This window comes from Pinus tabuliformis, chromosome 4_1 (assembly GCF_031772625.1).
Source record: "Pinus tabuliformis cultivar Carrire ecotype Pingquan chromosome 4_1, CPIR1, whole genome shotgun sequence".
Classification (NCBI taxonomy): Eukaryota; Viridiplantae; Streptophyta; class Pinopsida; order Pinales; family Pinaceae; genus Pinus; species Pinus tabuliformis.
In genome coordinates, this window is record NC_142303.1 from 588,064,667 (window position 1) to 588,208,845 (window position 144,179).

Sequence of the window (144,179 nt, forward strand, 5' to 3'; positions counted from 1 at the left end):
GAAGTCTAGCCTCAAAAGGAAATTTGAAATGACAGACTTAGGACACTTACACTATTTTCTCGATCTTCAAGTCTTGCAATCCAAGGAGGGTATTTCCCTTTCCCAGTCCAAGTATGCTTGTGATATTCTTCGTCATTTTCACATGGAAGACTGTAAGCCAGCCCCTTCTCCCTTTCAGTCTGGAGTCAAACTTTCAGTCTCTTGTACTTCTCCTGAAGTTGATGCTACCTTATACCGTCAACTTGTAGGAAAACTCTTGTATTTAACCCATACTCATCCTGATCTTTCCTTTGTTGTTGGCCTTGTTGCTCGTTTTATGCAAAACCCCCATGAAAGTCATTGGAAAGCAGCCAAAAGAATACTTCGTTATGTTCGAGGTACAGTACAGTTTGGGATTCATTACAATGCCAAAGCAACTCCTCTATTAGTTGGTTTCACTGATTCTGATTGGGCTGGTGACCCTGATGATCGGAAGTCTACTGTCGGTTATGTCTTCACTCTTGGTTCAAGACCTATTACATGGGCTTGTAAGAAACAGGCTGCCATTTCTCTTTCGTCAGCAGAAGCAGAGTATCGTGGTGTCGTGGAAGCTAGTAAGGAAACCTTGTGGCTTCGTCAGATCCTATCAGAGTTTGGCTTTGAGCAGCAGCATCCAACCACACTTTGGTGTGATAATCAAAGTGCCATTCAGCTATGCAAAGATCCAGTCCAGCATCAACGCAGCAAACACATTGAACTACACATGCACTTCATCAGAAAGCTCATTCATGACCATGTTCTTGAAGTGCAATATTGTTCAACAGATGATCAGGTTGCAGACATCTTCACAAAGGCTCTCACAGAGGCGAAGTTCACTAAACTTCGATATATGCTTGGAGTTCAGGAAGTTGTCACTAAGGGGGGATAGGCTCTAGGGCCTCCTTCCTTCTCCTATTGTGTCATATTTGTAAATTCTTCAATCCTATCCCAATTTGTTCTTAAGGGGGGATGTTAGGATATTCCGACACATAGGAAATAGTTAAGTACAACTTGGTCTAGTTTAGAGTTAGGTAAAGTGTGTTTCTTTACCATTGTACATTTTGTAACTTACAATCCGACGGTCACGATATGTAGTGATCCGACGGTTCACTCTCACCTCGGTATTACCGACACTTGATCCGTGGCTTGACACCCGATTGGTCCATGAGTTCTATTTAAAGCGCATGGAGGGTCATTGTTCGGGTAATCCGTGCATGAGAGAAACTTATGTAAATTTTCATTCTTTGATTAATAAATTGTCTGTATTACCCACGTTGGGACAGGCCGTGGACTGTTTCCCTCTTTGAGGGTTTTAACCACGTCAAAAATACTGGTGTATTGATCTGTGATCTGGTTGTGAGCGGTGTCCTTTTGGTATTCTTTCTGAGGAACTTACCCTGTAAATTCCTACACTTGGTAGAGGAGGCTTAATTGACCTATTTTGCAATTAACTAAATTTATTTGACAAATAAATCCCAAGAACAGTTCTTTACATTATGACATGCACAGTGACACTTGACATAAACCCTATAAGCCTTCGATGGACGCTTTGACCTAAAAACAATTGACCCACGCATGAAACCCATGCTTTAATAAGTCAATTTATTTAATAACAAAATTTATTTAATAATAAATTTTATTTTTCCTTCTTTTGATAAATGTAATACATCATGACTCAAATACAATTATGAAGACCGACACTAGTTACATTTTTCAACAACAATATGGTTGGTTTGTTTGACCTTGTAACTTGATGTCTTCTCTAAGGAAAAGGATGTTGGGTTTTCCCCATGTGGACTTTCCCGGGATAAATGTTTGTGTTCTTGATTTTGTTGTCTTTTCATGATCCTATTGTCTATTGTTGAAGATCTTTTGTGTAATTGCTTTATAATGAAATTAAATGAATGAAAGATTAAATTAAGAAATCATATGAAGTAATTATCAAATTAGATGATCCCTAAAAAATCAACACCATCAATCAAGATGGAGATGATGTAGATAATTATGATTCAATTGATATAGATTATATGGATGTTTTGTATGATCATGAATTGAATTTATCTACTAACTTTGAACAAACTTCCTTTAAAGAGGTTGCTTCTTATGATGAGTGGAAAGAAGCAATACAAAAGTATGACACTGTCATAAAGAATGGGACATGAAAGTTTATGGACCCTCTATTTGAAACCAAACCAACTAAGAACAAGTACAAATCAAATGGCTTACTTAACAAGCGTAAAACAAGGCTTGTGCTAAAAGGATTTGCATAGAAAGTGGCTATTGATTATGAGGAGACATCCACCCCCACGACAAAATGGGTCACCATTTGAACTCTCTTTGCCTTGGCAACTCGGAATGAATAAAAACTTCATCAAAGAATGTAAGACTACTTTCTTGAATGGAGACTTGGAAGATAATGTTTTCATGTCTCAGTCAAAAGGTTTTGTTGTGAAGGGGCAAGAGCCGAAAGTACCTAAACTCGTTAAATCATTATATGGCCTAAAACAAGCATCACAAACCTAGTATAAGTTTACGAAGCTTTTTATGATATTGAATTTCAAACATTTTAATTTTGACCATGCAACTTTGTTTGTCAAAAAAGTTGGGAACACTGTTGTTTATCTTAGTGTACGTAGATGATATGTTGATAATTGGGAATAATGAAAACAATATTGCATCAAAAAAAAAGAGTTGAAAAAGGGCTTTGAGATGATAGATTTGGACATCTTCAATATTATTTGGGCATTGGAGTGGCTCAACATCCAAAGGACATATTCATCTCCCAAAAGAACTACATTGGAGTATTGTTGAATAGGTTTAGCATGGTTAAATGCAACCCTTTTTCTATTCAAATGGAACAAAATTTGAATCTCACATTAAAAAAAAGTGAAGGAATTTGAAGATGCAACCAAGTACAAAAAAACTTGTAGGAAGTCTAATCTACCTTGCTACCACCAAACTAGGCATTTCATTTGATTTTGGGATTCTTTCTAAGGGCATTAATTTGTAACAAAAATAGTTCTAGAATACTTAAAGGGAACTCAAGACTTTGGAATCAAATATTCACAAATAGATGACTTTAGCTTGTGACATTGTGATTCAAACTTTAATGGGCATAAAAAATGGAGAATTAATTTTACACTAGTCTTGGATCAAAAAATTTCCCCTGGAGGTCACACAAACAATGAGTTCCAACAAATTCTGCAATAAATATGGAATATGTGGCAGCAACAAAAGCAACAAAGGAGATTATTTGGCTGAAAGAATACTTAAAGATTTGTAAGAGAAACAAGTGATTCTACTTCTCTTTTGGTTGACAATGCTTTTGCAATCAAGTTGGCCAAGAATCCCAAATTGCATGATATAACCAAACACATTAGCACAAAGTGTCATCTCATTTGAACCATGTACAAGCAAAGACTAGTCATTTAAAACCATTGAAATGAACAAATTGCAGACATCATAATAAAGCACGTGGAAGAGAAAAGTTTAAAAAAATCAGAGTTATGTTTGGGCTCACAAACACCCCTTTAGCTAATGGGGAGAATGTTGAACATGATACTTCAAGATTTTTGTCATTGTAAATAAAAATGTAAATAAGTCGGAGAATTTGAGGATGAATGTACTGTTAAATAAAAACAAATAAGTGGTATAAATCCGATTGCACATTAATAAAAATTATACAATGGAGTTATGCATCCTGATCTAAGACGAGAGAAAATGTGAGCAAAAAGATATTTTAAACCAAAGAACACTGCGCTATAGGATTCAATGAATATCATCACATTTGTTTGAGTTAATATTTTGGCATTTCTTCATAACGCTTTTGAAACGGTTCTCAATTATAATCAATGGGATATATATGTTAGCCTATAGTCTAGTTTTTGAAGCCTTTTGAAGTACTATAAAGATTCTCCATGGGCTTTGAGAAAATTACGAATGGTGTGTATAGTCTAGTTGAAGCCTTTTGAAGTACTATAAAGATTCTCCATGGGCTTTGAGAAAATTACGAATGGAAAGCACACCAGATTGAATCGGGAAGCTAATCCAACTTTCTCCGCAATTTTGGATATCGCGGTTCATGGTTTATGCACAGTATTGTTTTCTAAGATACTTAAGTTCATAGTGATGAAACTTATAGGTTTATTAAATGTGATTCAATTAGATATAACCATATGGGTAAAATTTCGGCAAACAAAACCAAGGCTTATAAAATTTTAATTAAGATCTTCCTGATTGCCATTACAATAGTGAGAAATTATTGTGTAAAAGATACATAATTCCAGTTGAGAAATTATTGTGTAAAAGATACATAATGCCAGTTGTAGTTAGTCCCAACCTTTTAACATTTTTCAACAGAGTAAAATTGAAATCAACTCTTCGGTCAAAAATATCATATCTAATAAACCAGGTCCCAGTATCCACCCATTTTTCCAGAAACTGCTGAAAGACAGCATATACTACATGCGACAAGCGCTAAGCGCTAAGCTGAATTGCTCATTCATTATTATTAATTTACTAACATCGCCTAGTAAATCTCCTGCAGAACGGTTTTCAGTGAAGTTTACTTCTTTGCAGGATACTCTCTTGCTCCAAATATAGTAGAACCAATCCTTACATTTGTGCTTCCCATTTCAATCTGCAAGGTTGTCAAAGATTTTTATTAACATGCTGCACAGAAAAAAGGACTTCTGCATACTAAATCAAATTAGAGTATTTACCGCCTGTTCGAAGTCTCCTGACATGCCCATTGACAGTTCACATTGATCCTCTGATATTCCAAGAGCTTTACAAACTTCGATTCTGCAACCTGACAGTGCCTGGATCAACAGAGACACAACAATACTTCAATTCGTTAGAAAATCAACTACATGGAAAAAGTAAAATTAAATCTGTTCATAAGGTCTAACCTCAAAATTCTCGGGTTTAGATGAGTAGTCCAACATTCCTATCGTCATCAGGCCTGAGAATTCCAAATTAGGGCACTGAAACTTGACATGTTTTGCAAGTTCCACACATTCTGAAGGCTCAACGCCATATTTTGCTGCAGTCCAGAAAAGAATCATGGATTAGAATTTCTAGAAACAAAAATATTCCAAGGTTTGATGCATAGAAATCTAGAATTGCAGAAAAAGAAAAAAGGTAAGGTTGAATCAATGACTTGACTATTCAAAAACACACGTAACTCTCTCATTTTATTACGTATTAGATCAGCGCACCAAAATTCTCTACCCACAGGAAAAATGATAACGAAAAACATTCTTATGTAGATATATAAGTTCTCTGTCAATGAGATGGACATCTAGACTGCAATTTCTGACGGTTCTTCATTCTTCATCCTGGCTGGTATATAAGCACATTGCCAAAATGGAAAAACCCTATTTTCCTTGCCCACGATTTTGCTCAAACCCTTCTACCTTCCTCTTCTCACATTTCCTGCTCCCCATGTTCTTCCCACAGCCCGTTCTTGTTATATCCCTTTTCTCCCAACATTTGCTGTTTCTATTGTTGCCTTTAATAAACCGTTTGATCTGCCTCTTTAACATCTTCCCTCAGTTTAACTTTCAATCTCCATAATTATTGCCGTACCTGCCATTTTCTTTCTTCTATCGTGACAACTGGAATTATCCCTTACTAAACAAATCCTCCCCTTATATTCTGCACATATGGCCACCCATTTGGCATTCCTCCTTTCCACGTTCCTTTTTGAAGTTGCTTTGTTATCATTAACTCCTATGATACAATCTTCCTAGAACAACCTCCCCCTAGAACACCCTCTTCTTGCCTCCTGAATTGCTTAACTTATCTTTTGACAGCTTTGCTCACCTATACACTGCGAGAGAATGCACCCCCACAGCTCCCGAAGCTTCCTGAATGCTCAGTAAGAGTCAAAAGACATGCACATATTCAGTATGCCGCATTGACATAGGTCATAGCACTCATGCTTAATCTCCATTCTATGCTTGGCCTCGTAATGTAGTCAAAGCTACTTTTTTTTGAAACAGAACCAGTGTTGGCCACTTGTAGAGCCAACTAGGTTCCTCCGGCCTGGTCCAAGATTAGTTAATTGAATATGACACACATCATCTACACTTCATATACTTTCTATAAGCATGCATGCAAATATAAATGATATGTATTTAGCCCAAAATAGCTTCATAAAAAAATATAGATAGGGAACAATTTCGAATTTTATCAATGTCTTTACCAGTTACAGGCTTATAGCAGCGCATTGTATTTTATATTACTCCTCTCACCGCTTTTCTCTTGTACACCACTCAAATATCATAATTACCTTAAAACCATAACCGTTTCACAATTACAACCTCGTAAGCATGATGGCTTATTGATTAAGTTGTTGAAGAATGTAACTAGGTTAGGTCTTCATAATTGTATTTGAGTCATAATGAAATGTATTTAATATTAATCGAAAGAAAGAAAAAGAAAATTTTATTATTATTATTATGACTTATTAAAGGATGGGTTTCATGCTTGGGTCATCATGTTATAAGTCAAAGTCCCCATTGAGGACTTCTAGGTTTTATATTGAGTCGTTAGAGCCATTGTCCTTTTTATGAGACCTTTCTTGGGCTTTTGAATCATGTAAAAAGAATTTTTATCGAGTCAAACAAGTCATTTGCCACCTCCACACCAAGTCAGCCCTCACTTGATCAAGTCCGCCTATATCAAGGTAATTTGACCCACAAAAGAGGCTATGAATAAGTACAGTTCAATTCATTTGAAGGATCACGTTCATACAAGTTCGATATACAAGCCAAGGAAGCAGAAAAGTGTGAAGTTGCAAGAAGAAGAAGAAGAATCGCAGAGAAGGACAAAATCAAAGCTTTGGGCTATTGGGCTATCTATCTCTCACATGTGTGAAGTCACTAGGCTATTGTAGTGGGTCAAAGTTTATGCTACTACTACTAGGTCAAAGTTTCTGCTGCATCCACTGGATCGAAGATCTGCTGCTGTATCTAGGTCGAAGTTGTTGTTGGAAGGTTATCATCTGCAGAAGGAGGGAAGCTCTGACTTGGTGATTGAAGGAAGCTTGTGTCTAGGTTAAGGAGTCTTGGATCATCTCATGAAACTATTGAAAGAAGAGTTGTTGACTGGGTTTTTCCCTAGATAGGGGTTTTGCCCTGACTGTCTGCCTACATCTAGTGTCTTTGATCTTCGTGCTATGGTTTTGGTAATTGCTTGATGAACTAAGTTAGAAGAAGAAAACAAGAAAGTTAATGAGAACGTAAGAATATCACAAGAATATAAAAGAAAATTTTTCTACATTTCTGAATCTCCAACATGGCTTCAGAGCTAAGGTGAAGAAAAAGGAAAAAGGCAACCTGATGATCTATTGAAAGGAGAATAAAGAGTTTTACGAAGTTTGAATAAGGGTCATCAAGGAAAAAGATCATATAAGAAGTCAAGCCTACTATCTTCAAGAACAATGTCTAACTCATTGAAGGGATAAAACAAATTAGAAGGAGCATCCAATTACAGGGCATGGAAAAAGAGGATAGATCACATCCTTGAGAAGAGTAAAGTCTTAGATCTAGTCAAAGGAAAAGTAAAGAAGCCCACAAATGAATCAACTAATGCAAAAAATGAAAAGTTCAGAGAAACAAAGATACTGGCCTTAACCCTAATGGTGGATGGAATAAAGGACAAGCTCATCCCATATATATCCAACATAGATTCAGCGCAAGAGGTGTATGAGGCCTTATCCAAATTGTTCACAATCAAGAACCTTGGTCAAATTGCAAGTCTTAAGAACGAACTAAGGACAATGAAGATGACAAAAGATGACATTGTGGCATCCTTCTTTATAAGAATAGTTAAAATTAAAAATGAACTCCAGGCAATAGATGAGATAGTCCCTGAAAAAGGGCTTGTAATCACTGCACTTCTAGGATTACCAACATCTTGGAGTGCCTTTTTATTAGGTATCAATAGTCGGAAGGAAACTCCTACATTCGAACAATTATGGAATGAAGTCATAATTTCATTAGTAAGCAACAAAGAGAATGAAGAAGAGAAAACTTCAAGCACATTACAAGAATAAAGGAACCTTCAAGAAGTCCAAAGGGCCAAGAAAGAAGATAGACCTATCCAAGATTGAATGCTACAATTGTCACAAGATGGGTCACTATAGAAGCGATTGTCTTGATAATCCTAGAAATAAAAAGAGAAACAGGGATCAAGCAAATGTTGTCGAAGAAGGATCTCCAAAGAAGAACAAGATTGAAGAATCGAAAATAAGGGACTTACACTACTAAGTCCTCTACTCTAAAGTTTTGAATTATTTTCCTTTATGCTTTGATTTCTAGTACTTGTAGGTTTAACATGCTTTGGAAAAATATTTTTGAATTGTTTTGATAAAGTTATAGGTATCCCTCAAGATTGGATTGAGAGGGAGCCCTCACCATTTTTCAAAGATAAGTATCTTATTCCTTGTATTATCCTTTTATATTTGGTTTCCTTCTCTTATCTAGATGAGTTTGTACTAGATGCTAATAACATTTCTTTTCATATTTTTCTTGTTTAGGAAAGGCTTGCTAAATGCTCAAGGGCTATGGAGAAGACCTCACAAGACAAAGCATGATAAAAGTTCTATTGGAATTGATGTCCTATAAGGTTTGTTTAGAAAACAACTCACAGAGATGCCTTAGACCATAAGCTTTGTTCTCTTCGTGATAAAGGTATATTCATTCATTCTAATAAATCTACTTTACATTACTAACAAGTGTTATGTCTAGGACCTTTGAATCATAAAGATTCTTATTTTGGTGATTAATCATTAGATTAAATCTACCTTCAAAAACATCATGTTTGTGGAACCCCAAAAGGTTCTCTGTAAAACCCTAACCTAAGGGTATATCAATGTGAAAAACCCTAGTCTACTTGGGGTTATTGATGAAACCTAGAAAAATTTATTCTTTTAATGTTTGGGGTTTTGATGGTAATGTCATGTTTGGAGTTTTAGTATTGTTATGGAAACCCTAGTCCTTTAGGGTTGGATGGTAATATATTCCTAGACCTTGAGGTTTTGGTAAATTAGGGTTTATAAACAAAACCCTTATAATATCTAGAGTAAGCTCCTAGGAATGAAACCCTAGGTGTATGTTTGTTTGTCTGATCAAAACCCTAGCCTAATCAAGATTGTTATATGTCTAACTTTAAATGTATTGATATTTGTGTCTTGGGATTACCTAATGGATATTGATATGCTTGTGCATGATTATGAAATCCTAGATATGTATATGTGCTAACCTAATTGTTGATGCTCATAGTGTGTAAATTCTAGGGTTTGTAACTAAGCCCTAGTAGAAGTTTGATATTCTAGGATATGGTGATATTGTTTCCATTATGATGATAAAATCTAGGGTTTACAACAAACCCTAGTAGAAGTTGATCATATTGTGCTTGGTTTTATTTGTTGACATCTAAGGCTTAATGTCTAGGGTTTGCATTAAATCCTAGTAGAAGTCTAACATATGAATTCTAAAGTTGTTGGATGCATTGTAGAACTATACTTGTTTGAATTACTTCTAGGGTTTGCAATATATCATAGTAGAGTCTGTCATATTTCTGAAAGTAATATTGAGGCCCTAGATATAATGAGATTGATATCTTGATTGAGTCACTGATGTGATCTAGGGGTTATAACCAAACCCGAGCAAGAAGTTGAAGTTTAAAAGTATGTGTCTCTTGCTGATTATGAACCTAACTAAGTTTAGGTATTTGATATCTAAAGTCTAATGCTTCCATGATTCTGATATAGTTAAATTCATGCTTCTATATATGTATTTGGTTGTACTTGTTATTTGAGTTGTGCAGGTACATAATCTTCAAGATGTTGAAGATATTCGTAAGTAAAGTTGATTTGATTGATAAGCATGATGAAGGAAGTTATATGAATGATGATGATCAAGATGACTTTGATAAAAAGGGATGAAGCCATGAAAGATTCTTCGATGCTATGGAAAAGAAGTTGATCTCCCTAAGTTAAGAGGGAGCCTAGATAGAAGAAATCTCCCAAGTTGAGAGGGAGGGCATATTATAGTCATAATGGATACCTTGAAGAATAAATTCGAGAATGCATATTGAAGTGTTGCTGAAAGAATCAAAGGAGGATTAGGTTGAAGAATATGTTGTTGCATGCGAAGTAGGAAAGGAAGCTATATGGTTAAAGAATCTTCTGTCAAGATTCGTTTGGGAAGTATCTAAGTCCTACTGTGATAAATTGAGACAATCAAGGCAACATCAAGATGTCTAAAGACCCCGAAGGTTTGTGTTTACTTATGTATTTGAAAGTTTGTTACTGATTGGGGTTGTGATTGTTCAGGTAAATCTCTCGAAGTTTTGGAAGCATGCTTGATGTTACCGATTTGTTTGATCGGGAGAGATTTGATGTGTTGAGGCATTGTGTGTAATACAAAATGCCTGGGAGGACATCTAATTGGCTTGTGTGTTGATGTCTAGTTCCCGAAGTAGGGAGGGTGGTGTTGGTCATAGAGCTTTGAGCTTGCATTACACGCCTAGTTCCCTGGGTTGATGGTTAGCAAGTCTGTCTAGTGATACCTAAAGTGGATGAAAGCTTTAGTACATCTTAGTCCCACCTGGATAGATTACCTTGGTCAAGAATCTAGTCCGTAGCACCAAGTGTGCCTAAACTCTTCATGGTTCATGTGTTCTGAGATATTCCATGTACTTTTATATATATGTCTAATTATGAATACCTCCCAAGTTAAGAGGGAGTGTTGAAAAATGTAACTAGGTTCAGTGGTCATAATTGTATTTGAGTCATAATGAAATGAATTTATCAAAAGAAAGAAAAAGAAAATTTTATTATTAATATTACGACTTATTAAAGCATGGGTTTCAAACTTTCATGCTTGCGTCATCATGTTATAGGTCAAAGTCCCCATTGAGGACTTCTAGTTTTTATATTGAGTCATTAGAGTCATTGTCTTTTTTATGAGACCCTTCTTGGGCTTTTGAATCATGTAAAAAGAATTTTTATTGAGTCACAAGTCATTTGTCACCTCCACACCAAGTGGGCCCTCACCTGATCAAGTCAACCTACATCAAAATAATTCGACCCACAGAAGAGGATATAAATAAGTGTAGTTCAATTCATGGTAAGGATCACACTCACACAAGTTCAATAAACAAGCCAAGGAGGCAGAAAAGTGCAAAGTTGCAAGAAGAAGAAGAAGAATTTTAGAGAAGGACAAAATCGAGGTTTTGGGCTATCTATCTCTCACACGAATGAAGTCACTAGGCTATTGCAGTAGGTTGAAGTTTCTTCTGTTGCTTCTAGGTCAAAGTTTCTGCTGTTTCCACTGGGTCGAAGATCTATTGTTGCATCTAGGTTGAAGTTGTTGTTGGAAGGTTATCATCCGCAGAAAAAGGGAAGGGCTGACTTGGTGATTGGAGGAAGTCTGTGTCTAGGTCAAGGACTCTTGGATCATCTCGTGAAACTATTGAAGAAAGAGTTGTCGACTAGGTTTTGCCCTGGCTATCTGCCTACATCTAGTGTCTTTGATCTTCGTGCTATGGTTTTGGTAATTGCTTGATGAACTAAGTAGAACACAAGATAGTTAATAAGAACATAAAAATATCACAAGTAATTATCAACATAAAAGAAAATCTTTCTGCCTTTCTGATTTTCCAACATAAGCAACCCATAAAATGTTTGTCAACGATCAGTTTATCAATCTATTCCCATTGGTAGAGTTCCAGTTCTTTAATCAGCCTCTACTGATCACCTGTTTGACAGTTGCAGATCTTTATTTCAGTAGACAACCAAGATTGCCTCCCAATTCACCATTATTACCAGCCAATTGCTATGTTATTTGTTGTGAATTAGACTTTACCTCCGGTTGAACTATATTTTTGTTTTTTGGTTGGCATGATAAATACATGCTTGTGAAAATCTTCTCAAGATTGTGTCCAAATAAGCCAGCCTATAGGCTAATAGGAGATAACCAGGAAATCCCACAAAGCAACGCTAACTTAACTGACAATAATAAATACACTTGGAAAGAAGTAATTGTGCATGGGCAGTGAGTTGGACAGCCAAAACTTCAGCAGCTAGTATTTTGGCTGTAAATATTGAAAGACAAAGATAGGGAAAGTATTAAGTAAATTAATGGGCATATAAACCGCTGCAAAATCTTAAAAGGGAACCATAAATTTTCTAAAAGGGTTGTAAGCTTTGGCCACATATTTCCCTGAGCTAGCTTAAGAAAAAAATTATCCACACAGAAACGTGGCTGCCTTCGGCTTGTAAACTAAGTGGTTTTTCATATATTCTATGCTTTTCTGTGCTTGCACTACTTATATTTTCGGGATTATCTATTAAAATTAATAATAATAATTGGAAATTAAATTGTTTCAGCACAAGTATAAAATATATAATAATATCAAGCAAACAATCCGGAAAGGCTATCAATTAAAGAATTCGTTTGTGTCAATGCTTCAATAAGAAAGACTACTCCATGTTTAGCTTATTATGTTGTTGATCACAAGATGTAGATGAAGTTCAAGAAATAGAATATAGATGTCAAGAAACAAGTTGAGGATAAACTAACTCACATTCCTCGCCACTTGTGTTGACTTGTACCAAAACTTTTAGTGGCTTCCTCCCAATACTTGATACAGCACGATCAAGGTAGTTTGCAACCTGGAATCCATACAATGGAGCAAAAAGGTGTTTCTGTTAGAGTGGTGAGTTAATAACACTCAATTAGAGTGGTAATACTCTATAACATTAATATTCGGAGTCAATTAACATTTGACATATATGATGAATGTAATGATAAATGTTAACGCTAGAGTTTCGGTGGTTTAACCTCCTAGAGGTGCTGTCTTTGAGAGATGAAACCTTACAATAATATTAAGAATTTCTTTGTATATATTCTCTCTCGTCCTACTATGCACGCTATTTTCCTACATGGTGGTATCATAACACCACTTGATCCTAGGCAACAAAGAACGTGAGTAGCATACAGAGAGACAGACTTTGGCATCAAGAAAGACATTCCAAAAATTCATATTACCTTGAAACATTCTCCACTCATGAGAGGCAAGTGTGTGACAACCAATATGGCTTACCAATTAAATATCCAAAATAAAGAAATTCATAAGTATAATAAATATATATATAATTTATTAGAAAGGATACATTATGTTGAATTACAAATGAGGGCCCATATAGAAATCTAAGCGGGAGTGCCCTATTATTGTACAATAATAGTCTTAAATATCCAAAATACTTGGAAATCAATAATAGTCTTAAATATTCAAAATACTTGGAAAATAAAGAAATTCATAAGGACAATAAATATATATATAATTTATTAGAAATCTAAGCGGGAGTGCCCTTTCAACAATAGTCATGTCATTTGGTTGAGACATGTCTTTTCTTAGAATATGTCTCTTCACTAATTATTAATTAATGATTAGGAGCATTATTTATTATTATTTATATTGCTATATAGTTATATTTATTACATTGTTTTTCCCTTTAGAAATGTTTTGTCCTCGAAGCATATTTATGGACAGGCATGGCATCTTTTTCGATGGCCTCTAAGTCTTCACATCATTCACTGTTTTTGGAGCTGTCGTAATTGATGATACAAGATGATATGAACCTCTCAGTACTGAGCAAAATTGTTGAATCGTAAAAGGATCAAACCATTCTAGTCCAATATTTTTGCGAGACATTGTGCTTAAAAGGATTTCCAGGATGAATTGGAGTTATGCAACTTAATGATATTGATATCATTATTCTTCGGAAGAAAGGTTAATTGTTTCCGTCTTGAATGATGTTGATACACTGATTGGTTAAGATACCTATTGTTAAAATTGGGATGTTGATATGGTGTCTTTGTAACATGAACTTTCCTTGTCATACTTGTAGCATTTTCTTGGTTCACTTATGTATCAACTCTTCTTCATGCACTGATATTGCTTTGTCAATTGTTGGATCTTCACCTAGGGTTTCCATTATTTGTACTTCAACATCTTAATATGTTTTTGCTTCAACTTGGTTGGCATCTTCTTCGGCCATGATACTAACAGATTTGTATTTGTTCCCTTCTCCTCCACTTGATTTCTTTATGTGGGGACCTTGATGCTTCCTTCTAGTTGAGTGGTTCTAGCTTGTTTCCCAGTGACTTTTTATCATGCTTAAGCTTCTTAATCTACGCGATCAAGTTCTGTTAAAATTGGCAACTAGGGCAAAACTTCATGTGGGTCATCTTATTCATGGCTGATAATATTTTTATTATATTCCTCTCGTCGAGAGGTGTAGGATTGATATAAAGATCATCCGATTCCGATAAGTATTCATGGAGATATGAATTTATTTTGATTATGGAATTATTATCAAACCGAACTACAACTCATGTAGGCTCAGAAGCCCAACAGTCGCATCTATTCAAACACCAACATTATGTATAAATACGGGAGGACTTTTCCTCATTTTCACTCACTCATCTCATCACATCTCTCTCTCTCTATTGCGCAGAAAAGAGTCTCTTCTCTATTGCGCAGAAAAGGGTCTCTCCCTCACACATGTGAAGCTGGAAGCTGCCAAAACTGAAGCTGCAACTGCAGAAGTAAATTTTGACCTACGTGGACTAGAAGATCTCCTCATCTGAATTGCGTTATAAGTTCATCTGAACATCCTCTGAAAGCCACAACTTTTGGTGGTGGAATCAAGTCAATCCGACGAACGGTTTGCAAGATATCGACTACCCTAGTTTGAAGCCGGACGCTGCCGACACTAAAGCTACAACTGCAGAAGTAAAGTTTCACCTGCGTGGACTAGAAGATCTCATCATCTGAACTACGTTGTAAGTTCATCTAAACCTCCTCTGAAAGCCGCAATTTTTGGTGGTAGAATCAAGTCAATCCAACGGAGGGTTTGCAAGATATCGACTGCCCTAGTTTGAAGCCGAAAGTTGCCGAAACTAAAGCTGCAACTGCAGAAGTAAAGTTTGACCTGCGTGGACTAGAAGATCTCCTCATCTGAATTGCGGTGTAGGTTCATCTGAACCTCCTCTAAAAGCCGCAACTTTTGGTGGTGGAATCAAGCCGATCCGACGGTCGATTTGTAAGATATTGTCTGCCCTAGTTTGATGGTGAAGCCGTTAACGCTAATGTTGTTGATCTAGGGTTTGCTACCGCTGATATAAATCAGATTTATTGTACTATTTCTCTCTGCTGAATTATTGAAGATAAAAGAAGATTTGATCAAAGGGTTTCCCCACACATTGTGGGGTTTGTCCCTGGCTAGCTGCCACATCTTGTGTCTCTTGTCATGGCTTGTTTTCTGTCGATCATTTAATGTTCTATCTGCACTTTACTTTATGTACATGTGATTGCTAATCTGTGGAATATAATAAGGAAAAGAAGTAAACTGTTATAAGCATAGAACATACCATAACTTAACAAGTTCTCACTTTGATTCTTGGGGCAAGAAATTTCTTTGTTTTAGTCTGCAATAACTTTGCCAAATTCTTTTACATCTTTGGTATTAACCTTTAATTTTCTTGGAGGATCAACTTTGAGATATGTTTTAAGTCTTTTAATGAACATACTATGGAATCCAACTTCATTGTAATATCTTGAAATGTCAGCTTCTTCTTCTTATAGGGAAATGTCAAAAACACTCTATGTTTATGACGAAGGTACCTAGCTTTCCAAACCACAGTAAACTGAGAACTGTGTCAACATCTTCTTCATACATACATAGATGTTGAGACATATAATCATAATCATCAATTGTCACTTGCGAGTCCTTAATTTCATACTCTTACCTGCAAAAAAATATATTTCCTTTCGATTATGTTTGACTCTAAAATTAATAATTGATTTGCCAAATTTATGTCACTGTAATTTTCTTTATAGTTCATGCTAGTAACAATTTTAATTTATTTTCCTTGAACACTCCCCCTTTGGTGTAAATAATCTGTAACATGAAATTGAACAACCCTTATAAGAAAAACCTACATCTTATAAAAAATGATAATCGATCCTCCAACAATTAAAGACTTGGAAATCTTTAAATACATTTTTATCTAAGTACTAAGGAGCATACCTATTTTTTTAATTCCTTGTACTTTGATGAAAAGTAATGCCTCATAAATTAAAAAAACCCTTTATTAAATACTTCTTCACTTGATAAATAACTCCACAACTTTCCAAACAATTATTATTAAATACCCCTCTTTCTTAGGACTTGTATTTGGCATTGCATAGTATGGTTTCTTTACTTGAGGTATCTTGAGAAATTAAGTAATAGAAGCATTCCCTTTTCACTTATCCAACTAACTTTGCTATGATCTCTTAATTTAAACATTTTTCTCACAAATTTAAGAAATTTTTGATGAGAGGATGTGACCATATAGACAATCATGTGGAGATGGCATAGATCATAACAACCAATGGTACGATACATATTGAAATTGATTATGGAGGATCTAAAAACAATTGTACGACTAAGGCAAATCTATTGATGTTTGTAGCTCGATCAAGATCCGCAAAGATCTAAGTCTCTAGATGAGTGAAAGTCACCAAATTGACCTTTAACTTTAGCAATTACTTTAATTATTAAAGTAATTAACTTTTATAAGATAACATGAGTTAATATAATGAAATGAAAAAGTTATTTGCATTAGTAAATTAGATGGATCTCAACATATGTTGAACTCAAGTAATGTTGAGATCTAATTTCAACAGTCAATCATGTTGATTTTATCGTAGCTTCGGTCGGTATTCAAATCAGCTCAAAAGAAGAAATTTAAATTTTGAATTTTCACCTTCCAAAAATACAAGCTGACTACATATTGTTCAAGTCGGCCAACCCCAAATGACACACCTATTCAAGCTCATTAGATCACAATATAAAGACAATTCGTCCTCCTCCTCTTGGCACCAATTCGGATCACTATCTGAGGCAGAGTAAGAATGAATTTGATGCAGACGAGAAGGACGAATATGAGGTAGAATAAGAATGAATCTAAGGTAGACCAGAGGGATGAATCTGAGGTAGGATAAGAATGAATCTAAGGCAAACCAGAAGGACAAATCTGAGGCATGAAGAAGGATGATTTTTGAGGTAGCAAGCCGACATTTCAGGTGGCCGAATTTTTCCAGGTTTGACATGGGTTTGTTACTGGTTAGTTTAACTTTGTTTTTTCCTGGGAAATCAAATTGTATCTCTTTTTGAATTGAATAATTTCTCTAAAAAAAAGGTTGTTTTTTTTCCCTAGTTAGGGTTTTCCTAGCATAAATTGTGTCTCGTGTGTTGAAAAATGTAGCTAAGTTCAGTCTTCATAATTGTCATCGTACTTATGTAATTATATATTTTATGTAAAAAGCAAAAAGAAAGAAAAATAAACTTATTTTTCAAACATGGGTTTCATGCTCAAATCAAATTATTATTTTAGATAAGCATGTTCTTCATGCTTCTAGGATTTGTTGAATCAAAGAGTCAAAGTCCTATTTGGACCTATGGTAAAGAAAAAGGAAAAATAAATTTTCAAATTGTATTTTGGTCAAAATCCCCTCTAGAAGCCAAGTCAGCCCTGCCTGCCAAGTCGGCCCTGCCCCAAAAGACATGTATGTTCGAACCCCTCTAGACACGTATAAATAAAAATAAGTAGGACCTCATTTGGACATATAATTTCGCACAAGAAGTTCTAAAATATCGCAGGAAGAAGAAGGGCTGAAGTCTAAAGTTGACAAGTGAAGAAGGGTTTCTCTCAAGCTCAAATTTGTGGAAGTTTTGCCTTGATACATCTCTTGTTGAAGGTTCATTTTTGATGTTGTACATATTGTTGGTCTCTTGCTGTTGATGGATTTGTTGTGCAAAGGAGGGTTTGACTTGGCATCTAGAGGGTTGGAGTCTTTCTACGGTCATCAGTTTGGACATCTCACTTTGATCTGATTCTATAAGAAAAGAATTTTCTTGGTTTTCCCCTTGGACGGGTTTTTCCCTGGCTTGGAGCCTATATCTTGTGTTCATTGTTCTCTTGTGATCTTCATGTTTATATTTTGATAATTGTTTGATGAAGAAACATAATAAAGATTAATCAGAAGCCAACAAAATTCACAAGCAATTATCAACGAACGAGAAATCTGCCCTAATTCATAAGCCTCTCAATTTCTCAACATTGTGTTTGGCAGTCTCTTAATGATCCTACTATCATTATTGTCGATTTCTCAACATTGTGTTTCGCAGTGTCTTAATGATCCTACTGTCATTATTGTTTTACTACTGAATATTTTATATGTATAATTGCTTAATGATGAATGTGTTATAAGTTAAACTAATGACGAAACTATTGGAAGTAATTATCAGTTAAGAAAATCCTGAAAAATCAACATGGTATCAAAGCAAGGGTAACGAACAACCATGGAAAAAGAAGCCATAGACAGAAAGAGGTTGAGATTTGTTGGACGTAAGCAAGGTTTTGTTTTGGCCTAATTTATGTCTGTGGAAAAGGGCCGAAGCCCTACGTTCAGGGTCGAAAGGCCTTGGGAATAGGTCGCAGCCCTTTACAAGGCCGAAAATCGAAGAAAGAAGCCCCAGGCTATGGAGACCGAGAAACCTCAGTTGCAATAGGCAGAAAGGCCGAAAGGCCTTAGTGTGACAATAGGAGAAGCTGAAAATTCTCAGGTTTGTGGTCAGATCATATAAGAGTTAGCTCAGGCCTAGAAAGAGGCTAGTAGGAAAAACTGATTGAGGATCAAAATTTATATAAGACCCTTTACAAGTCTAATCTATGTATTGGAACGATGGCTATATGGCTTTTGAAGGGTTTCTGGAAGACAAACTTTCATCTCATGAGCCAATGACATTTCAGATTTTTAAAAAGGGTAATCAGTTTACTATAGACTGTATTGCAGCTCCATACACAAAAGATATTGGTCATGATATCAAACATGCATCCCAAAAAGACAAGGGTTTGGTAAAGAGAGAACCAAGGTTAACTTTCTGGCTACAAATTTGACAAACTGATTAAGGTTGTCGAATTAAAGGAAGCTGCTAGAAGAGGCTAGGGCAAGGGAGAAGACATATCTGATGATTTTTGTGGAGCATCGAGAGGTATTCCCACATGTCTATAAGTCGACCTAGGAAAAAGACAAGTCAGCCCAGAAAGAAGACAAGTCAACTAGCCAATGAAGGGAGGTGTCCCTTGGGTTGTTACCCCCTTTACATATATAAATAGGTTTATGTGACGTCTCATTTGACCATCAAGAAAGAGCAAGTCATCTATCTTCATCATCATTTTTATCTCCCTTGGCCAGTCGCACTAATGTTGACCAAGTTGCTTGATTGAGATTTAACCAGACTGTTTGACCGAGAGTTAACCGCAGTTGCACGGATTCGCACATGTGGATTTGACCGCAGTTTGACCAACCCTGGAGCTGATCGTAGCCCATTGACGACAAGGCCGAAGTTGACTAGGCCGAGTTGACCGCAGGAATTGGACCAGTGATGACTTCTGGTTATTTTGGCTGATTTAGCCAAGGTTGACTCGCTGCTATTTTGACTAGGTTTGACTGGTATTTTGACTTGGATATTGGCACAAACTTCTAGAAAATTGTTGATTTATAAACCTTGCTTAAGAATAATTTCTCCTAAGAAAAGTTGTTGGGTTTTCTCCCAAAATTGGGTTTCTCAAGATAAAATTATTGTCTCTATTGTGCATGGTTGTCTTTCAATGACCTTCACTGTTTTTGATGCATTTACTGTTGAGATTTTATGAGTGTAATTATTCAATGATAGAAGCGACATAAAATATTGTGTGAAAAATCATTAGGAAGTAATTATATGGCAAAAAAAATTATTCTAATTAATTTGCATAGAATTTCAACATGGTATGGGAGCTTTGTTGAATGAAGAACCATTGAAGTTAGCCTAAGAGACGGTGTTCAACAACTTGATTGGTTTTTTGATCTCGTCACAATGGTGCCAAGTGTTGAAGAATGTAACTAGGTTCGGTCTTCATAATTGTACTTGAAGTCAAAATGTAATATATTTGTCAAAAGAAAGCAAAAAGAATTTTATTATTATTTTAATTGACTTATTAAAGCATGGGTTTCATGCTTGGGTCAATTTTCATAGGTCAAGCCTCCATTGTAGGCTTTAGGATTGGTTACTTGAGTCAAAATTCAAAGTTTGTTTGGTCAAAGACTCCTCCATCAAAGTCTCCTTGATCATCATCAAGTCAACCTCCTCAAAGTCTCCTTTAAGTCGACCTCAAAGGAATTATCATCAAAAGAACACATGTCGGCTCAATACAAAGACACTGCTCTTCAAAGTCTCATGTCGGCTCATTTATGATGGACGAACCACTATATATACAAGCCTAAGATCTTCGCATTACACCATAACACAAGTTTAGATTTCAGAGAGAAAGTTTTGGTGCTATAACAGAGATAACAGTTCAGATAAGGCAGATGTTTTGGTGTCATTATAGAGAACTTAGATAGGATATTTTATGCTTCCACGGTTCGGTGTTATGCAAACACAGTTCGGTACTATGCCTCCCACAGTTCGATGCTACTATAGGTTCGGTGTTATCACAGTTCGATGCTACTATAGGTTCGCTGTTATCACAGTTCGATGCTTCCACTGTAACCACAATTTCAATGATATATCACAATGATTCGATGCTACTATAGTTCAGTGCCACTACAGTAACCTCAATTCGGAGCTATCACAATGACTTCAGTTCGATGATTCTTCAGTAAGAAGGTCTCGGTGGTATTACAATGATGATGGCTCGGGTGCAAACATAGTTTGTTGCTAACACAGTGATAAGTGAAAGGAAGATCAAACAAGGATGACTTGATGGAGGAAGTCTCTAGTCTAGTAAGGGTCTTGGTCGTCTCATCTTGAATCTACTGAAGGAAGAATTTTGACTGAGTTTTCCCCTAGAGTGGGGTTTTGCCCTGGCAGTGTGCCTACATCTTGTGTTCTCTTCTATTTGTTGCTTGGCATTAGTCTTGATGATAAGAAAAGATAATTAAAATATCTAATAATAATAATGAAAACATCACAAGTTAATGTCATAATAAGAGAAATCATTTAACTGCCACCTTTTGGATTTCTCAACACCAAGTGTTAGAGTCAGATGGTGCTACTAACTTCAGATCTTGGAAGACCAAGATACTCCTTGTCTTGGAAGAAAATGATCTTCGTGATCATGTGTAGGAAGTCATTTCAGAGCTAGAGGGAGCTGAGGAGAAAGCCAATTATAAGAAAAATGAAGCCAAGGCTAAGAGAATCATGATAGATTCCATAAAGGACCACTTGATTCCACAAGTTGTTGAGTTAAGACCACTAAAGTATATGATGCTTTGGTCGGATCGTAAGAAATTTTGATGAGAGGATGTGACTGTATACACAATCACATGGAGATGGCATAGATCATACAACCAATGGTACAATACATATTGAAATTGAATATTGAGGATTAAAAAACAATTGTAAGACTAAGGCAAATCTATTGATGTGTGTAGCTTTGGGCAGGTATTGCAAAGGTCTAAGTGTCTAGATTTGCAAAAGTCACCTAATTGACCCTTATCCTGAGCAATTACTTTAATTATTAAAGTAATTGAATTTTATAAGATAAAGTGAGTTAATCTAATGAAATGAAAAAGTTATTTGCATTAGAGAATTAGATGAATCTCAACATTGATCTCAAGTAACGTTGAGATCTAATTTCAATCGTCAATCACTTTGGAGATTAGGGTTGTGGATTCACTCGATAACTCAAACTTGTAAAAGGCTAGGCCAAGGGAGAAGACACAGTTTGAGCACAAGACACCAAGATACCGAGATCCCAATGACTGGATGATGGACTTTCATCCAAGTGCGCAAGGTTCGACGAAGAGTGCAAGGGGCACCAAGGGAAGCATCCAGATTAGCCAGTAGATCGAAGGACATATCAAGGATTTGATTAGTTGGATCAATTTCGTCAAAGGGCCATTTTCCCAAGAACAAAGCTCTTGTATGTTGTAGATTATTATTTAATGAAACAATAGATTAAAGGTAGAAAATCTTATTTAATGAAACAATAGAATAAAGGTAGAAAATCCTTGTGTGCATGTGATTGAGATTTGTGTTATTTAATTTGTATGGTGCCATAGAGCAGCCCAAAAATGTGTAGGGATTGTATGAGGGTCATACTAGTGTGCAAAGTCGTAGCAACAACAAAGAGTGACAAGGATGCACAGGTTACATGTAGCAATCATAGAATTGTACTAACGTGGTGACATCAAGTACAACGAACAATACCAACAGTGTTACCAAGCAATAGTGATTGGTGGAAGTCGTTCTTTAGAAGGAGAGAGGGGAACAACACCAGTGAAGGATTTGACATAAAAGTAATTTTCATGGGTGCTTTAAAGGACCAAAACACAAATCCACGAGGAGATCTTTGCAGATCTATAAACCAACAACATTTATTTCTTGTGGGTGTTGGAAGAACTTAGCACAAGGAAAAAAAAATATCAGATCTAGAGATGGTAGCAACCAATTGGATATTTGAGGATGGATAGAGCATCTAACTTCCTACCCTGAAAGACAAGGGTTAACTTGTTGCTTAAAGAGAATGGCCTTTGGAAAACTGTTAAAAAGGAGATTCAATCATCAACAAATCCAACATAGTTGGTAGCCCATGAAAAGAAAGACATTAAAGCTCAGTGAGTCGTCAGGGATGTTATGAAGGAACACTTGAGGCCTCACTTGGGAGAGAAGAAGACAACTAGGGAGATGTTCAAAGCTCTAGTGGACCTATTCTAGAGTGACAATGTGAAAAAGAAGATGATCTTGAGTAACAAGGTCAAATTCATCCAAGTATCAAGGTTTGATAACATTACCAATTAGTATTACTTCATGAGGATCACCTAGACACATCATCAACTTACATCCACTAGGGAGAAAGTGAAGAATGTAAAGCTTGAAAATTCACTGAATGGACTTTTTATATCATGGGAACTATTTGCCAAGGGAATCTACACTCGGGAGAAACTTCCCAGTTGGGAGAGGCTTTGGGTAACTACATCCAAGAAGAGACTTGGGAGGAGTCTAAGGCTACTAAGAATGGAGATCGATAGGATAACATGGTTGTGGTCAGTATGGGCAAGAACGACAAAGGGAAGGGTTTCAAAGGTAATAGTGTGGGGGTAACCTCTCAACCAGGGAAGAAGGAAGACTTGAGCAAGCTCAAGTGCTTCATTCACACAAGAATGGGAAATATCCATCACAGTGTCTAAAGAAGGAGAGGGGGAGTTCGCAACAAACAACAACATTAGGAAAGCTTTAGCTTGATGAGTTTGTAGCAAAATTCAAGGATCTATGATTTATCTCCTATCTATCTACTAGCACCATTACAGGAGTGCTTGGTACTTGGATAGTGGTGCATCATGTCATATGACAAAGGCATGGGAGCTATTTAGTAATGTGATGAAGAGAGACTCAAATTTACATGTGGAGGTTGCTAAGGGTATTGGAACCAAAATTCTAGCTGAGTTAGGAGGGACGTTGTAAGCCAAGGATGCACTATTTGAACCGAGGCTGGAGAACTTGCTCAATCTCAGTGTTCAAGGACAAAGGATATGTAGTCATGTTCAGGAATGGATAGGTGCTCATTCATCCAGAGGAGTCTAGCCCAAACATCGTGGTTGACTTAGACAGAGTAACTTATATAGGTTGACAGGTGTTAACCCCTAAATTTGTCCCTCGCAAAGTTGAAGGGTTAGATAACAACATGTTTCATTAGGATGAAGGTTCATAGATAGATAGGGATATAGTCTCAAGACTGATTCCTAGGATGACACATCACAGGATTGATTCAATAATGATTCAAACACGTTTTTACATAGATTAGAGAGAACTATTTTTAGCAGGTTCCCTACTTTGTATAAAGCAAAATCCTGACGATGCTACAATAGTATCGATCACATATTCGGAGTCCTTATAAACTCAGGAGTGCAGAGGCTTCTTCGAGTGACATGCATGGCACTTATTACTTTTAGCAGGTTTCATCTAGGGACTCACATGTCATAGATAATGGTATATTTAGAATCCTTGCGAGATTTTGAATTTGATGAGCTACTTACATGTGAGATGCAAGCACTTTATATTCTTCACAATGATTGCATGTTGATTTTGATCGTGGATTTGAATTTGTTACCGAAAGATGAATCCAATCAGTGTACTTTCATGAAATCGTGAGAACTTTCTACTTTTAGCAATAGTTGCATGTCAAGTCAAATTGCACATTCAAGTTCCCCATTGTGTTATGAATCCAATGGTGTTGTTTCTTAAATCTAAGAAATTTATACTTTTGGCAATTGATGCATGGCATGAGTGCTTACATATTAAGACTCACCTTTGAATTATGAGTCTAATGGTGGTGGTTTCATCTAATTCAAAAAAAAAATCTATTTTTAGCAGTCTTGGAATGATCATGCTGATAGCATATTCGGGTTAAATCAGATTTTGAGACTAATGAGTATAGTTTTGTGGACATGCAAACATATTTCTACTTTTAGCAATGCTCACCTTTAGGTGTGTTATATATGGCAAGGTCCCCCCTTCAATTCCAGGCATTTGATAACTTTTCCTATTTTTAGAGGGATTATATTTTTGGCATGTCTATTTTTAGCAGCATGAGGGGGCAATCTAAGAAGATGACACATGGCGACAATTGAGGATGCACAATTGGAAAAAATTTGGATAAATCATTAGCAAGATGGAAATTGAGCAAGTTGCTTTTTCTCTCCTATTTTTATCTCTCCTTGTGCATTTCCCTTCCCTAAATTCTCTCTTATTTTCCTTCTTCCTTATCCCCTATTTTCTCTCCTAGTTTTCCTCTCCTTTTTTCTCTCATATTTTCCATACTTCCCTCCAAAAATTCCTCCCTATTTTTCCTCCACAAGGAACTAATTCAACCCTTTAAGTTCAAGAAAGGAGAGTTGAAAAATGCAAAAGTGAGGAGAAAATTAAAGCAACTTGAATTCCTTGAGTAAAATTATGGCTAAGTCAAATACTAGAAAGGGAAAATGAAGAGAAACTTAAGGCAAGTCAAATTTTTTCAGAGAAATAAGGGAGAAACCGAATTAGTAAAAAAGAAAAGTAAAAAACACTCACGTTGAATTTGCTAAATTTATCCTAGAGTTATTTTTAGCACATCCTAACTCCAAGATACCTCAGTTCCACTCAAGAAAGAGTCACTTAACACAGTTCTTTCTCCACATGAAACCTAATTAATCCAACCATACGAACCAAGGTTACTTGGGAGTGGGAGCAAAAACGGGGAACGGGAGCGAAAACAGGAGCAAGAGCGACATTTTCAAAAGCTCCCGGTTTGGGAGTGAATCCCGAAGCATTTTTTATATAACTCAATATGTTGTATGAGACTCAATATGTTGTATGTTACTATGTTACTAACTTGTGGACGTGGTTGATGAAGATTATAACTTCTAGATGATTGTTGTTATATGGTTCAATCTATGTTTTTTTTATGTTTTTTATATCTAATTCATCATTCTACATGTTTTTGTTGACATCATAGGCCAATCTTCCAACTCAAATTGTCTAGAGCAAGAACAAGCAACCATATTTTCTTCTCTCCATTATTCCTCTCCCTTTTCTAGCTCTTGCTACTTTATGTCTCTGTATCATTGTCTCAAGTTCTATAAAAGTCATCATGGTGCTGCAAACCCTTTGGCCCTCACAAAATAATGTTAGCTTTGATCCACTCACTATAGTTTGTTTGGTTTAATGTTATATTGTGCAAATTATTAAGAGTTTTCGACTATTTATTTGGGCAATTAACCACTTAGATGCACATTCTTCTTGCATTATTTTTCCACATAATAGGCTTATTTGTGAAAGACTATTCCACACATTTAATTTACAGTTTGGCCACTATCTTGTTGGTCAAACAACCTTTATCTTGTTGTTTTTGAGTATTGTATTGCAGATTTACTGGTTAGAATAACAAGTACAATCATTAGGAACACTCCCCTGAGGTTGGCAAGCATCGGCCCACACGGAGAGGAGGATTTGTCAGTGACAAAGGGCATATTTTCTTGTATGTTCCTTGATTTTTGCAACTGATTTCAAAAGTTTATATCAACTCTAAGGGCATAAATATTAGTGCTAACAATGAGCAAACTTATTTAGTCATTGTAGGATGCCCAAGAGCTTGTGGAGGCTCCTAGGAGTACATTCGAAGAAGCATACCTCCAAGGAAGTTTCCAAAGTATGTGGTACATGTGAGTAACATTATTGATTCCGAGCCTTCCAATTTTCAAGCGACAACAAACTAGCAAGTTTGAAGAGATCCCATGATGGAGGAGTATAACTCCATTACGAGGAATGATGTGTGGAATATAGTGCCAACACTGAAGGGCAACTCAGTTGTGAGTTCCATGTGGGTCTTCAAGATTAAGCATGCTACAAATGGTAGCATAGAAAAATACAAGGTGAGGCTTGTGGCGAGAGGGTTCTCCCAGAAAGAGTGAGTGGACTACGAGGAGACATTTGCTCCAGTCGCCAAATATACTTCCATTAGAGTTGTCTTATCTATTGCTTTAGTCATGAGGTCGAGGATGCATCAAATGGATGTCAAGACAATGTTCTTGAGTGGCGTGATTGAGGAGGTGTATATAGAGAAACCCTAGGGGTCTAAGATACATGGGAGGGAGTATCATATATGCAAATTGAAAAAGTCCTTATATGGACTCAAGCAAGCACCCGCAGCATGGTACCCTAGGATTGATGGGTATTTACTAAGCATGAACTTCAACAAGAGTGAGGCGGATCCCAACTTGTACTCCATACTTTATGGAGATGACCCACTCATCTCAATGTTATTTCTCACAAGTGCAAAAGGCTCATAGCAAGGTGAAAAAGCAAACTTGCTACAGAGTTCAAGATGAAGGACATCGATTTGATGTATTATTTCATGGGGTTAGAGGTATCACAGAGGTCAACTGAGATCTTCCTTAGTCAAGGGAAGTACGCGGTGGAGATCCTGAGGAGATTTGGGATGGAGGACTATAGACGTATGGCTACACCTATGATCACCAATCAAAATAAGGTCATGACCTCAAATTCAAAGTTAGTGGATACTGCGTTGTATAGACAACTAATAGGGTCGTTCATGTATTTGGTCAACACCACGCTAGATATTTACTAAGTCACCGCATTCATGTTCGTGTTTGATGACCTTAAAATTCGAATAAAGTTCGGCACTTAAAATTTTGCCGAACATATAGGAATTTGAATATATATATATATAAAATAAATTCAATTATTTTTTTTAATTTACATTAATTAGTTTTGAACTTTTACGGTATGAAAGTGTAAAATGATGGTCTAAAATGACTATAGTGTTTGTTCATGTTAGTAAAATGAAAGTGAAATGACTGTGTAAAATGATTGTGCAGCGTATTATTTATTAAATATTAACTAATAAAAAAATGCACATGGAGTTAAAACTTTTAAACTGTTGTCTAGGCTTGGAAGTTGTAGTTGTGCGGCATTCCTATAGCTCTAACTTGTAGGTTGTAGGGTGTAGTCATTAGATGCATTCATGTTTTTCGATTTTGGAAGTTGAGGGCTTGTAAGTTGTAGTTGTGTGGTATTCCTGTAGCGCTAACTTGTAGCTTGTAGGGTGTAGTCATTAGATGCATTCATGCCTAAGACCTTTGGGCTAACTTATAAGGTGTGCACTACAGAGTCCAGGTGTAAATAATAAAGGAAAATGCAGGGTCATCGTCGGTCGGGTCGAGACTCGAGTGTGAGTCGTGATTGTGCAACGTGGAATGTGGAGTCTGGATGCGTCACATTGAGATGAGTAAAGGATCGAGTGTGCAAACTGCAATAGGAGGGTCGAATGGCACAATGCAGCAGGAGTTGAGACTCGATGGTGGAGTGACAGTGTGAGAGTGACACTCGATGGTGGAGTGACAATGTGAGAGTGACACTCGATGGTGGAGTGACAGTGTGAGAGTGACATTTTCGTGCAGGGCAAGTTTTAGCCTCGTTAGGGTTACGATTTTAATTATAAACATTGAAAAAATGTCGAACCACAAAACCCTAACACGAATTCCATCGATTTTTTTGACGAATTTTCGATTTTTTTCAAGTTAGTGTACGCAGTGTTGCGGGGGAGCGCTCCCCCCCCCCTCGCTCCCACTCCCAATCCGCGCTCCAGGCGGGAGCGGCTCGGGAGCGCGCTCCCGATAAAAAAATTTGTGCTCCCTGCCAATTTAGGGAACGACATCGGGAGCGTTCGCTCCCGTCGCTCCCGAAGCGAATTTTAACGCTTGGGAGCGATCAAGGAGCGAGCGCTCCCGATCGCTCCCGAATGTTAAAAATTCGCTCCAGGAGCGATTCGGGCGGAAAAAAAAAAAAAGCCGCGGACGCGAAATTTTTTTCCAATTTAAAAAAAAAAAAAAATCGTTTTAAAAGCCCAATGGGGCAAACAAAGACTTCATTATCACTTGTATGAGAGCCAGAGCAGGAGCAAAGGAGCGAGGAGCAAGTGCAGAGTGCCAAGGAACAAGCCTGCAAAGAGGTAAGTAACTTAGTAATTTAGTTAGTTTAGTTAGTTTAATTTAGTTAGGTAGTAATTTAGGTAGTTTAATTTAGTTTATTAACTATATTTAGTAAAAAAATTATGAATCTAGATTAAATTAATAGATTAAAATTATTAAATTAATTAATCTAAATAAATTAAATTAATTTGCAGATTCAAAACCCTACAAATATCAAACATCATGGACCTGGCTATATTTCTTAGGATTTTCCTCTTCTTGGTCCCTTTTATGGTTATTATGGTGCTGGAGAGTAGGAAACGAAGGGGCCAAAATTAGGAGGGGGATGAAGAAGCTGGAGAAAGTAGATTTGATGAAAACCCCAGTGAGGAGGAGCTGGAGGAGGGTGAACATGACTCTCAAAAAACTAAGCAAGACCAAACCCCATTTTGGAAATATGTTAACAGGCCTGAAGCAGGGAAAGGCTGTGGAACCACTAAATTTCATTGCCCCCATTGCAACAATGATTACACAGGTTCATACACCCGTGCCAGAAAACACCTCTGCGGGAAAAGGCCATGGGATGGAGACAAACAAATAGGAATCAAAACTTGTCCAGCGGTGTCAGCAGCGGATAGAGCCAAATACATAAGGGAAGAGGAGGAAGCCCAATACAAATCAAAAAACTCAAGGTGTTTCTTTGAACCAAGCTCACAATCACAAGCACAAAGAACTCCTTCAGCATCCTCCCAAGGCAGTGGATATGGAGGCACAGGGTCATCAGGTTTAAGGCGTAGAACCATATCAGATTTCCTTGATGAGGGGTGTAGGAATGATGTGGATTCTAAGGTTTATAGGTTTCTCTATGCATGTGGGATACCATTCAATGTTCTTCGCTCACCTTATTGGCACGAAATGGTTTCTGCCATAAATGATGCCCCTAAAGGATACAAGAGCCCTGGGTATGACAAGGCAAGAACCGTTGGACTTGATCATGAAAAAGCAAAAATATCACATTCTTTGAATGGAATGACAAATTCTTGGACTGACCATGGGTCCATTGTATCTGATGGATGGACAAATGTAAAAGGCAAGCCATTGATAAGTGTTCTTGTTGTGTCTGTTAGTGGTGCCATCTTTCTAACTGCACATGATTACTCAGACAAGTTCAGGACCGGCATCAACATTGCAGAAGCATTACTTGAAACAATTGACTGTATTGGGCCATACAATGTCATCCAAGTCATCACTGATAATGCTCCTAATTGTAAGGCAGCGGGAGCAATTATTGAGGATAAATACCCCAACATATTTTGGGTTGGATGTTTGGTTCACACATTGAACCTTCTGATGCATGATGTTATCAAGAACAAAAATGCACAATACCAATGGATTGGTGATTTGTACAAGAAAGGCAAACAAATGATAAAATTTATTACAAATCATAGCAATACACATGGCCTTTTCCGCAGTCACTCGAGATTGGAGTTGTTGAAGATTGGAAAGACCAGATTTGGTAACTATTACCTCACCTTCAGGTGCCTTTTGAAGGTAAGAGAGTCATTGACTAGCATGGTATCAAGTCCACATTGGCAGGTATTAAAGGAAAGGGCTACAAATGCAGCTGACAGGGAAGGTTTTGAACTGGTGGAGGAGGCCGCTCTTGATGGTCAGTTTTAGACAAGTGTGAGGCAAGTGTTGGATTTCACCAAGCCCATTTATCACATGATTTGGTTTGCAGATACAGAAAAACCAGTGATTGGCGAGGTGTATGAACAGATGGATACCATGTTGGGGCAAATAAAAGATATTGTTCATAACAAAGATCCCGACTTGTACAAAATGATTCGCGATTTTGTGTGTGTACGGTGGAATAAACTTAATATTCCACTACATTGCTTGGCGTATATCCTTGTGCCAAAATACTACTCTACATCTTGGTTGGGCTAACCTGCACCAGGGGGTGGGATTAGGACCAAACCCCATTTAGATGCAGAGGTAACTAGTGGATATTTGCAAGCATTGGAAAAGTTGATACCTGACAGGGAGGAATGTGTAGCTGTGCGCTTTGAAATAGGCAGATACTTCAGTGGCACTGGTTTGTTTGGTACCTTCCATGCAATGGAAGACAGAGACAGATTTGATGCTCTCACATGGTGGGAAACATATGGCAGCCATGGACTTTTGCCAAAATTGGCAAAAAAAGTTCTATCACAAGTTGTGAATACTTCTTCTGCAGAGAGGTGTTGGAGCACCGACAACTTCAAACAGACTCAATGAAAACCGAGCAGAAAGCTTGGTTTGTGTGCACTACAACTTGAGGTTGTTGAGTCATTACTGTGATCGGGCTTATGAGGATCCCACATATAGAATTTGGGACAATCACCCAGAGGATGACAATTTGGAGGATGGTATAGTGCATCTTGAAGAACTGGAAGAGGAACTTATAAGGGATGAAGATGAAGCAGCTACAGCTGCTGCAGCAGCCATGCCACCTCCACCTCCACCATCCAGTAGCAGTGCTCGAGGTCCGAGTCTTGTTCCTTTGCTATCGCCACCTCCATCTACACCCTCACGTGGAGGTTCTAGTTCTGGTCGTCGGTCTGTGCGGGAGACTCCTAGAAGACCACCACGACCTGCTTCTACTCCTGGAGATTCTCGTGGCAAGGGCCACATGTAGATTTACAGTTTACTTGTCTTTTCTAGTTTCTATTAGACTTTAGTTTTCATAACTGTTGAGTTTTGAGTCCTTGACTCTTGACTCTTGACTCTTTCATATCATAATGATATTTTTTGTAAACAATATATGACTGTGACAATGAAAATTTGAAGTTTGAAGTTGGCAATTATAACTCATTGGTAATGATTGTGAATTATGAATATGATGCTTCGTGAAAGACTAAAGTTGTTTCATTTCATTTCATTATTCATGTTTCATTTTATAACATTTCATTTCATGTTAACAGTTAGAAGTTAGGACTTAGAAATATCTAAGATATTACTTCTTGTAATGGTTAACCGTTAAACTTAGCTTACAAGTACAACTTTGGTGATCAATGATGATAAATGTTATATATTGAATTTTCAATTTTGAAAGCTTGAAGTTGAAACTTTAAGATTGAATTTGATGAATCATGATTCACGAGACTCATTATGTTGCAGTTGTAATATGTATTTTACTAACTTGTGGACATGGTTGATGAAAATTATAATTTCTAGAATCTAGATGATTGATGTGATATGGTCCAATGATCAATCTATGTTTTTTTATGTTTTTTATATCTAATTCATCATTCTACATGTTTTTGTTGACATATATGTATCAAAAATTAAAAAATATAAAAAATATATATATTTTTAAAAAATCGCTCCCGGATTCGCTCCCAAACCGGGAGCTTTTGAAAATGGTCGCTCCCGCTCCCATTTTCGCTCCCGCTCCCATTTTCGCTCCCGCTCCCGCTCCCAAGTAACACTGGTGTACAGGTTCGGGTACGTATTCGTCATAGGTTCGAGTTTGACTTGAAATTCGGCAAACACAAACGAATTTGTTTAGATTGCATTGGGGTTCAGCGAATTTCGAATCTGAAGGATTTTATTTGCCGAACTCGGTGACTTAGAATATCTATTGTGTTGTGACCACCTTGAGCTAATTCATGGTGGAGCCGAGGCAAGTGCATTAGGTATTAGTGAAGCATGTGTTGAGGTACTTGAGAGGTACAGGGGAGTATGGTCTGAGGTATCTTGGAGGTGATGGGGTGAAGCTAAAAGGATATACAAACTAAAATTGAGCAAGGAGTGCAATAGATAGGAAGAGCAACTCACAATGTTGCTTCAGTCTTGGCAAATTATAAAGGAGCCCAAGGAGAGGATGAAGACACATTCTTGTGTTTAATGATTGGGAAAGAGAGTTTCTCAAGAGTAGTTCAACTTTATTGAAGAAAGGGAGGAATTTTGCTAAGTGGAGGTCAAAAGGAGGCAAGTGGAGGAGAGAGAGAGGGTGAGCATAGCCAGAAAAATGTTGGAAATATGGTAGCCATGGTCAGTATTTTCATCACGTGAAGAAATAAAAAAATTGAATTGAAATTTTACCTCCAAAATACCTTAGGTCGGCCTCCTATTGTTTAAGTCAGTTAGGCCCCTTGGAGGCACCCATTCGACTCCCTTTGGAAGACTATAAATATGTGAGCCCTCCTCATTTGACACATCGATGATACATGGTTATGTCTCTATTCTAGTGGGGGAAGGAGGAGGCCAAAAATCTCAGGGAGACTTGGCACATGTTTTTGGTCAGCTATTATGTTTTGTTTTTCTAATGTATTGATGAAAAGGAAAAACTTCTAGGTTTTCCCCTTGTGGGTTTTTCCCTGGGCTCAGGCCTAATTTCTGTGTCTCTTGTCTAATGGTCTCATGGTTATCTTCTATTGCTCTTTCATGCTTTTTGGTTGAAACTTTTTATTTATAACTGATTAATGATATTGGATGAATGTTATGTTGAATTAAAGTTAACTAATCATTGGAAGTAGTTATCTATTGAAGAAAATTATTCTAGCTTGTTTTCCCTAGAAATATCAACATGGTATCAGAGTTAGGATTGAAGAGCAGTATTGGATTATTGGACTTGTTCTGCCCTCGCTCAAGGATATCTGGAAGGTCGAATAGTAGACACAGTCACAAATTTCATTGTGAGCTTCTCTATGGTGTTATGCGAGCTTATTTGTGGTATTTACCCTCTGTGAAAAATTGCGGACTCGTGGCATTTACCCTTTGTGAAAAATTGTGGACACATGGCATTTACCCTCTGTGAAAAATTTCGAACCTATGGTCTTTACCTTCTGTGAAAAATTATGAACCTGTGGTCTGTGAAAAATTACAAACCCGAGGCACTTCTCTGTGGAAACCATGTGAACATGTGACTCCTTGTTTCTGTGAATATGTGTGAGGTTCTATAGATTGTTGTCTCTGAGAATATGCGAGTCTGTGGATATGTGAAGTCCAAACACAATTATGAGGCACAAATTCTTGTGAAATGATGTGAGGTAATGCGGCAATCTCTGTGGAATGATGTGATCCTAAGGCTCCTTATCTCTGTGGAAGGAGTGCGAAGTGTGAGTGGTTTGCGGACCCGAAGCATTTGGCACCTATATGCGACCTCAGTGGCATCTAATCCCTACTATGGCATCCTAACACCTAATTTGTGGCATCCGATCTATGGAATCTAAATTATCTCTCTGTGATGAAACGAAGAAAGTGATCACCTATTTCATTACAGATCTGTGAAATGCAAAATCCTATGGCTCTGTGATGCAAAAGTCTGAGGCATCCTACCTACGTGTGTGCTTGCTTACTTGCAATAATTGGAAATAAGATTGAATGAAATCACATTGCTTCTGTAAATTGAAGAATGTCATGTCCCCAATTAATAATTTTGCTAAGGAAATACTCAATTTTAAAATTTTGGCAATTACTATAATATTAGATAAATAAAACATAGAAGAACTAAGGTGTGGTGGCTCAAATTAAATTTTGATAAGAAATAAAGATTAAACTTAGGAGAAAGGGGGAAAATTAAGTGATGATAAGTTGTGGGGGTCACTTAAGAAGGGAAATCAAACTCCCTACGAGAAATCGAACCACATGAAAGAGGGTTAAGCAAGGGGATTGAATTGGTGGAGCCCACAAGGAAGGTTGAGCAGCGACTATAAAAGGAAGTGAAAAGCCCCATTTTTGCATCTTCTTGGCATTTCATTTTCAGAATTGGAGAGTTTGCTTGAGTTGCTTAGCCAAGTCAACTAGTGTTGTTTAGCACAAGGGATTTCCAGGTGGAAATTCTAGCTCTTCTTTAGGGAACTTCGAGTGCCACTCAACGAGAGAAATTGTGGGTAGATTTCAGTATCTTTGTGTGGGATTTTCCAGTATTTTCTTCAGCCTGTGCGAGTTTTTGAGGATACAGTGGAGGATTTCGCTGGGGTTTGAGGAGCTAGCATTTGTTGTCTTCTGGGTTGGCTATTTTGTGGATATTTTCCTTTGAGGAGGACGAGTTGTTTTTGGGAAATTTTCGGGTTGAATGTGTTGGAGATTTGTGGGCCGAATTTTCTCTTCTTTGGACCTACGTTGGGGTTTATTGGTTGTTCTTTGTGCAGGGATTGAGCAGCATTGATGCTCAAGATATTGGAATTGATTTTTGCCGAGAGTTTGAGGAAGGAATTTTGTTGGGTTTTGGAGGAGTTTCCCTTTGGGAAAATTGTGCATTTTACTGCAAATCGATTCTTGTAGCTCACTAGTAGACACAATTTTTTGGGGCTTCAGTGACTGGTGGATTTAGCTTGAGATTTTTCAAGGTTTTGTTGGATTGGGAGTGAGGTGCCTTCAACTAATTTTTCAAAATTTTTGGAGCATTATTGAGGGATCATCTTAGAGTTTGCCTCCAACATCAGTAGCAGCAATAATTTTCTGGGGTAGTGCATTTGGACAGATTGGACCTATTTCAGTTGGAATTTGCTTAGATATTCACTTGTGTATTACATGCTTGTAGTAGCAAGCCCAAGTTCTATCATTCTACTCTATTGTACTCAGTTCCAAGAAATATTCAATAAAATGACTCAGATTTGTTGTCCCTATGATTTACTGATCTATTTTTGTTTGTGTAACATTGTGCTTGCATGGTTGGATTTTCTTACTGCAGCTTAGTGCATGTTTTCTATATTCATTGTATTTCCTAGTTTGGGTTATTACAGTGGTATCAAAGCATGTTCTTGGCAAGTTGTGGGCACAAGAGCAGTTGATATCCAGACGCTTTATTGGAATGATCTATCGTACCAGAGGTAAAGGTAGAGGCAAAGGTAGAGGAAGAGGATGGAAATGAGAAGAACCGAGGCAAGGAGGATAGAACCAAGTTATGGAGGAGTTGTTGAGGGTTAATCAACATATGCTAAGGCAAGGTCAGTTAATAATGGACATGGTGCAACAAATGATGGGTCTTCAAGTTCAGAACCAACTTGGGCATTAGCACAATTGTGAGGGAGGTTCCCGAGCGGGAGGAGGAAGCCATCATACAAATGAGTGTCCATTCCAACAGTCGCAAACTCCTACACATGGTCGGGCCGCCCCACTATGTCGCATTTCATGGATGAGCCAAAGAGAGAAAGGGAGTCATATCTTGTTGCAGATTTGGTGCATTCTGTGGAGACAGGGATTGATGAGTATGAGGGATTAGACCCTAGGATTCAGCATGCCATCCTTTTAGGGAATTTATTCACCTTAAGGAGAGACGCAAAACCGGAGTTGGGGCATCCTTTAGAGGATGACAGCGGTATCATAAGATGCAGAAGGTTGCAGGGAAGGTCACACTTTCGTATTTTGATGGGTCAACCAAGAGCTCAGCTAAAGCATGGGTCCAGACGCTGGAGACTATCTCCTTTTGAACCCCATGCGAGAGACCGATGCTATTTGATTTTCCACCTTGCATTTAGAGGGATATGCACAAGAGTGCTAGTACCTACTACCATGGCTTGATCACTCTTGGACACATACACATCACTTCCTACACTGAGTTTACAAGGAGGTTGATTGAGAGATTTGATAGGAAGGATCTAGAGTTGCACTTCAAGGAGTTGGCTCATTTGAGATAGACTGGTAGTCCTAAAGCATATATAGCGAAGTTTCAGTGTTTGGCCGTGATGGTTACAGATATTTCAGAGACCCAGTTGATCATGTTGTTCATTGAGGGGGCTAGTTGATCCCTTATGTGGTTGGGCGACGGCTTAAAGCCCTACAACATTGTAGGATGCCATTTCAAGGTCCAGAGATATGATTGATGCCTTGCCTAAAACCAAGGCAACTATACTTGCCAGGGACACTGCACCCTAAGGGGGGCGAGACGCTAGACAGGTGCATAGAGGTGTTGGGCGAGGGCAATTGGATGATGAGACTAGGAGGGACCTCCGAAGGAGGGAGTTGTGAATCACATGTCAAGAGTCGTGGGCACCGAGGCACAAGTTTGCCAAGGGTAAGGTGCATTACATTGAGGTATATTCAGATAGCGAGCTCGATGATGAGATGGGGTAGGAGATTGCCATAGGAGATGGAGGATCCTAGTCCATGGGAGGTGGGCTACCACCATCATCGTGGGGAGGAGGGTTGCTTTTGCCTACTGGAGTAGTTATTGCTTCACTTCGGGGTGTCCAGAAGTATGACCCTATGGATCAAGGGCACAGTGCAGGAACAACGTGCTTCAGTGCTAGTGGATAGTGGGGCGCTTCGATGCTAGTGGACAGTGGGGCTACCCACAATTTTATTGATGCTCAGATGGTGGAGCAGAGAGGCATACGTATAGGGACTTTTAAGGGATTTTCAATGCTTGTTCCAAGGATCGAACCATGCAATGCGCTAGTTATGTTCCCAGCTTGACCCTGACCATGGGGAATTATTTGATTACAGATCATTTCTTTGTGGTTGACGTGTTGAACACCAATGTGGTGTTGGGTGTTCAGTGGTTATATTCTTTAGGACGCGTCACCATTGATTGGAAGAAGTTAGAGATGGAGTTCATGGGACCATATGGGAGACTAGTATTATTGAAGGGCATGTACTCATATCCACCACAGAAAGTATCAGCACACAAGGTGGAGGCCGACTTGAGGCGTGGGGACATAGCATGGGCACTACTAGCAACAATAGCCACATCCAGACATTTTGGCACTACTAGAGAAGCATCAAGCAGTGTTCGATGACATTCCTCCAAGATGTCCACTAGATAAAGTGGGTGAGCATACTATAGAGTTGGAGGGGGTGTGCATGTAGTCATCACTAAACCCTAGAGACATCCCAAGGCCTATCATGATGAGATAGAGAGAGCCATACAGGAGTTGTTGTTGTTGGCACACATCAAACCCAGTTGTAGTCCCTTTGCTTCTTTAGTTGTGTTGGTGAAGAAGGATGGGATGCTTCGCATGTGCATCGATTATAGGGCCCTGAATAAGAAGACACTGAAGAACCAACACTCGATTTCGCACATTGATGAGTTGATGGATGAGCTGAGAAGAGCTAAATACTTCTCTAATATAGATTTGCGCTCGGGATATCATTAGATTCGCATGAGGGAGCAAGACATCCCAAAGACTACATTTTGATGTCATTAAAGGCATTTTGAGTTTTTGCTGATGCCCTTTGGGTTAACCAACACACCAGCTACTTTCTAGTCTTGTATGAACCATGTGTTCCGCAAGCAGTTGCGTAGATTTGTGTTGGTATTTTTCAATGATATTTGATTTATAGCAAGACGTGGGAGGAGCATTTGTAGCACTTGGAGGAGGTCTTGCGCATCTTGGAGGAGCAGTAGTTCTATGCCAAGATGTCCAAGTGTGAATTTGTTTCGACGGAGATGGTATATCTAGGACATGTAATTGGAGAGGATGGAATCAAGGTCCATCAAGAGAAGATCCGAGCTATTTTGGATTGGCCTACACCTAGGAATGTGACAGAGTTGCGGGGTTTCCTGGGCATATGCACTTACTATAGGTGGTTTGTGAAGGGATTTTCACAGTTGGCAGCACCCCTCATAGACTTGACAAAGAAGGGAGCATTTGAGTGGACAGATATGGCACAGGAGGCCTTTGAGCGCCTCAAGAGAGTGATGAGCAACTACCCGGTTTTGGCTTTACCAGATTTTTCACGGTCCTTTGTACTGGAGTGTGATGCATCTATAGAGTGTATTGGAGCAGTGTTGATGCAAGAAGGCCACCGAATTGCATTTGAGATCCAGAAGCTACAACCACATGAGAGACTGCATCCTATCTATGATAAGGAGATGTTGGCCATAATACATGCGTTGTCCAAGTTCCAATAGTATTTGGTGGGCAACAACTTCAAGGTGAAGACTGATCATAATAGTCTTTGATTCTTTTTGGAGCAAAAGGAGCCGCAAGAGAGGCAACAGAAGTAGGTGAGTAAGATACATGCCTTTGATTTTGAGATTGAGTATGTCAAGGGAAATCATAATGTGGTAGCAGATGCACTATCTAGGAGGCCAACAACACTCTCACTTATGGACGTCACTCAAGATTGGAAGGCATTGTTGCTAGTAGAGTACTACAAGGATTGACAAGCATGCAAGATCTTGGATGTTACTTTTGGGGATGACAGGTATCGAGTGATGGATGAGGTCATATATTATAAGGACAGGATATATTTGGTGCCCCGCTCACAGTGTGTGGAGAAGATTTTGCATGCGGCACACAACTCAGCTATAGCAGGCCATCAAGGGTTTTCCAAGACCTACCGAACCATCATGGAGCATTTTTCTTGGAGAGACCTCAAGAAGGATGTTCTGAGGCATGTACAAGAGTGTGATGTTTGTCCGAGGAATAAGGGGCAACAAACATATCCCGCTGGTCTACTTCAGCCACTTCTAATTCCAGAGAGGAAGTGGGAGAGAGTATCCATGGATTTCATCACTGGACTTCCAACTGTGAAGGGGCGTGATTACATATATGTGGTTGTGGACAGACTGACCAAGTTTGCTCATTTCTTCGCCATTCCTTTCAGATCCTCAACATCGCAAATAGTCAAGCTCTTCTTCGGAGAGGTGTTCAAGTTGCATGGTCTTCCCAAGGCCATAGCCAGTGATCAAGAAAGTATATTTATGGGGGGTTTTGGCAGGAGTTATTCAGATTAGTGTGGACAACACTCACTAGTAGTAGTAGCTACCACCCCCAAATAGATGGGAAAACTGAGTTAATGAATATATGGTTGGAGGGATATCTGCGGAATTATGTGACAGGGCAGAAATGTGCATGGTTGAAGTGGCTTCGCATGGGAGAGTACTGCTACAACACCACTTAGCATATGTTTATCAGTATGTCACCTTTTCGTGCTCTTTATGGTTATGATGCATTATCATTTGCTGGCATGAATTTTGGAGACAGTTGAGGCCCAAAGGGAAAGGATTGGATACACAAGAGCTAGGATGTCTTGAGGGCTCTCAAAGACAACTTATGGACAACATAGAACCAGTACACGATGTATGCATGCAGGCACCGTGCGGAGAGACATTTCGAGGCTGGAAAATTAGTGTCCTTGCGTCTCCAACCATATAGACAGTCCACATTGAAGCAGAAGGGCGCTGGGAAGCTCAAATCCCATTTTTATGGACTATATAAGGTGATTAGACGAGTTGGAGAGGTGGCTTATGAGCTAGAGCTTTTTCCAAGAAGCAAGGTGCATAACGTGTTCCATGTGTCTTTCTTGAAAAAGGCCTTGGGGCAACAAATTACAGCTGCAGCAGAGTTGCCACGCTTCGATGATGAGGGTCATTTGATTTTGATCCCTGAGGCCATATTATAGGAGAAGGTGAGAAGGCTCAAGAACAAGACTATCAAGGAATATCTTGTCAAGTGGAAAGACTTACCAAAGGAGGATGCTACTTAGAAGAGAGAACAAATTTTACAACATATAGCATTGCAATTGCTTGAGAACAAGAACCATTTGGGAGGAGAGGATTGTCATGTCCCCAATTAATAATTTTGCTACGGAAATCCTCAATTTTGCAATTTTGGCAATTAATACAATATTAGATAAATAAAACTTAGGAGAAATAAGATGTTGAGGCTCAAATTTAATTTTGACAAGAAATAAAGGTTAAACTTAGGAGAAAAGGGGAAAATTAATTGATGATAAGTTGTGGGGGTCACTTAAGAAGGGAAATTGAACTCCCTAGGAGAAATAGAACCACATGAAAGAGGGTTAAGGAAGGGAATCGAATTGGTGGAGCCCACGAGGAAGGTTGAGCAGCAATTATAAACGGAAGGGAAGAGCCTCATTTTTGCATCTTCTTGGAATTTCATTTTCAGAAATGGAGAGTTTGCTGAGTTGCTTAGCCAAGTCAACCAATGTTAGATTATGACTCTACACATTTTCAGATAGATGCAGATATTGAATATCTCTCCTCTAGACAGATGTCTCTCTTCTCAATGGAAGAGTTTGGTAGTTCTACAGTTGAAATCCTTCCAGGAAAAACATTAAACATTAACAAAAACTTGGGAAGACCACAACAAGAAGAATTAACTAAACTGTTGCAAAAACATTCCACTGCCTTTACATGGGAATACACTGACATGAAAGGAATCGATCCTAAGACTTGTATTCATCACATCTACATTGAAGAGAATAGCAGACCTATTAGGCAACCACAAAGAAGGATGAATCCAAACCTTAGGGAAATCGTGAAAGAAGAACTCCAGAAATTGCTCAAGGTAAACTTCATTTACCCCATCTCAGACAGCCAATGGGTTTCTCCCTTGGTTATAGTGCCCAAAAAGAATGGTAAATGGAGAGTTTGCATTGATTATCGAGAATTGAACAAGGCAACCTTAAAGGATCATTTTCCTTTACCTTTTATTGATCAGGTACTAGACACTTTAGCAGGTAAAAAGTATTTCTCATTCTTGGATGGTTTTAGTGGGTACAATCAAATTCAGGTGGCACCTGAAGATCAAGACAAAACCACATTTACTTGTCCTTGGGGAACTTTTGCCTACCGAGTACTCCCTTTTGGATTGTGCAATGCACCCGCTACATTTCAAAGGGCTGTATTAGGAATCTTTTCAGATCTGATTCATGATTGTGTAGAGGTATACATGGACGATTTCACAGTTTATGGTAATACATTTGAAGAAGCTTTGGAAAATTTGGAAAAAGTACTGGTAAGATGTAAGGAAACAAATCTTTCTTTAAGTCATGAAAAGTGTTTTATGATGTTTACTGAAGGGATTGTTTTAGGACATCATATTTGAGGAGATGGAATTAAGGTTGATAAATCCAAAGTTGAAGTCATCTCTAAGTTACCTGTTCCAAATTGCCAGAAGGATGTTAGAAGTTTTCTTGGGTTTACTGGGTATTACAGAAGATTTATTGAAAACTTCACTAGGATAGCATCTCCTCTTTTCAAATTGCTTACCAAAGACTGTGAGTTTAAATGGGATCCTGAGTGTCAATCTGCCTTTGAAGCTTTAAAGTCTAGAATATCTGAAGCACCCATCTTAAGGGGACCAAATTGGAAACTCCCTTTCCACATCTCTACTGATGCTTCAGATACAGCTCTAGGCGCTGTTTTGGGACAAAAGGATTTGATCCCTTATGCCATTTATTACACAAGTAAGAATTTGACTCCTACTGAGTTAAATTATACTGTTACAGAAAAAGACTTCTTAGTTGTGGTACATGCAATCAACAAGTTTAGACATTACATAACCGGCTATGAAACCTTTGTCCATACTGATCACTCTGCCATAAGATATTTAATGAACAAACCTGTCACTAATGGTAGAGTTACAAGATGGCTTTTACTTTTGCAAGAATTTAACATTACTGTGTTAGATAGACCTGGAAAGCAAAACACAGTAGCTGATTTCTTGTCTAGAATCCAAAACACTAATGAAGATTCTCCAGTAGAAGATAAGTTTCCAGATGAATACTTGTTTGCAATGACTACCAAGACGCCTTGGTATGCAGATATGGCTAATTATCTAGTTACAGGGAAGCTACCTCTACACTTATTTCCTAATAAGAAAAGGAAAATCATTCGGGAGAGTTCACATTATTCTTGGATTTCTAATGAATTGTTCAAAACAGGGCCAGATTGTATAATCAGAAGGTGTGTTCGGGAAGATGAAATGCCTGACATCCTTAAGGCATGTCATGATGAACCATGCGGCGGGCACTTTGCGGACAAGAGGACAGCCTATAAAATCCTTTCTCTAGGATATTATTGGCCTTCTCTCTTTAAAGATGCAAAGCAGTATGTTAAAAGGTGTGACAGCTGCCAAAGAGTTGGGAAACCAACTCCTTCAAATGAAATGCCTCTACAGCCTCAGGTATGCATCGAACCCTTTGAAAAATGGGCTCTAGATTTCGTTGGACCAATTAATCCACCATCAAAGCAAAAGAAGTATATACTGGTTTGTACTGATTATGTTACTAAGTGGGTAGAAGCAAAAGCATTACCTTCTGCCACTGAAAATTCAGTTGTTCAATTTCTTTTTGAGGATATTTTCACTCGTTTTGGTGTCCCAAGGGAAATTGTGACAGATCAAGGCAGCCAGTTTACATCTAAATTGATGGAGAAGCTGATGGAGGAATATAAGATCAAGCACAGAACATCTACTCCCTACCATCCGCAATCCAATGGTCAAGTGGAGTCTACCAATAAAGTTCTTGAAGGCATTATCACCAAGACTGTTCATCTTCATAGAAGAGATTGCGCGAAAAGGCTCCCTGAAGCCTTATGGGCCTATAGGACTACATGGAAGAACACAACAGGACATTCTCCCTATGAACTTGTTTATGGGAAGGAAGTCCTGCTCCCCATTGAGTTCCAAATCAAGACCTTCAAGATGGCAGTCCAATTGGGAATGAGCCTCTCAGAAGCCCAAAAGCACAGAATGGACCAGCTAAATGAGCTAGATGAAATAAGACAAGATGCAATTCTAAGGACCGATCTAGTTCAGCATCAAAGATCTAAATGGCATGATCGTCATATCAAAGAAAGAAAGTTTCAGAGAGGAGATTGGGCTCTATTATTTGATTCAAAATTCAAAGACTTCAAAGGAAAGTTTCAAACTCATTGGCTTGGGCCATATGAGATTGATGAAGTCTTTAGCAATGGAGCAATTCGAGTAAAAACTATTGATGAATTTCATACTCCTCTTATTGTGAATGGCCACCGCTTGAAAATCTACCAGAAGCCATTCTCAAAAGAAGAGTTTGTCAAATTGTTCAAAGAAGATTCTGCAATCAGGTTGGTGGAGAAGGATTCTTCTCCTCCATCAGCCTAATCTTTGGTTTTTGAAAAAAAAAAAAGAAAAAAAAAAAAAAAAAATGTATGAGCCTGAAAACCAATCTCTGATTGGCAGTCTCATACAGAAAACCTGAGGTGAAAATCAGGGTCCCTGACACCTCATGTTTTCCAAAAAAAAAAAAAAAATCTCTCTCTCTTCCATTCCATTTCACCATTTCATCCACCATTTCATTCATTTTCACTCCACCTCATTTTTTTCATTCATCCATCCACTCACTACATTCCATTCCATCAATAAAGTCATTTTTAGATAGTTAAAGTTGTTTTTGTGCAGTCGGAGGTTACTACTTCAGATTCCGCAGCTGTTTGACGATTCTGCAGCCATTCAGCCATTCCGCAGCCCTCTGCACCTGCATAAAAAAAAACACAGTCTGTTTGAAATTTCTTTACAGCTCAGTAGTCATCAATAATAAATGGAAAATAGTCATGCAACAGCCATAAATCAGTGAAGGGTTAGTGGCAAGTCATCAAAGGCAAATCTAAGCGGGAATCTGAGGTATGGTTTAAATCCTAAACTTACAGTTATTTCATTATGCAAAGTTTTCTAGGTTATGTTTCTTGCCACTAAATGTAATGATTACCAGTCATGCGACCATATACCCACGTATCTCCCAAGTCTATCAGTCCTTGATTACCACGATTTTGAATTTCACTTGCGGCTGCTTCTTCCATTAAGATCTCGTACCTAAGTGACGTAGCCTAATGTACTACGTCTCTATATGACATTAACTCACGCAGCCAAGTGTAACTCTGAAACCGAAACCTAAGGACATAGCCGTTTCCATTCATTATTCCATAACCCTTCTACCCTCTTACGCTCATATCATTTCACTTCCGCTGTTTCATTTCCACTCACACTGTTTCATTCCATTTACGTTGTGCTCACTATGCTGCTACCATTCACCATACTCTGTTTTTCCTCTCCGCTAATTCTAATCACCAGTGGAGGTCTGTTACGGCCGTATCCAGAGCTAAAACCATAATCCACTGTGTAAGGCCGTTTTGAAGCCGTGTTCTAGAACAAAGCCGTGAATTGACTGTGTAAGGCCGTTTTGAAGCCGTGTCTTAAATAGAACAAAGCCGTAAGAGCCAATGGGGAAGCTCTTAAAGGCAGAACCGGAGGGTTCAAAGTTTCTGGAGGGTTATCCTCAGGTTAAAGAGGCATTGCAAAAGGCAAACTGGTTACAATGCATCCAGAAGTTCAGAGGCTACCATAAGGAGGTTACGAAGGCCTTTGCACGGTCCTTCAGAGAAAAAGATAATCACGTGGAGATAGGGGATTTACAATTCACAGTCACTGAGAGCAGCATAGCACAAGCTACCTCACTTCCACAGACTGGAGAAAGGTGGTTTAAGAACCGGTTAGTTCAAGATCAGCAGTGGAAACAAATCTTAAAAAACCTAGGTATGGATACCAGCGTCTTTACAAAAGGGATTCATGTTTCTTATGTTAAGGAGGAATGGACAACTTTACTCTTATTAATGCAAAAAAATTTCACTTGTGAGGGAAGATTTGGGGTCTTATATGTTTACCATGCAAAGGTTATGATGCATTTTCTAGGAGATGATATTAACCTCCCATACTTTCTACTTTCAAGTCTTAAGAAAATGTGTGCAATTGGCCAAAGGAACCCCAGAAATATTGAAGCACGTTTATATCATCACGGTCTTGTGAAATTGCTAGTTGAGGAACAACTGAAATCAAAAAGAGACACATGGGAGAGGTTTCTCATAAGAAATCATTTTCAAGAATTAGGAGAAACTTCTGGAGGGTCCCCTCAAGTACCAAAAAGAAGTAGAAAAAAAAGAGGAGAGGGGGTTAACCAAGAAACTATTGCCCAAACAGAAACTATTGTTCCTGATACCACTATTCCTGAAACAACTGCCCAAGAGGAAACTGTTCAAGAACAGTTTGATGAGGAAACTGATATACAGCATCCTGAACAGGAAATTGATCCTGGATTTACTGAAGATGATAACCAAGCAGCCCAAGGAATTATCATTGAAACTCTTTCAAAACTTGCTCAAGAAATTGCTCAGAAAAGAAAAGAAGGGAGAAAGAAACAAAAGCAAGATAAAGGTAAATCTGTAGTCCAAGAAACTTACCTCACTCCTGAGAATTCTAGTGAGGAAGACACTCAGCCCTTAGCTCAAAGAATGGCCAAACTCCATGAAACTGCCCTCTCTAAAAAGGTGGAAAAACAGAAGCAAAAAGTGCAAAAAGAAAAACAGAGTACTACCACCGTGAGGAGGAGCAGGAGAATACAAGATAGAGCAGGGGCCACAAAAGTTAAAAAGTCACTTATCATTGACTTGAGCACACCTGAAAAGGTGGCTACAAGTCCTCCACACGCTGAGCATATTGAGACTAGTCCTCCACGTGAGGAAAGTCCTTTTGAACATGAACTTGAGCATGAACACGGATCTGAATTTGATTATGAACCAAGTCCCAAAAAGTCACCTGAGGTTGACCCGGATCAGCAGAAAGTGTATAATTATCTGGAGACATTGGAGCAAGCAGCTGCTGGCCCAAGCAATGTTCAACCTTTAGAGCAACAAGTCCACTCCTTAAAACAGGAAATTTTTGAGATTGAGGTTCTAAATCGACATATCATGCAAGAAAATGAAAAGTTGAAAGAGCAAGCCAAATTGGATAAGATGATTCATGATAACACCATGTTACATTTGGGCCTGTGGCAAAGAAGTAACAAAAAGTTAAGGAAGAAATGCAAAAGGCTAAGCAGAGCCTTGACCAACCTAAAGTTCAGATGCTTAGTAAAGAAGCCAAGGGTCAATGTGTCTACACAGAGAAAGAAGAGGAGATTGGATGTCTTGGCAGAGGCATCACAGCAGGTTGATTAATCAGTGTTTTTGCATGAGGACATGCAATGCCCTCGTAGTGGGGGTATGTAGAGCCTCTACTTTACACCTTATCATCCATCATTACCTACTGTTTTCCTCACTTTCCTCTCTCTTTTGCCTCATTTTCCACCCAGATCATTACATTAGTTGTCATTAAACATGATCAAGTGAGCTTTGCTAATGGGTGACTGTTTTGTTTAGTTTTTGACATATTTGCAGAGATTCCGCAGCTGTCTGGCAATTCCGCAGCCATTCAACGATTCCGCAGCCATTTTGTTGATCTCAAGGTTCCACGTGCTATTTTGCAGAACGAGCCACATGGGCATGTTGGAATATATGTGCTCGAGGTTCCTGTGCCATCAGTTCAGCCAGCCACGTCATCTGTACCTCCGGTCAAAGGGGGTCAAGTTACGGTCAAATAAAGGCAGCTTAACGTTGATGCGTAAGCTGTTTGGTCACGTCGGTGGAAAAGATGACTTGTCCGTGTTTTGTAAGCCGTGGGGAACATGATCCAACGCTGGATTCATTGCCCATAACGACCAGGACCTGCAGCTCGACCATGAAGCATATGACGTGTTCACTGCACCTTTAATACGCATGATATTCAGTTTATTTTCTGTTTTATGCTTTACGCATTAGGCCATCTTGCAGATGCCTATAAATACTTGCGTCTGCGTACGCTTATGTAAACTTTTGTAGCTGCTGTAGTTTATGAACTTGTGAGAATTTTAGCACATTTCTGAACTCTGTTTTTATAGAGCTGTTCCAGCACTTTTGACTATGTATTTATGCATATGAAGTAATGGAAACAGTGCTGTTTTGAAGTTTTAAAGCATCTGAGTTTTCTGTGGGTTGTATGGATGGAGGGCCCCCGTTCATGACTGCCCTTGTATAAGTATTTCATGTTTATACTTCTGCAATTTCTTTATTTCACATACAGCATTTCCTTTTCTTGAGTTATGTACAGCTTGATTTCTTTTCATTGCTGCAGCCTTTATTTTCACTGATCAGATTTGCTTCTTTGCAGGTTTTAACCCGGGATTGAGTGTGTTGTATTTGCTTTAATATCTAATGGTAGTTGCAGTTGTCTTATTCGTAATGCTGCCCTTTTTACTCTGTTTTCTAGATTAGTTTTTAGCTTAGTTTTACAAGTTGGATGCTAACTAATTTATGCTCTCTTTATCATGAATGGTTTATCTTTCAGAGAACAGAACACTAATTAATTGCAGCTTGTTTTTAAGTAGTCTTGGCTTGTGGCACTAATACTTTTTCCACTTGTTACACATAATCACATATGTAGGAAGCAGTATGATGGAAAAGGCTTAGTAGTGTTATAATTTGTCATTTAGAGTTTTTATCAATTCTTGGATTTGTCTTCAACTACTTCCTAATCGTGTTTTACACAGTACTATGTGGTAGAAGCGGGGAGTTAGGAAGAGATAACCATTATCATCAGTCCTTGAAGTGATTTTCTTGTTTCTTTTATTTGCAGCAATATGAGTAGAGACTAATGCCATTAGAACGTGGTCATTTGCTTTCAAGTCATTTCAAGTTATTCATTTCTTTCAAGTTCTTTTCCTTTACAAATTCAGCAAGTAATTAGAAATCACCAATCACACACTTTCACTCATCTAGAACTCACTTTTCACACACTCGCACTCATCTGTCTATAATCATCACTCCATCTTAGGAAGATAAGTTAACCATAAACAACACCCCAAACGACAAAAGCTCTAAGAGGTTGCTTAAGTACATATAGTACACCTTCACTTCATCAGCGTACGAGCCCCGGGTTGACAATTAATGACATCAATTTAGGAACACTAAATTGACTAAACATTTTGGCGCTGTTGCCGGGGAAGTGAAATTAAGTAGCCATACCTAGAGAAAAAAAAAAAAAAAAAAAACATAAAAATTTCAAGGAAAGAGGTTAATAACCTATCCAAGTATGCTCTCCTCTTGCACTTCAAAGTGATCTGGTCCTCTGGAGGATCAGAAAGGAGAAAGTTATTGATTTAGTAGTTTCTTGAGTATGCTCTCTTCTTGCACCTAGAGTGACCTGGAAGATCAGAAAAAGAACTATTAACTTGACTTGAAGAAAAATAAAAAAATGACATGCATAGAGCTAGAGATTCTAGAGGAAGGTTTTTAACTAGAGCTCGAAGTTCAATTTTTACAAGTCCATCTGCTTCAAGGGATAGACAAGAGACACCCCCCTTATCTCCAACCGAAACTCCTAGTCCTAGAATTCCTGGAATTCAAGAGCCAAGAGTTGACTCTCCTACACCTTCTATTGAGTTTGAACCAGGAAGAGACTCTTCTCTTTCTCCTACAGGAAGACCAATTGTAATTGAGGAATTGGAATCATCTGAAGAAGAAGGAGAAATCTCTTCTCATTCACCTTTTGTAGAGGAACCAGAAGATTTTGAAATCCCTAGGAGAATCATCATGGCAGAGGAAGAAGGAGGAGGTAGAGGTAGAGGTAGAGGAGGAGGAGGAAACAACAATAACAATAATGGAGGTAGAGGTCCCATTGGAGGAGGAAATAGAAATGGGGATAATTCATTTGGGTTTCCCATTGTTAATGAGGATTCCCGAGCCACTATGAAAAACATATCACCATCTGTCCTCCCTAACTTCCATGGGTTAAGGACTGAGGACCCTGAAACATTCTTATTTGAGTTTGAAGTGGTGTGTCGAACTTATGACTACCTGGATGACTCTCAGAAACTCAAATTGTTCCCTTCAACACTGAAGGATCAAGCCTTGAAATGGTTCATGGGGTTACTCACTCAATCCATTAGGACTTGGGATGAGATGAAACAGACATTTTTGGATAGGTATTTAGACTATTGCATGCCTACTAATTACAAGGACGAGGTTTTTAAAATGATACAAAAAGAAGATGAGAGTCTAGAAGATTTACTTGAAAGGTTTCAATATAACTTGAAAAGAGCAAAAATGAATACCTTGGATGAAGAGACCTTAAAAGCCCTCTTATTAAAAGCCATTAGGGATGAATGGATAGACATCTTAAACATGATGGGGAAAGGGGATATTTCTCAACTTTCTCTCAATGACATAGCAAAACTTTGTATCCATCTCTCAAGGGGCAAATCAAAAACGCAAAAAGGGCCTAGAGATCCTTCTCTCCTTAGGGCGAATAAATCTGCAACAGGATCAGTGAGTAGGGCTGAAATCGGCAGTATGCTTGATGAATTTAAAACTGACATCTTAGGGAGTCTTAGTGAACAACTTGATACCCTTAAGATTCACAATAAACAAAAAGCAGAAGCTGAGGCTTTGGCTATCTTTTGCCCGAAATGTAGAAAGAAACATGCTTTAAGGGAATGTCCCTTAGATGCACACGTTGTAGAAACATGTGTAATTTGCTCAGAAACTCATGAGACCAAGGATTGTCCCTCAATTCCTGGCCTCAAAGCAGTCTTTCAAGAGGATCCAGATACACTTGAATCTCTCTGTTTTATTGCAAGGAGACCTTGGCAAGGACAACAGAATCAAGGGTTTAACAACTCTATGAATTCTCAATCCCAACCAAATTGGAATCCTTGGCAACAACCTTGGCCTCAACCTCAAAATGCTTTCCAAGCATGGATGCAAAGCATGCAAAATCCTTATGGGAGATTTGCTCAATTCTATCAATATCCTCCATCATTTCAGAATCAGCAAGCTCCACAACTTCCAAACCAAGGTCAACAACTATCATTGCCATACCCTCAACAACAACAACCTCCTCCACAAAATCAAAATTCTCAATTAGCACTTCAATCCCAGCAGAAATCAAATCAACTTCCCTCTCAGCCATTACCAAATCCAAATAATAGGAACCCTCAAAATGCTTACATGATGGAAGGTCAACCATTCCCTACCTATATGGTTGTTCCTCTTAATGAAGTACAACTTAGATCAGGTAGAATCTTAGATCAACCTTCTACAAGTGTTCAACAACCAAGCATTTCTGAGGAGGAATCTCTCAAAGTCAATAAAGGTGCTGAAGTATCACTTCAAAACCAAAATATCCAAAAAGAAAAAGAAAAAGAATCAACCTCTACAACTCCCATAGTTGAGCAACCTACACCTTTAGCTACACCTCCCTTTCCTGAAAGATTGCAAATTGACAAAGGGGTGGAAAAGCAGATATGGCTGCCTGACTATAGCTTCCTATATGAATTGAAGAATGTATGTATCAAGATCCCCTTGTTACAAGCCATTAAGGAAATTCCCATTCTAGCGAAGACAATAAAGGAGTTGAGTTTGAAGAAAACAGGAAAAAGAACCAGAGATACTAAAAGGATACATCTAGTTGGAAAAATTGCAGACATAATGATGGGTAAGATTACCATGCAAAAATATGTAGATCCCGGTAGCCCTATTGTCAAAACTCGTATTAATGGGGTTGAAATCCCAAATACTCTGATTGACTTAGGAGCCGCGATCAACATCATGAGTAGACAGACCATGGATCAGTTAAAGCTTCCTAACCTTCTCTTTACACCTACTTTGCTGCAGCTTGCAGATAGATCAATCATTAAACCTGATGGTGTATTGGAAGATATTCCAGTCTCTCTAGATTCTTGGGAATATCCAGTTGATTTTATGATTTTAACTCCCAAGAACAATCTAGGAGGACATCCTCTTATATTAAGAAGACCTTGGCTGGCCACAGCTGATGCTTTCATCAGTTGTAGGTATGGAGACATGTATATATCAGATGGTAATTCCACCAAGAAATTCAACTTGTATCCCCCAGCAAAAGCTATAACAGAAATAGGAGAAGATGAATGGGTAGAGGATGAAGATACTATACAACCAGTTCTAACCATCTCTGAGATCAGTGAGGATAGTCAAATTCTAAATACATTAGAAAATTTTGAAGTACCTTTAGATTATGACTCTACACATTTTCAGATAGATGCAGATATTGAATATCTCTCCTCTAGACAGATGTCTCTCTTCTCAATGGAAGAGTTTGGTAGTTCTACAGTTGAAATCCTTCCAGGAAAAACATTAAACATTAACAAAAACTTGGGAAGACCACAACAAGAAGAATTAACTAAACTGTTGCAAAAACATTCCACTGCCTTTGCATGGGAATACACTGACATGAAAGGAATCGATCCTAAGACTTGTATTCATCACATCTACATTGAAGAGAATAGCAGACCTATTAGGCAACCACAAAGAAGGATGAATCCAAACCTTAGGGAAATTGTGAAAGAAGAACTCCAGAAATTGCTCAAGGTAAACTTCATTTACCCCATCTCAGACAGCCAATGGGTTTCTCCCTTGGTTATAGTGCCCAAAAAGAATGGTAAATGGAGAGTTTGCATTGATTATCGAGAATTGAACAAGGCAACCTTAAAGGATCATTTTCCTTTACCTTTTATTGATCAGGTACTAGACACTTTAGCAGGTAAAAAGTATTTCTCATTCTTGGATGGTTTTAGTGGGTACAATCAAATTCAGGTAGCACCTGAAGATCAAGACAAAACCACATTTACTTGTCCTTGGGGAACTTTTGCCTACCGAGTACTCCCTTTTGGATTGTGCAATGCACCCGCTACATTTCAAAGGGCTGTATTAGGAATCTTTTCAGATCTGATTCATGATTGTGTAGAGGTATACATGGACGATTTCACAGTTTATAGTAATACATTTGAAGAAGCTTTGGAAAATTTGGAAAAAGTACTGGTAAGATGTAAGGAAACAAATCTTTCTTTAAGTCATGAAAAGTGTTTTATGATGTTTACTGAAGGGATTGTTTTAGGACATCATATTTGAGGAGATGGAATTAAGGTTGATAAATCCAAAGTTGAAGTCATCTCTAAGTTACCTGTTCCAAATTGCCAGAAGGATGTTAGAAGTTTTCTTGGGTTTACTGGGTATTACAAAAGATTTATTGAAAACTTCACTAGGATAGCATCTCCTCTTTTCAAATTGCTTACCAAAGACTGTGAGTTTAAATGGGATCCTGAGTGTCAATCTGCCTTTGAAGCTTTAAAGTCTAGAATATCTGAAGCACCCATCTTAAGGGGACCAAATTGGAAACTCCCTTTCCACATCTCTACTGATGCTTCAGATACAGCTCTAGGCGCTGTTTTGGGACAAAAGGATTTGATCCCTTATGCTATTTATTACACAAGTAAGAATTTGACTCCTACTGAGTTAAATTATACTGTTACAGAAAAAGAGTTCTTAGCTGTGGTACATGCAATCAACAAGTTTAGACATTACATAACCGGCTATGAAACCTTTGTCCATACTGATCACTCTGCCATAAGATATTTAATGAACAAACCTGTCACTAATGGTAGAGTTACAAGATGGCTTTTACTTTTGCAAGAATTTAACATTACTGTGTTAGATAGACCTAGAAATCAAAACACAGTAGCTGATTTCTTGTCTAGAATCCAAAACACTAATGAAGATTCTCCAGTAGAAGATAAGTTTCCAGATGAATACTTGTTTGCAGTGACTACCAAGACTCCTTGGTATGCAGATATGGCTAATTATCTAGTTACAGGGAAGCTACCTCTACACTTATTTCCTAATGAGAAAAGGAAAATCATTCGGGAGAGTTCACATTATTCTTGGATTTCTAATGAATTGTTCAAAACAGGGCCAGATTGTATAATCAGAAGGTGTGTTCAGGAAGATGAAATGCCTGACATCCTTAAGGCATGTCATGATGAACCATGCGGCGGGCACTTTGCGGACAAGAGGACAGCCTATAAAATCCTTTCTCTAGGATATTATTGGCCTTCTCTCTTTAAAGATGCAAAGCAGTATGTTAAAAGGTGTGACAGCTGCCAAAGAGTTGGGAAACCAACTCCTTCAAATGAAATGCCTCTACAGCCTCAGGTATGCATCGAACCCTTTGAGAAATGGGCTCTAGATTTCGTTGGACCAATTAATCCACCATCAAAGCAAAAGAAGTATATACTGGTTTGTACTGATTATGTTACTAAGTGGGTAGAAGCAAAAGCATTACCTTCTGCCACTGAAAATTCAGTTGTTCAATTTCTTTTTGAGGATATTTTCACTCGTTTTGGTGTCCCAAGGGAAATTGTGACAGATCAAGGCAGCCAGTTTACATCTAAATTGATGGAGAAGCTGATGGAGGAATATAAGATCAAGCACAGAACATCTACTCCCTACCATCCGCAATCCAATGGTCAAGTGGAGTCTACCAATAAAGTTCTTGAAGGCATTATCACCAAGACTGTTCATCTTCATAGAAGAGATTGGGCGGAAAGGCTCCCTGAAGCTTTATGGGCCTATAGGACTACATGGAAGAACACAACAGGACATTCTCCCTATGAACTTGTTTATGGGAAGGAAGTCCTGCTTCCCATTGAGTTCCAAATCAAGACCTTCAAGATGGCAGTCCAATTGGGAATGAGCCTCTCAGAAGCCCAAAAGCACAGAATGGACCAGCTAAATGAGCTAGATGAAATAAGACAAGATGCAATTCTAAGGACCGATCTAGTTCAGCATCAAAGATCTAAATGGCATGATCGTCATATCAAAGAAAGAAAGTTTCAGAGAGGAGATTGGGCTCTATTATTTGATTCAAAATTCAAAGACTTCAAAGGAAAGTTTCAAACTCATTGGCTTGGGCCATATGAGATTGATGAAGTCTTTAGCAATGGAGCAGTTCGAGTAAAAACTATTGATGAATTTCATACTCCTCTTATTGTGAATGGCCACCGCTTGAAAATCTACCAGAAGCCATTCTCAAAAGAAGAGTTTGTCAAATTGTTCAAAGAAGATTCTGCAATCAGGTTGGTGGAGAAGGATTCTTCTCCTCCATCGGCCTAATCTTTGGTTTTTGAAAAAAAAAAAAAAAAAAAATAAATGTATGAGCCTGAAAACCAATCTCTGATTGGCAGTCTCATACAGAAATCCTGAGGTGAAAATCAGGGTCACCTGACACCTCATGTTTTCCAAAAAAAAAAAAAAATCTCTCTCTTCCATTCCATTTCACCATTTCATTCATTTTCACTCCACCTCATTTTTTTCATTCATCCATCCACTCACTACATTCCATTCCATCAATAAAGTCATTTTTAGATAGTTAAAGTTGTTTTTGTGCAGTCGGAGGTTACTACTGCAGATTCCGCAGCTGTTTGACGATTCTGCAGCCATTCCGCAGCCCTCTGCACCTGCATAAAAAAAACACAGTCTGTTTGAAATTTCTTTACAGCTCAGTAGTCATCAATAATAAATGGAAAATAGTCATGCAACAGCCATAAATCAGTGAAGGGTTAGTGGCAAGTCATCAAAGGCAAATCTAAGCGGGAATCTGAGGTATGGTTTAAATCCTAAACTTACAGTTATTTCATTATGCAAAGTTTTCTAGGTTATGTTTCTTGCCACTAAATGTAATGATTACCAGTCACGCGACCATATACCCAGGTATCTCCCAAGTCTATCAGTCCTTGATTACCACGATTTTGAATTTCACTTGCGGCTGCTTCTTCCATTAAGATCTCGTACCTAAGTGACGTAGCCTAATGTACTACGTCTCTATATGACATTAACTCACGCAGCCAAGTGTAACTCTGAAACCGAAACCTAAGGACATAGCCGTTTCCATTCATTATTCCATAACCCTTCTACCCTCTTACGCTCATATCATTTCACTTCCGCTGTTTCATTTCCACTCACACTGTTTCATTCCATTTACGCTGTGCTCACTACGCTGCTACCATTCACCATACTCTGTTTTTCCTCTCCGCTAATTCTAATCACCAGTGGAGGTCTGTTACGGCCGTATCCAGAGCTAAAACCATAATCCACTGTGTAAGGCCGTTTTGAAGCCGTGTTCTAGAACAAAGCCGTGAATTGACTGTGTAAGGCCGTTTTGAAGCCGTGTCTTAAATAGAACAGAGCCGTAAGAGCCAATGGGGAAGCTCTTAAGGGCAGAACCGGAGGGTTCAAAGTTTCTGGAGGGTTATCCTCAGGTTAAAGAGGCATTGCAAAAGGCAAACTGGTTACAATGCATCCAGAAGTTCAGAGGCTACCATAAGGAGGTTACGAAGGCCTTTGCACGGTCCTTCAGAGAAAAAGATAATCACGTGGAGATAGGGGATTTACAATTCACAGTCACTGAGAGCAGCATAGCACAAGCTACCTCACTTCCACAGACTGGAGAAAGGTGGTTTAAGAACCGGTCAGTTCAAGATCAGCAGTGGAGACAAATCTTAAAAAACCCAGGTATGGATACCAGCATCTTTACAAAAGGGATTCCTGTTTCTTATGTTAAGGAGGAATGGACAACTTTACTCTTATTAATGCAAAAAATTTTCACTTGTGAGGGAAGATTTGGGGTCTTATATGTTTACCATGCAAAGGTTATGATGCATTTTCCAGGAGATGATATTAACCTCCCATACTTTCTACTTTCAAGTCTTAAGAAAATGTGTGCAATTGTCCAAAGGAACCCCAGAAATATTGAAGCACATTTATATCATCACGGTCTTGTGAAATTGCTAGTTGAGGAACAATTGAAATCAAAAAGAGACACATGGGAGAGGTTTCTCATAAGAAATCATTTTCAAGAATTAGGAGAAACTTCTGGAGGGTCCCCTCAAGTACCAAAAAGAAGTAGAAGAAAAAGAGGAGAGGGGGTTAACCAAGAAACTATTGCCCAAACAGAAACTATTGTTCCTGATACCACTATTCCTGAAACAACTGCCCAAGAGGAAACTGTTCAAGAACAGTTTGATGAGGAAACTGATATACAGCATCCTGAACAGGAAATTGATCCTGGATTTACTGAAGATGATAACCAAGCAGCCCAAGGAATTATCACTGAAACTCTTTCAGAACTTGCTCAAGAAATTGCTCAGAAAAGAAAAGAAGGGAGGAAGAAACAAAAGCAAGATAAAGGTAAATCTGTAGTCCAAGAAACTTACCTCACTCCTGAGAATTCTAGTGAGGAAGACACTCAGCCCTTAGCTCAAAGAATGGCCAAACTCCATGAAACTACCCTCTCTAAAAAGGTGGAAAAACAGAAGCAAAAAGTGCAAAAAGAAAAACAGAGTACTACCACCGTGAGGAGGAGCAGGAGAATACAAGATAGAGCAGGGGCCACAAAAGTTAAAAAGTCACTTATCATTGACTTGAGCACACCTAAAAAGGTGGCTACAAGCCCTCCACACGCTGAGCATATTGAGACTAGTCCTCCACGTGAGGAAAGTCCTTTTGAACATGAACTTGAGCATGAACACGGATCTGAATTTGATTATGAACCAAGTCCCTAAAAGTCACCTGAGGTTGACCCGGATCAGCAGAAAGTGTATAATTATCTGGAGACATTGGAGCAAGCAGCTGCTGGCCCAAGCAATGTTCAACCTTTAGAGCAACAAGTCCACTCCTTAAAACAGGAAATTTTTGAGATTGAGGTTCTAAATCGACATATCATGCAAGAAAATGAAAAGTTGAAAGAGCAAGCCAAATTGGATAAGATGATTCATGATAACACCATGTTACATTTGGGCCTGTGGCAAAGAAGTAACAAAAAGTTAAGGAAGAAATGCAAAAGGCTAAGCAGAGCCTTGATCAACCTAAAGTTCAGATGCTTAGTAAAGAAGCCAAGGGTCAATGTGTCTACACAGAGAAAGAATAGGAGATTGGATGTCTTGGCAGAGGCATCACAGCAGGTTGATTAATCAGTGTTTTTGCATGAGGACATGCAATGCCCTCGTAGTGGGGGTATGTAGAGCCTCTACTTTACACCTTATCATCCATCATTACCTACTGTTTTCATCACTTTCCTCTCTCTTTTGCCTCATTTTCCACCCAGATCATTACATTAGTTGTCATTAAACATGATCAAGTGAGCTTTGCTAATGGGTGACTGTTTTGTTTAGTTTTTGACATATTTGCAGAGATTCCGCAGCTGTCTGGCAATTCCGCAGCCATTCAGCGATTCCGCAGCCATCTGATGATTCCGCAGCCATTTTGTTGATCTCAAGGTTCCACGTGCTATTTTGCAGAACGAGCCACATGGGCATGTTGGAATATATGTGCTCGAGGTTCCTGTGCCATCAGTTCAGCCAGCCACGTCATCTGTACCTCCGGTCAAAGGGGGTCAAGTTACGGTCAAATAAAGGCATCTTAACGTTGATGCGTAAGCTGTTTGGTCACGTCGGTGGAAAAGATGACTTGTCCGTGTTTTGTAAGCCGTGGGGAACATGATCCAACGCTGGATTCATTGCCCATAACGACCAGGACCTCCAGCTCGACCATGAAGCATATGACGTGTTCACTGCACCTTTAATACGCATGATATTCAGTTTATTTTCTGTTTTATGCTTTACGCATTAGGCCATCTTGCAGATGCCTATAAATACTTGTGTCTGCGTACGCTTATGTAAACTTTTGTAGCTGCTGTAGTTTATGAACTTGCGAGAATTTTAGCACATTTCTGAACTCTGTTTTTATAGAGCCGTTCCAGCACTTTTGACTATGTATTTCTGCATATGAAGTAATGGAAACAGTGTTGTTTTGAAGTTTTAAAGCATCTGAGTTTTCTGTGGGTTGTATGGATGGAGGGCCCCCGTTCATGACTGCCCTTGTATAAGTATTTCATGTTTATACTTCTGCAATTTCTTTATTTCACATACAGCATTTCCTTTTCTTGAGTTATGTACAGCTTGATTTCTTTTCATTGCTGCAGCCTTTATTTTCACTGATCAGATTTGCTTCTTTGCAGGTTTTAACCCGGGATTGAGTGTGTTGTATTTGCTTTAATATCTAATGGTAGTTGCAGTTGTCTTATTCGTAATGCTGCCCTTTTTACTCTGTTTTCTAGATTAGTTTTTAGCTTAGTTTTACAAGTTGGATGCTAACTAATTTATGCTCTCTTTATCATGAATGGTTTATCTTTCAGAGAACAGAACACTAATTAATTGCAGCTTGTTTTTAAGTAGTCTTGGCTTGTGGCACTAATACTTTTTCCACTTGTTACACATAATCACATATGTAGGAAGCAGTATGATGGAAAAGGCTTAGTAGTGTTATAATTTGTCATTTAGAGTTTTTATCAATTCTTGGATTTGTCTTCAGCTACTTCCTAATCGTGTTTTACACAGTACTATGTGGTAGAAGCAGGGAGTTAGGAAGAGATAACCATTATCATCAGTCCTTGAAGTGATTTTCTTGTTTCTTTTATTTGCAGCAATATGAGTAGAGACTAATGCCATTAGAACGTGGTCATTTGCTTTCAAGTCATTTCAAATTATTCATTTCTTTCAAGTTCTTTTCCTTTACAAATTCAGCAAGTAATTAGAAATCACCAATCACACACTTTCACTCATCTAGAAATCACTTTTCACACACTCGCACTCATCTGTCTATAATCATCACTCCATCTTAGGAAGATAAGTTAACCATAAACAACACCCCAAACGACAAAAGCTCTAAGAGGTTGCTTAAGTACATATAGTACACCTTCACTTCATCAGCTTACGAGCCCCGGGTTGACAATTAATGACATCAATTTAGGAACACTAAATTGACTAAACAGATAGTGAGGTCAAAATTTCCTATTTTACATTTTTTTTAAGTTCAATTTTGTCACATAATTAGCAGTTCTGTGTGGCCGATGTCGGAATCTATCAAGTCATTTGAATGTTGCTTGGAAAGAATCAAATTGTAGAACGTTTAATTCAATACATGGTTCCATATAGTGATTTTGGGTTAAGTCATTATTAATCCAAATTGAAATCTGGAAGAAGTTGGGCGAGAGTTCGCTTGCTCACCCTCTCTCATGTGGTCGAGCCTGCTTACGCATCCTTATGGTCGAGCAACTAAAGTTCCTTATGGTCGAGCGACTACGTTCCTTATGGTCTTTAGGCCGTGGGATGTTATAAAGTGGGGTCAAATCGGGGTCAGAGGGAGGCTATAAAACACTGGACCGTAAACCCATTTGTGGCTCAGAGTCAGATGATGATGTTACAATGACGTGATAAAAGAGTTTTTGGATCTAAAGATCATTGGCTTTGGACATTGGAAAGCCTGAAGTCTGATCAAATTATTGTTGAGGAATTGAGAGTTTGGAAGATTTAAATGTTTTGAATATGTATAGAAAGCCCTAGGGTTCGTGGACAATACCCTAGGAAAGATCACTTATAATGTTGATACTGAAATCAAGAATGATGAAGTTGGAAAAGAATGCAAGGATGAGTGGGTTTGTAAACCCTAGACTAAACTTGAAAAATTATTAGGGTTTGGAGTTAAAACCCTAGCTAAACAATTGATAACCCTATCTAGGGTTGGAGATGAAAGCCTAGGGCTTATGGATTAATTGCTTCCGCTTAAAAGAAGAAACCCTAGCTCCTAGAAGATATGACATCTTGATGATGAGGTTGATTTGTAGGTTGGATGCAAGAAGGCTAAGATTAAGAGGGCGCTGACATGTTCTCAAAAGATAAGTATCTTGTATTTCTTTTATTTAATTTATTATTGATGTTGTTTTTCTTCTTGTCCTTGTATATCTTGCTTGGTTGTATTTGTTCTTCCATGGCCTCCTAGCGAGGATTTCAGGTATGCAATGAAGACTACCGAGGTGTGGCAATCGTTGGAAATGAATAGAAGAACAAAGTGACAAGAAGACTCGTGATTGAATGGGCAAGATCATCCTGATTAGAGCATGTTTTTTATCTATGATGAAAAGAAGTCAATTATGACTTCCAACATGAAGTTCACTAGATGTCTTGAAGAATGATGTTGATCCAAATATGCCAAATATGACCCTACAACTTTTCTGCTATGTATTGATGATACGTTTCTGACAAGGGTTGAGGACTTCAGTGTCTTCGTGTAAGAGGGAGTTGTTTTCGTAAATGCATGAGCCTAATGAAATCTTTGTTGTCATTTGACATAAGGGACTACAAATCCATGAACATCTCCATGATAAAAATTTGAGGAAGCTGCAAGACTCTGTTGTTGACTTGGTTGATTCTCTGATTGGCTCGTTGAACCACCTGATGCATGGAATTGCTGACTCTATTTGGACTGGATGTATTAAAGAAAGGAAGAGCACTTTTGGGTGTTTTATTGGTCTAAATGACATGGATGTTCTTGCCGCATTTTGCCCGATTGAAGCTAAAAATGTAGCTGATTCATGAAGCAGTTTGGCTTCAGAAGTTGTTTGCTGATCTATTTGATCTTGTGCTAGAATCGACCATGGTATACATGTATGTTGATGAGCAGGTTGTTGATGTTTGCTTCTGTGACAAGCCGTGACTAAAGCTAAATATATTAGTTGGTTGTTCAGCCTATTATTGTCTGATGAAACGTTTGATCAAGTGTTGAAATCCATCATGGCAACTTTTTTGTTGTTGAGCGGCTACTTTTCTTTTGTTGAGCGGGTTGATGATGTTTATGTAAGAAGCCTAGAATGGTTGAGAATCCCTTTGGAGAGGGAGCATTAATTAGTAGCATTATCAATTTTCCTCAGGTTGTGGCTGTGAAACCTATGGATTGGTCGAGAAGATTATCACTCTGTTAGGTCAATTGACCGGGAGACTAGTGAGTCTGGTCAGGGAGATTGGTTCTCAAGCATAGAATGATCCCTTAGGTCATGATGACTATGAGAACAGTTCGGTCAGGGACACTGATTGTGTGATCTCTCCCTAAGGCAGTTTCTATGAGACCTATGGATTGGTCGGGGAGATTGATCTTGAGTTCTCTCCCTTAGGTCGTGGACCATGAGACTATATGGTCGGGGATTGAGATAGGGATTGAGAGACCTTGTTTGTGGTCAGGTAGATGTACCCTGTGCATATGTTTCATTTGGCCTCATTGATTGATCCGCCTGGTCAGTAGGGCACTAACCTGGATGCCATAGGGTTGTGGCTTTTGGGATGTGTTGGATGTTATGTATCTTTCCTTATGACGACACTAATGATCTCTCCCTTAGGCTGTGGGCCGAGAGACCTATGGATTGGTTGGGGAGATTGATCTTGACAGAGAAAGAGACTTGTACTTGTGATCTCTCCCTTAGGTTGTGGGTCGAGAGACCTATGAATTGGTTGGGGAGATTGATCTTGAGAGAGAATGAAAAGTACCTCCCTAGCTAAGAGGGAGTGTTGGAAATATGGTAGCCATGGTCGGTATTTTCATCATGTGAAGAAATAGAAAATTTGAATTTAAATTTTGCCTCCTAAATACCTCAAGTCGGCCTCCTATTGTTTAAGTCGGCTAGGCCCCTTGGAGGCACCCATTCGACCCCCTTTGAAATACTATAAATATGTAATCCCTCCTCAATTGACACATTGATGATACATGGTTCTGTCTTTGTTCTAGGGAAGAAGGAAGGACGAGGCTGAAAATATCAGGGAGACTTGGCACATATTTCTGGTCAACTATTATGTTTTGTTTTTCTTATGTATTGATGAATTTTGAACTCTCTCTCTCATAAGGAAAGTTCTCCTTGTGGGTTTTTCCCTAGCCTCAAACCTAATTTCTCTATCTCTTGTCTCATTGTCTCATGGTTATCTTCTACTACTCTTTCATGTTTATTGGTTGAAATTTTCTTCTATATAATTGCTTAATGATATTGGATGAATACTATGTGGAATTAATGCTAATTGATCATTGGAAGTAGTTATCTGTTGAAGAAAATTATTCTAGCTTGTTTGGCCTATAAGTATCAACAACAAAAGGCCCAATTATTTGCTGAAGACAGGCTAAATTAATAGCCAGCTGAGCCTACATGTGCACTATTGGAAAATGTAACTAGGTTCAGTCTTCATTAAATGTATTGAGTCATCAAGTAATGTACTTGTCAAAAGAATAAAGAAAATAAATTTTATTATTATTATTATTATGACTTATTAAAGCATGGGTTTCATGCTTGGGTCATGATGTTTTAGGTCAAAGTCCCCATTGAGGACTTCTAGGGTTTATTCTAAGTTAATAGAGTCATTGTGTTTTTAAAGAGACCCTTCTTGGGTTTTTGAATCATGTAAAAGGGTTTAGTATTGAGTCAAAAATGAATTATGTTACCTCCACACCAAGTCAGCCTTAAGATGATCAAGTTGGCCTCAAGGAAGGTTATTCAACCTCACCTAAAGGCTATGAATGAAGTAGTTTGAATTCCATTTGGAGGACATCAACTCAAGCAAGTTCGATATCTCTTTGAAGCTGGGAAAAGTGCATCTCTCTCTCTATCTCATGCCCTAGTTTGGAAGATTGAAGTTTTCTTGTTGATGTCGCTGCCAATTGCTGCTGCTAGATCAAGTATAGGTCGAAGTTGCTATTATTGGGTGTTGTTGCCACAGGAAGCTGTATTGGGCCAAGATCGAAGTCTTTCAGTGAAGATCGAAGTCTCCAAAGCAAGATCGAAGTTGGGTCCACGAAAGTGTTACTACCGGTGCTGCTTCTGCCAGGTTAAGTAGGATCATCTGCAAAGGAAGAAGAAGGCTCACTTGGTGTGGAGGAAAGTTTGTATGAAGGTCTATAGTCCTGGAATATCTCAGGAAAACTATTGAAGGAAGAATTACTGACTGGGTTTTCCCCTAGAGAGGGGTTTTGCCCTGGTTGTGTGCCTATATCTAGTGTCCATTGATTTATGTGTTATTGCTTTGGTAATTGCTTGATGAACTAAAAGAATGAAAATATAAAGAAACCTAATAAGAAATCAAGAACATCACAAGTAATTATCAAGTATAAGAAAATATGTATGCTTTTCTGATTTTCTAACATGATATGAGAGCTTTGGTGAAGAAAGAAGAAAAAGACAGTCTCAAGCACTTGATCAAGGAATCATTCAAAAGAATTATTCAAGGGAAGAAGTCTACTATCTTCAAGAACAATGTCTAACACAATCAAGGGAGAGAACAAACTTGAAGGAGCCTCAAACTACATGTCTTAGAAAAAGAGGATTGACCTCATCCTTGAAAAGAACAAGGTACTAGACTTGGTCAAAGGAAAAGTAAAGAAGCCTACAGATGACTCCAATGATGCTGATAAAGTGAAGTTCAGAGAATTAGAATTAGTGGCCATGACTCTAATGGTAGAAGGAATAAAGGACAACCTTGTCCCATTTATAGCCAACATTAATCATGCTCAAGAAATGTATGAGGCCTTGTCAAAGTTATTCACTATTAAGAACATTGGTCAAGTAGCAAGCTTGAAGAATGAACTAAGGACCACAAAGATGACTAAAGAAGACACAATGGCCTCCTTCTTTGTGAAGATAGCAAGAATCAGAGATGATCTTTTGGCCATTGATGAAATTGTTCCAGACAAAGAACTTATGATCACTGCTCTATTAGGATTACCACCTACTTGGGGTGCATTTGTTGCAGGACTTAACAATTGGAAGGAAGCTCCCACTTTTGAAGAACTACGGACTGCTTGCAATGAAGAAGAATTAAAGATCTCATTAGTTGCCAATCCTGATCGAGTTTCAAATGCCTACACTGCTCAACACAAAGGAAACTTCAAGAAATCGAAAGGACCAAGAAAGAAGGTAGACATGTCCAAAGTAGAATGCTATCAATGTCATAAGAAGGGTCACTACAGAAGTGATTGTCCTGACAATCCAAGGAATAAGAAGAGAGAAAGAGATCAAGCCAATATTGCTGAAGAAGAAGACCTAAAGAAAGCCAAACCCGAAGAATCTGACATAAGGGACTTACACTACTAAGTCCTTTGCTTTTAGTCTTAGATATTCTATTTTGTATTTTTGATGTTTAGTATTTATAGGTTTTAACATGTTTTTGGAAAAGACATTTTTATTGTTTTATAAGTTTATAGGTATCCCTCAAGCTTTGGAGGGAGCCTTCAACATCTCCCAAAGATAAGTATCTCATTTCCTTTTCAGTTTTTGGTTTCATATACTTATTTAAGTTTTGATTATATTAAATACTAATCACCATTCTCCCTCTATTGTCTTGATTAGGAAAACATCTGCTATATCCTCAAGGAGTATGGAAGAGGGCCTCCCAAGACAAGGTTTGTCAAGGAACAAAGGTATGCCTTAAACTACAAAACATTGATTTCTTTATAATAAATGTTTATTCATTTGATAATCTATTACTAACATTGTTATGTCTAGCTATATTGAATCATAATGATTCTTGTTTTGGGTGATTCATCACTTGATAAATCTACCCTCCTTACATCCTTGATTGTTTTTATAGAACCCTAGACAGGTTCTCTGGAAAACCCTAACCTAAGGGTATGATAATGTTAATGTTTGAAACCCTAAAATTGCTTAGGGTTATTGGAAATGTTATTTGAAGTTTTTGTTGATGATGTCATGTTTGGGGTTTTGATATGATCATGAAAACCCTAACTTGTTAGGGTTGAAATGGTGTTGTCTGAAATCCCGAACCTTTGAAGTTTTGATATAGTAGGGTTTGCTTTGCTATGTTATGAAACCCTAGATCTTTAGGGTTTGGATGGGCCTATAAGCAAAACCCTTGTTATGTATTTGAAGTCCTAGGAATGAAACCCTAGGTATATATATATATATATATATATATATATATATATATATGTGCGTGTGTGTGTCCATTGGTTAAAACCCTAGCTTGGTTTAGGACAGTGTATATCTAATGTATTAATGTTGTCTGTCATATAATATACTTATGCTTGATAATGAATTCTTAGATATGTGTTGATCTAATTATTGATGGTCATAAGTCTTAGAGTTTAATCTAAGCCCTTGTCTGAATTTGATATTCTAGGATGATGCTTGAGAAATCTAGGGTTTTGCAACTAAACCCTAGTAGTAGTTAAATTCTCTAGTATGTGTGATATGACAATCTGGAATCTATCTATATAGTGATTATGAGATTGTGCAAATATGAAATCTAGGGTGTTGATTTGCAAATATGAAATCTAGAAGCTAGTTACGTTGTTAATTAAGCTGTGTAAAATTATCTGAGGGTCTGACCCTAATTTTCCTGATTAATATTCAAGTGAAAGAGGATTGTTCTGGATCATTTATTTGTTGTTTTATGTCTAATTTTTCTTACTATTTCCACTACAAATTAATTTTCAGAACTTAAAATACCAGTGTATTTATTTACAACAGTTTTAGAAATTTTATTTGGGTAAAATATTTTTTTGGGGGTTTTGTGTAAATAACTGAGAAAAGATAGATCTGCTCTGATATTAAAGAATTAACAGAATTATGGAGTAGCAGCCTAGTCAATGTATTTATTTACAGCAGTTTCAGAAATTTTATTTGGGTAAAATATTTTTTTTGGGGTTTTGTGTAAATGACTGAGAAAAAACAGATCTGCTCTGATATTAAAGAATAAACAGAATTGTGGAGTAGCTACAAATTAATTTTCAGAACTTAAAATACCAGTGTATTTATTTACAGCAGTTTCAGAAATTGTATTTGGGTAAAATATTTTTTTTGGGGTTTTGTGTAAATAACTGAGAAAAGATAGATCTGCTCTGATATTAAAGAATTAACAAAATTATGGAGTAGCAGCCTACTCAATGTATTTATTTACAACAGTTTCAGAAATTTTATTTGGGTAAAATATTTTTTTGGGGGTTTTGTGTAAATGACTGAGAAAAAACAGATCTGCTCTGATATTAAAGAATTAACAGAATTATGGAGGAGTAGCCTAGTCAATGCTCTTGGATTGTACTCTTAGAAAGATATAATAATTTTAAGCTTAGGTAATTTATAAATTAGGTATTTTATATATTAACATTGTAACATTGTATATATATGCACAAAAACACAAAAAAGCATACAAGTGATAAGAATACATCAAAGCATAGAAGAGCATATAAGAACTTTTGCAAGTAAAGAAGGACACGAAGCAAGCATATAGTAGTGAAATGAAGAGTGTGTAAAGCCTTCGTAGTATTCTGGAAAAGGAAGCTACTTGTGAATAGAGTGGCACATTCCTCGTTTCAAGATAGGACTTTCAATAAGATGGCTTCACTCTTTATGAAAAGGAAAACAAATAGCAAGTAGAATAATGCTGACAGTTACTATTTGCAAAGATCCTTCTATACTGCAGCAAAATTCCGCCTGTTTTTAAAATGAAAATTACCCACTAATTGATTCATAGGTGATTCATAGGCAAACATCAAGTAACTCTTGGAAAGGACAAGAATTCTAATAGATGTAACTCAATCAGCCTAGTCATGAGAAGAAGTAACTTTCAAGTATAATTTATGTGGGAGTGTTGAATATCACTCTATGTTTAAGAAGCAAGTTTCTGAAAGGGAATCCACTAAAGTTTGCAATTGGATGGGAACATATCTGTATAATATGTTTCTTGCTATAGGAAAACATTAGCATAAATTCCAGATCCATGTCTTGGGTTTAATGAAATCATAATAGCTAAAAGACCAGATGTGTCCTTTGCAGTGTTTCGGAACTGCTGGAACAGGCCAGTCCGACCGGTTTGGGCGCCAAACCGGTCCAGTTGGTCGGTTCGGTGCCGAATGGGCCTTTTTCCACTGAACCAGCTGGTTTTGTACCAAACCAGCCAGTTCCATACAATTCGACCAAGGATGTTCCATAAGCAATTCTTTTAAGAAAAAAATTATTTTTTAAGTGGGGAAGCCTAATATTCAAGCCTATGGCTTCGGTATTGCTATGCAATGCATGGTAATGTTAAATTCTTAAAGTAAAACATCATTTTACTTAAGTTTTTAATATTACCATGAAATGGCTTGGGATGTTTGAGAGTGGTTCAGTCTGTAGAAAAATTTTAACGGCTGGCAGCTCTCACAGTTTCAAGTTTTTGAACAAGTTTTCACGTCCACGGTCCCAAACTAAAGGTCTGATTAACTGGTGGAACAGGCCAGTCCGACTGGTTTGGGCGCCAAACAGGGCTGACTGGTGTCGGTTCGGTGCCGAACCGGCCTTTTGTCACTGAACCAGCTGCTTTTGTACCGAACCAGCTGGTTCCATACAGTTTGACCAAGGATGTTCCAAATGCAATTTTTTTAAGAAAAAAATGAATTTTTCAATGGGGAAACCTAATATTCAAGCCTATGGCTTTGGTATTGCTATGCAATGCATGGTAATGTTAAGTTCTTAATGTAAAATATCATTTTACTTAAATTTTTAACATTACCATGAAATGGTTAGGGATGTTTGAGGGTGTGGCCCCGTCTGTAGAAATTTTTTAGCTGCTGGCAGTTCTCACAGTTTCAAGTTTTTGAACAAGTTTTCACGCCCACAGTCCCAAACTAAAGGTCTGATACAGTGTTACTTGGGAGCGGGAGCAAAAGCGGGTGCGGGAGCGAAAGCGGGGAGCGGGAGCGAAAAAGGGTGCGGGAGCGACATTTTCAGAAGCTCCCGGTTTGGGAGTGAATCTCGGAGCGTTTTTTATATATTTTTATATTTTTTATATTTTGATACATATATGTCAACAAAAACATATAGAATGATGAATTAGATATAAAAAACATGAAAACATAGATTGAACCATATAACAACAATCATATAGAAGTTATAATCTTCATCAACCACGTCCACAAATTAGTAACATAGTAACATACAACATATTGAGTCTCATGATTCATCAATCTTAAAGTTTCAAGCTTTCAAAATTCAATATATAACATTTATCATCATTGATCACCAAAGACTTGTAAGCCAAGTGTAACCATTACAACAAATAATATCTAACATGAAATGAAATGTTATAAAATGAAATGAAATTAAACAAATTTCAACTTTCATGAAGCATCATATTCATAATTCATTACTAATGAGTTATAATTGCCAACTTCAAACTTAAATTGTCATATATTGTTTAAAAAAATATCATAATAAATATGAAAGAGTCAATAGTTATAAAAACTACTAGAAACTAGAAAAGACAAGTAAATCTATTATCTATTGCTTATGCTTGGGCCTCTTGCCACCACGAGAAATGTCTAATTTTTTAGTCTTGTTGGAAAATCAAGATCTTTGTCATTAATATCACGCTCTAAGCATTAATATCCAGAGGTATCTTTGTCATTACCTCTGTATTTGTATAGTGATCTTTGTCATTAATATCACCCTCTAAGCATTAACATAAGATAAAAAAGCATAGCATGTCAAGTCAAGATTTTGTTTGAGTGATGCGGTCATTTTTAAGAGGGTCATGATAGAGGAGTTCGACAACCAATGTCACTAACATTAAGGTACATAGAGGGATTGGTGCTCTTGATTAAATACGAGTTCTATACCCTAATACATGACAAAATTCAAAGGGAAAAATTGCAATCCCCCAATCCTGAAACCCTGAAAAACTGATAAATCTGCTAGATTTTGAATGAAATCTAAAATTCTACTTTCTCCATATGAAATCCAATGAGGTCAAAACCACTCTCAAACATCCTGAGTCATTTCATGGTAATGTTAAAAATTTAAGTAAAAGGATGAAAATGAAGATTAAGGAGAATGTCTTTTTACTTTAAGAATTTAACATTAACATGAATCCTAAGTCACCTGACACGGGAATTCGGGACACGTAGGATTCGAGATTCGTGGTGTCGGATTCGGACACGCTGACCCCCCGGAACAGGACACGTTATATATATATATATATATATATATATATATATATATATATATTAAAAATTAGATATTATCATATTTCTTATACAAATTTTAATTAATGATACAAATTTATTGATTTCAAACATAGATCTTCATCTATAGCTATTAGCATGCAGAGTACATACAAAATTCAAATAAATGTTAGTGGTACTGGTCACATAAATGATAAATCTATTAAAAATTTAAATCATGATTCATAATTCATAACTGAAAGACAACTTACAACTACAAGATAGTAAGATAAACACATTGACAATTGTAGTTTTCTCATTAAGTCATCAAATCAAAATGTGTTACATAGGTAGTGTTGGTACAATGCCAATGGCAAATAGAAATAGAAAATATAAAACAACTATAGGTATACAAGCCTCAAGGCATCAATCAACATCATTGTCCCCATCATCTTGGTCCCCACTGCTCTCCTCTGCATCCTCCTCCTCCCCTGTATCCATAGTGGCCTCTACATCTGTTGGTATGGAGGTTGACCCCTCTAAGTCATCAAATCTAACAGGCTCTAGCACTGGATCATTGAGATCCATGTTGGCCAATGCCAACTCAACAGTGGTGTCCAGACCCATATCATTAGGAACAATGTTACTTGGGAGCTGGAGCGAAAGCGGGGAGCGGGAGCGAAAACGGGAGCCGAAGCGACATATTTAGAAGCTCTTGGATTGGTGCTCTTGATTAAATATGAGTTTCATACTCTAATACATGACAAAATTCAATGGAAACATTGCAATCCCCCAATCCTAAAATCCTGAAAAACTAATAAGTCTGCTGGATTTTGAATGAAATCTAAAATTCTACTTTCTCCATATGAAATCCAATGAGGCCAGAACCACTGTCAAACATCCTGAGTCATTTCATGGTAATGTTAAAAATTTAAGTAAAAGGATGAAAATGAAGATTAAGGAGAATGTCACTTTTACTTTAAGAATTTAACATTACCATGAATAGCATATCAATACTAGGGCCTAGACTTGATCATGAAGCTGCCAAAATGCTCTACTCCTTGCTGCAACAGCACAAATCACTTGCCAAATGAAAATATTAATGAGCAAACACGCCCTTTTCTTTCCCGCACTAAGCTTAGCGAGTCCTGGAAACCGGACACGTGTCCTAAAATCGCGACACGCCCCTGAAAATCGTGACACGCCCTCGGACACGACGTGTCCTGTGCTTTGGACACAAATCCGGACCGAATCGTGTCGGATTCGTCGGATTCGGGATTCGCAGGGGGTTTAGGACGAATCCGGTGACTTAGCATGAATCGCATATCAATACTAGGGCCATAGGTTTGATCATTAAGCTGCCCCACTCAAAACTTATTTGTTTCTTTGAAAAACAATTGCATTTGGAACATTACTGCAAAAAAGGCTAAACGCTCCCGAAAAGGCAGGAAGCGTTTTTTTTTAGGGAGCGTGCTCCCAAAAACGCTCCCTCCTCGGGAGCATTTTCGGGAGCGCGCTCCCCAGGCGCTCCGAAGCCGCTCCCGCTCGGAGCGCGAATTGGGAGCGGGAGCAAGAGGGGGTGGGCGCTCCCCTGCAACCCTGGTCTAATATAAAACTTTTAAATGCAAAATTACTTGAAACATTTAAGCTACCTCCATCATTAGATTTTTCCAACTGATATACACAGTACACACTTGTTTTTGGTCAACTGACCCTGGAAAAACCCACAAGGAGAAAACCAGTCTTCAAGGAGTATTTGATTGCTTACAAGGAGATTTTTACAGCAAAGAAAAGTCACCTTATCTCTTCCCTTAAGGACAGAACCTCTGAAATCCTATTTTAGTCTGAGTTTTGAAGTGACAAATCTGACCCACGTTCAGCTTTCCTCAGACACAATTTTTGGACCTCTGTCTGCTCCTTTTACACAGAAAATTAGTCCACTGGACAGTCACTTAACTGAATGTACACACCCAAAATACAAGTGTTTCCTCCCTAAACAATGAGCTGATACACGCTCAAGAACAGGGTTTTTCTTGCAGGTAGACTGCTCCTTTCTGGGCTTACTCACCCAGAAATCTTGGCCTGCTCCTACTGCAACCTCAGCCTGTACCCAAGCGTCAAGAAACGTGCTGAAAAAGGCTCGAACTTCACACTGAAAAACCCAGAAATCTGAGCAGTGACAGGCCTCGGTTCCTGTGCAAATTCCTGCCTTTTACCTCCACGATTTTAGTTGATAAATACACACAGCTCACCTTTCAGAAACAGTACTACGATTCATCTATCATTTCAGCCTTCTATCCCTGAAACTCGGCCTGATTTTTCCTTAAATCTCGTGCTACCAAGTTTAGAAACTCAGCCTGGTACCACAGGAGCAAGAACTCAGGATTCTTGCCAAAGTCTGATAGCTGAAAACACGAGCTAGGTAGTCTCTCTTAACAGTTCGAACTTCCTGTGCACAGCAATCTCTGCCTCCTCTTGTTCCCTGCTCAAGGTCTTCTCTGCCTCCTATGCTCTCCTTGAGCTTCTCAATATCACACATGAGAATAATGTTTTCTTTTTCCCTTTTGTCTTTCATAAGTGAAGGAAACTTAAACCAAATGATCAAGGATTGAGATTAAATCTCAGCCCATGAGATCAAACCCCCACTTGACCCACCTCTTTCTCATGTTGACCCCCTCACTTAAAAACACTCCTGGTACTTTTTAATGTTTTAGTGCCATGGTCACTTTTCTCCAGGTACTTTTTAATGTTTTAGTGCCATGGTCACTTTTTCTCTCATAGAGTGACTTAAAATATACAAGTCACTTTAATAACATAAAGTCATAAAGTCACTTTAATACACATGTAACTTTAATAAATTAAAATACAAGGTACACAATTCATAAAAAATATTTTAGCTCCTTGACATTAATAAAACATATAATGTTACTTAGACAAAAGGATATTAATGTGTATTCCTAGGCCAAAAGGATAAATGCGTAGGAAACATGTCCTTGGTACCATTTTTCTCAACACTGTCCTCATTGGATTTCACATAGAGAAAGTAGAATTTTAGATCTCACTCAAAATCTAGCAAACTTAATAATTTTTCAGGATTTCTGGATTGGGAAGATTGCAATGTTTCCATCAGATTTTGTCATGTACGAGGGTACGGAACTAGTATTTAATCAAGAGCACCAAACCCTCTATGTACCTTGATGTTACTAGCATTGGTTGTTGAACTCCTCTATCATGACCCTACTAAAAATATGCCCATCACTCAAACAAAATCTTGACTTGACATGCTACGTTTTTTCTATCTGATTTTAATGCTTAGAGGGTGATATTGATGACAAAGATCCCAATATAGGCATTGATTTTGATGATAGGTAGGTATATGTTGTAGATGTATTTTTGGTTTAGACATGGATTGCACTCTATTTCTATTTTGGTTATGTGCACCCTTACATGCTATATAAATGAGAATTGTTGCTTCTTTGTGCGTAAATGGTTTGGATTCATATGGATGCACATGAATATATATGTTTTTCTTTAAAATTTGAATATTTTATGTGTTTTTTGTCGACTGATTTTTTGGTCCGGTATTTTTACGAGTTCCAACCAATTCCCAGCTCAGAGGGTGTTCTGGTTCGGTCCACTGTTTTGAAAAACTGCCAGTTCGAAACCGACTCGACCGGCTCGGTGACGGCGGCCCGAAAAAGCTAGAACAACACAGTATTTTTTTTTTTGAAAATTGTTTTTTGGGAACCCCAAACCCATTTCTAATTTGCCTTTAGGTTCTTTGGGGTCCATTCCCCTCTCCTAAACCTTATAAAACCCACCCAACCCCTTTCGTTTCCTCACAGCCATCTCATTGCATTTGAGTGAGAATTTGAGTGAGTTTGTGAGGAGTTGTGGAGTTTGTTTTTGGAGCAGCAGTGAGGAGTCTTGGGCAAGCATTGTAGCAGGAGTGAGGAGCTTCTTGGGCAGCCATTGGAGCAGCATTGAGGAGTTGGTTTGTTGGAGCAACCTTGAGGAGGCAGTTTGTGCCTAGAGGTATTTTTTTTCACTTGTAAAAATCTGTTTTTGCTTATTTATTTTTTTGTGCAAATCTGGAAATTGAAAAGAGTGTTTTTTGTGAAAGAAATGAACATTGAAGCAATGCTATTTTTTGTTTTAATTTTCATCTTTTTTCCTTTGATTTCTAAGTGAAAAAATGGCACCTAGAGTGAAAGATGTTGTTGGGCATATGTTGAAATGGTTGATAGTCAAATGCATTGCAAATTTTGCCATAGAAAAATTAAGGAAGGTCCTGGGGCATTAATAGGCTGAAACAAAACTTGGCGGGGATTAAAGGCCAAATTACCCCATGTGAATCACCAGAAATTGGGGAGATTAGGAAGGATTTGTTAGCCAACTTTGAGAAGTTTAAAGAAGAAAAGGCTAGGCAAAAAGAGTTAGAGGCTGAAATTGGGAGGAAGAGGAGTATACAAAAAATGTTGCCTACCAACCCCCATTTTGATTTTGAGTGTTCTTCCTCTATCCTTTGCATTGTTTTAAAAAACGACCGAGTTAGACCAAGCCAATGCTTGGTCGGGTCGGCTCGATGACCGAAACGGAACAGTGGGCTGGGTTGTTACCGAGCCAATCATTGACTCAGTCGACTCCATAACAACTTGGCCGACTCAGTAATGACTCGACCGACTCGGTAAAACTCGATCGGCTGGGTTCTTTGACAAAAATCCTGAAGCACATTTGTCAAAAGTTGTTCCGCCTCCTACATATCAATGGTTGGGTTGTTGTTTATTGCATATTTATAGCCCTAAAATAATCTATCATTGTAAGAAAGTTTTGAAAATTACAAGGCCGAAGTATGGTTATGCTAGTAGCATGAATTAGAAAAATGAAACAATGCATTGAACCATACAATGTTTTAAAAAGGCAAACGTTCTGGAAATGGACTAATAAATACATACTTACCTCTAATTGTTTTGGAGCTTGACCAAAATTAAATCAAGGGTTTTGAGACTTCATTAGGGGAAGAGAATTGGTATTATTGTTGTTGTAGTCTAGTGATTGACCTTAGGCTGAGGCAGAAAAGAATCTTGGCATTGGTGGCTAAGTGATATAATGGATATATTCATGAGCCTACTTTGATCATATGTTGTCTTCTCTTTATATTCTAAAGCTTTGTGTTTGGAAACATGAATGAAAATCTTTAAAATTATGTTTTTATAAAAAATATATATATTTAATGTATTTTTACACATTTAAATCAAACGGGCCAAGTCGATACCGAGTAGAATTCGGAGTCGACCCTCAGCTGTTTCCGAGTCGAATTTGGAGTTTTAAAACATTTATCCCTTGTATTGATGCATCCAACCCCTTCTGATATGTTCCTCCCTCTTTGGAGTCTATTCAAGAAAAGGGTAAGGGTAAAATGAAAAAGAAGGGTGATATGAATATCAAAAGTTATTTCACTGTCACACACTCCTCTTCATCAGATGCACATGGTCCTCAAGCTAGTAGAACTTTGCAGCCCACTTTAGATGACCATTGGAAGAAAGAATTGAGGGAGACTGCTTGTGATTACATATGTAGATGGTGGTATGATGCTGATACCCCCTTCAATGCTTCTCGTTCACCATATTATGAGCCTATGTTTGATGTCATACATGCAGCTGGAAAAGGCTTCAAAGGCCCTACTATGCATGAGATAAAGGGGTATCGTTTGCAAAAAGAAATTGCCTCCATTAATGAGTATTTAAAAGATTTCAAGGACTCATGGACAAGAACAGGATGTACCATCATGTTAGATGGATGGACTGATCAAAGGAACCATACCATCATAAACTTTCTTATCTTTTGCCCACAGGGAACCATGTTTCTAAATCAATTGATGCATTTGTAAGGTAAAAGATGGACAATTGTTGTTTCAGTGATTGGTGAGATTGTTGAGGAGGTGGGGGTGGCTAATGTTGTTCAAGTCACAGATAATGCCCCTAACTACGTTCTTGCTAGTAAACTGTTAGAGGAAAAACACAGAACCATCTTTTGGACCCCATGTGTTGCACATTGCATAGACCTCATGCTTGAGGATATTCACAAATTAGATTGGGTCAAAAACACTGTAGATCATGCCAAAAGCATAACAAAATTTATCTACAATCATTCATGGATTTTGAGCCTTATGAGAAGACACACAGGGGACAGGTATATTATTAGGTCTTCCATCACTAAATTTGCTACTCATTTTTTGACATTGCAATCTATGCTTTCACAACATAGAAACTTGCAAAAGATATTTTCCAGTGATGAATGGAATCAAAGCTAGTGGTCTCACAAATAGGAAGGCAAAGAATTGGAAAAGAAAGTTGATGAAGAAATATTTTGGAGAAAGGCAGCGGAGATTGTGAAGCTTGCTGAGCCACTAGTTAAGGTGTTGCGATTGGTGGATGGGGAAAGATTGGCTATGGGCTTCATTTATGAGGCTATGGATTAAGTAAAGGAGCAAATAAAAAGGGCATAAAAGAATAAAGTGGCTCAGTATGGGCCCATTTGGGCAATCATTGATGAAAGATCGAACAATCAACTCCATCGCCCTATACATGCAGTTGGGTATTTTTTGAACCCACGGTATCATTATAAAGCTAAGGCGGTAGGAGCTTTGAAGGGGGAGATTAGAGATGGATTGATTGACTGCATTGATCACATGATCCCATTGGAGTGTGATCAGTTGGAGATACACCGATAGGTCACAACCTTCAGCAAAGCCACAGGTACCTTTGGGAAAAACCTAGCAAAGATTGCAAGGGAAGCAGATGAGCCAGGTAAATAAAAATTTCAATTTTCAAATTCTTAATACTTATTTTGTTAAATCGTTTATAATTTGAAAGTTGGATATAATTTGTAATTTTGTTGAGCTAACTCATTACACTCGTATGTTTTTTGCAGCACAATGGTGGGAGGCTTTTGGTAGCCATTGTCCTGAATTGCAGAACTTTGCAATTCGTATTTTGAGTCAAACTTGCAGTGCTACTAGGTGTGAGCGCAATTGGTCCGTCTTTGAGAGGATTCAAACGAAGAAGAGAAACCGTCAAATAAAAAACGGTTAAATGATCTAGTCTATGTCCATACAACCTCCAGCTCAGAGGCAACCAATTGCTGAACAAAAGACCTGATTCAGATCCCATTGTGTTGGAAGACATTGATCCAACATCAGATTGGGTAGTGGAGAGTCATCCAGCAGAGTTTGATTCTGATGAGGATATTGATTATGATTTACAGACGGTGGCGTCACTCGAACATAATGTTCAGATGAATGCAAATCCTAATCCACTTGTACCAGCCTCAGGGTCAGCAAGTCCTCCAATTGCAGGCGCTTCATCTGCTCAGCCACGACAAGAGCGCATATCTCGTCTATCTCAGCTTGCAGCTATTGCATAGCCTGCTAGTGCTACCACTTCTATAGTTGCAGTTGGAGATGATGATGAGGAGCCATGGGCTGGCCTGTCTGACTCTGATCCAGAGGTTGAGCCAGATGATCTTGGCTCCTCTAGCAGTAGCCAATGGTACTGGTCACAGTGTACTTTTGATGTAGAGGCCATTTCTAGCCTCCTTGGTTATGAGTTTTTGTTTTGATTTCTATATCATCATCATATATGTATTGGACAATGCAATGGGTGCCATTTTGATATAATGGATATATTCATGAACCTAATTTGATCATATGTTGTCTTCTATCTATATTCTAATGTTGTATGTTTGGAAACATGAATGAAAATCTTTAAAATTATGTTTTTTTATAAAAAAAAAGATATTTAATGTATTTTTTACAACGACCGAGTCATTGAAATCGAGCTGGCCGAATCGATACCGAGTCGGAGTCGGAGTCGGAGTTTTAAAACATTGGTTTGGTCATCCGTTCAGTTCCGATAACATTGGTCCTTTGTCTCGGTGTTATAACCAAGCTTCATTGTTAGCCAACTTTTCATACCCTACGGACCCTACAAATGGAATTCATTCTCATTAAGATATTCTACCTCTCAGGTATGAAAATTATTTGCATCTTCCTAAATGATTTAAATCTTCTATCATAAAGACACATATAAGACTAGCTCAGAAGAATTTGAGAATCAAAGATACAGGAAGAGACTGCACATAAATTAGTACCAAAAATACAAGTTAAGATTTACACAGATAAATCATAATACTCACACTACCTTTCGACTCTTAACAATAATGTTGATGGAATTAAATATAGTTATTGATCTGGAACATATGTGATAGATTAATCCAACAAAATGTTTACATCAGATGAAGCCATTCAAGATGTCATAACGAAACATAATGTTTCTTGGCTCTTTAAAATTTAAACAGACATATATATCTGATACAGGTTGCAAGAATCACTCATAAGATATAAAAGGAATTTCTAAATAGAAAATAAATAAATTATTTCTAGGTTCATCAAACTCACCTTGGAGCTATCCACACTTTCCACCATATACAAGTTGGGTACACCAACTGCCATTAGAATGTTGAATATACAACAAAACGCATGAGCATAACATCAATACTAGAATTCAACAAAAAGTAAAGAAGTCATCATAAGACAACAAATCTCATAGTGTTGCATGCATCTGCAACATAAATTCTTCCTCTCACACCTTAAGATAATAAGAATAATAATGCTCGTAGAAGGCACCCAATTTTCAAGAGAATAAACAATAAACGCAGATGATGTGAAGAAAAATTGTCAGGTGCTCAATAATGTTAAAGTATATAGTGTTAGATTCTATAATGCCTAATGTTCCAAAGTTCTAGTATAAGAAAATATGTGTGCATAACGAGAACTTGGTGTTTAAAATATTCAGGGTTAAGATGGATCTATGCATTATTTTTTTTCTGTTTAACATTTCACATCTGAATTCAATTTTTTTCCACACGTGTGACACATATCATCCAACTGGACCACAAGAGCACCTCATTTATCTAGGCACAATTACGGTTAAAGGGTCAGTCTTGAATTTAACCATTTTTTTCCGCCCATTCCTTTTTTCCTTTTAACATTTGACATCTAACATTAAATTTTTTCCTTTTAATATTTGATATCTGACATCAATTTTTTCCATTTTATTTTACTAGTGTGATGGACATACATACAGATGTTACACATCTCATCCAACTTGGGATGTAAGAGCACCTCACTTCTCTAGGTGCAATTATGGTTGAAGGTTCCATCCAAAATTTAGTAAAGGAATATCTTATACATAGCTCAAGGTAGTTGTAGGTTGCACTATAAATATTTTACCTTTGTAATGAATTTTTCATGGAAATATGAGAGATTATAGAATACGAGTTTCATGTGATGAGTTTATACATATCCTAAGTTTCTGGGCATATTTTATTTCCGTGTATCACAGAATAACAGGTTGTCACACAAAAGTCATGTCCTCCTAACTATGGCAAGGACCTTCCAAAGTTTGAGGGGAACTCTTTTGCTACTGTCCCACATGTCCTGTCATTTATGAAGCATATCTAGGAATTGATGGAAAGACATGAAGATGCCATGATAAGGTTATTTATGCTCTCTTTGGGACAAGGGCATGGTGGCTGGCTGAAGCATTCTTGCAGCCCAAAGAGCATACATTCTCTCAAAACTCTAGTTGAAAGCTTCCTCAAGCATTGCCACCCAAGGTTCAGAAATTTGATGGTACATATCGGGAGTTGTTGGCAGCCCTAAAAGAGGAAGGCCTCCTTGGTCTTTTTGAAGGCAATGATGGCATTGTTGGGGATGAAAGTGGAGCATCTATGGAAGAGGGATTGTGCTCAGAATTTGAATATGAAAACACTAGAGATTTGTAACATGAACAGCCTTGTGGAAGCAATGACAAGAAGGAGGGTCATTCTAGAATCTAAAGTGATTGCTGAACACATAAATGAGTACCACCATGAAAACTATGATGACATTATTACACCACGTTCAAATGATACAGGTGTCACTCTTTCTGGAGAGGATTGGCATCAGGTTGGTGATGTTTTTATTGGCTGCCCCATAGGAAACAGTGCTGCAGATCTAGAAGAAGAATGTAGTAGCAGTTTTGAGATGTATTTGGCACAGGATTTATGCTCAAAACTAAAAACAGCAACACTCCCTTCTCTTATGGCCTATGTCCATGATAATCATAATAATGAAAACAGCAGCTTGAGACACATAATGATCCTTTCATCAGTGTGGATCAATCATCAGATGATGTATTTGGGGTGTTGATTTTTGGGTAGCATCAGATGTGTTCTAACTCCGAAATTTTGTGGAGGGGCTAGAACATATGAGATCTCCAAGACCCAAAAATTGTTTGGTGAAACTCCACTAGGAATGTATTTTATTAAAATAATTAATATTTTTAATAGGGTTCCTAAGTCTAAACTTAGGAAAATTAAAATATTAATGGATATTAATGAAAATATGGGTGAGAAGCTTCTAAGAGACGAGGAACAAATCTAATTTAGTCTTAGCCGTTGATTAGATATTAGATCACGGCCATTGACTTCTCAATAGGAAAAGTATAAAAGAAGGCTTGGAGTCTATTGGAGAATACATACAGAGAGATTAAGGAAATCGATTTTCTGAGGGAAATCGATTTTCTGAGGTGAAAAGTTCTCAGGAGGGAAATCGATTGGGGAGATCTTGCAGCTGAGGGGCAATGATAGTTCGGGAATACTGATAGAGCGGCGGAGAGAAGCTTGTGGAGGCAGCGCAGTAGCCAGGAAGAGCTGACATGGGCCAGTCTAGGCCCACGCAGCCTTGACGCAAAGCTAGAAGGGCCAACGCACAAGGAGAAAGTTGCCTTCCACGCAGAGAGTCGAAACTGCCAGGAACTGCCAGAACAGCTGGTAAAGCTGACACAGTGGGCAGAAGAGCTGACGCAGAGCCTGAGAGAGCTCCACTCAGCTACTGCGAAGGGGCAACGCAGTTGTAGCCGGGGCCAGCCAGTTTTGCTGCCGAATCAGTCGGAATCTGCCGGGTGGAGTGAAGTGAAACTCACTCAGGTTTTCTGCCATTGTATTTCTCTGTCACTAGTTTGTCAAAATGGCAACCAGCATTTGTATTCAAAACTTTTGCTTAATAATAGAAAACCCTTAGAGAGATTGATCACTTCATTTGAATCTTTTGTCTGTCATCACATCTACAGGGAGCAAAACACCATTGCAGATCAGCTCTCCAAAGAGGCAGCGCACAGAATAGGTGAAGATTGGTGGGTCCAAGAGGAAGTTGACGGCACTTTTTATCAGTATTATCATCGCCCTTTTGATGAACAGTTGGAATGATGGGCTATAAAGCCAATATCACTTGCAGTTTTGTTTATTACAGTATGTAGATACAGCAGAACAGTACATCTTTTTGTTTATATTCAGCAGTATATATTGCTCTCTGCGAAGAGCCAGTCATATTTTTGAACACAGTTGAATTATTTTTGTCATGCTCCCTGCGTGGAGATATCTTGTTTATACTCATAGCAGTTATAATGAACTTGACAGGCAAAAGCCTGCATATGAATATGCTTCAGCATCTGCAAAATGTAATTTTCCTATCTTAATGAAAATTACGACTTTTCCCCGGGAAAAAAAAATAGAAAACCCTTAGAGTTGTTGCACCGATTTTCCCACATTGGGTTTTTCCGGGGATGTTTAGTCCAAAAATAAGTGTGTCCTTTCTGTGTTTGTCTCGTTTATTTTTTCAGTACTTGATCTGTATTTACATTAATATTTTCTGAATATTTTCTTGTTAAATGAAGAACACAAGTAGGTAATGCAAATCATTTTGTTGCAGTAGGATTTCTGACTTGTTCGATTCAAAAATTTTCACATGGTATTAGAGCGATTGCAAATCAAGGATGACTAAAGCCATTGGGAGGTGGGGAGATTTAGAGTTGTAGTTCGCAAGAGCTACAGAGGGGGCAGGATCCTTGAGGTGCCCAAACTCTTGGATCATATACGGCTACGGGAACCCTTAATGACAATAGCAGAATGACGGGAGTCAGTTGGTGCAAGGGATGATGGAGCAACAATGGCAGAGCTAGAGTGCCAAAGTCTGAAGCAGTGCAGTGGAGTATTGCAACAGTGCGGGAGGCACAGCGCAGATACAACAGCAGCATAGTAGCATCAAAGGGTCAGCACAGATTAACAGCGGACGTAGCTTTAGCATCCATGGACATCCCGACTGACCAACATGTCAGCTTTTGGGTGACTTTTTCAGTTGCTTACTTCTCAGCAACTGAGTTGCAATGCAGAAGTTAGCAGTGGCAGTGTTATGGGTAGCATGATGTAGCATATTGAGAGGGAGCTACAGTATAGATGCAGCAGTGACCTGGCAGTGTCATGGGCAGCAGTACAGATTGCAGCAGCACAATGGATGAAGAGTAGCAGGCCAAGCATCAGCAACGCACAGGACCAATGTCGTGGATCAATGTGATACTTTTGCTGGAAAGTATTGTTAGAGCACATTCCTCGCTAAGAGAGAGTGTTGATTTTTGCGTAGCATCAAATGTGCTCTAGCTCCGAAATTTTGTGGAGGAGCTAGAACACATGAGATCTCCAAGACCTAGAACACATGAGATCTCCAAGACCTAGAAATCGTTTGGTGAAACTCCACCCGGATTGTATTTTATTAAAATAATTAATATTTTTAATGGGGTTCCTAAGTCTAAACTTAAGAAAATTAAAATATTAATGGTATTAATAAAAATATGGGTGAGAAGCTTCTAAGAGACAAGGATCAAGTCTAATTTAATCTTAGTTGTTGATTAGATATTAGATCACGACCGTTGATTTCTCAACAGGAAAAGTATAAAGGAACACTTGGGGTCAGTTGGAGAATACACACAGAGAGATTGAGGAAATCGATTTTCTAAGGTGACAAGTTCTCAGGAGGGAAATCGATTGGGGAGATCTTGCAGCTGAGAGGCAGTGATAGTTCGAGAATATTGACAGAGAGGCGGAGAGAAGCTTGTGGAGGCAGCGCAGTAGCCAGGAAGAGCTGAGTTGGGCCAGTTTGGGCCCACGCAGCCTTGATGCAGAGCCAGGAGGGCCAGCGCAAAGGGAGAAAGTTGTCTTCCACGCAAAGAGTCGGAACTGTCGAAACAGCCAGGAAAGCTGACGCAATGGGCAAAAGAGTTGACGCAGAGCTAATGTACAACCACAGAGAGCTCCACACAGGCCCACGCAAGCTCTGCAAAGGGGCAACGCAGTTGTAGCCGGGGCCAGCCAGTTTTGCTGCTGGATCAGCCGCAATCTGTCGGGTGAAGTGAGGGAAATCGATTGGGGAGATCTTGCAGCTGAGGGGCAGTGATAGTTCGGGAATACTAACAGAGAGGCGGAAAGAAGCTTGTGGAGGCAGCGCAGTAGCCAGGAAGAGCTGACGTTGGGCCAGTTTGGGCCCATGCAGCCTTGACGCAGAGCCAGAAGGGCCAGTGCAGATGGAGAAAGTTGTCTTCCACGCAAAGAGTCGAAACTGTCGGAACAGCCGGGAAAGCTGACGCAGTGGGCAAAAGAGCTGACGCAAAGCTAACGTAGAGCCATAGAGAGCTCCACACAAGCCCACGCAAGCACTGCAAAGGGGCAGCGCAGTTGTAGCTGGGGCCAGCCAGTTTTTCTGCCGGATCAGCTGGAATCTGTCAGGTGAAGTGAGGTTCCGCCATTGTATTTCTCTGTCACTGGTTTGTCAGGTGGGTAACCAGCGTTTGTATTCAGAACTTTTGCTTAATAATAGAAAACCCTCAAAGCCGTTGCACCGGTTTTCCTGCATTGGGTTTTTCCAATGACGTTTAGTCCAAAAATAAGTGTCCTTTGTGTGTTTGTCTCATTTATTTTTTCAGTACTTGATCTATATATTGGTGTAGGCTGCAGTGTATTTACATTAATATTTTCCGAATATTTCTGAAAATAACTTGCTAAATGAAGAACACAAGTAATGCAAATCAGTTTGTTACAGTAGGATTTCTGACTTGTTCGATTCAGAAATTTTCAGATGGGGCTGGGTAGAAGCAAGTCATATACACTGTACTTGCATGGACTACCAGTGTTTGATGATCACCAAGAAGAGAGGAAGTCTGTTTCTGAGCCCTTCACAAGCATCCCTCAGGAGGATTTCAAGACTGTGATGTTAAAGCAGTGTTGGACTAACCTCCCTAGACTTGACTTGTCACAAGAATTGAGGATAGAATATCCCTCTGAGGACAAGAGACTTTGCTCCAAAAATGACAGCAATGATGATTTTGCACCAAACATTGGCATTTCTGATAATGAGTATTAGCATTACATAAGTTATGAAATCCTCAATATGAATTTGTTGCTCCAGAGGAACACAAGTATTTCTGTTTTGCACACCAGTTTCCCCAAGTCTTGAACAATGAAAAGGAGAAATCAGAAGAGTCCTCCACAGAAATTGCCCATAGCAGTGATTCCAAAATTGATTTAACTCTGCAAAGATCGAAGGAAATTGCAGGATTCCCTGGGTGTACATGAAATCAGAAAGAAGCTGTTTCAACCTGCTCTAGATGAAAATGCATATTCTAATATTCTAGATCAGCCAGGTTTCCAGCTATGGCTGGCAAAGGTTCTTTTGGAGCCAAAGGTTGCAAAGAAAGCCCAAAGAGCAAGAATCACAAACATATATAATGGACTTTATCTTGTTGAAATTGTCAGCAGACATTAACAATCTCACCCGAACATAACCATTTAAGTTGAACCAAAATATCTTGCAGGACCATATTTCTTGGTCAGTGCTAATTCATTTTGACAGTGAACTGTAGTGTTTCCTTTCTCTCATTTAGAATTTAAGGTTACAGCACTGATGTGCGAGAGGAGGTAAGTATGAGGCAAACTGATATATATGCGTGTGAAGAATTTGTTTGATGACTGGTTACACTTGAAGTTTATAGTTTAAACCCTTCCTGCAGTAGAGAAGCATCTCTTTGCTGTCCCTATGCCTTACTTTCAGCCAGCAGGTCAGTGTCTCCAAAAGGATTACACGACCACCCAGATTTGAAAAGGATCAATGATAGCAAGATCTACTTGATCTTCTGGTGATTTCTTCATTGACAAATACTCATGGAGCAGTTGGGCTAAATCTTTATTTGTGTCCCTTTAATGTTTTTCCAACTGGCTATGAGAGAGTTTGTAATGTAAAGCACCAGCCCATGGCAGTAAATAAGAGTTCTGAAGCATAAACATAGTCAATTGGAATGCATGTGTGTTGGAGATGTCCAGGCCCTGAGATCACTTGAAAAGGGCAAAGGAGCAGCTGCTGTAGCACTATACCGAATCTGTTTATGTACCCCAAAACTGTATCATTTTCAGCAGGCATGGGCTACCTTCGTCCAATGTAACACTGGACGAGCAGGCATTACTGCACATTCCAGCAGGGTGTGCAAGTTTCAATGAAGGCAACCAAGCAGAAAAAGGAGATTCCTGTTTATTTTCGCAGTTGTGATTTTTTGCAGAAAATGGCCCCAGCAGGACTTCGAGATCAGGATAGGCTAAATGGAGCCTCAAATTATTATATCTAGAAAGCCAGAATGTCTTTCTTGCTAGATGAGCAAGGTCTGAAGACGTATGCAGAGAGGGTTGTAGCCGTACCTACAAACCCATAGCAGTTAGAGAATTACAATAAGGAGATGGCCAAGGCAAAGCAGTTGATCCTTGATGGTGTTCAAGATCATATAGTCTCACACTTAGTGGCCAAGAATACAGCAAAGAAATGTGGGATGCAGATCCTATGCTTTTCCAGAATCCTTTCGAGAACCGAAAGATGTTCTTGAAGGAGAAGTTGAGGACCACCAGGATGCATAAGGGTGAAGGGGTCACTTCTTATCTCACCAGGATTCAGAATGTCTGAGACGAGCTTGCCACAATTGGAGAAGCACCTCAAGAGAGTGAGCTACTGTGTACATCTTTCAATGGTTTCACCCCGGAATGTGCTACCTTAGTCCAAGGTATTACTACCGAGATGGGATCGTTGTTGGCAGATTTCACACAGGAGGAGATGAGGCTTGCTCTAGTTGAGAGCAATATCAGTGGCAACAGTAGCAAAGGACCGAAGGGTGTGAAGGAAGAGGAGAATGTAGCCCTTGCATCAAAGGGGAAGGCAAAGAAAAGTCCTAGTCAGGGACAAGGCTTGCAGGGAGGAGAAAAGAAGAAGAAGGATCTATCGAAGATCAAGTGCTTCAGATGTGGTGAGTTTGGTCACTACAATACCCAATGTCCGAAGAGGAAGAAGGATAAGGAGACGCAAGAGCAAGCAGCAACTTTGGTGGAGATCGATAATTTTTCTTCCAGGTTGGAGGACAAATTCGCTTTGTATGCAACTATACCTCCAGGAGAGAGGTGGGGAGAATTGAGCTCTAGACTCGAGAGTTGCAAAGGTTTGGGTAGGATCCATGGAGGATTTGGGTAGGATACATGGAGGTTAGCATTAGACGAATGTTTCCTCACAGATCATTACCTTTGCTACAGGGGCCCACAGTTTTCAGTAGTGGATGGATCAGTGTTAGCATGTCGCAGTCAAATCTTGAGAGACAGTTACAAAGACTAGTTGCAATCAGTTATTGAGGGGCGCAAAACCAATCAGGGTGCAGACAGTTACTCAGTGAACAGTGCAGATACTAGTTGCAGTCAGAGACTTGGGAGAAAATGCAAAGTCGATATGGAGACACAATGGATTTGTGGTTTTGTTCTCAATTGTAGTAGTTGCAGCAACAAGAACGTGAGATCAGTAGCAGCGTAGTGCCAACAGCGACACAGATGCAAGATGGTTCAGCTACAAACTAGAAAATTAATCATATTATGCGCAGTAGTTGGTGGGCAGTGGTAGGTTACCACAAATGTCAGACATCAACAGCATATGGGTGGATGTTATGAGACAGAGGGGACACCTTCCTCGCTAAGAGGGAGTGTTAGTTTTTGTAGCATCAGACAGGTGTTCGAGTCTCGTCTTTGGTCGAAGAGGCTAAGGAACGCAAGATCTCCAAAACCCAGAAAAAAATTTCTAGAGAAAACAACTATAAATGGCTCAATTAAGTTAATTGACCAACAATCAAATATTTCCTAGGTCTAACATATGAACGTCGAAAAGTAATTAACTAACAACAATTAATTGAGAAAGGTGAGAATTCTCTAGAAACTCACATGGATCAAGTTGGAGATGATCTTAGTCGTTGATGGGGATCTAATCATGGTCGTTGGTTCACCAACAAGAGATTATAAGAGCAACTCGATGGGTAGATAGAGAATACACTTGTGAGGTCGAGTTCGTTGGCAAATCAAGCTACCCAGTTGCAAAGATTAAGCAAGAGTGAGAAGTTCAAGCCAGAAGGGACGTAGAGACAGAAAGGGAGCAACAGACGTGAATTCCAAAGGAATTTCCAGTTCCGAATATGCATCAACAAGAGGTCGAGTTATTCCACTAGAAGTTTGTGCAGGGACTACACAGGCAACTTCACTGAGGCAATTCAATTTAGCTGAGAAGGTGATTCAGTTGCCGGAGGCCAGGATAATTTTCCAAAGGGCCAGAGAATCACTTCCAGAGGCAGCAATTGGCAAGATGACTTGATCAAATGAGGTTCGCACAAATGACCAAAGGCAGATTCAGGCTATGTGTGAAGGTTCGCACAAACACTACGCAAGGGCTTGCGCAAGGGTTCTTGGAGGGCCAGTTTTCTAAAGCAAGTTGTGCCAACCTGCCAGGATTGCTCGTGGAGAGAGAGAAAATTCACTCTAATAATTTTGGCCAAATTATTTGTTGAGGATTGCTAGTTTGGCATCTAGATTGTACTCAAAATTTTCGTTGTTGCATAATAATAATAGAACCCTCATCTGTTACACCAGTTTTCCTACATTGGATTTTTCCGGGGACATTTGTCCAAAATAACTGCATCAATTTTATTGTGCGTGTGTTATCATTTTCTTAGTTTCCAGTTTATTTCCGCAGCGTATTTTATTTGTGAAAAATTGCAATGTGATTTATTCGTTGTTTGTTGTAGCAAATAAACTGCATAATTAATCAGTTAGGAGAATAAATTTCCAGTTGCTACAATTTAAGAAAATTTCACTGTGAGATTGCACTATGCAACGAGGAAAACAAGCATGCTCATAGTACAATAACATCAACCAATAAGAAGTCAAAAGGATCATAAAAACCTAAAAGGACAATATGACCCTTCCATCCACAAATTTTCCTTTTAAAAAGTATGAACCCTTTCTTCTACACTTCAATGGACACCTCTTATTTTACTCAAACAAGTAAGGATGCTCTCCAAGGACAGTCTTGGATCCCATAAACCCTAAGTGGGCAAATGTCATCCCTTATACTGACTTGACTACCATTTCTACAACTCACATCTAAGTCGAGAAAGGATGGCAACTCACATCTACTTTTTCTTTGACTCGATAAGACACGTGTATAACTTTGCCTGTCTTTATATTTGACTTTACCCTCTCTTTAATATTTATCAATGGAGGGCGATATTAACCATCAACAACAACAGTGGTTGTTAACCCCGTATGACTCAGTAATTAATCTGGAAACCTCCTTGTGTATTATGCTTAGCAAAAGGGGTCAAACCCATCAAGTTATCCCCTAGAGATATACCTTTTCCAAGCAAAAAATCGCAGTAAACCCCATAGGAATTTCCCTAAATTTCATAAAGGTTACACAAGTTAAACCCATTGGTGTTAATTAAAATGTCTAACCCAATATGGCCATCAAGTGAGGCATGCAACAAAAGCAATTAGTGCAAGGGATCAACTCCAAGACTTCCTTGCATGAAGCTCAAACCACTTAACCGCTTAAGTTTGCCCAACAGGCTTCTACACACACACACACATATCCACTTGCCTCTCAAATAATTCTTTTATTCACTTTAGGAATTTTGCTTGCCTAAATACAATTTGGCTCTGCTTCTCGGAACCCATTCAAACAACTTTGGCAATGAAAATTCCTTGATGTCTCAATCAACCTTAAGGACCACAAAAAACCTAAGTGTGTCACTCAGTGTTGATTATATTGCCGAGATATCAGTGATATTTAAAAATATCGTGATATTTTCTTGCTTGAAAATATAGCAAGAAAATGTGATATTTCCGAAATATCGTCGATATCTCGGCAAAAATATCGCGTAATGACCTAATTTATTGTCGGGCATGTTGGGTCGTGGCAACAAAAGCGATTTTTTGGGTTTTATTTCCTCATTTTGCTTTCTTAGTCTTGGAGAAAGAAGGGGAAGACTTTTGTGGTGGTTTTCAAGAAGGGATTGAAAATCAAACAGCCATTATCACTACCAACTAAAAAAAAAGTGGATCAAAGATTTAGGAATAGTGAGACACACTTCATTTTTTCCATTAACAGGCATGTTCTTAAAAACCCCTATGTTAATGATTTTTTTCATAGATTTAGGGTTATGCTTGCTTGTCTCTTTGCCTACCAACATTTTCTTCTTTGTTTTATTTCCATTTGCTATGATTTTCATGCCCATGAGCCAATGCAAGGGTTTTCTCCATATTTGGAGAGCAAATTTCATTTCTTTTTTTAACTTTCTTATGCACCCTCTTATTGCCATTTTTCATTGCAAATAATGTAGCAAAAAAAGTATTTTTTAAAATGAGATGGTTATTATTTTTTGTGTATGGGAGTTTAATGCCATTTTTCTTTGGTGCCCTAGGTTTGAATTAGTTCACTACAAATATGCCAAAAGCCTTGGACCCATTTTGGGAGTATGGGGAACCTGATGGTGGGACAAATCAAGCATATCTATCATGCAAATTGTGTGGGACCAATATGACAAGAGGGGTTACGCGATTGAAATACCATCTCGCTAGACTCTCTGGACATGATGTTGGGATTTGTACGATTTCTAGTGTGGAGCTTATACAAAAATCTCTTGAAGCAATTGATGAAAAAGACAGAAAGAAGGAAGAGGCAGAAAGAAACAAGGTTGAACGTGCAAGTAGATCTTTCGGGATATCTTCTTCTGATCTTAAGGCTAAGGGTAGTAGGGGGGCTCCACAACGTCCCCTGCTAGTGCTAATGTTATTGGGAGTGGGAGGTCATCATTTTTTGTTCCACGAACAGGACATGGAGCACAACCTTCCATAAAATCAGTGGTTAAAAAAAGGAGAAGCAAGAAGCAGATAGAGTTATGGGGAGGTGTCTTTTCTGGAGCGACTTACCTCTCAGCATCACCAAAACCAATCCATTTTGGTAGCCAATGTGTGATGTTATTGTTGTTGTGGGCCCAGGGTACAAAAGTGCTACATATGAGGAGTTGCGGGGGCCAATCCTTCAAGCAGAAAAGCAGGACATCAACTCTAGATTGGCGGAGTTGAAACAGACATGGGAAGTGTCTGGATGCACAGTGATGTCTGATGGTTGGACAGATAGGAAGGGTAGGACCCTTCTAAATTTCTTGGTACATTGTCCTAAAGGTACCATGTTTATTAAATCAGTGGATGCATCAGCACATATAAAAAATGCAACATTGATATGTGAGTTGTTAGATGGGTTCATCCGAGAGATTGGTGTGCAGAATGTGGTGCAAGTCATAACAGATAATGCAACTAATTATGTGTCTGTCGACAAGATGCTTATGGAGAGGCACTGCACATTGTTCTGGACTCCATGTGCAGCACATTGTATTGATTTGTTGCTTGAGGATATGGGGAAACTCTCCTTCATCAAGGAGGTGATTGATATGGCTAGGAGCGTCCCCAAGTTTATATATAACCATGTTTTTCTTCTTAGCCTCATGAGGAAATATACTAGAAACAAGGAGTTGTGGTATCTTGCAATCACACGTTTTGCCACCAACTTTATTACTCTTCAGTCTTTGCTTCAATGCTAGTTTGAGTTGAAGCAAATGTTTGTTTCTTATAAGTGGTGTGATTGTAGATACAGCAGGAAACAACACGGGAGATCCAGTGCAAAAATGATGTACACTAACACATTTTGGCAGGGAGTACAAAAAGTGTGCTCAGTTAGTGAACCTATAGTAAAGGTTCTGAGACTGGTAGATGGGGACAAGCCTGTAGTGGCTTATTTGTTTGAGGCCATGGAGGCCAAGGAGGCCATTTGTGCTTTCTTATGCAGACAATGGTTCTGCTGGGCTTGATAGACAGATGATGTTATAGGATGCAATTGATAGTCGGTGGACAAGGATGCTTCATCAACCCATTCATGCAGCAACACTCTTCCTCAACCTCACATTTTCATACAAATGCGCCTTTGATTTTGATGTCGAGGTGATAGAAGGGCTCCATTTCTGTATTCAAAGGATTGTACTTGATCCAGAGCTTCATAGCAAAATCAATTGCGAGATACAATTTCATCAGGATTGTGTTGGCCTATTTGGCTTTGAAAATGTTATTAGGGAAAGAACCCTCTTCATGCCATGTAAGTGACAAGTCATGACTCATTAGAATTTTCAATTTAGAATTTAATTATTTTATAATTTCAGATTTTTAAAATTCAATTATATAACTTTTATTTGAAGTTTTAATTATGTTTTAAGTTTTCAACATTTTTATTTTTTTATTTTGTTGTAGATATTTCAATTTGGTGGCGAAGCTATAGTGCAAGGGCACCAAATTTGCATAAATTGGCCATAAGAATCCTGAGTCAAACATGTAGCTCTTCGAGGTGTGAGCGCAATTGGAGTGTATTTCAGAAAATACACTCAAAAAAGCGCAACAAGTATAACTTTGATCTTCAGCCTTCAGTTGAGCAATTACATTTATTGTAATTTTAATTTATGACCCTCAAGTGTCACAAGTCAAGACTCATTAGTTTTTTTGACACTCTTACAAGTTGGAGTTCTCGCACCTCAATGATTTAGTGTATGTTTATATGCATTACAATCTCCGACTTCGAATGAAGCAAATAGAAACACCAATGGATCCAGATGCCATTTCCTTAGACAATATTGATGTTGTCTCAGTGGAGGGTGGAGTCTGAGGTGCCGATCTTGGAGGACTCACCTGCATGGTTAGAGCCAGAGGAACCATACCCAACAGTCATTATTTGACATTAGGTGCAAGGTCAAGGCCTTTTACTGCTAAGGGCAGGCCTGGCAAGCAGCCATCATGTTTTCTCGTAAAAGGGGGAGAGGGGAGAGGGCACTAATCTCAGATAGCTAGCTGCTAGTTTTATGAGTTTTGCTACATATAACTCATGATGATGAGATACTTTTATATATGTGATATTATTTTGTATTGGTTCTCCACGTTTGAGACCTTGATTGGACAATTATCAGGGATCAACAGTATTTGGTATCACCTTTGATGTATCATTTTAATTTTACATCCACTACATCATATATATCAGTGCTTTCTTCATATTTATGTGCCAATGTGTTTATTTCATGTTGTTATTGTTTTATATGTTTAAAATTTTGAAAATAATGAATATATTATGCATTTTTTATGTTTGCCAATATTTTCGCTGATATTGCCGATAAGATGTTTTCAGGACCCTCACCGATATTTTGTCGATACCGATGTTTTCAACACTGGTGCCACTAGCCTTTGCAAGAACATTGCAAGTACCTATGCATATTGCAGACATATGAGCATCAATTTGTTCTTGCTAAATCATTTAAATCAAAGCATAAATTTGATTTAAGACACAGTCACATTACCACCCTTTCTCAAGCTCTATCAAACTCATAATCTAGCCATTGCATTAGAAGTCCCAATATGTTACACATTCATAATGGATCATCATATTATTTATAACATGTTTCAAACCACACACACACACACACACACATATTTCCTACATACATATATTGCAAAACAGATATATATATAGAGAGAGAGAAAAGTCCATGAGCCCAAAGGGTTAGCTCAATCAATTGACACAAATTGTAATGTTCCCAAATTTTGTGCATGCAAAATCACTTAGGAGTTTTGCAATTTTGGCAATAATTAACAAGGGGGATTAAATTTGCGTAAGGAGACTTTATTAAAGAAGGAGAAAGGATAATATTTCCTAGGCAAGTTGGATGTCACTTTAACTTTATAAAGTGAAGTATCATAAAGTGACTTTATAAAAGTGAATTTAATAAGAAGAAAAGAATAATAATAAAGAGAGAAAAGGGAAGGTGAAGATGTAAAGACAAAAGGGAAGGCAAAGATGAAAAGACAATCCTAAATTCATTAAAGAATGGAATTGAGGAGACTCTAATTCATTCGTACATTGTGTGAGTTTGAGGAGAGAGCTCTTGGAGAGAGTTGGAAGAGGACGCTGAGGGCTTTGGAGCCTTAGCTGCCATGGCAGACTTCGGTGTTGCAACGAGAACCCCTAGTCTGAGAGTGAAATCACTAAAATTTCACTGTAGAGCTTCAATGGAAAACGAATTTTCTAAGAAATATTGAAGTACTCAAGCTTATCAATTGTTTTATATCCTTATACTGCATTTTCCTATTTCCAATGATAAGATAAAGGCTTCACAAAGAATGAAGTGTCGAAAACAAATTAATATCAGTAAATAATGCAGTTTCATGGGACCCAAGAATTATTGAGAGGATTGCAAACTTTTATGGTGGGACCAAACCAAATATTTCTCCAAAGAGACAGCGTAAAACTTAGCCCAACCCAAGTTGAGCGCATCAAGGCAGCACGCTTCCCATTGAAAATTATTGAGTTGAGTCGAGACTGAAGCCTTCCTGAAGGTGAAAAAAAGGGAGTTGGCTTAATTTTCCTTGGTGAGTTGAAGCATTTCTAACTACTGGACCTTATTTCTCTAGAAGGAACGAGTTGACATTCTTGTTGGATGAAAGTTGGGTCGTATTTCTTCCTGGGCAACGTTTTCATTAAAAGACTGAACGTGTGGATGATGGGGTGCTTCAAATAGCCACAGGCTGGTCGTATTTTTGTTGTTGAGTGTGAGACTGTTCTCCCAAGGTTTTATTCTGAATTTTGGAGGTCACATTGACGAGCTCAAAAGCTCTTTATCCCTCATTCCTTGTTGTTGTAGCTTCATTGGAGGGCCTGTGTATCACCTTTAGAGTCATATTCGGAGGGTAGGGTGCTGAAAGCCTGAAACAAAATTTTGGGTAGCGTGTAGCACAACAAGTGCTGCAGCATCATCTTGGTGAGCTAAATAATTGCTTATGTACTCTCTAGTGTTGACAGTCAACTAAATATCAAATTCCATCTTCCAACTTGCTCTCTGTCTATTCAAGTTTGAATGAAACTGTCTATTTGTAAAATTTGTTGTCTATTATCCATTGCATTAAATTTCTAAAGTTAAATATTGCCAAATATACAATTGTCTAGAGACTATTGATACATGTGGAGGAATTGAAAACAATGTACAGTGAGGCCAACTTATGAAAACATCACCTACAGCAAAGTGTAACTGAACTGTTTGAAGAAATATCTCCCTGAAACTCCAACTAAAAAACTTAGAAATTTCTAAAGAAATTCAATTTTTTTCAAAGCAGAATCTTACAGTGATATCAGAAACCTAATCTTGGCTCAGCCTATGGAAAACCCTCCATTTTATGACACCATAGCATGACTGTTAAGTCCCTATAATACTAGTGATTCCCCCATTACTATTGTCATTGTATCCCTTATTGTTATTGTTGTGCCCCTATTGTCCCCATATTGTTATTATTGTGCCCCATAGAATCCCACAATTGTTATTTTTGTGTCTTTATATTATTATTGTTAGGTCGACTTGGTTATATTGTGTCCCCTTAGACTCCTATATATAGAAATGAGGTTTTGTCATTTGAATCATCCAAAAATTGTTCATTTGTGTAATGTAAAGGAGGTTGCCCCCTCGAAGAGGCTGAATTCTAAGGCGTTGATCTATCTTTTTATCTTTTTGTGAGCTGGTTTCCTAACTTTTGGTATCAGAGCTTTAGATTCTGGGGTTTCGCTGCTCCAAATAGGTCATTGTGGCATTTTCGCTATAACTTTTTTCTGCGACGTTTCATAAGCGAAAAAAAAAACCCATTCGAGACGAAATCGCGCTGAACCTCAAGTCCGAATATCAGAGCTTGTCTTGCTATACTTTCAGAGATATGATCCGAGGAAGTTAGGGTTTTTGCAAGCTCCACAATTTAAGCTAAAACGGGTCATCGTGGGATTTTCGCTATCTCTTTCGCTACAAAGTTTCAGAAGCTAAAACAAAAAACCATTTGAGAATAAATCGGTCTGAACCTCGGCTCCAAATTTCAGATCCTGTCTTGCTATATTTTCGGAGATATAGTCTGAAGAAGTTTGTTATGAAACTAGCTCAAAAAAAGATAGAAAAGATAAATCAACACCTTAGAATTCAACCTCTTCGAGGGGGCAACCTCCTTTACATTACATAAATGAACAATTCTTCGATGATACAAATGAAAAGACCTCCTTTCTATATATAGGGGTCTAAGGGGTCATAACATAATCAGAGCCGACATAACAATAATAATGTAAGGGCACAAATAATAACAATAGCAGGCTTCTTTGTGGCACAATAGTAACAATATGGGCACTACATGGGTACATCAATATAATAAGTGGGTTGTACTAATAACAATAAGGAGTTACACTAGTAGTATAGGGGCCTAACATGCCCCTCCCTTCAAAAAGTGTTGTCCTCAACGCTTGAGTAGTTCTTGATGCTTCTGTATAAAATTCTTGTCCTCCCATGTGGAATCTTCAGCGGGTAAGTTCTTCCACTTGATGAGATACTCTGAAATTGATCGATTTCGTAGCTGTCACGTTCTTGTTTCTGTGACTGCTCCAGGTTCCAATATGATTTTTCCTTCCTCTTCAATTTCTGGCAATATTGTTTGAATTGGAATCTTTTGCAACTTTTGAATAAGTGGCCATACTTCTTCGTCCTTCTTCCATTCATCCCTTGCTTCGTATATCCAATATGGTTGGATAATGGAAATAGCACAAAACAATGCTTCCACATCCTCATCCTTGAAGAGTCTTCCCATTCGGTAAGGTTGCCATTTTTTAAGTGCATGTAGTATTGCCAACATTTCCTTCTCATAAATAACTTGCTCGAGATGTAGCGGTAAAAATACCCAATCACCTACATTAAAACATTTTTCACTACGATGTTGATCTACCTGTTGTTTCGTTTGATTTTGCACCGAAGTGGCATTATCCTTTAAAAGTTGGAAAACTTGTTGTTGATGCTCGATGTGATATTTCTCTGCTTGAACCTTTTTCTTCTTGATATGTCCTTCTATCTCTAGAGTTTGAGGAGTGGTAATCTCTTCCAATCCTTTACAAGATATGGTCAGATTCATTTCTTGATGCTCGATGTGATCTTTCACTTCTTGAACATTTTTCTTCTTGAAAAGTCCTTCTATCTTGATAGTTTGAGGAGTGGTAATTTCGACCAATGAATTACAAGATATGGTTGGATTCATTTCTTCTTTCTCGATGTGATCTTTCACTTCTTGCACCTTTTTCTTCTTGATATGTCCTTCTATCTTGAGAGTTTGAGGAGTGGTAATTCTTGCCAATGCTTTACAAGATATGGTCTGATTCATTTCTTCTTTCTCTGGGGTGGGGTCCTGGCGTATATCCTCTTCTTTTGATGTTTCTTGGTCATTTTCTTCCTCCTCTTCATATTCTATGTAAAAATAATTTCTTCTCAGCACACTTATGACCTTTAGTGCATTTTCTATCACAATTGTAACAAAGCCCTTTCTCTCTTTTTTCTTCCAATTGTTGTAGTGTAACCCTTGTAGGTTGTGGAAGGCCGGGAGAAACAACACTTCCATCTTTATAGTTGTGAGGGGTATGCTTCCTAGTTTCCATAATTTTGCTTTCCACTATGTCACAAAGCTCTTTTATTCTTTCTAATTGTTGTGGTGTTGCTCTAAAAAAGGCGTTGCTCTTTGTATTCTCATAATGTGCTATCATTTCTTCCGTGAAAATTGACCACGTAACAAGTTGTTTACAAGAACAAAGCCCTTCATACCATAAAAATTGATCCGGTTCTAAATATGAAGATGCAATACATACCTTTTGTAACAGTGGTACACCATGTAGATCAAAATATTGCTCCATCTGAAGTATCCAATTTACCGGATCCTCGCCATCAAACTTCCTCATCTTTTTTTTCTTGATTTTAGGAGCTTGATCTTGAAACGACTGTAACTCTGTACTTTCGAATCTTTAAGTTCTGAAATTGCGACCTGTAGTAGCCCTTTGTGTCCTCTTTCCAATTCCACCAGTTTGATCCAAATTGGATTATCCAAGAAAGAGTTATGCACAATCTCCCAAGATGACCTGATTATAGACCTTTCCAGAAGAGCGAACTTGTATGAAATGCCACGTGTCATTGTTTCAACCTATGGCACTAAAAAATATATATAAGAAACTACAGTCCATCCTCTTTTTGTACCTTCTTACAAAATTTCAATCTGATGCTCAGAGAGAAAGTTATGACGATTTTCCCCAAGTCACATGTTTGGAATGTAATTCAGGAGTCTACAAAAAGACCAACTTCCGCAAATCATATCTCTGTAAATATAGTGCAAAAAGCTCTGAAATTCGGACCCAAGATTCAGCGCGATTTCATCTCAAATGGGTTTTTTTTTTAGCTTCTGAAACGTTGTAGAAAAAGTTAGAACGAAAATTCTACGATGACCTATTTGGAGTAGCGAAACCCTAGAATCCAAAGCTCTGATACCAAATGTTATGAAACTAGCTCAAAAAAAGATAGAAAAGATAGATCAACGTCTTAGAATTCAGCTTCTTCGAGGGGGCAACCTCCTTTACATTACATAAATGAACAATTCTTCGATGATACAAATGAAAAGACCTCCTTTCTATATATAGGAGTCTAAGGGGTCATAACATAATCAGAGCCGACATAACAATAATAATGTAAGGGCACAATAATAACAATAATGGCCTTCTATGTGGCACAATAATAACAATATGGGCACTACATGGGTACATCAATATAATAAGTGGGTTGTACTAATAACAATAAGGAGTTACACTAGTAGTATAGGGGCCTAACAAAGTTAGAGTTTTTGCAGACCCCCGAATTACATTCCAAACAGGTCACCATGGGAAAATCGTCATAACTGTCTCTCTAAGCATCGGATTGAAATTTCGTAAGAAATTAGAGAAAGAGAACGAACTGTAGTTTCTTGTATATATTTTCAGATCCAAAGGTCAAAATAGTGACATGTGGCACTTCATACAAGTTCGCTCTTTTGAAAAGGTATATAATCAGGTCATCTTGGGAGATTGTGCATAAATCTTTCTTAGAGAATCCAATTTCAATCAGACTGGTGGCATTGGAAAGAGGACACAGAGGGCTATGGCAGGTCGCGATTTCAAAACTGGAAGAGTTGAAATTACAGAAATACATCAGATTCAATATCAGGTTCCTACAAAGTGCAAAAAAAAAAATGTAGTTTTTTTTTCAATTTTTGCATAAGTTTGGTTTGAAAAATTAGTTTGAAGAAATTCAAAGGGCATAGTAAAACATTATTATCAGTAATTGATGCCTCGAAGAAAGAAAATGGAAACACGTAGTAAGCAACCTGAAAGCTCTAGCATGACTCATGAAGAAGAGGAAGAAATGCAACATGATATATCAAAATTACAAGACCAAGTACAACAAATGTCACTCGCACAAAAAGTAACAGAAGCTAATATGGATGATTTAAAGAAAGACGTAGAAGATAAGATGGATGGTTTAAAGAAAGGCGTGGAAGCTAAAATGGATGGTTTAAAGAAAGGCATAGAAGCTAAGATGAATGGCGTGGAAGCTAAGATGGATGGTTTAAAGAAATACATAGAAGCTAAAATGAATGGCGTTGAAGCTAAGATGAACGGCGTGGAAGCTAAGATGAACGATTTGAAGACAGATTTGACAAAGTTTCTACAAGAAATGCTTACTAATGGCGAAAGGGTAGTAAAGAAAACTCATGATGAGAACAAAATAAATGTTAATCATGATTTCATAGACTCTAACGTTGGATTGAAGAACCACCATGTTCCAAAGATCGATATGAGGAAGTTTGATGGCAAGGATCCTAGAAAATGGATACTACAGATGGAGCAATTTTTCGATCTCCATAATGTGCAAAACACAAAAGGTACGCATTGCAACTTTATATTTGGAACCAAATCAGTTTTTATGGTATCTATGTCTTTGCTCTCGTAAACAAATTGTCACTTGGGCTATTTTTATGGATGAAATGATAGCACATTATGAGGATACAAAAAGCAACAATTTTTTTAGCCAATTGATAAATCTCAAACAAAAGGATTCAATGATGGAGCACATTGAAGACTTCCAAAAATTAAATATAAGGGTAAAAGATATTCCAGAGGAGCATAGGATTGATAAGTTCATAGAGACTTTAAAAGATAACATCCAACATGAGGTTCGACTTCGGGAACCAGATTCATTGGAGAAGGCATTCAGGTCGGCAAGAAAAATGGAAAGCAAAATTATGGCAACAAGGAAGCTTACCACTCACAATCATAAAGATGGAAGTGTTGCTGCCCCTAGCCATCCACAACCTACAAGGTTGACACCACAACAATTGGAAGAAAAAAAAAATCAAAAGGGCTTTGTTTCAGTTGTGATAGCAAATACACTAAAGGTCATAAGTGTGCCAAGAAGAAATTATTTTACATAGATTGTGAAGAGAAGGAAGCAAAGGAACAAGAAACGTCAAAAAAAGAGGATATACACCAGGAACAAACCCTAGAAAAAAAAGAAATGAATCCGACCATATCTTGTAATGCATTGGCTAGAATTACCACTCCTCAAACTATCAAGATAAAAGGACATATCAAGAAGAAAAAGGTAATAGTGTTGATTGATTCGGGAAGTACCCATAATTTTATTCATTATAAGATAGCCAAAGAATTGAATTGCTTCCTATATCCAGCACTAGAGTGTCAAGTGATGGTTGCAAGTGGAGGAACCATAAATTGCTCAGGAAAGTGCCATAATATCAAGCTATCCATGGGAGAATATGTATTGAATAGCCCAATGCTTTCCATTCCAATGGGTGGTGCTGATGTTGTACTAGGAGTCCAATGGCTACAATCCTTGGGTACAATAGCTTTTAATTTTCAAGAACTTTTCATGAAATTCTCTTCAGAAGGAAAGGAAGTTGAATTAAGGGGTATCGCAGGGAAACCGGGAAAGATAATCAGCTCTAATGGAATGACAAAGCTTCTAAAGAAAGAACAACAAGGCATAATTGCACAATTATGTTCACTAGAGGTTCCCACATCGAAATCATCCATTTCTCCAGATCTCCAAAAAGTCTTGGACAATCATTCCAAGGTATTTGAGACTCCCAAAGGCCTCCCACCTATTCGTGATCATGATCATACTATCAATTTGATTCCAGGGAGTGTTCTTCCAAACATCAGGCCTTACAGATATCCCTATGTCCAAAAGAGTGAAATTGAACGTATGGGTGCAGAAATGCTAGAGGTTGGTATAATTCAACCTAGTCAAAGTTCTTTCTCTGCTCCTTAATATTGGTTCACAAGAAGGATGGATCATGGCGCATGTGTGCAGATTATAAAGAGCTCAACAAGTTCACTATTAAAGATAAATTTCCCACTCATGTCATTGATGAATTATTGGATGAATTGCATGGACCAATTTACTTCACCAAGTTGGATCTTCGTTCAAGATATCATCAAATCAGAATGAAGACCGAAGACATTCCAAAAACAACATTTAGAACTCATGAGGGTCATTATGAATTTTTGGTCATGCCTTTTGGCCTTACTAATGCACCGTCTACATTTCAAGGTTTGATGAATTCCATTTTCAAACCCTTCCTTAGAAAATTTGTGTTAGTAATTTTTTGATGATATACTAATCTACAAGAAGTCTTGGAAGGATCATGTCCAACATGTTGACATGATGCTCAAACTATTGGAGGAGAAACAATTATATGCAAAAATGTCCAAATGTTTCTTTGGAGTACAAGAGGTGGAACATCTGGGTCATATTGTATTTCATGAAGGTGTTAAGGTAGACCCTAGCAAAATGTAAACCATTAAGGAGTGAAAATCCCCACATCCATAAAGCATCTACGAGGATTTCTCAGATTGATAGAGTATTATCTCAAGTTTGTTAAGAATTATGGGAGAATAGTAGCACCTCTAACAACATTATTAAAGAAAGATGTTGTTAAATTGGCAACTAGGGCCAAACTCCATGTGGGTTAGCTTATTTCTGGCAGCTGATATTTTTATTGGATCCCTCTCGTCGAGAGGTGTAGGATTGATCCAAAGATCATCCGATTCCGATAAGTATTTATGGAGATATGAATTTATTTTGTTTATGTAATTATAGTCAAGCCGACCAGCTCTTATGTAGGCTCTAGAAGCCCAACCGACGTGTCTATTCATCATCCTCATTTTGGTATAAATAGATGAGGATTTGATATCATTTGCACACACGTATTCTTGAGGTGATCTCCTCTCCACGTCTGGGTTTTTGGAGAAGGAGAGAACCAAGAGTATACGCTGGCCTAGTATGATGCCCTAGCCGCAGTATGATGATCTAAGCAGCAAAGGGAGGCACTTATACGCAGTCTAAAGAAGCCCTAATCCGTTGACTAAAGGAGGCCCCAACCGCAGTAGAGAGAGGCCTAATCCACAGCAAGGAGGAGGGCCTAGTACGCAGTTAAGGGAGACATCTAAACGCAGCCCTAGAGAGGAGACCTAGCCGCTGTCATAATGAAGCCGTAGCTGCAGCCATAGCCGCAGTAAAGATATGCCCTAGTCGCAGGCTTATGAGGACACCTACACACAGAAAAGAGGAGACTTATAAGCAGCATAAATAAGCCTCTATACGCTGTCTCAAAAGGCTCAATCTGCAGATGAGAGGAGGGCCAATATAGGCCCTAAATGAAGGCCTGAAGCCGCTGTCTATTGACCCTATACGCAGCCAGAAAGAAACTCTTTATCCGCAGTCAGAAAGAGGATCTATACAGAGTCCTAGAGGAGACCTGTTTACGCAGCAAGGAGATACATATGGGACCTTCCATCCGCTGTCTAAGAAAGCTCTAAAAGAGCCCTTGCCACAGGTCTGAAAGTCACCTAATCTATACGTTGTCTGGTCACAATCCAAGAGGTTTATATGCAGCAAGAAAAGGCACTCACACGCAGCAAAGGGGAGGCTTCTATACATAGCAATTGAGGGTACCTTAAGACGCTGTAAGGAAAGACAACTAAAAGTAATCATATCACAGCTTAGAGGATATGTCATTATGCCACATTGTTGTAGGTGACAGCGTGACTCATTTGAGATCTGTTCTGGGCATGTTGAAGAAATACCCTAACCAGTCACCACGTTATACATCAAGTGACTGTGTCTGGTGCAGACTCAAAGAGAAGGTAAATCAAGTCTGTCTAAGAAGATCTCTCAGGAGAAGATTGGAAGACATTGCTGTTCAAGGATAAAGATAGCTGGGTACTGTGTGTAGACCTTACTTGCTGCTGGGCTAAGCCACAGGCCATAGCCAGCAGCATAGATTGTGTTAAGGGTTGCGCAAATCAGTCTTGCAAGTATGGCAGTACTGAAACCTCAACTTGGATCATGACTGTATAAAGGATGAGAACTGAAGTTTGATGCACCAGCTCATATAGCAGCGACAGCTAGTACTGCCGGAAAAGGACAGCATTCTGGAAGATGTAGCATGATTGGATGCAGCATGGTTGGATGCAGTACGGTGATGGGATCACCTTGAAGAAATATGTCGTCACCTAAGTTTAGATCTGCAGTCCTTGTCATCAGATCTGCAACCTCATTATATCATCTTCATGATGAAGATCTCTTCTCTTATCTTGTCAAGTCAAAGTTTTGACTTCTGATGTATATGTACTCTCTCTCTCTCTGCTGAACTTTGAAGATAAAAGAAGATTTGATCAAAGGGTTTCCCCACACATTGTGGGGTTTGTCCCTGGCTCGCGCCATATCTTGTGTCCTCTTGTCTTGGCTTGTCTTCTGCATATTATATTTATGTTCTATCTGCAGTTTATCGTAATGCTGATGTGATTGCTAACTATGAAAATTTAAATAAATTGCTCTAGCATAGAACATACCTAATCTTAACAGATGCATTCTCATGGACTCCAGAGGCAACGAAGGCCTTTGAACATTTTAAAGAGGCAATGTGCCAAGCACCAGTCTTAGCTACACCGGACTTCACAAAAACCTTTATTATGGAGTGTGATGCCTTAGGAAATGGAATTGGTGTTGTTTTAATGTAAGAACAAAGACCCATTGCTTTCAAAAGTCGTCCAATCAAAGGAAAGTATTTACACAAAGCTATTTATGAAAAGGAAATACTGGCGATACTACATGCACTTAAGAAATGGCGACCCTACCTAATGGGAAGATACTTCAAGGTAAAAACAGATCATGATAGTCTTAAATACTTTTTGGAACAAAGATTATCTTCAAAAGAGCAGCAAAAAAGGGTTACAAAGATGTTGGGCTATGACTTTGAAATCATCTACAAAAAAGGGAAGCAAAATGTTGTGGCAAGATGCACTCTCAAGAAAGGATGAGGATGTAGAAACATTTCTTTGCGTAATTTCTATCATCCAACCAGATTGGATAAACGAAGCAAGGGATGAATGGTAGAATGACAAGGAATTGTGGACACTCATTCAAAAGATACAACAAGATCCCAGTACATCTAATACACTTAGCTGGAAAAATGATTCTTTATGGTACAAGGATCGGTTATACCTATGTAAGAATTCCCAACTCAAACAAAAGATTCTTAGGGAATTGCACACCTCTCCCTTAGGAGAGCACTTAGGATTTCTAAAAACCTACCACAGAGTTGAGAAGGATTTTTTTTGGAATGGCCTTAAATCGGATATTCAAAAGTTTGTGGCGAAATGTTTAGTTTGCCAACAAAATAAAGTTGAAACAATTAAGACCCAGTACTATTACAACCCTTATCCATTCCAAGCCAACGCTGGGAGAAGGTTTCAATGGATTTTGTCAAAGGTTTACCCAAGTCCGAAGGAAAGAGTGTTATCATGGTGGTAGTTGACAGACTCACCAAGTATGCACACTTTTGTGCATAATCTCATCCATTTAAAGCGAGTACAATTTCTACTGCATTTATGGAAACAATTCAAAAGCTACATGGAAACCCAAAGATTATTGTAAGCGACAGAGATACCATTTTCACTAGAAATTTTTGGACAGAATTATTTTCTTGTCTTGGGACTCAGTTAGCTCATAGCTCATCTTATCATCCTCAATCTAATGGGCAAACTAAAATAGTAAACAAATGTTTGGAATGATATCTTCGTTGCTTTGTATCTGATAAGCAAACACAATGGGTCAAATGGTTGCCTCTGGCTGAATGGTGGTATAACACTTCCTTCCATACTGCAACAAAAATGACCCCATTTATAGTACTTTATGGATATCATCCACCATCCATCACATCATATTTAAGAGAAAATTCTAAGGTTCAAGCAGTGGAAGATCACATCGAGCATCAACAACAAGTTCTCCAACTCTTAAAGGATAACCTTACCTTAGCGCAAAATAGAATGAAATAGCAGGCAGATCAACATCGCAGCGAAAGAAGTTTTGATGTAGGTGATTGGGTATTCCTACGGCTACAACCATATAAACAAATGTCCCTCAAGCAAGCTAAGAAGGATAATAAATTATCACCAAAGTATTATGGTCCGTACAAAGTGTTGCAAAAGATAGGTACTATGGCATACAAATTGGAACTTCCTGCAGCTTCCCGAGTGCACCCAATTTTCCATGTTTCATGCTTAAAGAAAGTTATAGGTGACAAGATTCTAGTTCAAACAATATTGTTAGAACTTGATGAGGAAGGAAAAATCATATTGGAACCTGAAGCAGTCAAAGAAACAAGAACTCGACAGCTATGAAATCGATCAATTTCAAAGTATCTCATCAAGTGGAAGAACTTACCCGTTGAAGATTCCACATGGGAGGATGAGAATTTTATACATAAGCACCCAGAACTACTCAAGCGTCGAGAACAACACTTTTTTGAAGGAGAGGGGCATGTTAAATCCCCATAATACTAGTGATTCCCCCATTACTATTGTCATTGTATCTCTTATTGTTATTGTTGTGCCTCTATTGTCTCCATATTGTTATTATTGTGCCCCATAGAATCCCACAATTGTTATTTTTGTGCCTTTATATTATTATTGTTAGGTCGGCTTGGTTATATTGTGTTCCCTTAGACTCCTATATATAGAAAGGAGGTTTTGTCATTTGAATCATCCAAGAATTGTTCATTTGTGTAATATAAAGGAAGTTGCCCCCTCGAAGAGGTTGAATTCTAAAACGTTGATCTATCTTTTTATCTTTTTGTGAGTTGGTTTCCTAACAATGACTCTAGCCAGCTGTGGGTGATATCAAGGAGAAAAATTCCAGGACCGGAATTAAAGGCTAAAGGTAACTAAGAGAAACTCAAAAACTCAAAAATTAAAAAATTACATTCAAGCTTTCACAAAAGTGACAGAACATATAGAGGCTTCGGTCCGGTCAAAGAAGGCAAGAAAGGAAAAGGAAGGTTGCAAACTCGAAGATAAATCAGTGGCCACAAACCCGGAAGAATGTGGAGAAGGATATGAAGTTGACCTCCCCAGAGATCATCCTCAAGATGGTGATGAAGCACTATGCAAGCCCATAGCTAATTCTTTGACAAATAACAGAGAGAGAAAAGATCAAATTTCGCCAGGAAAATGTTGATTTAGTTTGTCAACCATCTGTTCATGTATGGGATGTGGATGGCACTAATGCTGAAGATTGCTCCATCATTGTCGAAGAAATTATTGCTATTCCACTGCAGAATGACAGGACACTTGCCCAAAGATTAAAGAAGGACAAAACTATGAAAGAGGCTTTTTCCAATTCTTGTAATGTTGGTGGTGACATGAGCAGAATTGGAAAGATAGACAGTGGCAGAATTGGCCTAGCAGTAAATAAATTATTGTCTAATAATGTCTATAATATTGGGCTTCAGTGTATCATGGGAAGCCTCATGGATCATATTCTTTTGTTTACAAATGAACCACTTCTATCATATGCAGCAGAAGAGAAGCAGAAAGGAATTTGGACAGCCACTGTGTTTGATCGAGGCAAGAATAAGGAGGTTGGCATGGTACAGGAGTTTTACGAATCAACCTTAGGTGATGAGTTTGCCAATGAAATACAATTCAAAAATCTGTCTAAAGAAAAACACCATAAGTATATTCACTGGGGTTTTCACAGGGCCTTCCAAAGCAAGTCTTTAAATGTTTTAGCAGACTTGGAAAAAATGGCAGATGAAGCATTGCACCCTACAGGGTTTAATTACAGTAAAAGAACGTCAGGTCTTAAATCGGAGCTAGAAGTTGACAATGATCTGCAGAGGGAAGTTGGTGGCTATGAGAGTGTGGTTGATTTCCGACCTATTAAGGTTGTTGATGAGGATCTTCTTGAAGCCTTGAACAGGCTACCAAGAGGAATGGTTCCAGGTGATTTTTTGGATGCCATAGTAGTTGGAGTAGACTTGCCGATAAAGGAACTTGGAAGAAAGAGTGCAGGAAATAAATGCCTTTGTTTAATTACAAGTGCTCAATCCTTGATCAAAGAACCTGAAGAAGGAACAAAAGAGGACCAGGTAGACATAATTGCTAACCAGATGGAAGAGCATGATATCCAACTTGACATTGTAATTTTCCGACAGAGGATGCCTAGACGAACTAAATCAAAGTTATTCTGTGAAGATCTTTCCCTTCTAAACAGATTTTCGAAGCAAGCACAAGCAAAAGTGATAGTTGTTGAAAGTTCAACCTCACTATTGGGTGTTATGGAAGCCAGGAACATTTTTCCAGTAATTGTATTCAGAGGTAACTTGGAGCTGACTCCTATGATGAGAATTCAAGTGTGGGTTTATAAGAAGACAAGGAAAGAAAGTATCCCTCCTTTAAAGAGATATTCAGACATGGCACCTCCAAATGATCGAAATGCAACACGAGAAGTGAAGGTGGATGTTGTGTACCAAGGTAGGGAAGATCCTGACAAGAAAATTCCTCCAAATCAAAGGATCAAGGGTTTTCAGTATGGACCACAAATGGCTCCTATTTCCACTACAGAAGAAGAAGCACTCAAATTCAAGCCTGAGAAGGGCCTGAAGCTTTTGGGCTTTACAGATGCATCAAACATTCTGAGGCACTACTATATGAGAGATACAAATATTTTTATCGCAGCACCAGGTAATACCGTGGCCATTTTTGCAGTGGCCAAGGCAATGCAAACAACAAAGAATGTTTCCATTTTGTGTTGTGTGTGGAGGAAAGGACAATCAAACGTTGTGCTTGGTATTTTGAACCCCCAACATATCTAACACAGGCAATGTTATGCTTGACTTGGTGCCCCCTGAAAGAGAGGAGGCAATGAAACTGGAGCTAACAGTTTTCTTCATTTAAAATCAAGAAGATCATATGTTGATGTGCCTCCAATTGACTATGTTGTTAAGAGGATAATTGAGCATAACCCAACGCTATTTGCTACAAAAGAACTTACGAGGTTTTATAGCCTATTCCAATTGAAAAAGAATCAAAAGACAGAGAAGGTCTCCAATAGATTTTGGAGGGACAAACCATTATTATCTGATGAACCAGGAGGGAAAGATGCAGGAGATAATGTGCACAGTGGCATCTCCTTCGACAGTCTTGCAATAAGGAAAGCAGAACAAGTTGGAAGATTGACACCAGTTGCAGATTTTGAGGTTATGCTGGCATGCAGAGACAGTGATGAATGGGTTCCCAAGGCTATTAAAGAAATGAAAAAGCTTATCATTGATCTGTTGGATTCTTCTTACAGAGGAAACACATACCATAAAATGATGGATTGCTTAGCGGCACTACGAACTGGATGGATACAACAAGAGGAGGCAATGGAATTCAACAATTTCATGCATGGGTTAGCAAATAGGTGTCAGGGTAAAAGACTGAATGAGTTTTGGGAATTACTTGTTCCCAAGAATGTCAATTTGATAAACAAGGACAAAGTTGTTGACAGTGATGTGACTGAAGTACAAGCGAAAGCAATTCTATTCAAATCTAATGGAGCACATGAGAAAGCACCAGAAATAGATGTAGATGAGATGGAACATTTGGAAAGATCATTGTTGGGTGCCTTAGCCATCGTTTCTGCCGGCTTAAAAAGACAGTTTGCACGGTACTTGAACACATGGCCTCAAAACCATGTTTTGATTCGGCTAGCATCAATAGACTCTTTGGTGAAAAAGGAAACTCAAGGCAGTGCTTTGGTAATCAGTACTCCTGATAGGCACAATCGTTTGAAACCTGAAAAGGACAATAATTCTTTGGTGCATCAAGGAGTTGACACTTTACTAACAGATGAAAACAAGGGTGAGTGCCTCGAAGAACCTTGTCAGATTATGGTATTTCATAACATGGATTGCTCAATTCTTACATCTGAAGGGTTTACAGAATTTGAACATAGGAACCATGGAGATATTGGTTACATCACTCAAAGCGCTAAAGATTTAAAGATCAAAGACACCATTGAGCATAGCATCATAAAAAACCAGAGAGATGCAGAAGGTAACAGGGGTGTTTCGCCTAACATGCTGATGGTTGAACAGAAGGGCCATTTGAAACTGGCCAGCCTTCTGTTTGCAGATACTTCCATGAAGGTTGATAGAACAACTACTCCAGCAGGCAGAGTGGGTTCATCAATACAAGAAATTACTGAGCAGATGGGGTTCAGTTGTACGAAGGCATTCAACAGGTGGATTTGGGATCCTGGCATAGATATGCAGATTCTGGATCATTTACAACTAGAGTTTCCCAGGTATGTGTGGGATCCGGGAATACAGTTCCAATTGCTTGAGGACAAGCAATTTTTGGCGGGGAGGACTGTAATGTTCCCAAATTTTGTGCATGCAAAATCACTTAGGAGTTTTGCAATTTTGGAAATAATTAACAAGGGGACTTAAATTTGCCTAAGGAGACTTTATTAAAGAAGGAGAAAGGATGATATTTCCTAGGCAAGTTGGATGCCACTTTAACTTTATAAAGTGGAGTATCATAAAGTGACTTTATAAAAGTGAATTTAATAAAAAGAAAAAAGAAAAAAATAATAAAGAGAGAAAAGGGAAGGTGAAGATGAAAAGACAAAAGGGAAGGCGAAGATGAAAAGACAATCCTAAACTCATTAAAGAAGGGAATTGAGGAGACTCTAATTCATTCGTACATTGTGTGAGTTTGAAGAGAGAGCTCTTGGAGAGAGTTGGAAGAGGAAGCTGAGGGCTTTGGAGCCCTAGCTGCCATAGCAGACTTTGGTGTTGCAACGAGACCCCCTAGTCTGAGAGTGAAATCACTCAGATTTCACCGTAGAGCTTCAATGGAGAACGAATTTTCTGAGAAATATTGAGGTACTCAAGCTTATCAATTGTTTTATATCCTTATATTGCATTTTCCTATTTCCTATGACAAGCTGAAGGCTTCATGGAGAATGAAGTGTCAAAGACAAATTAATATCAGTAAATAATGCAGTTTCATGGGACCCACGAATTATTGAGAGGACTGCAGACTTTTATGGTGGGGCCAGACCAAATATTTCTCCAAAGAGACATAGCATAAAACTTAGCCTGACCCAGGTTGAGTGCATCAAGGCAGCACGCTTCCCATTGAAAATTATTGAGCTGGGTCGAGCCTTCCTGAAGGTGAAAAAAAGGGAGTTGGCTTAATTTTCCTTGGTGGGTTGACGCATTTCTAACTGCTGGACCTTATTTCTCTAGAAGGAACGAGTTGACATTCTTGTTGGATGAAAGCTGGGTCGTATTTCTTCCTGGGCAGTGTTTTCATTAAAAGACTGAACATGTGGATGGGGGGGTGCTTCAAATAGCCACAGGCTGGTCGTATTTTTGGTGTTAAGCGTGAGACTGTTCTCCCAAGGTTTTATTCTGAGTTCTGGAGGTCACATTGAGGAGTTCAAAAGCTATTTCGCCCTCATTCCTTGCTGCTGTAGCTTCACTGGAGGGCCTGTGTATCACCTTTAGAGTCATATTTGGAGGGCTGGGTGCTGAAAAAAAATTATGGGCAGCGTGCATCACAGCAAGTCCTGCAGCATCATCCTGGTGAGCTAAATAATTGCTTATGTCCTCTCTGGTGTTGACAGTCAACTAAATATCAGATTCCATCTTCCAATCTGCTCTCTGTCTATTCAAGTTTGAATGAAACTGTCTATTTGTAAAGGCTGCTGTCTATTATCCACTGCATTAAATTTCTGAAGTTAACTATTGCCAAATATACAATTGCCTGGAGACTGTTGATACATGTGGAGGAATTAAAAACAATGTACAGTGAGGCCAACTTATGAAAACATCACCTACAGCGAAGTGTAACCGAACTGTTTGAAGAAATATCTCCCTGAAACTCCGACTAAAAAACTCAGAAATTTCTAAAGAAATTCAGAAGTTTGTCAAAGCGGGAAATTACACAAATTTTGATGGGCATTGACTAATTCCATGCCGAGAGTGCTTGGTTCAAAGTTCAAACCCCCCTAGGTGAGTTGCACTAGTCTATGTCGATGAGCTTACTAGGGATACCATCTACAAATGTGGAGAAGCATCCCTCAAGTTTCATAGGGAGGTTTTCCTTGGAGAACAAAGATATTAGTCCACAATCCATGTTAAGCAAATCTACATACTAAGTGTTTTGTTCAAACAAAGTCAAACATAGGTTTTGACCCAATATTTACAATATCCAAAATGCAGACTATTGCAGCAACGAATCATGTGTTTCATAATGATACCAAACATGTGGAAGTGCATTGTCACTTCATCTGAAAGTTGGTGACAACAAACAAATTGAGTAGCAATATTGTACAACTCAAGGGAAAACTGCAGACATAATTACCAAGGCCTCTCAGTCCATATAAGTTTGTATATTTTAGAGATAAGTTTGATGTGATTCAAGTATAATCATTAAGTGAGGATGATAAAGTATGTGTAAAGGTCATGATTACTATGAAGTACTTTAGTTATTTTAGTCAATAAAGTACGTTAGTTGGCCTTAGTCACTTTTGATTGGGCTTTATTAAATGGAATGTGGAGAGTCACCTTAGCTTGTACTTTCATTTATGTATCATTTTCAAAAACTAAAGTAACTCATTTGAATGCTTTCTTTCTTCCACTGCTCATGTACATTGTTTCCTGCTACTATTATATGCATTTACAACATTTTTATTTCTTAATTGTTTCTTTCAGCTGACGCAACGTCATACATGCGAAAGGATTTTACTGCAATCAAAGACTATAAAAGCTCAATCCAATGACCTTGCAACTCTTACCAAAATGATAAATGAGGGATGATAATATGAGTACTAGCAGATACAAAAATGTGTAACTGGCATTCAAAACATACCTATAACAGCCTTTGCCTTGTTGCTTTGAAGGTGCCCAACAAAATGCCACTGGATATCTGTGGGAAGCTATAAGTGACAGAGTCGAATGAGAAATTTACTCTAGACTGGTTGCATGTATTGCAAATATCAAAATAAGTGAAGATAAGCATTTCAAGGCATCAAGCATATAGAAACAAAAATAACAATCCAAAGTCGAACTCACAAAATACATAACTTTAAACAAAACAAAATACATAACAATATAATTCTAGATAAAATAGAAACTTCAAAGCCAACAAAAAATATTTTAAAAACACTTTGTCATCCCTCTGCAATGATGAAAAAACAACATAAAGAACCTAGTTAAGCTCCAATACATGAGCACGCATAAATCTAATTTGCAGATTTCTAGGTGATTTTAAGCACATGACAATCTAGGGACACCCTCCTAAGATTGGCATGCACCAATTCTGAGGGAGAGGCAATCAGCTAGTGACCCTTGGATTGGTTGCCATTGATTATCACTTCATTTTTGTGCTACAGCTTTTGGAGAAGAGTCAATATTTTTCTGTGGTGCAGATTTGAGTGCTAACAGGCCCAGCGTATGACAACGAGAAATTTACAATGCTAGCTCTTGGTATATTAGAGGACCCACGCCCCTGGAGTTCCCCACTAATGGGCGGGACCCAATTCAGCATGTTGATCCTGACCCTCTTGTCTCCTGGTGGGGCCCTGGCCCTGGATGACCACAACGATCCTCCTCCTATGGCTAGTGTGGTTAGTATCTTGTGTTTATTTGCTCAGGCAGCTGCCCTTTGTACCGTTTTGTGTTATGTTCATGGAAAGTGTGATGTAGACTCTGTGCGTAGATGTTTTGGCTGATGCCAGCCCACATTTTTTGCTTTTGATATTGCTGGTGGAGGCTGCAGTTGCAGCCGTCTTTTTTGTATTAAATCGTGTGGATATTGCTCTTACTAATCGTTAAAGGAAGCTTTATTCAATAAAATCTGGGATCCTTGAACAAAGTTGAAGGGCACCGCTAACTGATGCCCATAGACACTCTACATTTTGACTTTGGACAGTAAAACAAATATATAATTTACCTACCAAACGAAAATATTTACAGTAGTTACCTGAGAAATCAGGCAAAGTAAATAATCAGGTAGCTTAAACATCAAAAATTAAGAAAGCAAGCATCGACCCTAGTCACATATTAGTGTGACTTATCCTAACTGAATCACTTACAAGAATCTTAACAGAAACATGCAGTAAATGAAACGAATCTGCTGTTAATTTGAAAACAGAATTTTACTTACCCAAAAAAGGATTAAATTAATAGCAACTATTGAGAAATCATGGTAAGTAAATAATCGGATATTTTAAAATCTGGAAATTAATCAAGAGCGCATAAATCCTAGTCACGTTTTAAATCCGGCATGTTTCCAACTGGAAACCAGATTAGTGGCCAGTAGGTACTCCACCGCAGAATCTTCTAGGAATTCACAAGTGTTCTTGGGGTTTTCCGCGTCTCCAAATCAATATGTTAACCCGCCAGGACTTGTGAGGTGACCTTAAGCTCATGAAACTAATCTTAGATCCATTTGCTAGAGGAGATTGACGCTAATACTAGCGGTTTCGAAAAGAATTATGTTCAGAGTTTCTGTCATAAATAATTTTGAACAATTTGCATAAAATGATACATGCACTCAAAGTATCTGTTCACTAAATTAATCTGAATTATCGGCCAGCACCAAGCAACATTTACAAGTATAAAGTTCCAGAAGCCTTACCATTGCTTTCTTCATATATCTAAAACGTTCGGAAATGTTGCATCCATAACGGCATTTATATCAAAATGGGAAAACCCTCAATAATATTTTAAATTGCTTATTACAAAGGCTTTACCTCTGGCGCCTTGTCCAGGAGCTCCTGCACATAGTTTTCCCCGAAGTAACGATGGCCAGCGTCATAAACTTCCCTGATCAGCGACACTGGTTTCGTCTTGCTCACTGCAACAACCCTCACCTGCTGAAAACATACTGGTTTGGTTACTTTTCGCAATTTTAAATAGAACTATACGAATTGGGATTTGCAAATGCAAATTTACTTGAGACGCTTGTCTGCCGGATCTTTCAGCAGCTTGTTGAACGCGACGCAATACAGTACGCAGAGCCAGGGCTGCTGCACCCTCCATTGACGTCGCTGTTTCCTGTGGAAGCCTTTCTGCGAATCAATAACTTTACGTTCTTGGTGATCACAGTGTTAATAGCGCAGGAAAAGATATGGTACAACCCACCATATTATATGACGTGGAGACGATTCGATCGTTGGTCTGGTCGCGCTTCCCACCACTGTCGTTTCCGAAGTTCGACCACAGAGAGTTCAGTGATGCACGAAGTGGTATTATTTTGTCACTTAACCCCGAGACAAAATGGTCGCGTGGTATCACCGCCATTCAATCTCGTTATTTAATTTTTATTGTGATTGATAAAATTGTGATAAATATATAACATTGAAAATTGGTGAAATTTATCTAGTTTCTTGTTATTTTCCTTTTCGTAAATATTACTTAATCTAAATTTAAAACAACATCATATTCACTTTTTCAAGGAGTTAATATATTTAATGTTGATTAAACATGGTTTAATTGATATTTTCCTATCAACAAGTATATTAGCAATTGCATTAGGGGAGCAATTGCATTAGGGGCAAAGGAACGCTTATAGGAGTGGGGAATATAGAAAGCAATAAACGAGTAAAATATATGGAAAATGAATTGTAATTGAATTTGAGTTTCTATATATATTATAAAGAATGTAGCAAGAAGATAAATTAAAGAAGAAAGTTACAATAACATAAATGTCCCAGAACAATGGAACTCTTTGTAAGCACTAACATAAATGTCCCAGGACAATGGAAATCTTTACAAGCACAAGGTACATAGCAAAGGACTTCATTTCCTAAGGGATTTTTTAAAATGACATAAAATAGATTCTGAACACGGGAATTATGAGGTAATTAACAACTAAACATATCAAGGACACTTGGGAGAAATGAAACGAATTTTATCAGTGAATTGTTATGAAGATGACAAAAACTTGGCTTACAAATAAAATTGTTGTATCAATGAATGTTGTGAAACTACTTGTGAAAAACTTTGTGATCAACAATTGTTTTCAATGAAATCGAAGCAAAATATTTTACTTATTGGAAGTATGTTTTGATTAAATAATAAAAGTTATGTTTGACAAGAAAGCGAGGAGAGCGAGGTTTGATGAGAGAGCGAGGACAGTGATCATGCTAACCAGCAGGAATAACGGGCTTCGAACCTTGGCGGGCTTCTTAGGCATATACATTTAGGGATCCTAAGAGTGTTTTGCATACCCTTCCATTTTATCATCTCGAGGGGGATTAGCTGTGATGTAATTTATGTCGATATTCATGTGCTTCACGGCCATGAAATGGCGTACAGGTTAGAGCTCCATATCATCTTATTTGGTGTAGAGTCGGGCCCAACGTGACAACTTTTCTGATTTAATGAATGAGAACTTATCATGAATAAATTACGGGGGTAGGGAGCTCAATATTGAAAAATTCACGGTAAATTGGATTTACAGCAGATAGCATAGCAAACAGGGGATACGAATAGCAGACAGGGGCAGCAAGGTTCAGATAGCAGCAGTGAGGAGCAGGGCAGAGACCGATTTCTACAGGCACGCAGTGAGGAATAGGTTGGACCTGCATCTTTCTTGAAATAGGTTGGACAGCAAATGCATTCAAACATGACAATAGGGCAAGAAAATTCAGAACTTGTGGAGGCAAATGATTTAGGATAAGTGAAAATTGCCTCATCCGCCAAAGCTGGGAAGTGGATTTAGGTCAATGCCAAACAATATCGGGGCATTTTAAAACGAAGACTAACCCATCTATAATGGGACCAAACAAAGAAAAAAAACGGTCTCAAAGGGTAAGTACTCGAGCCTTTCTCAATAAGCACTTAAACAAGTCCCCTCTACAAGCATGTGGAAACAAGAAGTCAAGAGGAAAAGGCATTGATGATTCTTCCTTATACAATACCACATTCACACCTCTCACATGGTCCTCTGATCTTTATGTGAAAGAATTGTTCAATGCAAAACAAATGTTAGAGGTTTTAGAAGGTAAAAATAAAATAAAAATTCATATAATAACCGTTGAGAACAAGGCTTTAGCATGAAGCAATAAAGTTTTGAAAGAACAAGTGGCATTGCTACAGGAAGCTCTCCTAATAGGGAAGACAAAATGGCAACGCATGAAGGCGGATGTGAAAAACATAAAGAAATATGTAGTGGAAAGTACAGAGGGGGTGAATGCAAAATCATCCCAAGATAAAGGGAAAATGATTGCCCAAATAGACAACCATGAAGAGAAAGCAAGAGAATAAAGGAAAGGAGATTCCACCAAAGTTTCCACAAGTCGGGCTCAAGTTTTTAGCAATTGTGCTAATAAGAAAGGAGAAACAAACATTCGAGTTAACAACATGCAAGATAGAGAAGGCAAGGAACGACAAAATAGAGCAGCAAACATAATTATTAAAGGGGTGAAAGGTTATGGAAAAATGAATGTACTATTGACCTTGCAGGAGACTTCATGAAAGACAAGTTGCTATGGTAAGGACAAATATGCCAAGCATGGAGGGTGGGTAAGTTTAACAGTGAGAGAGCCAAGCCCATAAAAGTCGTCATGTCTAGCTTTCATGATAAATATAGCACTCTAAGCAAGAAGCACCTCTTGAGGGGTTCTCACTTTTTTCTAGAAGAAGATCTAACTGTGAGACAACAGGAGGAAAGGAGGGAGGAAATGTTAAAGGTTAGGGCAACAAGAGATGAAGGCAAGAGAGCATGGATTTATAAAGGTAAAGTTGTGATAGCACGATTTGGACCTCCTTCCAAAACAGAGCAGCAAGATGGTAATAAAGAAGAGGCAACAAACTCGTCAAGAGGAAATCAAGAAGCAAGGTCAGTGTGGGAAAGCAAGAACAAAGACTCAAATGTGAGTCTTGCATGTCAAAATAAGTAGCAATCAATTCATAACCAGGTTTCCTTAAGATTAGTTTGTTGGAACTGCATAGATTACCCATGGAGACGAGGACCTAGGTTAGGGCCTATTGCGGAAGATAGAGACATAATTTGCCTCGTAGAAACACATAAGCATGAAGGGTGCAAAACATAGGGGGTGCAAGACACCTATGTTTGAAGTATACTAGAAGATGGCAGTGTGGAACAAGGCAAGAGGGAATGGCAAAGGGCATGGGGGTATCATGGTTTTAAGGGACAAAGAAGGTCGTCTCATTCAGTTAGAAAAAGAAGACTCAAATAAACAATTCATTTGGTTTAAATTATCAGAAAACAAAAACCACATAAGAATTGTGTGAAAAATCCTATACTGAAGGAACCCCTACTACAACAAATTTGAATCTACTTCACCTACTTGATCTTTAAATTACATTCATCAAGTTATTCTTCTGAATACTGACGTAAATTACTTCTACAGCGTACACTAATTAAATATTTGATCTCATGAAACAGAAAACAGAGCAAAGAACAAGATACATAGGACACACTTATTTTTGGATACAATAGTCCCCGGAAAAACCCAATGCGGGAAAATCGATGCAATAGTTATGAGGCTTTATTATTATGCAGGAGAAATATCTGAATACAAATCTAGGATTCTCATCTAGCAATCCTCTACAGAGAAAATTCTAGCGGAAAATTTGAGTGAGTTTTACCTCACTTCACCTGGTAGAATTCTCGTTGATCCGGCACAAGACTGGCTAACCCCAGCTATTTCTGTGTTTGTTCTGTGTCAACCCTATGTCACCTTCTCTGCCTTCTGTGTCATCTCTCTCGGTTGTTCCGGGAGTTCCGTCTATTCCGACAATTTTGGATTCTGCGTGACAACCATCTTTCTGTGTCAACTCTCCCGGCTACTGCGCTGCCTCTCTGTAAGCTCTCTCCGCCTCTATGTTTTGTATTTTTCAGAAAGTCCTTCTCTCGGATTCTCTCTGCCCCTCAGTTGCAAGATCTCCCCAATCTATTTTCCTCCTAAGAACTTCTCACCTCAGAAAAACGATTTCCTTAATCTCTCTTTGTGTGTTTCCAAATGAACCCCAAGCCTCCATTTTATACGTTTCCTGTTGAGTCTTCAACAACTGAGATTAAGTCTCTAATCAATGGCTAAGATTAAAACATGACTTGATCCGCCTTCTAGATCATTCTCACCCATATTTTGATTAATACACATTAATATTTTAATTTCCCTAAGTTTATACTTAGGAACCCCATTAAAATTATTAATTATTTTAATAAAATACAATCTGGGTGGATTTTCACCAAACACTTTTTGGGTTCTTTAGAACTCATGTGCCTTAGCTTGTCCACCAATTTTCAAGGCTATGGCACTTCCGATGCTACCAAAAACTAACCATCTCTCTTAGCGAGGAAAGTGCTCTAGCAACAATGTCCACCTACATGTTGCTCTGTTTCTGAAGCACCTCCTTTTTGCACTGTTGCTGCCACCAAAATTGTGTTGTTTTTGCTATTGTATTGTTGCCCGTGACACTGCCACTGCTGCATATGTACTACAACTCCCTCTCAAACCTCAAACATTGCATCTGCTATGCTGCTAGCACTACCACTGCTAACATTGCATCTATACTACAACTCAGTTGCTGAGAGAAGAAGAGCTGCCCGATCCCTCCTCCTATTTGGATATGTGTTCTTGTATTGTGTAGCGACCCTCTTGATTTGCATTTATTTCCTTCCCTTGCCTTCGCATCGTGGTTGCCACAGGCGGTCAAGTGATCGAGGTCCACCGTTGCTGCTGTCGCGGGTGGACTCCTAGGTGGCCTCGGTGCGTGGCGTGGAGGGTCGGTGGGCATTTCTAAGAGAGGTTGTGGGCTCGGTTGGTCTTGTTGTTTTGTTTCCTTCCGTTTCCTTTGCATTGAGGCTGCCGCAGGCGATCATGCGATCGAGGTCCATCGTTGCTGCTGTCCGGGTGGACTCCTAGGTGGCCTCTCTGCGGGGAGGGTTGGGGGGCACTTGTTGTTTCAATTGTGTATGCGCTCGTGGTCCAATGGGGAGGAGGCTTGCTACTATAGTCATCGATGGTGGGGGCTATCTGGAAGAAGGATTTCGAGGTGGAACGCTTCGACCTCCCTCCTTTGCGTGGAGGTGGCCGTAGGGGAAAATTATTCATCGTCCGGTCGGTAAAGCTGTGGGAAATCTCCTAGGTTGCCTGTACGTAGGGTGCGTGGGGTGCGGAGCTGCCCGATCCCTCCTCCTGTTCGGATATGTGTTCTTGTATTGTGTAGCGACCCTCTTGATTTGCATTTATTTCCTTCCTTTGCCTTCGCATCGTGGTTGCCACAGGCGGTCAAGTGATCGAGGTCCACCGTTGTTGTTGTCGCAGGTGGACTCCGAGGTGACCTACCCTCTGAATCTTCTACACTGTGCCAACTACAACGCTGCCAACCTTGCTCTGCGTTGATCAATGTCTGGTCCCAAGCTATTGCATTTGTCCTCCAAACAATGCACCACATCATCTGACACTAAGTCCATCTCACTACTGGAGAATCTTGGGCTCCTATAGCAAGGAATTGATCCAAGAGGTGGACTCCTCAAGGGTCCTAGCCACATGTAGTCCTCCCGACTACAGCTCAATATCGCCCATCTCCATCCTGGAGATGCATGGGCACTCATGGCGAACTCATCCTCGTCAATCTTTACTGAAGCAACCTTAGGATCATGTTTCTCGTCCTTATCCTTTTTCTTCAAAGGACACTGGGATGCATAGTGGCCCATCTCACCACAATTGAAACATTTCACCTTCTAAATGTCCTTCTTTCGCTTTGGCTTCTGTTGTCCCTTCGATGTTAGACCTTTGTTTTCCTCCTCCTCCATTGTCTTTGTTCCACTCCCACTACTACCATTGAGGTTGACCTTCATTAGGTCTATCCTTAACTCCTCATGTTGAAGAGTCACCCATGTCTCCTCCCATGAAGGTAGTTTTCCCCTGCCCAATATGTTTTGGACGAAAACTTGCCATTCATCCGAGACTCCATTCATGGTTATCCTCACCATCGCGTTTGGCTGAGGAGTGGACCCCATTGCAGCAAGTTGGTCTCCAGTGTCCTGATGACATTGAAGATAAAGGTTAACCCCTTCTCCTTTCTGCATCAAGGTTCGTTGCAACTTCTGCTCTAAATACATCTTTCATTGTTCGGAAGAGCCTTCATACAAAGAAGGCAAGGCTTCCCACATCTCTCTGAATATATCCTTGCCCTGCAATTGTGAGACCACATGATCTCGAAGTCCAATGAAAATGAGCCTCTATGCCTTCCCCTACTCGACCTTGTACTTCTTCTTTTGATCGTTGTCAATAGGAACAACTACAACACTTTTGACGTAGGTCTCGAGATCATATTCCTCCAGAACAACTAAGATTTTGGTCTTCCATATAACATAGTTGGAGGCTTTGTCTAACCTGTTCTAATCTTTGAGCCCATGCAATGCCATCTCACCCAGTGGTCGAACTGACTCCTCTAGTCACTGCTTAGCACTGCTCAGTTGCTCAGCAAGTGAGAAATTCGAACTTTTTGGCGAAATTTCTCTGAGGAGAAAATTCCCCTTCTACATGTCTTCGTTCTTTTCCAGCGGATTTTGGCCTCAGCAGAAATTGCGCCCTTCAAGTACTGCATTAAGGCTCCGCATCACTCCCTCTACCTCTACAAACTCACGAATTGGAAATCATACCTCTTTGTCGTCTCACCTAGAGAGATTTCCTCGGATCTGCTTCCCAGCAAGGACTACGCAATCCCTTCATGGGGATTCGAATTGTGCCAAGTGCAGCTTTCGACCTCACTGCTCAGCACTTCATCTACTCTTCTTGTTTCAAAATCAATCCTCTGATACCATGTGAAAATTCCTACATTGAAGGAACCCTTATTGCAGCAAATTTGAATCTACTGCACCTACTTGATCTTTAAATTACATTCATCAAGTTATTCTTCTAAATACTGAAGCAATTTTTTTTTTCTCGGCAAATGCTAATTCTATTAACTGTAAAACAAAGTAAAAATACAAGGGGGCGAGGCCTCGAGAATCATCCTCCGAGGGCACTCAGAACAACATAAACTATCCCTTGTGAGGGAAGAACCAGATACATAAGCAAGAGAACAGATATTGCCACGAGGAATTAACTGAGGAAACATGAAGAGGAGGAGAAAACCGTCTGCCGAGAGCATATGACCAGAGCACGAGACCATTACATTACTCAAAATTCTAGAGACCATTACAATGATCAAAAATCCAGAAAAGTTTTACATTGCTAAGCAACACAGAGAAAATTAAGTCCGCATGTCTGAAGATATCCGACCCGAGCTGCGTCCAAAACCGCTTGAGCTTGATCATGTTAGTCATCTAGAAAACAAAAAAGGAGAAGGCATAGATGGCCTCAAAATGCATCGTCCTCATGCTGAGGTTTCTCCACCACTAGACAAACGTTATCCTTCCATGCATCCTCATGTCCAGCATCTTCCTCACCTGGGTGCCTCATCAACGGGCACATGTCACTATCCATCTCTTCCCGAATCCTCGAGACAACAGTTTCCAGAGGCCGAGAGGCACTGGGAGCCTCGCTCCTTTCAAGTCTCTCCCTCTGATCATTCGCCAGACTTTCCCCCACATTGTCCTGTCTATTGTTGTGACTGCTGACTCCTTGGAAAGCTTCCTGAGAAGGCTCAGACATCAGGCGCACCCGAATTGGGGGCGGAGCTTCTTCTTCAGAGAAGAGAATGGTGATATTGGCAGTGATTACAGGTCTATGCAAATTGCTCTGAAAAGTGAAATGAGTTGTTTGGAACCCATGATACGGAATTGGATTGTGAGTAGGATCCACAGAGCTGGAAGCCGGCTGTTTTCCACGCCCTCCCCGACTTCCCCCGGAACGACTCCTCTTGCTGTGGCGCACCATGATGAGGGTGATGAAACAATCCGGAAAACCGAAAGCAGAACCCAGAGATAGGTTACACAACACAGGAACCAACTTAAGACACGGACGACCGGACTGTAAATGCAGGGAGAGCGACGCAGGAAAAGTAGCAGGGGAAGTAGAAAGCTTGCCAAAGTTTCCAGAGACCAGACCGCTATCTAAACGCCACACTTTCCCAAGCCAGAGATGAACAAGAAACGAAATACACAGAGAAAACTCACCTTTGTTTGCAAGGAACAACCAGCCTCCGAAACCCACTTCCGGCTTTAACCAGAGACACGAAGGCAGGGCGCTTACAGTGGTAATGAAATCCCTGGACACCATGGATAAAATAACCAAAGCCATACCTTGAACGGGACAAGTAGTAAATGCAGAGAGCGTGCCAAATCTTCTGCTCTGCAAATGATCCTTCAGGAACCGAGTGAACCACCTGAATATCACTCCCATCAATCGAATTAGCTTCTAGATAATCGCGCGGATCTGCGTCTAGCAGTACCTAGCACCTCCATCTGTCCTGTGAACCATTATTACACATTGATTTCATCCGCATCCGGGTAAATACTGAAGCAAATTACTTCTGAAGCCTACACTAATTAAATATTTGATCTCATGAAACAGAAAACAGAGCAAAGAACAAGATGCATAGGACACACTCATTTTTGGACACAATAGTCCTCGGAAAAACCTAATGGGAGAAAATTGGTACAACAGTTCTGAGGGTTTATTATTTTGCAGGAGAAATATCTGAATACAAACCTAGGAGGCTCATCTAGCAATCCTTTATAGAGAAAATATTGGCGGAAAATCTGAGTGAGTTTTACCTCACTTCACCTGATAGAATTATGGCTATGATCCGGCACAAGACTAGCTAACCTCGACTATTTTTTCTTTGGCTCTACACCAACCCTGTGTCACCTTCTCTGTGTCAGCTCTCCGAGTTGTTCCAGTAGTTTTGTTTGTTCCGACAACTCTGGATTCTACGCGATAGACAACTTTTTTCGTCAGCTCTCTCAGCTACTGATTTGCCTCCCTGCAAGCTCTCTCCGCCTCTCTGTTCTATATTTTATGGAAATTCCTTCTCCCGGATTCTCTCTGCCCCTCAGCTACAAGATCTCCCCAATCAATTTTCCTCCTGAGAACTTCTCACCTCAGAAAATTGATTTCCTCAATCTCTCTGTGTGTGTTTCCAAATGAACCTCAAGCCTCCATTTTATATTTTTCCTGTTGAGTCTTCAATGGCCGAGATTAAGTCTCTAATCAACGGTTAAGATCAAAAAATGACTTGATCCGCCTTCTAGATCATTCTCACCCATATTTTGATTAATACACATTAATATTTTAATTTCCCTAAGTTTATACTTAGGAACCCCATGAAAAATATTAATTATTTAAGTAAAATACAATCCGGGTGGAATTTCACCAAATAGTTTATGGGTTCTTTAGAAGTCATGTGCATTAGCCTCTCCACCAATTTTCAAGGCTAGAGTACTTCCAATGCTACCAAAAACTAACAAATTGCAGCATGTTATTTTGCACCACAAGTTTCAAAAATCTACCAAGGTAGAGGACTTGACCACAAAGATCCATTTGCAACCTTAAAAGTAAACATTGCAACATATTCTCAGTTAGGCGAAGTCCTTATAATGGGTGATTTCAATGCTAGGACTACAAGTGAGCAAGCTAGCATTCTTTGTTGTAAAGAAGACTGTGACCCTATTTGGCTTACAGAAGAGAGTAATCATCAGTGGAAAATAATTTCAGAGGACAAGAGCTGCAATCTCTTTGGTAAACAATTACTTACTCTATGTGGGGCCTTTGATTTAGTCATTTGTAATGGCTTGACTAGATGGGCAAAGTCCGATAATTTCACTTGCAATACTTACAATGGAGCAAGTGTAGTAGATTATGTAATTTGCTCGCATGGTTTGTGTGAGAAAATGGAGGAAGTTTTGATTGGAGATCAACTTTAGGACATAAAATCAGATCACAAGCCAATTTATTTAAGTCTCTCTCGGACTGGAAAGAAACAATTAGAGTCAAAAATTCAGCATGTCCAACAAAATCTCCCAAAGGGCAGAATTCTTTTGACTCCAGAAAATTGTAATACCTTCAAAATGATGCTAGAGAGGCTCTTCGAGAAGGAGAAAATCACAATTCATGGCCTTCATAGTCATGAATTAACACATTTAATTCAATGTGCACTTGCAGAGTGCAAAAGAGAAAAAATTAAGAAGTCTAAAACAAATTGCTTTCCAGTTAATGCTTGGTTTGACGAGGAATGCAAAAAGGTAAGGAGAATGTGGAAAGAGTCAAACAAGGATAACATAAAGCTCAAAGCTTACAAGCAGTTATTAAGCAAGAAAAATGTTGATTTCATGGTTTCAAGGAGGGAAGAACTAATCTTCCTTGGGAAAAATAATCCCAAATTATTTTGGAAGGAGCTCCAACCGAGAAAGATACAAACTGGAAATAGTATTATAGCTTCTAAATGGTTTGACTATGCAAGACAACTTTATGAGTAGGATCCTAAGGTTGACCCTCCCCCCTTGGTCAACACTGATACTGAACTCTTCACAGTGCAAGAGGTAGAGATGGGTATCAAGAAGTTGGGTGTTGGAAAAGCAAAATACTTCAACTGAACTCCAAGTAGAATATCTAAAGTGGGGTTCAAAGATTCTTGCACTTTACATTACAAAAATTTTCAACATCATCATACAATAGGGGCTCCCCACAGATTGGATAACTAGTTTGGCAATACGTATTTTCAAGAGCGGTGATGTCAATAATCCCTCCAATTATAGGACCATCATGATAAACCCTTTGTTTGCAAAATTATTTGGAAGCATGCTAGAAAATAATATTAGCAAGTGGGCAAAAGAAAGAGATAAGCATGCTAAAGGGAAAGCAGATTTTAGACCTAAACATTCCACAACTGATCATTGTATAACTTTAAAGTGCATCATTGAAAAAGTTTGGGAGAAAAAGGAAGAAGTATTTTCTTGCTTTGTTGATTCCATAAAAGCGTTTCACACGATTCCTAGGGATAAGCTTTGGTACAGAACCTAGGAACTTGAGATTCCTAAACATTTGAGAGCATCTATGCATAAGCTGTATGAAGAGGTGAAAGTCAAAATTAGAACTTCAACAGGCATTTCTGGAAGTCTTAGAAGTGATATCGGGGTCAAGCAAGGTTGTCCACTATCTCCTACCCTTTTTGGTTTATATATTGACAAGCTTGAGGAGTGGGTAAAATCGCAAAGGGAGTGATGGTATTTATTTGGGCAAGTTTGTTATAAGGTTTCTTTTGTATGCAGATGACCTTATTTTGATTGCTAAATCAACTCTTGGTTTGCAAGAGCACTTACTATCCTTTGAGCATTTTTGTAGAAGCGTGGGGATGCAAGTCAATATCAGCAAAATGAAAGTAGTGGTTTTCTCTAAAAAAATAAAACATAACTAGCATAAGTTCTACTTTGAAGGTAGCATAAGTTCTAAGTTGCGGATTACAAATACCTCAGAATTGACTTCAAAAAAAATCTAAGTTGGGATGGCTGTAGAAAGAAAAGAACTTTGGGGGGTTGGAAAGCATTTTATGCTTTTCAAAATAGGTGTAGAGAGGCAGAGTTATGGGATTGAAAAACCACTCAAACTCTTTTTGGGAATCTAGTGACTCTGGTGATTCTCTATGGTTGTGAACTATGGGCCAACGGTACATCCGACATGCAGTGGAAACAAATTGAGAAAATTCAGAAGCGTTTGATTACAAAAAAATTCAAGATTAGAAGTGCAGTTCCTTATGATATCTTGTTAAGTGAAACAGGTGTTGCTCCTATTGAAGCAATTGATATGGTACGAGTCATAAGGTATTTAAAAAAAATAAAAATTGAGCAAATGGAAGAAGGTAGATGGCCTAAGGTTGTCTTTCATGACATATTGTGCAACAGAAAAAAAGACCTGGATGCAGCAAAATAACAAATGGACTAGTAAATGGGGTATTTGCTTAAACACGTGTCTCATAAACAACAAAGAGATAAAAGATTTTTTTTATGGATAAGTTCCACAAGCATACTTGGGATAAGGAGCTAGGAAGAAAGAAAAAATATTATATTGAAGTGTTTAATACCACTCATAGTCATCAACCAAAAGCATACATAGAGGCCAATATCTCTTGGAGAGCCAAAATTCTTATTGCGTAGTTAAGGACTAATCCTCATTAACTTCATTGTGAAACAGGGCGCTGGAAAGGCCAAAAGAAGTGTGGGAGGAAAGAGCATGCATTTTTTGTTCTTCCGAAAAAGTGGAAAGAGAAAAGCATTTCTTTTTAGAATGTGAGGCCTTCAAAGACAACATGGAAAGTTATGCAGATATGTTGACAATTAGCTCTTGGGATAATCTATTTAGCGAGGGGTTTATCAAGAAGTTGGGAGCATTTATTGTGAGGCTTCACCGAAAAAGATATGAATACATCAAACAGATGAAGAAGCAATCTGTGCCATAGACTATCTTTAGCCTCATGGATGTTAAAATAATTTTCTTTCTTTCTTGTTATAATTGTTTTTTACTTTTCCAAGTATTTGGATTAATTTTATAGTAACTTTTTCTATCTTTTATTTTTTAATATGAATTAATTATTTGTGATAATTACTTATTTATGTAAATCTATTTTTAAATAAGACTTAATTTCATAAATTAATAATTTTATTGTTTTATCTACTTTTAAATAATATAAATTTATTTATGTTATATATTTAGAAAAATTAAATAGATATTGAATTAGAAATTATTAAACATTTAAACATCAATTTCACACATACCCGTCTCAATTAATGTTTTGTATCTTTTGATTCTTTTTCCTATTAAAGACTTTAAATTTTTCCATTTTGAATATAAAATGGGTATGTAATACATCTCATATATATATTTGTATTTCTTTAAAAGCAATTACAAATAAATAATTAACCTTTTATAATCATTACAAACTATGAATATAGTAACTATTAGCAATCAAGGATGATAACAATCAACAATTTAAAGGTTTTAAACCCTGGTGGACCTGGCACTAATTAGAGAAGGAAAAATATTTTTCCTTTTCCAAAATGATTATAATGCTAAATTATGTGAATCCCAAATTACATCTTTATTAGAGAAGAAAAATTATTTTAGATTATGTGAATCCCAAATTACATCTTATGGTAGGTTAGTAATAAAGGTCAATATTGGAAACACTCATGTGCTAGTTTATTTTTCTTTGTTTTTAAGTGTTTTTTGTTTTTGTTTTTTTGGTAGACATATTCCAAAAAAAAACAATTGTTGGAGATATCTATTCCTCTATCTTCTTTATTCAGAATCAAATCTAATTAGAAAAGATCTTTCATCAATATGTGTAGGGTGTTCATAAATTTTTCTTTCAAGAGGAACTCACAAAAACATGTTTTTTTGTTTTTCTTCTTTATTCACAAAACAATAATATTAAGAATGCATGATTACATATGCATGATTACATATATGTAGGAGTCAAAACTTTCAAAAAGATGTGTATTTCAATGGCTTATAAGAAGATCCTCAAACAACAAGAAGATACAAATTTGTTACTTGAAAAGGTCTTTGTGCATTTTTGGGATTTTAAAGAATTTGTTACTTAGAAAAAGGTCTTGGCGCATTTTGGGGATTTTAATGAGTGTTATTTCTAATACCAATACTAATGTATCCTCAAAATGAGTGTTATTTCTAATACCAATACTAATGTATTTCTGAGTAAATCTTAGATTAAATTACAAGAAAATGTGATACTAAATTATAGAGACCTAGTTCCTTTCACATGCATATTCTTAGTAGATATAGTTGGTGAATATGATTTTTTTTGTTCGCAAATACACTATTAAAAACATCCAAAAAATTAAAATAAAATACAAATTTGATTTATATGAAACACCATTAAACAAGAATGGTCACACATCTACTACGGGAATCCTTTTTTAAACTATATTTTAGATATTTAACTTTAAACCATTTTCTAATAAGGGCTTTTCAGACCAGGTAAATAGTATTGAAATTATTCCAGCAGTAAAATGGATGGAGAGTTTACTCGTCATATCTCTCCTCTTGTTGCGGTTTATTACGGTCCTCTTCAATAAAGTATCTCGGTTAAGGTCTGTTTCTCTAATTCTGCAATTGGCAACTTAGATTAACCGATCTGCTTCTCTAATTTTACAATTGCAAACTCAGATTTGTGCGAGGGACGAGGTTGGAAACCCTCATCAATCAACGATTACCGTCTACCGTCTTAGTGGTTAGTTGCATTGTATTTGGCGATTCCTATTGCCGCCACAATTTTTTAATTAATGCCCCTGACATGCAGGGGTATTAGGGAAATATAACGCGAGCTGAAAAAGATGGAGGTGAATAAAAAACAGCTCGTGTTATATTTCCTTATTGCCCCCGCATGTCAGGGGCATTAATTAAAGAATTGTGGCGGAAATAGGAATTTCTATTGTATTTTATGCACACTTGGCGGAGGAGGCTGCATGAATCGCCTCGCCGCCCCCGGCCACCCATGGTGGCGCAAACATGTGTATAAATTAACTATGGATTAATTTTTTTTGTTGGCAAGTGTTTAAATGAAGAAAGTGTTATTTAAAAAAAAAAAAAAAAATTAAATGTTATTTATTTAAAAATAAATAAAAAATATACACATATTTTAATTAAAAAACATTTATTTATTAAAATAAATCAAATGTTTATTTATTTTATTTTTTTAAAATCAAATATATATATGTTTTTTTCTTAATTTTTTTTGTTTTTAAATAAAAAATATAAGCTTTAATAATTTTTATTATTTTTGTTTATTTATTTTTAAATTTATTTATTTATTTTTTTTTAAATTTGAAAATATATATATATTTTAATTTTCATATATATATAAATGGTTGGTTTTAATCTTAGTTTTACTAGTTTTTAAATTTTTTTTGGGTTAATTTTCTATTTTTTAGTTGGTTTGTTTTGTTGTGGTTGTTGTTGTTGTTTTTTTTTTTTTTAAATTTGGTTCAAATTTTTTATGGTTTATGAGATATTTTTTTAAAGTAATCAACATTTAAAAAAATAAAAATAAAACAACTTGAAAATTCGTTAAGTAATTATGATCTTAAAAAAAATTGGATATAATAAAATTTAAAGTGTGAAAAATAAGCCTTCTAAAAAAAAGTATGATGCGTCAACACTTTTCAAAATCATCGTGAAAATCACTAACATTTAAAAACAAATATTTATATTTGATACATAAGAAAATTTGAAGTGTCAAAAATATGCTCCGAAAAAGCAGAAGCGTATTTTGCATGAGCACTTTTCAAAATTAGGTTGTTTTTTTGCTACCTCTACGAAACATGTAATCGTATCGGTTATTTAAAATGCCAAAAACTATGCTCTAAAAAAATGTGTGTTCTGCATCGCCCCTTTTCAAAATCGGGTCACTTTTTTGCTATCTCTATGGAACGGTTAACAGTATCAGTTTCTGTTTCAAAGTTTATGTTGTTTCCAGCGGACATAGTAGTTGAGTGAGAAATAATGATCCAAATTTTAAGAGAGTTTAATAAGTACCCGTTGGTTTTTCTCTGCAAAATAGATTCCACCATAACTTTTTATATCCAAAGAAATCATAAACAGAATCAAGAAAAATAAGTTATGGATTGTGTTGAGGCCACGTGTTTATGGAAATCTGGATCTCTAACTCTATTTATCACATAATATTTGTGGAAAATATTTAACCTGTTATTTTCCTCTCCCCAAATTATGTTCAGGTCTTTGAAATGAAGTTTTAAGGCATCTTCTGCCAGATTTGCCAGATGTCTAGAACGGTCAAAAATCATATCATGCATCCATTTGCTAGATTTTGGATAAATCTTTCGTTCCAGGACCAAATGTTGTAAATCTCCATGAGGTTGGAGATTTGCGTCTAAAACCTGAGTGTTTCAAAGCTTCCAAGAATTTATATAATCTTCCCACTTCATGGACTCTGGAGTTTCTCTGAGACTTTCATGACTAAGAACAAGATCCCATCCAGTTACTATAACCATTAGATGGACCTGTTCTTGAATATTTTCTCTGCTGGGAAAACCAGGAATACAATTTTCACTGCCCTTGATGTGTTCAATTTCAAAATCAAATTTTGTGAAGAGAGCTTGCCATCGCGGAAACTTTGACTCTCATGGTTTTTTGATATTTTTGGTTAACACCTTCTTCATGGCTGAAGCATCAGTTCTGAGAATAAATCTTTTGTTTATTAGGTGTATATCAAATTTATCAATGCAATTCCAGGCAACCTTTACTTCTTTCTCAATAGTTGAATAGTTTTTCTCTACAAGATTCCACACACCTGAGGCAAATTGCATAATTTGTTCTTGATCTTCTTTGATTTGCTTGAGGACTCCTCCCCATCCTATGTCACTGGCATCAGTTTCAACAATTTTATAGAGAATTTCATCAGAGATGTACATAATGGGAAGCATTTTTACCTTTTCTTTAATCTTTTTAACAACAGTTGTATGTGTTGCAGTCCATGGTTCTGGATTCTTTTGAAGTCTTTGATTTAACATCTTTCTATCTTGTGCACAATCTTTGTAGAAATTGCAGACATAGTTGAGACAACCCAAGAATCGTTGAAGTTGGGTTCTGTCTTTAATCTCATATGGGAATTTTTCTGCAAATGCTATTGCATGCTGTTGGAGAGAAATTTGGCCATTTTCTATGGTATGTCCAAGGAATTTGACCTTGGTTTGAAAAACTTCCATCTTTTTCTTGCTCAAAACTAACCCACTACTTTTGACTATCTGCTTGAATTTATTTACATGCTTGAAGTGTTCATCTAATGATTTGGAAAATACTAAAACATCATCAATATATACAATTAGCTAATCAAAATATGGCCTAAATACCAAATCCATAACTTTTTGGAATTTGGAAGGAGCATACTTGAGGCTAAATGGCATAACATTCCATTCATAATGTTCAGAGGGGACACTGAATGTTGTCTTGAACCGATCTTCTTCTTTGATTGATACTTTCCAAAAGCCTGATTTCATATCAAATTTTGAAAATATTTTTGCCCTTGCAATTTTTGATATAAGATTTCCCTTATGGGGGATTGGATAAGTATCATTAGCCAAATCATTATTTAACAGCCGATAATTTATTACCAATCTAGGTACTCCTCTAATCTATTTAGAAAGTTTATTTACATAGAAGCCATAACAATTCCAGGGACTATTTGATTCTCTTATCAATTTTCTCTTCAAAAGGTCATGTATCTCTTTTTGGCAGAGCTTTCTATATTCTTCATTCATGGGGATGGATCTACTTTTTTCAGGGTTTTCCTTTACAATCTGCCTTGTAGGGCAGTTCTACAAAGTATTGTTTCATGTGCCATAAAGCATTTGGTTCTTCTACACAACATTCTTTCTCTAATTGTCCCTTTAATCCTTCTATTTTTCTGATCACTGCATCTTGCTTCAATCCTTCTTCAACCTTCAGATAGGACTTTAGATCCTTGAGATCTTCTAAACATTTTTCTGTTTGTCCTAATTCCTGCATAGCTTGGACCATGGTTGAGATTCTTGGTGTTGATACAAAAGGCAATGTGATAGCTTGCAAATATCCTTGTTGATCTAGAACAAAAATAAAATATCCATATTTGCCATCATCTAGTCTTGCTGATCCATGGGGTTCTACAGCTGCAAGGAATGGTTTTCATAAGATGCAGTCTACTGGGATACTCCCTACTGCAAATTTGATGTTTATGCAGTAATTTTCTAGGTAGAGGGTGGAGTTAGGGACTTCATATACTTGTTTTCCCAATCCTATGATTTCTCTTTTTGCCTTAATCCAATATTCTGCAGGAATTGATTTTTTATTTAACACATTTAGGTCAACTCATGTATCTAATAAAGTCTTTAGAATAAAGACTTCCCTTTGTATTTTGAATTTGAGCATGACATGGTATGGTTGGTGCTGGACCACCATGATTTTCATGTTGCTTAATCCTGAGAAATCATTTGTCTTGACCTCATAAATTTCCACATTGGTATTCTTTTTGAAAAGAGGTTGTTATTCTGAGATATAATCTTCCTGCTTTTCTTTCCCCTTTTCTATTTTGGAAACCTCAGTTCTAAGTTCACTAATCTTTTTCTTCAAAATTTTTATTTCATGGCTGACTTCATTTAATGTGAGTATTCTCTACTTATCTTGTTGATGGTTTCTTTGGAATGATTTAGTGTTTTTCTCATATGAAGCATCAACAAAGAGGGTCTTTGTGATAATACCTTTGCTTGAAGGAGTTGAAGTAGACTCTTGATTTTTTATCATAGTCTGCAGAAACGTATCCATTAGCTTTTCTTTCATTTCTCCTTCAAGAAGCATCTTAATGCCTACCAGGACTTTAGCTTCTTCATCATCTGAAATATGTGCCATGCATATTTTTAATTTCTGTTGTAAGGCAGATTCATCTTCAGTGCTATATTCTGATTCTGACTCTGAGCCTTTGCAATGACATTCTTATGAATCTGTACATTCACCAAGAAAAACTGCTTCATGATCATCTTCAGATTCTGTGTCAAAATTACTGAAACTGGAAGTTTCTATAGAATCACAACAATTTTGTCCCATAATATGTATTTCTTCTTTGATATGAATATTAGGACACTTTTTAGTTTTATGTAGTTTGGAACCACATTTATAGCACTGGATGTGGACTAAGGGTTTTCTTTCTTCTCCTTTTTCCCTATTCTGTTAGTACTTTCTAACATTTTCTCGGTACCTTTTCCCTCTATGTAGTTTTGGTTCTTCCCCCTATGGACAATTATTTGAAGTATGTCCTTTTTTTCCACATAACCAACAAGTGAGCCTGGTCCATGCTTCTTGTTTGTGAGTCTTAAGATGAATATCTTGAGGACCATAATAGTGGGAATTTGGAATTCTTTTGTAGTAGCCTTTTGCTTTTCTTATTCTTTGGGGTTTTGCAGGATGGTTCATTTTTCTTTTTGAGATTTTCTTGAGGGCCTTCTTCACCCTTTTCTTTTGTACAACGAGATCATCTATAGATAGACCATATTTGTTGCAGATAGATCTACTGTCAGGTAGCCTGGACAATTTTTGTATAGATTTATTCACCTTCATATTTGTGCATAGTCCAACCAAGGCTTTTGTTATGATACTATATATTCCCCCCTCCGAATGATCTGAATTTGAAACTACTTGTAAATGATTTGCAAGGTATTCAATTAAGTAATATACATGTTTAAAAGATGTCCATGTCTTGCAGAAAATAAACAAATGAAATTTTCAGCTGTTCATGACCCATTTAAGTATAGCAGATTTATTTCCTTTTACTATTTAACACACTAAACGAATTTGTTCTACAAAATAAATCAACCACAGATGCAAAAGAAGTTGATGAAGCAGTTCACCCCTCCTGGGCTACGTCTGCCGGGTCCAAGGCTCCCAAATGGGCCTGTCCTCGTTTTAATTAAATGCTCAAAATGAATATACAGTTGAATAAAAGTCTCTACAGGTGGAATAGACTGTAAAAACGGATTCAGAACACTTGAATCCTTCAGGATTGACTACTGGTTCACCTCCAGTGAGTACTTGCAACCCTATACAGTTCTCCCAATACTGGGCCCTGGTGGCTCCCAAAACTTCCACAGCTCCAAAACCTCTAAAAATGAGCTCAGATGGATGTAAGACCTATGCCAATGGCTTCAGAAGGTCGAAGATACCCAAAATAAATAAATAAATTCGTCCAAAATGGACTTTCCTAGCCAAAGTTATGGCTCATTAAAGATTCCTCCAGTTTGGCCTAAAAAAACTCCAGCTAACTGTAGTTGGGGCCAGTTAGCTCCGCCAATTATGGCGGGACCGCCCAAATTTGGTGCTCTACCATTATTCCCGCCATCTTAACTACCACCTAACTCCAGTTTTAGCGCGCATGTGACCGCACATCTCGGCTGGTGGTTTGCGTTGGAGTTTGTGCCGGCGGTTAAGGCATGGCACCCGGTTCTTGGCGTGAGGTCACGTGGTATGGGGGCTGGCCCCCTTCGGGCCCGCCAAAATACAAAACCAAACTTTATAAATTGTTTCCGCCACTTTTATAACACAACCCATAGCGTTGGCCCATTTGTAAGACTGTCCATTAATGCATGGGAGGTCCCGTGTTCAAAACTTGCCAATGCCAAAAGTTTTACATATGCGCCCATAGGATACGATGACATTATCCTTGGGCCACGTGGCGGCCTCCGGGCCTGCCACGTGGCATCCTGTGATTGGCTACCCAAAAGGAATATTCCCTGGAATATTCCAAGGAATATTCTCTTCTTTTTTGAAAAATTAAAAAATTAAGGGTTATTGGGCGATTTTTTTTGGCATAACTTTCTCATACGACGACCGTTTTTCGAACCGTTCACGGCGCCAGAATCGGGAGGATGAGCACTTTCCAGTCATTCAATTTTGAACCAGTTCTGAGCACTTCCATTTTTGAGCATTTTACGACACTTAGGACATGAGCACCTGATCACGCCTCCCCATTGGGAAGCTTTTGGACCCCAAAAGCCTTCAACTACCTGTTAAAGAGGTGAGGGTACAACTCCCTCACTCTGTCCACCTCCATCCACTTTGCCTTGTTCGGTTTGCTGCCTTTGAAACCAACCCACACATAATCTACATTGCCCCTCCTTGAAGTGTGTGTCCTTCTGTCAAGGATTGTATCTTCTTTCAGCTCATCTAAGAATTTTGGCGAGAAATCTTCTATAGATGGCAGCTGAACAACACTTTCATGATTAGCAATCAAAGGAGGTTCATACAAACGTATGTTCTCCACATTGACAACAGAATACATTTGCATGTAAGAATGCAAATCTAATTGAAAAGCATTATTTCCAACCTTCTTGAGGATTTTGAATGGACCATAAAGAATAGGCTTCAGCTTTTAACCTTCTCCTTGCATCCTTTCCTTACTAATGTACAACCATACCTCATCCCCTTCTTGAAACTTGTGATCGACTCTATGCTTGTCGTGTCTTTCCTTGTACTTGCCTTGACTATTCTCAAGCTGTTCTTGAATTTGCTGATGTATTTGCTTAATTCTTTCAATGAATGAACGAGCTTTGTCAATATCACTATGTCCCTCAATGGCGACATCTTTCTCAAGAATGAAATCAAGAGGTGATTTTGGCAAGCAACCAAAACAAGCTTCAAACGGTGAGGTGTTTGTGGAAGAGTGCTTGGCACGATTGTAAGCATGTTGTATGTAGTGCAAATGTTCATCCCAAAGCTTGGGATGCTTGCTGCAATATCCTCTCAAGAGGTGCACAATGGTTCTATTCACAACTTCTGTTTGTCCATCTGTTTGCGGATGGAAAGCAGTACTTTTCTTCAACTTTGTGTCCATCATCTCCCATAGGTTGGACCAAAAATTCCCCACAATGCTGGAATCCCTGTCACTAATAATGGAAGTAGCCAAACCAAAGTGAATCCATACATGATGAAAAAATAATTCAGCAGTTTGTTCAGCAGTCATAGTTTTCTTACAAGGCATAAGCATACACATTTTGCTGAAATGATCAACTACTACATATAAATAATCATGTTGTTTTCTAGATTTTGGCAAACCTCCTACAAAATCCATAGAGATGCTCTCCCATGGTCTAGAAGGTACCGGAAAAGGAGTATACAAGCCAAGCTTCCTATTACTAGGCTTGCTTGTAGCACATAATGAACAACCTCTTATGAACCTTGAAACAGAATCTACCATGCGAGGCCAATAGTAATACCTCTGTAGATGTGCAACTGTTTTGCTTACACCAAAATGGCCAGCAATAAGAGAAGAATGAGCTTCTCTTATGACATTTATTCTCTCCCCCTGTGGTATACACAACTTGCCCAAATGAAACATCAAATTGTTATGCATGTGATAGTCATTTTCCTCTACATGATTCCCTTTACTCAAGTTAGCATACACATCTTTAAAGTCATCATCATATGCATATTGTTCTATGTAACTATCATGTACAATGGAATCATTCTTAAGTAAAGTAACAACACCAATAATAGGCCTTGAAAGCATATCAACAACTTTATTCAGAGTACCTTTCTTGTACCTTATTACCAAATGGAACTGTTGCAAGAAGCCCATCCATCTGAAGTGTCGTGACTGTTGTAACTTGCTTTGTGATTGCAAGTACTGTAAGGGCTGATGGTCGGTATGTATAAACAGTTTCTTTGCCCATCAATTAGTGTTTCCACTTTTTGACGCTTTGTACCAATGCATACAACTCCTTATCATATGTAGGATAATTTACAACAATACCATTAAAAGTTTTAGAATGAAAAGCAATAGGCTTACCATGCTGTAGAAGAACTGCACCCATGGCATAATCACTAGCATCGGTTTGTATCTCAAATGGCTATCTCAAATCCGGTAATACAAGGACCGGAGCTGAACTAATCTTCTCTTTCAAAGATTCGAAAGCTTTTTGCTGCTTGCCTCCCCATTGGAAAGCATGCTTCACACTTGTCACTGCATGCATAGGAGCTGCTATAGAAGAGAAGTTAGAGATGAACTTCCTCCAATATTGAGCTGCACCCAAAAAACTTCTTATCTCTGTTATGGATTTGGGAGTAGGCCAATTCAAAATAGCCTCTATTTTAGCAGGATCTATTCTCAAAGCACCTCCTCCTACTATGTGTCCCAAATAAACCAAAGAAGTCTTTCCAAATTCACACTTTGACATTTTAAGAAATAACTGATTCTTCTTCAAAAAATCAAGTACTTTCTTAACATGCATGACATGATCTTCTCTAGACTTGCTGAAAATTAAGATGTCACCTAAGTAGAAAATAACGTAATCATCAAGAAAAGGACGCAAGACATCATCCATTACCTGCATGAAAGTTGCAGGTGCATTGCACAAACCAAACGGCATCACAAGCCACTCAAAGAGTCCTTGTTTGGTTTTAAAGGCTGTCTTCCAAAAATCACTTTCTTCAATTCTTACTTGATGATATCCACTACGCAAGTCTAACTTAGTGAAATATTGAGCATCTTTCAGCTGGTCTAGCAAATCATCTATCCTTGGGAGTGGGTAACGATTCTTTACCGTTATCTTGTTCAAGGCCCTGAAATCAACACACATACGCCAAGTGCCATCTTTCTTTGGAATCAATACAATCGATGACCCACATGGCGAAGTACTTGGCCTTATGAAACCCTTGTCCAACAAGTCCTTGATTTGCTTCTTTATTTCAACATTCTCCATAATAGACATGCTGTACATGCCTATGTTTGGAAGAGGACAATCTGGATGCAAATGGATTTCATGCTGAATCTCCCTCTTAGGAGGCAAACCTGTTGGCTCCTGAAACATCTCATGATATGCATCAACTACATCATACAGTTATGACTTAAAGTTTTGGATCACAATTGTCAAATGACTCATGATTCACATCAACCTTGGGCTTAATCATAAGAAGAACAAAATTCTTACTTGAATTGACCAGCGTTTTTACTTGTCCTGCATTCACCATTGCTATATTTGTCTTCTTGCGATGAGCTCTAACAATGAATTCCTTGCCATCTTTGAAAAGATGATATTTGTTTTCATGGCGATGAAAGATAGCTTTCCTGTCAAACAAGTAAGGACTTCCCAAAACAATTCCTGCTATATCAAAAGGTACCACATCAAGTTCAACTGTGTCAATAAAATGTGAAATAATTGCAAAGCGCAATGTGCACTTTCTTGAAACTTGTAAATTTGCATCCTTGCAAATCCATCCAAGTGGATATGGCTTTGGATGTGGAACGGTCTCAAGTTTAAGCTGCTTGACCAAGTCCTCTGATATAAGGTTTGCTTGTGACCCACTATCAAAAAGTGTGTCAATTTTAGTATGTTTTGAAATCACCCTCACATGAAATAGTTCAATTCTTTCTTCCTCATTAGGAGCTTGTACATGACAGTTTGAGGTACTAGTGCTGGCTTGAGTTTCAATTTCTTTTCCCTTCAAGTTTTTTAAACCCATAGTTGCAATTTTGGTTTCATCACCTGAATCATCCCCTAAATCTTGTGGTGTAGATGTAGTAGCAGCAGTTTTCTGTTTCCCTTTGGATTTGTTAAATTGAGGTCTTTTTTCAGGATGTAATTTCCAACAGTTTTTCTCCTCATGGCCTGGTTTAGAACAGTGTTTACAGCTCACTTTCTCACTCTCCTGTTTGACAGATGCATTCTTTTTGCCCTTTCCCTTGGAGGCTTTTTCTTTGTTTTTCCCCTTGGGGGGCTTGTTTCTACCCTCTTCAAATGTTTTTTTTCCCCTTGCCTCTAAATGGGTAGCTTGGACACAAACCTCGTCCAGGCTAGTAGGGTTAAACATCAAGATGGTATGTCTAAGGTAGCTATACAAGCCACCAATGTATTTCAGCAAGGTTTCCTGGGTCCGTAAATCTACCCCTAACAAGAGAGCTCTTCTCCTGAATTCTTGGGTGTAGTCTTGGACACTCTGACCCTTAAGTTGTCTGAAATTGTGCCAGTTCATAATGGCTTTCTGCATGTGAGCAAGAGGATAAAACTGTTTTTTAATGGCTAACAGAAATTCAGGCCATGTTAAGGTAACCTTACCAAATTTCTTGATCTCCTCTTTAGTCTTGGCCTCCCACCAGACCAATGCTACTCCATCCATTCTCAAAGAAGCCAACTGAATCTTGGTGGCATCATCATGCATATTCTGGATCCTCAAGTAAACTTCCAACTGCCTAATCCAGTTGTCAAGCTTTTCTGCATTCACTTCACCATTAAACATAGGTAATTCGAATTTTACATCAAGCTTCAAAAAAGGACTTTTTCCAAAGGATCTATGCTTATGCACAGAAGAAGAAGACGAGGATGAAGAGGAAGAAGGTGAAGATCACCATTACCTCCACGTCCTTTCTTGGAATGATCATCATCCTTCTTACCTCCTGAAGAGCCCTCTCCTTCATGTGGATGTTTGGACCCTTCTCCAGCCAATTTCTCATTTCTTTCTTGGTACAATATCCTCACCAATTCAGTGAGGTCCAAGAAAGCCTTTCTGATGACTCTTTCTTCTTCTTTTGGATCCATGTCTGCAGGAATTTCTCCTTCATGTGCAGGCATTCTTGAAGCTTCTGCTGAGACTCTTGAGGGTGAAATTGAAGGTGGAGGTGATGGCTCTCTGGCCTTCCTTGACTGAGGATTCTCTCATTCTCTAATCAACTGTCCTTCCCCTCTTTTAAGTTTCAACCTGGTAAGCATCAATACTTGCAAGACAGTTAGAAGCTCTTTGCACAAAAACAATCAAAAGACAACTACACCAGAGATTGACTGAAAGAGCATTTATCTACTTTGCAATTGTATAACAAGAGCATTTCGAAGGCTTCCTGGCTCGTTTCAGGCTCTGTCTATAGTTTATTTGACTGCTTTTGATACAAAGAAACAACAACATAGCTCTGATACCAACTTGATCTGAATTTGAAACTACTTGTAAATGGTTTGCAAGGTATTCAATTCAGTAATATACATGTTTAAAAGATGTCCATGTCTTGCAGAAAAAAAACAAATGAAATTTTTAGCTGTTCATGACCCATTTAAGTATAGCAGATTTATTTCCTTTTACTGTTTAACACACTAAAACGAATTTTTTCTGCAAAATAAATCAACCACAGACGCAAAAGAAGTTGATGAAGCAGTTCACCCCTCCTGGGCTACGTCTACTGGGTCTAAGGCTCCCAAATGGGTCTGTCCTTGTTTTAATTAAATTCTCAAAATGAATATACAGCTGAATAAAAGCCTCTACAGGTGGAATAGACTGTAAAAACGGATTCAGAACACTTGAATCCTTCAGGATTGACTACTGGTTCACCTCCAATGAGTACCTGCAACCCTATACAGTTCTCCCAATACTGGGCCCTGGTGGCTCCTAGAACTTCCACGGCTCCAAAACCTCTGAAAATGACCTCAGATGGCTGTAAGACCTGTGCCAATGGCTTCAGAAGGTCGAAGATACCCAAAATAAAATAAAAAAATTCGTCCAAAACAGACTTTCCTAGCCAAAGTTATGGCTCATTAAAGATTCCCTCCAGTTTGGCCTAAAAAAACTCCAGCTAACTGTAGTTGGGGCCAGTTAGCTCCGCCAATTATGGCGGGACCGCCCAAATTTGGCGCTCCGCCATTATTCCCGCCATCTTAACTGCCACCTAACTCCAGTTTTAGCGCGCATGTGACCACACATCTCGACTGGTGGTTTGCGTTGGAGTTTGTGGCGGTGGTTAAGGCATGGCACCCGGTTCTTGGCGTGAGGTCACGTGGTATGGGGGCTGGCCCCCTTTGGGCCCGCCAAAATACAAAACCAAACTTTATAAATTGTTTCCACCGCTTTTATAACACAACCCATAGCGCTGGCCCATTGGTAAGACTGTCCATTAATGCATGGGAGGTCCCGTGTTCAAAACTTGCCAATGCCAAAAGTTTTACATATGCGCCCATAGGATATGATGACGTCATCCTTGGGCCACGTGGCTGCCTCCGAGCCTACCACGTGGCATCCTGTGATTGGCTGCCCAAAAAGAATATTCCAAGGAATATTCTATGGAATATTCTTTCTTTTTTTTTTTTAATTTTTTTGAAAAATTCAAAAATTAAGGGTTATTGGGCGATTTTGTTTTTGGCATAACTTTCTCATACGGCGATCGTTTTTTGAACCGTTCATGGCGTCGGAATCGGGAGGACGAGCAATTTCCATTCGTTCAATTTTGAACCAGTTCTGAGTACTTTTATTTTTGAGCATTTTACAACACTTAGGACATGAGCACCTGATCACGGAAGTATAAGATTCATAGGGGTTTTAGAATACTTCTTGAATTTTCAAGTAATCTACAAATTTAGAAGGCATAGGTACAAGATAGACCTGTTTCCATAAGAGATTCTTGTTGTCTTTTACTTCATATATTATTCGAATCCAGTCCCTATGGAAGTCTTCATACTGAGACATTTCATTACATTTCAGATTCATTAATATCATAGTGTTTATCTGATATTTTTGATTCTTCACCACACCAGTGTTCAAGGATGAATGCTGTAAGAGCTCCAATCATGTTATTTTAGGGATCCCCATTTTCATTATGTACGACATCCCCTGCTTCATCTTTAATTATTTCATCCTATGTGAATGGAATATCATTCCAACCTGCCATCAGTCATTTCAACCCGCAATTGCACAATTCGTCTCCATTCATATCCATTTGACCAGTTACCCTGTAATTTTGATTTTCCTATGGGAATTTTACCTAAAAGAGCCAAATTCAAGCTGAAAGCAATCCACAATTGCTATACAGAGACTCCCAAAATAGTTGTTTAGCCCAATTTTCCACAAGAATCCCGAACTCCTGTTTGAAAACACAAGAACCAAACATGGAAGCCCCCGTAGCCCTCAATGTCGCACCCATCAATGCACCTCATAAAGACTTGAACTTTCTACCCTTGGCCGACAAAGATTTCCAAATAAAAGACTTAACTGGTGACATGAATCATCTGCAGAGATTCTGCCAAATCAGAGACAACCATCTAAGCAACTCTGACATTTTTGGAGCACGGGAATCAAACCTTCCCATATACTTTCTTCCCTCAGTTCATGTCTTCCCAGACATCATTCACCAGTGTTGTGCCAATTATGACCCTGTTCAAAGAGCTGTTATGTCTCCTTCCAATACTGTCATTTTCTCCATAACTGTTGAATCCATCAATGAGATGTTACATTTTCATTCCACTGAGCCTCTAGCTCCTCTTTCCATGGGATTTTTGCTTGAAAAAGCCTCTCAATTGCCCAGCTCAGAAATAACTCGCATTGCCCAGATGTTCATGATACCAACACACCAACCTACAGGCCCTCCTCCTTATTTGCGCGCCTTTTTCACTGAGACTGGAAAACTCATTCTTGACATGATATCCTTGATTTTGGGATTTAGATCCAGTGAATTTGTGGATGATATCACCCTGGTTCTATTATCTATCTTTACTCCAGGACAGCCCCCTGCTGTCAAGTATGACTATGCCACTTTCATTGCCAATAAAATCCATGCTCAGTTTATGAATTTGGAGAGGGAAGGTGTCTTCAAATACACATCTTATATATACCATCTGTTGTTATATTATCAGCCAGACAACTTTCCATTTCCCATCAGGAAATTAGATTCATAGGGAAACCGGAGGTCTATAATCTTTTGGAGCTCAATTTTCCATGACCGTGACTCCCCTTATACCTATAATGAATTCATCGACTTATTTATACACCCAACCTCCACTCTGTTGATAGGAGCTCCCCCTCCTAGAATTTCTGGTGATATGAAGAAGATTTTGCAGCTCTCCAAAAACTACAGAATAGGTGACTGGTACCTCTACCAGAATCACATAGAAATCAGAATATATGGATGTCAACTTTGCCCCTTCAAGTTGCCTAGATATGTGCCCATGAGGTTATTTGCATTAGAATATTTTAGGTAGCTCATCCATGCAGATTTAACCCACTTTTGTAATGTAAAGAAGAAGGCTCAGCTGAGAATAAAAAACCAGTTAGGCCCTTATGTTATCCATGATAGGGATGCATGGAAAGATGCTGAACAGATCTTAGAAGACCACCTCAAATTGAAGAAGAGTTTTGGGTGGGTGCCATATGATCCATGTAGTTTCATAAATGACAGAAGGGTGAGGTACAGGCTGTCAGTGTACATACATCATAGGATCCCAGAAATTGAACAGTATGCAAATCAAGAAGAATGGGTAGAAGGGACCTTAGTTGAAGAAATTACTGAACAGGAAAAAATGGAAAAAGCTATGAAAGATCTTGAAAAAACTCTTGACCTGGACTCTTTTGGACAGGTATCTTTCAAGCTGCCTCAACAACCAACAGTTGGAACATCTTTTGCTGGAACTTCTCAGCAGCCTGCACAGAGAACCAACACATCAATCACAGGAACCTCAAAGGGCAAAGAAGTGGAAACTACAGAGCAGCCAATAATGACCGATCAGCCAGGGGGGTCTAGAGAGCAGGAACAAGTGCAAATTCCTCCTGCCAAATCTACAACACTAGAAATCCCAGCTCTACAAACTCCTCTAAATGAGGAAAAAGGCAAGAAGAGAGACAGAGAAGAGGCCACACCTATCAGTGGACCTGCAAAGCAACCGGGTGCAAAGAGGCAGAGATTGGATCCTCTGTTAGAAGAGGAAATCATTGAAGAAACAACAGACAACCTAAGAGGTGAGAGGGTAACCAGCCAACAGACTTCCCCAGTAATAGAGACATCAACCAGCTCACACAGGCAAGAGCTGGAAAGGAAGCATAGTGTTGAAGTGTCATCTACCAGGCCACAAGGAAAACAACCCTTTGACATCAAACGGACCTTCACAGAGATAAAGGCCAGGAATGATCCCGTGAGAATTGAAATTTATAATCAATACTTAAAAATGGCCCCCTCAACCCAGCAAAGATTGATGTCTGCATATGACATCAAAGAAGGCAAAATGATCATGAGTTATTTTAAGCCGAAGGTGCAGCAACCCCAGTCTGCAGCAGATTATATCAGGACAAACTTAGAGGTCCTAGCTAAAGATATTCACCCCTTGGACCAAATTGAGCTCCACAAGCAGACTGGAGAAATGGTTTACTCTACACTAGCTGACAAAGCAATGCTAACCCACCAGTTGCAGAGTTCCTTAGACAACAGAACTGCTCAGTTAGATTGGGAAAAAGCTTCTTCTATGGCCAAAGATAATAGAATCAAATCATTGGAAGAGATCATTATGGATCTGGGACATGACCCCAAAGATGCCAAGGGCATAAAGGCACTAATCAAGAAGAAGGAAGAAGACATTGCTGCCCTAAGGAAACAGCTGAAGTTACCTCCTTCAAGACATCCTCAGACTGCAGAAATCATAGAGAAAAAATTATAGGAGGACATGATGGACCTGCTCATGAAACTCAATGAAAGACTGACTGATACTGAGCAGGCACTTGAAAAAGCGTTAAAAGAGAAGCAGGGAGAGTCGACCTCCCAACCTCCTGAGGTAATTCCTACAGTTACAAGTGCAGTCCCCTCAATAACTGGAGCAACATTGGCCCCAAGTGTCCCAACAGCTACAACAACAGTAATCAAAGGTAAAACATCAACAGGAGCAGTACAGGTATGACCACAAAAGAGTTGATAAAAGCCATGGAAGAATTGAAACTCCAAGTGTCAGAGCTAAAGCAGGTAAAGGAGAAATTGGCAAAAGTAGAACAAAGTTATGATAAATCCAAAATTAATGTGGCAGAGAAAATAAGAGAGGTTAAAGCATTGCAAAATAAAGTCAGAGCATTAGAGAAGGATCTCACCATGGACAAGCCTCTAGCAGAAATCAAAGGAATCCTTTGGACCAACATCACTCAATCCCTTAGTGATGTTTGACCATCTATACAAACTATTTATGAGTAGATTGACTTGGTGAATGCAGCACATGGAGTAATTCAAAAAGCAAGAGCCATATTAGGACAAATGCCTGAGCAGGCCAACAGGCTCATTCATTTTTTGAATTATAGAAACATAGAACCACTGGAACAGCTCGACATCCCAGACAGAAGAGGCACCATTTTGGATATCAAAAGATTTCTAACCAAGAAAACTCTAATGCCGAATTTAGAAAAAAGATGCCAGGATATGCAAGTAGAAATCAATTCTTTCATGCAAAGATTTAAAATTTTGCAGGTTAAAGGACTGCCAAGTATTTGAGGCAATAATGATAGGCTAATGAGACACACAGATTACATACATAATTGAACACTTATGCTGTTGATCAGGTTAATACATCAACAAGTGCTTCAGGAGAAAAAGCACTTCCCTTAGGACAAAGTCTCTATGATAGATTGGAGAATTTATTTTATATTGAACATGAAGTAAAACATCTGTTTCAGCTCCAGCCCAATTTTGTTAGATATATAGAAGCTGATGAAACCCTCAGGAAGCTTCAGAGGCATAAATTGCTAGATCAACAATGGTGGGAAGACATGTTGGGGATTTTGTGAATATCTCTCGGGTAAAACATACATTCTGAGCTATTTTTCCATGATATAGATAAACAGAGATAAATGAGGCTTGAACGTGACAAAGTGTATCTGATCAAAGTCAAAGAAAGTCTGGCCAAGACGGGACAGCCAACCCAGAGTTTCAGTGGAAAACAGCCATGAACCGACTCGCATAACCTACCTCCGGTACATCCAATAAAGACGGAGCGGCCAACACAACATCAAATTTATTGTCTCCCTGTTTCCAAGACTGTTCGTCTCTATCTCTTGTAAAAGAAGCATTAATTATCATCAAATATTATCTTTTTTTTTTTCATTTTTTTTTTCAGATATTTTGATATTTTGTATAAATACCCCCCCAAACGAAGTATTTGGGGTTGGTTGATTGGGAAGCATTCTCAGACTTTGCTATAATACAGAAATTTTGGAATAAAAAGAGCCTGTTGGAACCATTTTTTGTCTAGCTCACTGAATGTGGAATCGGTGCTAAGGACCTGTTACAGAATTTTGAATCATTTTATGGATCAATAAGTTCCTTCTAACTTGTGTTTTACAGTTTTGCGTTTGTTATTTCACCTATGTTTCATGATCTAAATGATAGAGAGAAAGAATAACTCAGAATTTGCTTGATTGCACTCTGTGTTCAGTCTTTATTATTATCAATGTTTTCTTCAGAATTAGAATAAACAGTGAATTCTTAATTGCTCCTGTTTCCCCTGATTCTTTCATCTTGAATATTTGCTAAGGAATTATTAGTTGCTCCTTAG

At 38.4% G+C, this 144,179-nt stretch overlaps 2 protein-coding genes across 2 annotated transcripts; one reads left to right on the forward strand and one right to left on the reverse strand.

The window, feature by feature from the left end:
• Positions 1-4,225: 4,225 nt before the first annotated feature.
• Positions 4,226-112,739, reverse strand: LOC149177334 (uncharacterized). The gene is made up of 9 exons (XM_089420095.1): positions 112,577-112,739; positions 112,388-112,489; positions 112,186-112,305; positions 110,301-110,367; positions 77,301-77,347; positions 12,619-12,706; positions 4,929-5,062; positions 4,740-4,838; positions 4,226-4,657 (listed from the first exon to the last, which is right to left on the reverse strand). Exons 1-9 carry the CDS (start codon positions 112,733-112,735, stop codon positions 4,583-4,585), a joined length of 891 nt encoding a protein of 296 aa, XP_089276221.1. The 5' UTR covers positions 112,736-112,739; the 3' UTR covers positions 4,226-4,582.
• Positions 84,831-107,869, forward strand: LOC149177335 (uncharacterized). The gene is made up of 3 exons (XM_089423870.1): positions 84,831-84,996; positions 104,574-106,223; positions 106,422-107,869. Exons 1-3 carry the CDS (start codon positions 84,831-84,833, stop codon positions 107,867-107,869), a joined length of 3,264 nt encoding a protein of 1,087 aa, XP_089279996.1.
• Positions 112,740-144,179: the final 31,440 nt, after the last annotated feature.

Coding starts and splice junctions, on each gene's coding strand:
- LOC149177335 (XM_089423870.1), top strand. CDS start 84,831: ATGGGATCGTTGTTGGCAGATTTCACACAGGAGGAGATGAGGCTTGCT. Junction 84,997..104,573: donor AAGTCCTAGTCAGGGACAAG/GCTTGCAGGGAG, acceptor GACAAATAACAG/AGAGAGAAAAGATCAAATTT. Junction 106,224..106,421: donor ACAATCAAACGTTGTGCTTG/GTATTTTGAACC, acceptor TTGCTACAAAAG/AACTTACGAGGTTTTATAGC.
- LOC149177334 (XM_089420095.1), bottom strand. CDS start 112,735: ATGGCGGTGATACCACGCGACCATTTTGTCTCGGGGTTAAGTGACAAA. Junction 112,306..112,387: donor CCGGCAGACAAGCGTCTCAA/GTAAATTTGCAT, acceptor TGTTTTCAGCAG/GTGAGGGTTGTTGCAGTGAG. Junction 77,348..110,300: donor CAAGGCAAAGGCTGTTATAG/GTATGTTTTGAA, acceptor TTCTAATGGCAG/TTGGTGTACCCAACTTGTAT.